Source organism: Strongylocentrotus purpuratus, unplaced genomic scaffold (genome assembly GCF_000002235.5).
Source record: "Strongylocentrotus purpuratus isolate Spur 01 unplaced genomic scaffold, Spur_5.0 spur5_scaffold_1, whole genome shotgun sequence".
Taxonomy (NCBI): Eukaryota; Metazoa; Echinodermata; class Echinoidea; order Camarodonta; family Strongylocentrotidae; genus Strongylocentrotus; species Strongylocentrotus purpuratus.
In genome coordinates, this window is record NW_022145594.1 from 34318834 (window position 1) to 34463012 (window position 144179).

General features: G+C 37.1%; 1 protein-coding gene and 1 long non-coding RNA gene across 2 annotated transcripts; one reads left to right on the top strand and one right to left on the bottom strand.

Moving 5' to 3' along the window:
* The first annotated feature begins 1200 nt into the window (after positions 1-1200).
* On the top strand, positions 1201-5687 carry LOC115921071. Its single transcript, XR_004062726.1, has 4 exons — positions 1201-1616; positions 2522-2684; positions 3573-3677; positions 5304-5687. It is a non-coding gene; the product is annotated as an uncharacterized LOC115921071 (long non-coding RNA).
* Positions 5688-39453: 33766 nt separating this feature from the next.
* On the bottom strand, positions 39454-48949 carry LOC115921337. The gene is made up of 4 exons (XM_030978718.1): positions 48849-48949; positions 44298-44587; positions 41278-42953; positions 39454-39648 (listed from the first exon to the last, which is right to left on the bottom strand). Exons 1-4 carry the CDS (start codon positions 48938-48940, stop codon positions 39454-39456), a joined length of 2253 nt encoding a protein of 750 aa, XP_030834578.1. The 5' UTR covers positions 48941-48949.
* Between the last annotated feature and the right edge of the window lie 95230 nt (positions 48950-144179).

A 144179-nucleotide genomic window follows, 5' to 3' on the forward strand; every position in this document is an offset into this window, starting at 1 on the left:
CCTGAATCAGTAAATGCGCAAACATATTAACACAATTTCATTCAGTTCTTTATGAAGATAAACATTTGGAGTACCTTCCTAGCTATGTAAAAATTTCTGAAATTTTCGGAAAATGTCAATAATTAGATGAGAAAATCATGATGATGAAAACCTTTCATTCGCTCTAACTCATGAGTTCCTTGGTCGATTTCGCTGGTTGAAATGGCCATATCTTCAGTAGAGCTATATGAGAATGGAAAATGCATTTGATGACTACATGTAATAGAAAATTGCATTGGTCATATGTTGTTGTGAATTCTGTATTCTATATGTTATAGCTACAGTATGAGTCAAAATAAACTACCCCCCCCCCCTAACGCGTGTAACGTTTTCAATACGTTAATTATATATTTAACGGGTGTAGGCATTACATGTTACCCGTTAGCGTTACCCGTTAGTTTTGTTAATTTTGTTAATTTTGTTAAATGATCTTCTAAAATTGACCGAACGAAGAAACGATATATGCGCTTCAAGAAAATGATGCCTAAAATATCTGAAACATCGTAATTATCATCTCAAAGTACGAGCACGAGTATGTTCAAAATTATTTACGATAAAACAATGCCAAATTAATCTGAAACATCCCTATTATCTTTTCAAAATTAGCGAATGAAGTTACGATATGTGCTTCGAGAAAATGATGCCTAAAATATCTGAAACATCGTAATTATCTTCTAAAATTGACCGAAAGAAGGAACGATATATGCGCTTCAAGAAAATGATGCCGAAAATATCTGAAACATCGTACTTATCATCTTAAAATACGAGCACGAGTATATTCAAAATTATTTACGATAAAACAATGCCAAACTAATCTGAAACATCCTAATTATCTATAGGCCTACAGTAGGTGTGCGGTTGCACCATGTGTGAGAGAGAGAGAGAGAGGTTGGAGAGGATGAGTGGCTCGACGTTTCGAACAGGTTGACTATCGTCAGGAGTGGAGAATAGCTGGCGTGCGTGAGCTTAAGTCACCGGGGTGCGGACGTCAGGGAAAATGTAAATACATCTTCACTGAACATGACTTAATTTTTTGGTGCCATGCATGGCTTCAAAGCTCGATGCTTGCATATTTTTGCAAAAGAGTGAATAAAGAACTTAGGGAAGCAGATGGCGTTGTGTAACATTTTGTAATATTTGGAATGCCAGAGAGGTACTGTGCATTGATATGGACAGCTGTTGATGAAAATGATGGCTGGAGAGGGTTAAATTTCTTTTTGTTAAGCCAGGTTAATCTTGTATATTTTTCCCTCAGAATATTCTTTCGAGACCCTCTCCATTCATTACAGTTTCCTGGTTGCAGCAGGGAGAAATATTGGATGAGACGTTTTTTTAAAATGCAAAATTTGTTTTTACTTTAAATTGAAATTTGGACAGCTACACAGGCCATTAACAAAGTTTGTTCTCTCCTCAGATTCAAGGTCGTGAAACGGAAGACTCCAAACCAGACCACCATTGACAGATTACCTGTTGGGAGTCTCGTGACCACCACTTTCATCCCATTTTACTTCACCTCAGTACCATCCTCCGTGGTAATCACCACATTCTCCACACGTTTGACTGTCTTCATCATTCACGTAAGCATCCCTTTGTTTACCCCCCTCCCCCCTCAATTTGGTTTTGTTTACTACCATGTACATGTAAGTCAACAAAAGATTTACACCTAGAAAATTGCTAATTATTTTAAAAATCATCTTTGAACAGTAAATTATTTTACATATTATGAAAGAGTGTTTTATCCAAAATAATTTGGTATAATTTTTGTGTGGTATGTGTGTTTACGCTTGGATGAACAGGAGGCATTGTTTGCGAGTGTGCAAAAATCGACTTGCGCCCAAGTGATGCCTACAGTATGTATTATGTTGGGATTAGCAGAGTAAAAGAATGAATTGAATGTATCAAAATGAACATTGCATATGCCTTTTGCAGAAGCAAAGTCACACACACACACATGCGCTCACGAATGTTTGTTTATATTTTATTTTTTGATATTTGATATGTGTGGCATGACTAATTTTGTAAGAGATGTTATTTGAATCCTCAAAGACTGAATTAATACCCAAATCCCAAATTTTTTATTCAAACATCACATAAGCAACTTTGGCACAAGTCGATTTCTGCACTCTCGCAAACAATGCCTCCTGTTCATCCAAGCGTGAACACATACCACACAAAATGATATTAAATGATTCAGGTTAAAATACTCTTTCATAAGATGTATAATAATTTATTGTTTATAGATGATTTTTTAAATAATGACCTTGTATGTACAATATATGCATAAATAGCTCATATTTGTGATATCAGATCTGATAGGCAGATTACTATCAAAATTGAGTTGACAAATAAACTTAGTGCATGTTATGCCATATGCAGTCAGAGATCTATCTAGTTTGTTTTTTTTAATTGCAAAATTTGGTTCTACTTTAAATTAAAATTGGACAGCTACACATGCCATTAACAAAGTTTGCTCTCTCCTCAGATTCAAGGTCGTGAAACGGAAGACTCCAAACCAGACCACCATTGACAGATTACCTGTTGGGAGTCTCGTGACCACCACTTTCATCCCATCTTACCTCACCTCAGTACCATCCTCCGTGGTAATCACCACATTCTCCACACTTTTGACTGTCTCCATCATTCACGTAAGCATCCCTTTGTTTACCTCCCCCTTTCAATTTGGCCTCCCTTACTATATCTCTCTGATCCCTTTGTTCTTATGCTTTCCTCTCTTTTCCCACCCAAATGCCTTCCCATTCAAGGTTTGTATCACTGTTTTCATTAGGCATCCCCTATTCTTATTTACATTTTCCTTTACCCTCTCCCTTGTCCCATGATATATAACTTATATATATATATATTCTGTGTGTGTTTCCTCTCCATTCCCAGCCAAGTTTGATTGGGAGTCACAACCTCTTTATTGCTCTATGTTTACACCCCCTTCCTTAGCTGTATGCATATGTTTGTATTATGTTTAGTATATAGTATTATGTTTTTTATGTTTCCTCGTCAGTTAGCCTCTGATAAAGTTTCCGCTAGGATAAAAAAATTAGGCCCTACATTAACTCTCATTAAATTAAAATGATCAGATAAAACTTTGACATGATTTTGTACCTCCTTCATGAAAGCACAATCCCATAGATATACTTCATGTGTGTGTACTTAAGAAAAGAAGATATCATTTTGAAGGTTGGATATGTTTTGTTGCATCTTCAATTGTATGTGATAGGGGAGCTCAACACCAAAGCTATTTTGTAAAACACATATCAATTTTAAGATTGTGTATAGCCTTCTAATATGTTATCTATAGAGTTTGATAGCAAGTTTTGAGAAAATTTCAATTTATACACAAGTAGTCAACAATAACTTTCCACAATTTTGTGTTGGGATCATTCAATTCATACCAGTTGTACATACCTTGAAAACTTGTGTCCGAAACAAAAATTGTTCACTTCATAAAATATTCACTCATGCAAAATAATATGAATGTTAATGATTTAAATTTTATTATATATTTATATTTTGTATTACAGATACTGTACATATCAACAGTTGATTGACGGTTGGAAGTTCCCATCACACTTGTCATCAAACCAGACAGCTTTCAACCAGAATCTTCCAGGTGTAAAAAAAAAAAAGTAAAGTAATACCATAGTAATATGAAATGCATATATTTTGGATTGTAAATCATTTCTTTATTTTAAAAAAATAATAAAAATACATACAGTTCTGCAGATGTACAAAATCACACACCCAAAATAATGTTTATAATTATATGGAAATTACATGTACACTGTAGGTGTAAATGTCACCCTTTATATTTTGATATTAATCATAGGTTATGTTGTCAGATTAGAAGATGATGTAAATCATAGCAGAGGGAAAAAAAAGATTACCTTTTTTTTAGGTTGGAGAGATTTTGTTGCATCCTCAATTCTATGGGTGACAAGGAGGGCTCAACACCAAAGCTATCTTGTAATACACATATCGATTTCAAGATTGCGTAAAGCCTTTCAATATGTTTTCTATAGAGTTTGATAGCAAGTTTTGAGAAAATTGTAATTAATACACAAGTAGTCCTTGGTCATTATACAAATGATGCACAGGTTTGAGTGCGTCGGTAGGGATTGTGTGCACAAGGTACCTTTGAATGGTTTTAGACCAAATTCAAAGGTAGCGCGTGCACACCATTGCACCGACCCACAAATTAAACCTGTGCATCATCTGTTTTATAAGATGGGGCCCCCGAAATTGTCAAAAATACAAAAACTTGTTATTTTACAGATTTATTGGATGCATGGCAAAATCATGCGTCTGGTAATTATAACGCATGATTTTTAAATTTGCATAATTTGTTTGTTGTTACTTAGTGCAATGGATTTAAACAAATGGAGAATGACTTCAGCCTAAACCTTAACAAAATAAAGTCAGGCCTAACTGACCTTTACATGAAACAAAAGAAAGTCTTTAAATCAATAAAAACTTATTTTGCAAGCTTTTTTGAGTGTAGGGGTGGTGCAATCTAAATTAGAAGAGGTCTGGATCTTGTCCATATCAAGTACAGAAATTGAGGCTTTATGTGTGGTGCTTCCTGGCCCCTCTCGCTTCAGTTTCACCAACACAGCCTCGAGAAATTGAAATTTGTTACAGATATCTAGGGTACAGTGATCCAAAAAGTGGCGTTGTATGCCACAGCGAAGGTACTAAAGTCTAGGTTTACAACTCACCGTCGGTCTATGTACAGAAGCATAGAACTTAGTTTAGAACTATAACAGTTTGTCCAATTCTGGCGTAAAAATGTCTCCTAAATTGACGTTTTTGATTTGTGCAAACTTTTCCAACTTTGAGAATCCATACTTAATTGAAATTTGCATGCTAGTCACATCTGAATCATCCAACAATTTAGATAATTCTTCTTCTTATAGAAGTTGGAAAATCAAATCGCCGCCGCGATTTCGCCATTTTGTTCGGGATATCAGTGTGATCGATTTCAATATTGCATATATCGTGTTGATATTGCGTGCATCCAGTAAAATAATTACACGGTAATTGACCAATCAAATTGCAGGGATTTTCTAACCATCTTATAGTACATTATGTGAATGAATCATAATTGAATGGCCTTTTTTATATTCAATATCAAAAAAAATATTAACATAAATTGATATATATCCAAACAATACTGATGGTTTAAAAAGCATTCCATCTCCTTGTTTATGTCTCATGCATATCTTTTTCTTTTCTTTTCTTTTCTCTGTCTGCAGGTCCTCGATTTTCAGTACGGTATATGTTTTGCGTTCTTTGTATAAAAGACTTCTATACACTCCTTTCATTTTCAGACGTCTTGTTGGACTGAAATATTTTTCACTTCCACTCATTTCACCTCCCCTCTAAGAAGACATTTCCCATAAGCAAAAAAATCATTACATGTTCATTTTTCATAAGAATTTATCACAGCTGTGAGCTCATTTCATCCATTTCACCTCATTTTTTCATGAACGATTCATCCCAATAACGCTTGAAATAAGATTTGAAACGAATTGGAAAAGACTTGAAACGAATTGGAAAAGACTTGGAACGAATTGGAAAAGACTTGAACGAATTGGAAAAGACTTGGAACGAATATTAAATAACTGATTACAATTCCTTAAAAAGTGTAAACGTGTGAATTTCTTTAATTCTTGGTGTAAAAGTGAATGATATTTTGGTATACGAGTTGTTAAGCTTAATGTAAATAAATTAATGATAAAGAGTGAATTTTCTGATATTAAAAAAACAACTTTGGGCTGTGGTGAGTTGCTTTGAATTATAAACTGGTGGAATTTTCAAAGATTGGTGACAAGGTTGTGTGTGTATATATATATATATAGAACGTTAAAGACAATAAAAATATTGCACAAAGAAAACGGGAGATTGCATAAGAGACTATAGGAAAAGCGAAACTGACTGTCAAGGAGCAGATAATTGAGCATAGTGGTATATTCGAGATTGTAAGAGAGACTAAATAAAGGAGTGAGTCTGATTCATTGAATAACGGCAAGATAGTCTTTGTGTAACTTACAGGAACGCAAATAATTTAGCAGAGTTGTTTGATAAAAGAGGCACAGTGTGATTAGAAAGAAATTTCAAGAACGTAAAACCAAGAGTGACGTAAAATTTGTTTATAATCGAGTAAAACGAAGGGTTTTGTGAGAACGTGAAGATCAAAATAAGCAAAGTGTGCTAAGTACATATAAAAAAGAGTGACGGTGAGATAAACCTGATTACTAAAGTTCAAAGTATATGTACGTATGTGTGTAAGCCTATGTTATAATCATTAAAACAAAAAGAAAACGCATTATATATTGAAGAACTATATATCGTATAGATATAAGCCAACAGATTGCATTTTTTTTCCGTCTAAATTATATACATGAAGTTCTGAGCGAAATCGTATCAATTTGTACGGCTAACCATGTTGGAAAGGGACACATCACTTGGATCGGATAGTAACACGTACATCATGAAAGGCAATGGGGATTGTTGCGTCTGTGGCCTAGATATTCAAGAGAATGAGAACAAAACAACCTGTGAAACATGCTTGAACCATTACCATGTGCCATGTATGGGATTACCTTCTGCAGAAGAGTTGACTAATGCTCAAGTAGTATGGATATGTTGCTATTGTGGTAACAACAATTTGTCTAAGCGCTTATATGACCAATTTGGTATCCCTATTGACGTAAACATGTACGAACATCTAACGAAAGACAATAATGATAATGACCACGCAGCACAGCCAAGTCCTATAACTCGTGCACAAGACAAGAGAAACAAATCTTCATCAAGCGGGAAAAAGCATATTCCTCGGGGCAAGAAAAGACTACTTTCGGCAAACCAATCAACCACAAAGAAAAGGAAATCTGATGAATGTAAGAATAGTAACATAATCGAAGATAATGATTGCCAATCGTGTACAAGTGACATTAAAACGACATTCACAAGAAATACATTTAGGAAGAGCACCAATTATGATCGAACTGATGTAACTGCTGATGATAGTGCCGAAATTTGGAGAACGGTAAAGACAAGGAGAACTAAGCCGCTTAATGAAAGAGGTGTGTCCCGTAAAGCAACGAATGCGAATAATGACCCATATTCTAGCATGGACAAAGGCAAAGGTCGAGAGAAAGGTGTCACGTACATTGGGAAAGCAATGGCATACTTGTACTCAAGATCAGCAAGAAGAAAACAAAAATCACATTTGAAGCAATCTCAAAATGGAAATAATAAAGACCTTGCCAACGACTCAACAGAAAAGAACATCACCATCAATGAGAACGACCTTGCCAACGACAAAACAGGAAAACAGTCCACCAAAGAAAACAAAGATAACAATAGTAATAGAGTTTTTGTAAAAAGTTTGAGCACTCCTGTGAAAGACAATGAACAAGAAAGTCAAATATCTTCCGACCATAGTTATCAAATTGGTGTGATGGCTACACTTTTTTCTAAGAACAACGACATGAGCAAATGGACCTCTTCAAATCTTGATACTATCGTGACATGTGCTAAAGACGCCGATATACCGGGTGATCCACGTGAATCGGCCAACAATCCTAGTGGAAAGATAATTCATGCCTTTGACAAATGTTTTGAGTTAGAAATTTGTGAATCCCACACCGGCCCTCTAATACAAGAACACACTGAAACGAATGTACCCTCTGGTAAAGTTCCGCTGATCAATGCCCTACAAGATGCACTAGATACACAACAAAAGTCAGATGGATGCCTTGTCGAATTCAACGAACATACCTTTGTTATAATGCCTCATACCACTGGATATTATATCTTTGACACACATGCACAAAAAGAAATAGGTGGACGACACATGTTGATGCACACGAACACATGGACAGGTGCTTACGCATTTTGTTTACAATTGGCACATATAACGAATCTCCCAAATAGTGTAGCATACAGACTTATCCAAGTGAAAGTACATGACCCTCAACAGAACAATGTATCGCAATTTCCGAAAGACACAAGCAAAGATGACGACAGTGAAACTGTACAAAGGAACACACTTGCATCTACAAGTAATCTAATTGAAGAGGAAGGCATAGCCAACATCGCACCACAATGTCCCAAACAATTATCCACAGTGACATCAAATACACATGAAAACCCCCCTATCGGTGATTCTACAAAGATTAAAATCCCCACAGAAAGTATCGATGAAGAACATGTATTTGCAGATGATAAGTCAAACCACTTGCAACAGGAAGAGGGAAAAGGAAAGAGTGAAACAAGCATGCCTACAAGCATATGTGATGAAGACCCTGATGATTTGATAATACTAGGAGAAATACAAAAGTCTGTCTTGCACTTTTCACCTGTGAATGAAATGAAGAAGAAAGATTATTGCACAAAGTTAAACATTCAACAGATCACACCCAATTCTGATAATGAAGGTCAAACATGTCAACCTATTGAACATCCATGTACAATCAAACATATAACGGGTGATGGAAATTGCTTCTTTCGTGCCATATCATTTTGTGTATCAGGAAACGAGAACAACCACTTACTTGTGAGAAAAGCTATTGTTGTTCATCTTTTGAAAAACAAGAACAGATTTGAGACACGTTTGAGAGATGGTTTTGCTAACGTTTCAGATTACGTGACAAAGAGCAAAGTATTTCAAAGGGGTACCTGGGCTACCGAAATGGAGATTATGGTTTTGGCAAATTTGATTGAAACTGATATATACATATATGACGAGCAGAACACTAAATGGAGTATATTTTCGGGCAAGGATGTACAACTTGGAATGGTTACCTCTGACAAAGGAATTTACTTGAGAAATACACAACGTATACATTACGATGTTGTTTTGTCAGTACAATCATTTCACTGCGATAATCCCAACGAACAGCACAATGGAACTGAAAAGGAGAACACACTTGCATCTGATGCTCCACAATATCAAGAGAAATACACTACAAGCACACCACTATGTCCTAAAGAATTATCCAAAATGGCATCAAAAAATGATAGTGATAATATAAACATTCCCATCAATGGTTTGCAAACAGTTGAGGGTCCCCAAAAAAGCATCCATGTAGTTTCAGTGACCGATGAAAGTGAAAAGAAAATTGGATCGTCTGTTGCTCCAAAAGTATCTATGTTAATTAGACAAAAGACATCGAATGTTTGTGAGACTTCTGAAAGAAAAGGCATGAAACAAACGAGTAAAACAAACAAGGTGGACAAAGCCTATAAGCAAAAGTGTCATGAAAGTCGGACAACAAATGACCCATCCCAGTTTCAGAAAAAAATACGCACAGAATACCACTTCAATCCTATATCCTATGAGAATGCCAGTCCTACGGATAAAACCCAGTCAAACGAACATAACAAAACGGGTACGAAGGTAAATTTACAAAAAACGATTATTGCTCAGGGAACGTTCAATCAGGGCCATCCAAGATTTGGCAATTCAAGCGGAAAACAATGTGTTTGTAATTCTTTAATTGCAGTGTTAAACAGCAAGTCTAAGAAAGCCAACCAATGGAAAAGTTGTGATCTAGATCGAATCTTGACAATAGGTGATAATTTGTATACCAATATAAGGAAAAGCACTTCAGTCACAACGGATTACTTAGCCATGAATCAATTACCTACGGAATTGGATGGATATGATGATTGGAATGACTATTTTACGATTGTATACCACGAAACAATTCTAGGACAGCTATTGGAAGTTGAATCGCATAATAAAGAACTTGGTTTTTTGACATTAGAACAGGCATTCGAACAACAACTGTGTAAGACTCGTGATGCCCATTTTGTGACTTTCGCCAACAACACATTTGTAGTTATAACAGGACATGAGGGGTATTTTATATTTGATTCGCATTCAAGAAGCAATCGAGGCTTTTTAAGTCAAAATGGGTACAGCATCTTACTTCATACACCAAGCTGGCAAGGGGTTTACAAACATTGTATGACATTAGCAAAGACATTGAGTTGTCATATGAACCATTATTTTGAAGTAACTGGAGTATCAGTACAAGCAATATCCGGTAAGAATGAGACATTAACCGGTTTTCCTATATTACAAGGCATCCCTACTTGTCAGAATATGTCCTCAACTACGCAATATAGCACAACGTCTCAATGCCCAACACATTCTGATGAAAAGAAACAGCAATATAAAGCACCAAATCTAAAACATAATAGAAATCCAAAAAAGGAACACATTATTGAGCTTACTCAAGAAACGACTGATGATTTGCACAAAACGAGTAAAACTAAACTTTCCGATGTACATGACTACAATGGCCAACTATTGTCATTAAAGAATGCAAGGGTTGAATTGAGAAAATTACAAGAAACGGAATTTGGAGACCATTGTTTTGCCAATAGAACGGAAGTGACTGTGACAATAGACAGCTCTGTAGATGAAAACTTAAAACTCTCTAAAATGGAAGATGAACAAACAAAAAGAAGGACAACCAGTTTGAAAAAAGATGCAAAAGCCAAATCAATTGAAAGCGTTTCCAAGAAATCGAATGGAAAACGAAAATGGACTGAACTTGAAAATGGAGCTCAACTTAGTTCTGACCGCAAAAAACTCAGACGAACGTCACAAAGGAACAATTCTAGAAATCATGATTACCAAGCAGAATCCAATCGGGATATGACTGATTCAAAATTGAATGAACCAAAGGTCACCACAAGAGGCAGTGCTAGAAAAGAAAAGGATGTAATAAGAATTAGTACAGGGAAATTTGATAAAGACTCTGATGATTTGATAATATTAGAAGAAATACAGCAAACGGCCTTGTACTTTGCACCACTGAATGAAATGAAAAAGAACGAATCATGCACAAAGTTAAACATTCACGATATTACACCAACTTCTAACAATGGAGCTGAAACATGCACACCTATAGAACATCCATGTACAATCAAACATATAATGGGTGATGGAAATTGCTTCTTTCGTGCTATTTCATTTTATTTATCAGGAAACGAAAATAATCACTTACTTGTGAGAAAAGCTATTGTTGTCCATCTTTTAAAACACAAGAACAAATTTGAGAATCGTTTGAGAGATGGTTTTGCCAACGTTTCAGATTACGTGACAAAGAGCAAAGTATTTCACAATGGTACCTGGGCTACCGAAATGGAGATTATGGTTTTGGCGAATTTAATGGAAACTGATATATACATATATGATGAGCAAAACTTTAAATGGAGTATATTTTCGGGCAAGGATGTACAATTTGGAAAGGTTACCTCTGACAAAGGTATTTATTTGAGACATACGCAAAGAATACATTACGATGTTGTTTTGTCAGTAAAATCATCTCAGTCTAATATTCCTCACAAAATATACAAGAATAAGCAAAAAAGGGAGATTAACATGAATCCTGAAGGAACAAAAAAGAAACGAAAGAAAAAAAAGGGTTATGGTCAAAGGAACAAACAGAGCAGAGAGATCATGAGGGAAAAACGAGCTACATCAAATAAAGAGACTAGTATCAAGAAGAAGGAAAAACGTTTACAAAGTACAATAGCTCGCAAAGCAAGGAGATCAAATGCAATGAAGGTTAGATATGCGAATGATATAGTTTACAAAACACAACGAATTCTGAGCGCAAAGATTGCACAAAACCAAAAGTATCACGACAGATATTTCTTTGAACTAAACAAAGACACCAATGGAAAACGAAAGCAAAATAAAACTCGTATATGTGGTGAAACTTTTAGGAACAGGCATCTTAATGCAATGAAAGAAAAATACCACTCTGACTTAGAGTATAAAACCAGAAAAATCAAAATCGTTAAAGAAAAATATTTGTCAAATGAAAGGTTCAAGGAAAAAGTTAAATCAACATCAAGAATTCGGTACACAAATCCACAATTTAAAAGTGAACATAAAGCAAACATGAAAAATAGAATGCAAAAAAAATATGCCAATCCTCATTTCAGACAGCAGCACAATGCAACCATTAGAAAAAGATATGCCAATCCTCATTTCAGACAACAGCACAAGGCAACAATGGGAAATGTCATGAAAAGGAGATATACCAATCCGCATTTCAGACAACAGCACAAGGCAACCATTAGAAAAAGATATACCAATCCGCATTTCAGACAACAGCACAAGGCAACCATTAGAAAAAGATATGCCAATCCTCATTTCAGACAACAGCACAAGGCAACAATGGGAAATATCATGAGAAGGAGATATGCCAATCCTCATTTCAGACAACAGCACAAGACATTAATGAAGAGTGTGTCGAAAAACAACTATACCAATACAGAATTCAAACAAAAAAGGTCAATGTCCTTAAAAATGAAATATCGGAGAATTGATAAGTACAGGCAAAATGTACTCAAACGTAATTTGAAAAGAGCTGAAGTTAATAAACTGAAAATGACCGATTTACATAATGTATTAAAGCACTTTCGACAAATTACTTGTGGTGGACCAGAATATATGTGCTCTGTGTGTTTCAAACTTCTTTTCAAAAGCCAGGTAATGAAATGTATTAAAAGCAAATATATGGACACTTCATGTATCAGTGACAAATATTTGCATGTCTGTAATTCACAATGCACTTTAATATGTGACATAGCAGAATCTGATAGATCATTTTTATGGATTTGTTTCACCTGCCACAACAAATTACGAGCTGGAAAACTACCTGCAGAAGCAAGTATAAACAATCTACAACTACATGATATCCCGGAAGAAATTGCACAGTTAAATAATTTAGAACAGCATTTAATTGGATTGCATATCCCTTTCATGAAATTAATGGCTTTGCCAAAAGGTGCTCAAAACGGAGTGCATGGTCCAGTTGTGTGTGTACCTTCAAACACAAATGAAACAGTGGAAATGTTGCCTAGACCAGAGACCGAAGACCAAACGATTCGTGTTAAATTGAAAAGAAAATTGTCATACAAAAGGTATTACAAATACAAGTATGTGAATAAATCTAAAGTGTTGAATGCACTACAGTACTTGAAAGAAAACAATAAGTGGTATTTTGATGTCACCATTGATAACGATTGGGAAAATTCCTTTTCACAGAATAATGACATACACAAAGACGATGATGAAATAGAAGACTCAGCAATTGATGAACACATCTTGCCAAAAGATCCAAACCCTGAAGAAAACAATCCTATCGACAGTTTACATGGTCAACCATTGCACACAAACGATGTTGAAGATGATTCGGAAGAGCGGTTATGTGGGATACAGTTAGATACATGTTTACAACCAGCAAATATTGGGCAGGAAATTTTAGATCAATGTTTTGATGAAATACTTTGTTGTGCTCCTTGTGAAGGAAACAGTCCTGTATCAATACTGAAAGATGAAAGCAATGAAGCAAAATGCTTTCCGTCATTATTTCCAAAGGGTCAGCCAACATTCCATGATGTTAGAAGTGAAAACATAACCTTGGGTCGTTATTTGCAAAATAGATTGATGCATGTGGATAACAGATTTGCTCAAAACACTGATTACATCTTTTATGCCCAGTATATCTATGAAATGCAACAAGTTTTGTCACAGGTTTCTATTGCATTAAGACAAAGTTCAAACAAAAAGTATGATTTCTCTTGTATCACTGCATCCGATTTCAAAAATGTGGATAAAGTTTATGAAATACTAAAAGCGGACAAGGGGTACAGATTCTTGAAACAAATTCGTGGCACACCCCCATACTGGCAAAATGCACAGAAAAATGTTCTAGCAATGGTTAGACAACTTGGTAAACCAACCTGGTTTGGATCATTTTCTTCAGCTGATTTGAGATGGCCTGAAATAATGAATACTCTACTCAGACAAACGGGCGATGCAAGAAAGATAGACGATTTAGATTGGGCAGACAAATGCAATCTTCTAAAATCAAATCCAGTTACTGTTGCTAGAATGTTTGATAAACGATTTCACACTTTTTTGAAAAAAGTTATATTATCACCATCTAAACCCATTGGTAACGTCATAGATTACTTCTATCGTATTGAATTTCAACAAAGGGGATCACCTCATGTTCATATTTTGATATGGATTGAAAATGCACCGATATTAGGAGTTGATAAAGATAAAAATGTTGTACAGTTCATTGATAAGTACATTTCATGCGAGAAGCCTACAGAAAAGGAAGATCCAGAACTACATGAAATTGTTTCACACGTCCAGAGCCACAGTAAGAAACATTCTAAATCATGCAAAAAGAAGGGAACGACGTGTAGATTTAATTTTCCAAGACCAATATCCAAAAGAACGTTTATCACGAAACCAGTCGATGTTGGTGAAGGTAAAGATATGAAAACCGATCAAAAGAATGCCAAAGAATTGTTAGAATCTGTAAAAAATGAATTAGCAAACGAAACCAACTATGAGAGTACAAATGACCTTTTTAGAAAACTTGGTATTACCCAAGAACAATTTGAGAAGGCATATGCTGAATTAGCATCCCAAGAAAGTATAATCCTCAAAAGAAAACCACAAGATGTCTGGATAAATCAGTTTAATCCACACTTACTTAGATGCTGGAATGCTAACATGGATTTACAATATGTTTCAAATGTATTTGCCTGTGTTTCTTATGTAGTGTCTTACTTGTCAAAAGCTGAAAGAGAGGTGGGAATGCTATTGAGTCATACACTATCAGAAATAAAAGAAGGAAATAATGATGCAAAGCAAAGCATGAAAAAACTTGGTCAAGCGTATATGCATAACCGTGAAGTATCAGCACAGGAAAGTGTCTATCGTGTTTGCTCTCTGAGACTAAAGGAATGTTCAAGGAAAGTTGAATATATACCTGTTGGACCTGACCCTATCCGAATTTCTTTACCTCTTAAAATAATACAAAACCGAACAGATGATAACGAGGAGAATATTTGGATGACAAGCAAGGTTGACAGATACAAAGCTCGACCAGCTGGTTCCAAATTTGACAATATGTGCCTGGCTTCCTTTTGTTCTGAATACAGAATTTTAACATCTTCTCAGATGGACGCTTCACGTTGTAAAAGAAATAAAAATGTATTTGAATTAAAACAAAATCTAGGATACATTCAGAAAAGAACACGTTCAGATGATGCAGTGATACGATATCCCCGGTTCAATCCTAAAATATCGCCTGAAAATTACAATTTAAGCCTACTACAACTGTTCCTGCCGTATCGCACACAAGAGCAATTAAAACCTCCAGGATTCGAGACCTATGAACATTTTATTCAGAGAGGTTATGTTAACATATCTGGGGAAAAACTGGAAAAAGTGAGCTCGATTGTGATAAAAAACCGTGACAAATTTGAAAAGAATGCCGATGCCATTGACGAAGCAAAAGAGTTTTTATGCAAATTTGGACCACAAGAAAATGCTTGGGCTCTTTTATGTCCTGAAACTGAAGCGGAAAGACTTGAATATCCCAAAGAAGATGTAGATATTGAAGATTTTGAGGCTGATCGTGATATTCCTGATTTAAAATCTACCAAAACAAAAGATGACCAAAGTGTTGAACTTCGATCTTCAAAAATTTCTAGACATGAAGGTCATTCTTTGATCAGAACCTTAAATGAAAAGCAAAAAATAGTTTTCTACAACATAAGACAATGGTGTCTTAACAAAGTAAATGGAGGAAAGAGTGAACCGTTTCATATTTTTGTTACTGGTGGTGCTGGGACTGGAAAGAGTCATTTAGTAAAATGCATCTATTATGAAGGAACACGAATTCTAGGCCGAATGTTGCATAACCCAGATGATATACCAATACTTAAGATTGCCCCAACTGGTGTAGCTGCATTCAACATTAACGGTTCTACCATACACAGTGCACTCTCTATTCCACTTCAGATACAATTACCTTACCAACCGTTAAGTGAAGATAAAATAAGTGCCCTTCGAAATAAACTGGCTCACATACAAGTTATAATCATAGACGAGATATCAATGGTACATCAAAAGTTAATGTCTTATATCCATGGTCGCCTAAGACAAATCAAACAATCACGAAACCAAATGCCTTTTGGTGGTATCTCTGTTATAGCTGTTGGCGACTTTTATCAACTACCTCCTGTTTTTGGTACGCCCTTATATAAAGACACTCTTGAAGGTGCAATATGGATAGATAATTTTAAAAAAGTGAAGCTCGACGATATAATGAGGCAAAAAGATGATTCAAAATTTGCACTCCTTCTAAATAAATTACGTGTAAAATCCAAAAAGGATAAACTGTGTGATGAAGATAGAGAAACACTTCAATCCCGTGAAACAGGCGAAGATTGTGAAAATGTTCTCCATATCTATTCCACTAACAAACAAGTACAAGACTGGAACAAACAGGTATTACATAAGAAATGCACAGGTATCGTTTGTATTCTGGCTGAAGACTCCCAAAATACGTCAAAGGATAGGACTAAAGTACGTGACAAGCCATTAGCAAAATTGAAAAGTTCATTAGCACCTTACTTATGGATTGCAGTTAATGCAAGGGTTATGTTGACGAGGAACATTGACGTTGAAAAAGGCTTAACCAATGGATGTTTTGGAAATGTGGTCGAGATAGTGATGGACAGCACGAACTCTAATCCATTGTGTATCAAAGTGGAATTTGACAAATCTTATATTGGTATTTACGCTATTGAAAAGCATCAAGAATCGGTTAAAAAATATGTTAGGCAACAATTCCCACTGAAACTTGCATATGCATGCACAATTCACAAAGTACAAGGTATGTCATTAGACAAAGCTGTTGTCTCATTGAAAAACATGTTTGAATATGGCCAAGCTTATGTCGGTCTAAGTCGTGTTACATCATTATCTGGACTCGTTGTTCAAGACTTTCATGAAGATCGTATATACTGTAACCCTGAAATAAAAGAAAGCCTTGAAAATATGCATTCATTCATACAATCACCTATAGCTACTGATGTTAGTGATCACAACATTTCCATAATTCTCCACAATGTTCAAGGGTTAAAACAACATTATAGCGATTTGAAATGCAATACTGAATTCTCCAATGCAGATTTGATATGTTTGACAGAGACATGGCTTAATAACAAAGATGACATAATTGATACACTTTTAGATGATTTTAAATTCTACCATCAACCGAGATATCTTTCATATTGTGCTACCAATCAACTTAGAGAGCAGTCACATGGGGGTGTTGCAATATACACTAAACTAAAAGTTTCAAGTAGATTGAACATTTCTGTCGACAACCTAGAATCTATTGCAATTATCATAACCAATCCCGTCTCTTTCGTTATTTCAGTTATATATCGACCGCCATCATACAGCATAAAACAATTTTGCAAATGCTTACTCAATTATCTCAATGAATTGCACAAAATAAGTACCAGATGCATAGTGACGGGTGATTTCAACGAAGATTTAATGAAACACAATTCGCAGGTAAACAAACTAATGTGTGATAATGGTTACAAACAATATGTTTCTAAACCCACGACAGAGAATGGTACATTGATCGATCATGTTTACAGCAAAGGACTAGATATATTAGACGCAGACGTGATTCCTATTTATTACAGCTACCACGAAGCTATTAGGATTACATTGTAAATGTTATGTGCAGATATAAGAGCTTGATCATTTTTTGTCATTTACTCAGTTTATTGATAATATAAAAGAACACCCAATGGAAAACAAAAAAGCTAGAAGCCCCCAAAATTATTATTTTCCCCTAGTTACACATTTAAAATCATTAATACAACAAGTATATAACACAGTATATGATTGCTTAGTTACTGTCATTCAAATTGTACCCACCCAAGTTTAATTTGCGGGAACAGTATTAACAAATTGATGTATTTTGTGATAAGTTTGTTAAACACCATAAATCTTGATATTGTTTTATTGTAAATGCAATCGCAATGCTGTCGATTAAGCCAACCAATACTTTTTTCTTTACAAAATATGTTATTAATCGCGGATATATCTCGGATATAAATATTTTGAAATAGGATTTTTTTTTTTTGTAAAAAAAAAATCCGTACAGCCAGGACCAGTCACGCATTGTGTGCCTGGTTCAGAAACGGATTTTTCTTCTCATTCTCTTCCAATTAGATGGTGATAGCTTTAAATGGGTATTAATATTTCCCGATAATAATTGCCTAAATAAGGGACATGGTTGTTTTATTTGTTAAGCTTAATTATTGCACCCTGGCTGCTGATGAAGAGTGCAGTAATTAACACACGAACATATCTCATGCCATGCTTCACATGTCTGAAAACATTTATGGGGAGAAAATTAAAATTACAAAAATGTTGTGTACAAACAAATGAAGAGCTGCTCATCAGTGACATCACTCACAGATGCCATTTTTTATTTACACTCTAAACTTTCACAAGGAATAATTTTTTTATTATGTGTACGACTTTTTTCAAATTTTCACTTATCTGCATTTCTAATTTTTCTACTTTCATACAAAGCAACAAAATATAAGAGGGACTTGCCCTTTAATGGCCAAATGAGACATAAGTTTATATCTCCGACTCATACTCTATCCAAATATGAAAAACATTGAGGGTCCCGGTGCATCCCAAAGAACTATAATGGATTTTGTGGCATGTTTTGCCCATATGCTAAGTATTACAAGAGCTCGCGCGCACGGACATTTATCTTGAATGGACGCTCATCTTGTTATTAATGGTCATAAAGAAATAACATGGTATCAAATTGTTCACGCAACTTACGAAATGGATCAAGTGAAAATAGTGTAATAATAAATAAAGAGGGGTGTTTATTACATTATTTGCGATTCTACGTGTTTTAATATTCAAAGGAGCGGTACAGTGAAAGGTCAAAAAGACAAAAAAAGTGAATAAAACAATTGTTGAAAGACGCCCGGACTCGAACAAGGAGTCTCGAGGTCGGAAGTCAAGTACGTTACCGATATACCAAAACATTTCCCATAGAGATTACACATACACGGAAAATGGAATTCTCAAATCCCACTTTGCACGTGAAATATGAGCATGATCCCGGCATCTGATCAAAAAATAAAGGGCACACTTGTGATAGCTTATTGTCTCAGCTCCAACATACTCAAAGCTCAACGAAAACGAAAATATAACGACGGAGATATTGCTCGCGAAAGACGGGAATGTAGAATCCAGTTTTGAGAAAAAGTCATGTCCCATAGAGAATACACGCAAAATGTGAAAAATTGACATGCCTCCTTTAATCGCAAAAATACGCCGTGATGCCTTTGTCAAAATGAAAAATTGTGGAGAATGCATTTGCAGAGAATTGTCTCAGCTAGAACATAGCAAAATTTGGAAGAAAATCAATCATTATTTACAGAGATACAATCAATTTCCCATAAATATGCTGACGTCATAATATGCAAATTCGTATTTTGAGTTCCAAGGCCATTGTGATGATGTCACGATACACTTAATGGCCAAATGAGACATGGAATCATATCTCCGACTCATACTCTATCTAAATATGAAAAAAAATTGAGGATCCCGGTGCATTCCAAAGAGCTATAACGGATTTTGTATAGGCATGTTTTTGCCCATATATGCTATGTATTAAAAGAGCTCGCGCGCACTGACATTTATCTTGAATTGACGCTCATCTTGTTAATAATGGTCATAGAGAGATAAACATGGTATCAAATTCCTTGAAAAAATATGAGAAATATCATGAAAGAAAAAAAAATGGCGATTCTATGTTTTGTAATGGTGTTACGCGCGAAAACGCGCGCGCATGCTCGTACGTGCGATTTTTATAAAATGCTTAAAATGACCTGAAACGTATGCAAAAAAAATTTGAGACGATTTTGAGCATTTAAAAATTTTGCGCGCGCACTGACGCGCGGATGTACGCGCACGCGCGCGTTTTTTGACCTGAAATTGACTGGATTGATATTGACCTTGATCATAATAAATATGAATGAGAAATAACTTTTGGTTATGAAGATATGATCATGAGTTGATTTTCAGAAAAATTCACAAAATGGCGCCTAGATGACGTCATCAGTCAAGGTCAAGATTGAAAATCTTACCTTCTTTTGTCCATATGTCTATACATATGTGTGCCAAATTTCAAGATATTTGGTTGAACCATTTCAAAGTTATATTGTTAACAAAAAAGTGGTTCAAAATAAGAAAAATAAACTAGACATATAATACTTGTTTGGAACAAGTATAGGTGGGCTGGTCAACTAACATTTGAGACAAAATAGAGCAAAAATAAGCGACATACTGCTTACAAATTCTTAAAAGACAATATCATGTAGATTCATAACGTGAACTAAATTCACCTTCTATAGGCATAACACGCAAATTATGAAGTTTTTGACATGAGGCCTTTAATCAAAATTTTCACTATGATGACGTCTTCAAAATGAAAAATGATTATTACTGCGCTTGTAGAGAATTGTCTTAGCTACAACATATCGAAATTTTGAAGAAAATCAATCAATATTTACAGAGATACAATCAATTTTACATAAATATGCTGACGTCATAATATGCAAATTCGTATTTTGAGTTCCAAGGCCATTGTGATGATGTCACGATACACTTAATGGCCAAATGAGACATGGAATCATATCTCCGACTCATACTCTATCTAAATATGAAAAAAATTGAGGATCCCGGTGCATTCCAAAGAGCTATAACGGATTTTGTATAGGCATGTTTTTGCCCATATATGCTATGTATTAAAAGAGCTCGCGCGCACTGACATTTATCTTGAATTGACGCTCATCTTGTTAATAATGGTCATAAAAAGATAAACATGGTATCAAATTCCTTGAAAAAATATGAGAAATATCATGAAAGAAAAAAAATGGCGATTCTATGTTTTGTAATGGTGTTACGCGCGAAAACGCGTGCGCATGCGCGTGTGCGCGTTTTTTTTATAAAATGCTTAAAATGACCTGAAACGTATGCAAAATAACTTTGAGACGATTTTGAGCATTTAATTTTTTTGCGCGCGCACTGACGCGCGGACGTACACGCGCGTTTTTTGACCTGAAATTGACCGGACGGATATTGACCTTGATCATGATAAATATGAATGAGAAATTACTTTTGGTTATGAAGATATGATCATGAGTTGATTTTCAGAAAATTTCACAAAATGGCGCCTAGATGACGTCATCAGTCAAGGTCAAGGTTGAAAACATTATTGTCATTTCTCTATATGCCTATACATATGTGTGCCAAATTTCAAGTGATTTGATTTAGACAATTTCAAGTTATCTTGCTAACAAAAAAGTGGCGAGAATTAAGAAAAATAAACTAGATTTGTAATACTTGTTTGGAACAAGTATAGGTGGGCTGATCCAACTAAAATTTGAGAAAAAATCAAGGGCATATTTGAAATATCTTATTGTCTCAGCTACAACATACTCGAAGTTCAACGTAAACGAAGCTAAAACGACGGAGATATTGCTCGCGAAAGACGGAAATGTAGAACCCAGTTTTGAGAAAAAGTAATGTTCCATAGAGAATACACGCAAAATGTGAAAAATTGACATGCCTCCTTTAATCGCAAAAATACGCCACGATGCCTTTGTCAAAATGAAAAATAATAGCAACAACATTTGTAGGAAATGGTCTCAGCTAGAACATATCAAAATTTGAAAGTAAATCGATCGATATTTACAGAGATACAATCAATTTTCCGTAAATATGCTGACGTCATAATATGCAAATTGAAATTTTGAGTTTGGAGGCCATTATGATGACGTCATGAGTTAATTAAGGGTCAAATGAGACATGAAATCGTATCTCCAATTCATACTCTATTAAAAGATGAAAAGAAATTGGGGTCACCTTGCATCCTAAAGAGCTACAATGGATTTTGTATAGGCATGTTTTTGCCCATATATGCTATGTATTACAAGAGCTCGCGCGCACTGAAATTAATGTTAAACGGTCGATTATTCCGTTATTAATAGTCATAAAGAGACAAACATGGTATCAATTTGTTTGTAAAAATATGTGGAATATTATGAAAGAAAAAAATGGCGATTCTATGTTGTGCAATAGTTTTACGCGCGAAAACGCGCACGCATGTGCGTGTGCGCGACTTTTTATAAAGTGCGCGATTTTTTATAAAATGCTTAGAATGGCCTAAAACGTATGCAAAATGATTTTGAGACGATTTTGAGCATTTCAAAATTTTGCGCGCGCATTGACGCGCGGACGTACGCGCACGCACGCGTTATTTGACCTGAAATTGACCGGACGGATATTGACCTCGATCATGATAAATATGAAAGAGAAATAGCTTTTGGTTATGAAGATATGATCATGAGTTAATTTTCGTAACATTTTACAAAATGGCGCCTAGATGACGTCATCAGTGAAGGACAATGTTGAAAACGTTATTGTGCCTTGTACATATGCCTTTACATATGTGTGCCAAATTTCAAGGCATTTGATCGAGGCATTTTTAAGTTATCTTGCTAACAAAAAAGTGGTTAGAAATAAGAAAAATATTTAATAAATAAATAAATAAATAAATAAATAATAAAGGCAATTCTAACGAAATTATAAGGTGGTCTGTACGTTATACAGCCCACCTGATAATAAAGAATAATAAATAAAGGCAATTTTAACAAAAATATAAGGTGGTCTGTATTAGATACAGCCCACCTGATAAATAATAAATAAAGACGATTTTAACAAAAATATAAGGTGGTCTGTATTAGATACAGCCCACCTGATAAATAATAAAGAAAGGCGATTTTAACAAAAATATAAGGTGGTCTGTATTAGATACAGCCCACCTGATAAAGACGATTTTAACAAAAATATAAGGTGGTCTGTATTAGATACAGCCCACCTGATAAACTAGACATAATACTTGTTTGGAACAAGTATAGGTGGGCTGGTCAACTAAAATTTGAGACAAAATAGAGCAAAAATAAGCGAGATACTGCTAAAAAAACAATGTCATTGATGTAATGATGTAAACGAAATTCACCTTCCATAGGCATAACACGCAACGTAAGAAATTTCTGATATGTGCCCTTTTTTGTAATTTTCACTCTGATGACGTGATCAAAATTAAAAAATGGTGTTGACTGAGCTTGTAGAAAATTGTCTCAGCTACATCATATCGAAATTTTGAAGAAAATCGATTCATATTTACAGAGATACAATCAATGTTACATACATATGCTGACGTCATATGCAAATTCGTATTTTGAGTTCCAAGGCGATTATGATGATGTCACGATACACTTAATGGCCAAATGAGACATGGAATCATATTTCCGACTCATACTCTATTTAAAAATGAAAAAACATTGAGGTCACGGTTCATTCCAAAGAGCTATAATGGATTTTGTATAGGCATGTTTTTGCCCATATATGCTATGTAATAAAAGAGCTCGCGCGCACGGACATTTATCTTGAATTGACGCTCATCATCTTATTAATGGTCATAAAGAGATAAACAGGGTATCAAATTCCTCGAAAAAATATGAGAAATATCATGAAAGAAAAAAAATTGCGATTCTATGTTGTGTAATGGTGTTACGCGCGAAAACGCGTGCGCATGCTCGTGTGCGCGATTTTTTATAAAATGCTTAAAATTACCTGAAACGTATGCAAAATAAATTTGAGACGATTTTGAGCATTTAAAATTTTTGCGCGCGCACTGACGCGCGGACGTACGCGCACGCGCGTATTTTTTGACCGGAAATTGACCGGACTGATATTGACCTTGATCATGATAAATATGAATGAGAAATGAATTTTGGTTATGAAGATATGATCATGAGTTGATTTTCAGAAAATTTCACAAAATGGCGCCTAGATGACGTCATCAGTCAAGGTCAAGGTTGAAAACCTTCCCGTGTTTTGTCCATATGCCTATACATATGTGTGCCAAATATCAAAGCATTTGATTGAACCATTTCAAAGTTATCTTGCTAACAAAAAAGTGGGTCAAAATAAGAAAAATAAACTAGATTTGTAATACTTGTTTGGAACAAGTATAGGTGGGCTGGTCCAACTAAAATTTTAGACAAAATAAAGAGCACATTTGAGATAGCTAATTGTCTCAGCTACATCATACTCAAAGTTCAGCGTAAACGAAGCTAAAACGACGGAGATATTGCTCGCGAAAGACGGGAATGTAGAATCCAGTTTTGAGAAAAAGTCATGTCCCATAGAGAATACACGCAAAAAGTGAAAAATTGACATGCCTCCTTTAATCGCAAAAATACGCCATGATTCCTTTGTCAAAAATGAAAAATGTTGTTAACTTCATTTGTAATGAATTGTCTCAGCTAGAACATATCGAAATTTGGAAGAAAATCGATCAATATTTACAGCGATGCAATCAATTTTTGAAAAATATGCTGACATCATAATATGCAAATTGAAATTATGAGTTCGGATGCCATTATGATGACGTCATGAGAAAAGTAAGGGTCAAATGAGACTTGAAATCATATCTCCAATTCATATTCTATCACAATAAGAAGAACAAAATTCGGGTCACCTTGCATCCTAAAGAGCTACAATGGATTTTGTATAGGCATCTTTTTGCCCATTTATGATATGTATTACAAGAGCTCGCGCGCACGGAAATTTATGTTAAACGGGTGATCTTTCCGTTATTAATAGTAAACATGGTATCAATTTGTTTGTAAAAATATGTGCAATATTATGAAAGTAAAGAAATGGCGATTCTATGTTGTGTATTATTTTAACGCGCGAAAATGCGCGCGCATGCGCGCGTGCGCGATTTTTTTATAAAATGCTTAGAATGGCCTAAAACGTATGCAAAATGATTTTGAGACGATTTTGAGCATTTTAAAATTTTGCGCGCGCATTGACGCGCGGACGTACGCGCACGTGCGCGTTATTTGACCTGAAATTGACCGGACGGATATTGACCTCGATCATGATAAATATGAATGAGAAATAGCTTTTGGTTATGAAGATATGATCATGAGTTGATTTTTACAAAATGGCGCCTAGATGACGTCATCAGTAAAGGTCAATGTTGAAAACGTTATTGTGCTTTGTACATATGCCTATACATATGTGTGTCAAATTTCAAGGCATTTGATCGAGCCATTTTCAAGTTATCTTGCTAACAAAAAAGTGGTTAGAAATAAGAAAAATATTTAACTAGACATGTTATACTTGTTTGGAACAAGTATAGGTGGGCTGGTCAACTAAAATTTGAGACAAAATAGAGCAAAAATAAGCGAGATACTGCTTAAAAATTCTTAAAAAACAATATCATGTAAATTCATGACTTCACCTTCTATAGGCATAACACCCGAATTATGAAATTGCTGACATGGGGCCTTTAATCGAAATTTTTACTATGATGACGTCATCAAAATGATAAATGATGTACATTGAGCTTGTAGAAAATTATCTTAGCTACAACGTATCGAAATTTGAGAGAAAATCGATCAATAATTACAGAGATACAATCAATTTTCCATAAATATGCTGACGTCATAATATGCAAATTCGTATTTTGAGTTCCAAGGCCATTATGATGACGTCTTAATATTTGTAATGGCCAAATGAGACATGAAATCATATCTCCGACTCATACTCTATCAAAATTTGAAAAAAATATTGGTGTCCAGTTGCATTCTACAGAGCTATAATGGATTTTGTATAGGCCTGATTTTGCCCATATATGCTATGTATTAAAAGAGCTCGCGCGCACGGACATTTATCTTGAATGGACGCTCATCTTGTTATTAATGGTCATAAAGACATAAACATGGTATTAAATTGTTCGAAAAAACATGAGAAACATCATAGAAGAAAAAAAAAATGCGATTCTATGTTGTGTAATGGTGTTACGCGCGAAAATGCGTGCGCATGCGCGTGTGCGCGATTTTTTATGAAATGCTTAAAATGATCTAAAACGTATGCAAACAAAAATTGAGACGATTTTGAGCATTTAAAAAATTTGCGCGCGCATTGACGCACGGAAGTACGCGCATGCGCGCGTTTTTTGACATGAAATTGACCCGACGGATATTGACCTTGATCATGGAAAATATGAATGAGAAATGATTTACCGTTATGAAAATATGATCATAAGTAAATTTTCAGAAAATTTCACAAAATGGCGCCTAGATGACGTCATCAGTCAAGGTCAAGGTTGAAAACATTACTTTGTTTTGTTCATATGCCTATACATATGTGTGCCAAATTTCAAGGCATTTGATTGAGCCATTTTCAAGTTTTCTTGTTAACAAAAAAGTGGGTAGAATTAAGAAAAATAAATAATAAAGAATAAATAAAGGCGATTTTAACAAAAATATAAGGTGGTCTGTATTAGATACAGCCCACCTGATAAATAAATAAATAAAGGCAATTCTAACGAAATTATAAGGTGGTCTGTACGTTATACAGCCCACCTGATAAAGGCAATTTTAACAAAAATATAAGGTGGTCTGTATTAGATACAGCCCACCTGACTAGACATAATACTTGTTTGGAACAAGTATAGGTGGGCTGGTCAACTAAAATTTGAAAACAAAATAGAGCAAAAATAAGCGAGAAACTGCTTAAAAATTCTGAATAAACAATATCATGTAGATTCATTACGTCAACGAAATTCACCTTCTATAGTCATAACACGCAGATTGTGAAATTTCTGACATGAGGCCTTTAATCGAAATTTTCACTCTGATGACGTCATCAAAATGAAAAATGATTACCATTAAACTTGTAGAGAATTATCTTAGCTACAACATATCGAAATTTTGAAGAAAATCGATCAATATTTACAGACATACAATCAATTTTACATAAATATGCTGACTTCATAATATGCAAATTCGTACTTTGAGTTCCAAGGCCATTATGAAGATGTCACGATACACTTAATGGCCAAATGAGACATGGAATCATATCTCCGACTCATACTCTATCTAAATGTGAAAAAGAATTGAAGGTCACGGTTTATTCCAAAGAGCTATAATGGATTTTGTATAGGCATGTTTTTGCCCATATATGCTATGTATTAAAAGAGCTCGCGCGCACGGTTATTTATCTTGAATTGACGCCCATCTTGTTATTATTGGTCATAAAGAGATAAACATGGTATCAAATTCCTTGAAAAAATATGAGAAATATCATAAAAGAAAAAAAAAATGGCGATTCTATGTTTTGTAATGATGTTACGCGCGAAAACGCGCGCGCATGCGCGTGTGCGCGATTTTTTATATAATGCTTAAAATGACCTGAAACGTATGCAAAATGAATTTGAGACGATTTTGAGCAATTAAAAAATTTGCGCGCGCACTAACGCGCGGACGTACGCGCACGTGCGCGTTTTTTGACCTGAAATTGACCGGACTGATATTGACCTTAATCATGATAAATATGATTGAAAAATCACTTTTGGTTATGAAGATATGATCAAGAGTTTATTTTCAGAAAATTTCACAATATGGCGCCTATATGACGTCATCAGTCAAGGTCAAGGTTGAAAACTTACTGTGTTTTGTCCATATGCCTATACATATGTGTGTTAAATTTCAAGGTATTTGATTCAACCATTTTTAAGTAATCTTGCTAACAAAAAAGTGGGTCGAAATAAGAAAAATAAACTAGATTTGTAATACTTGTTTGGAACAAGTATAGGTGGGCTGGTCCAACTAAAACTTAAGACAAAATGAATGGCACATTTGAGATAGCTAATTGTCTCAGCTACAACATACTCGAAGTTCAGCGTAAACGACGCTAAAACGACGGAGATATTGCTCGCAAAAGACGGAAATGTAGAATCCAGTTCTGAGAAAAACTCATGTCCCTTAGAGAATACACGCAAAATGTGAAAAATTTACATTCCTCCTTTAATCGCAAAATTACGCCATGATGCTTTTGTCAAAATTAAAAATTGTGAACACTGCATTTGTAGAACATTGTCTCAGCTAAAACATATACAATTTTGGAAGAAAATTGATCAATATTAAGAGAGATACTATCAATTTTCCAAAAATATGATGACAACATAATATGCAAATTGAAATTTTGAGTTCGGAGGCCATTATGATGACGTCATGAGTTAATTGAGGGTAAAATAAGACATGAAATCATATCTCCAATTTATATTCTATCACAATATGAAAAAATAATTAGGGTGACCTTGCATCCTAAAGAGCTACAATGGATTTTGTGTAGGCATGTTTTTGTCCATATATTCTATGTAATACAAGAGCTCGCACGTACAGAAATTTATGTTAAACGGTCGATCATTCCGTTATTAATAGTCATAAAGAGACAAACATGGTATAACATTGTTTGTAAAAATATGTGGAATATTATGAAAGAAAAAAAATGGCGATTCTATGTTGTGTAATAGTTTTACGCGCGAAAACGCGCGCGCATGCGCGTGTGCGCGATTTTTTATAAAATGCTTAGAATGGCCTAAAACGTATGCAAAATGATTTTGAGACGATTTTGAGCATTTCAAAATTTTGCGCGCGCATTGACGCGCGCGTTATATGACCTGCCATTGACCGGACGGATATTGACCTTGATCATGATAAATATGAATGAAAAAATACCTTTTGGTTATGAAGATATGATCCTTAGTTTATTTTCGTAAAATTTTACAAAATGGCGCCTAGATGACGTCATCAGTCAAGGTCAAAGTTGAAAACGTTATTGTGCTTTGTACATATGCCTATACATATGTATGCCAAATTTCAAGGCATTTGATTGAGCCATTTCCAAGTTATCTTGCCAACAAAAAAGTGGTTAGAAATAAGAAAAATATATAAATAACTAGACATATAATACTTGTTTGGAACAAGTATAGGTGGGCTGCCATCTAAAATTTGAGACCAAATTGAGCAAAAATAAGCGACATACTGCTTAAATATTCTTAAAAAACAATATCATGTTGATTCATAACGTGAACTAAATTCACCTTCTATAGGCACAACACGCAAATTATGAAATTTTTAACATGAGGCCTTTAATCGAAATTTTCACTATGATGACGTCATCAAAATGAAAAATGGTGTGACTGAGCTTGTAGAGAATTGTCCTAGCTACAACATATCGAAATTTGGAAGAAAATCGATCAATATATACAGAGATACAATCAATTTTCCATAAATATGCTGACTTCATAATATGCAAATTCATATTTTTAGTTCCAAGGCCATTATAATGATGTCACGATACACCTGATGGCCAAATGAGACATAAAATCATATTAACGATTCATACTCTATCCAAATATGAAAAAGAAATTGGGGTCTAGGTGCATTCCAAAGAGCTATAATGGATTATGTATAGGCATGTTTTTGCCCATATATGCTATGTATTACATAGGCTCGCGCGCACGGAACTTTATGTTAAACGGACGCTCATTCCGTTTTTAATAGTAAAAAAGAGATAAACATGGAATCAATCTGTTTGTAAAAAAATGTGGAATATCATGAAAGAAAAAAAATGGCGATTTTATGTTGTGTAATAGTTTTACGCGCGAAAACGCGCACGCATGCGCCCGGCGCGATTTTTTATAAAATGCTTAAAATGGCCTAAAACGTATGCAAAATAATTTTGAGACTTTTTTGAGCATTTTGAAATTTTGCGCGCGCACTGACGCGCGAACGTACGCGCACGCGCGCGTTTTTTGACCCGAAATTGACCGGACTGATATTGACCTTAATCATGATAAATATGAATGAGAAATGACTTACCGTTATGAAAATATGATCATGAGTAAATTTTCAGAAAATTTCACAAAATGGCGCCTAGATGACGTCATCAGTCAAGGTCAAAGTTGAAAACCTTACCGTGTTTTCTCCATATGCCTATACATATGTGTGTCAAATTTCAAGTTATTTTATTGAGCCATTTTCAACTTATCTTGTTAACAAAAAAGTGGTTAGAAATAAAATAAAGAAACTAGATTTGTAATACTTGTTTGGAACAAGTATAGGTGGGCTGATCCAACTAAAATTTGAGAAAAAATCAAGGGCATATTTGAAATATCTTATTGTCTCAGCTACAACATACTCGAAGTTCAACGTAAACGAAGCTAAAACGACGGAGATATTGCTCGCGAAAGACGGAAATGTAGAACCCAGTTTTGAGAAAAAGTAATGTTCCATAGAGAATACACGCAAAATGTGAAAAATTGACATGCCTCCTTTAATCGCAAAAATACGCCACGATGCCTTTGTCAAAATGAAAAATAATAGCAACAACATTTGTAGGAAATGGTCTCAGCTAGAACATATCAAAATTTGAAAGTAAATCGATCGATATTTACAGAGATACAATCAATTTTCCGTAAATATGCTGACGTCATAATATGCAAATTGAAATTTTGAGTTTGGAGGCCATTATGATGACGTCATGAGTTAATTAAGGGTCAAATGAGACATGAAATCGTATCTCCAATTCATACTCTATTAAAAGATGAAAAGAAATTGGGGTCACCTTGCATCCTAAAGAGCTACAATGAGTGATTTCAAGTTTGGTGTTAGTGTTAGTGTTAGTGTTTAGAGCAGTCAAGAGCTCTTAAATCGAGCGGAGAATTTGCTGATGAAATTAAGAGCCCGATACCGATATCAAAATCGATAGCTTAACACCAGCCGTGACGTCACCACATACTTGATTTTACGACGATGATTTAAAAATAGTACATCAAAACTAAGGATATCATGAAAAGTACAGAATAAATTTACACCTATTTCTCTGGTCTTAGAAAATAACTAATTTTACACGAAAGAATATATGAATTACGTTTTTCACATATTTTTATTTGATCGTCAGACAATAAATTGGCGTCGTTCGTGCGTTGACTGTGTGCGGGTACAACACTAACACCGAACTGGAAATCAACATTTGCTTAATCCCTAGGGGCTAGTGTTAGTGAATAGGACATTTGGACGTAAAATATTAACACCAGCCACAAAGGTCGGTTCAGCAGACGACAATTTTGCAAAATTGATAACACTAGCTACCGGAAGTTGACGATATTCAGAGGTCAAAGCCTTAACACCAGCTGATTTCCATTTCGGTGTTTAGGCTGGTGTTAGTGTTTATTAAACACTAACACCAGCCTTAAACACCCAACTTGAAATCACTCAATGGATTTTGTATAGGCATGTTTTTGCCCATATATGCTATGTATTACAAGAGCTCGCGCGCACTGAAATTAATGTTAAACGGTCGATTATTCCGTTATTAATAGTCATAAAGAGACAAACATGGTATCAATTTGTTTGTAAAAATATGTGGAATATTATGAACGAAAAAAAATGGCGATTCTATGTTGTGCAATAGTTTTACGCGCGAAAACGCGCACGCATGTGCGTGTGCGCGACTTTTTATAAAGTGCGCGATTTTTTATAAAATGCTTAGAATGGCCTAAAACGTATGCAAAATGATTTTGAGACGATTTTGAGCATTTCAAAATTTTGCGCGCGCATTGACGCGCGGACGTACGCGCACGCGCGCGTTATTTGACCTGAAATTGACCGGACGGATATTGACCTCGATCATGATAAATATGAAAGAGAAATAGCTTTTGGTTATGAAGATATGATCATGAGTTAATTTTCGTAACATTTTACAAAATGGCGCCTAGATGACGTCATCAGTGAAGGACAATGTTGAAAACGTTATTGTGCCTTGTACACATGCCTTTACATATGTGTGCCAAATTTCAAGGCATTTGATCGAGGCATTTTAAGTTATCTTGCTAACAAAAAAGTGGTTAGAAATAAGAAAAATATTTAATAAATAAATAAATAAATAAATAAATAATAAAGGCAATTCTAACGAAATTATAAGGTGGTCTGTACGTTATACAGCCCACCTGATAAAGGCAATTTTAACGAAAACATAAGGTGGTCTGTATTATATACAGCCCACCTGAATAAATAAATAAAGGCAATTCTAACGAAATTATAAGGTGGTCTGTACGTTATACAGCCCACCTGATAATAAAGACGATTTTAACAAAAATATAAGGTGGTCTGTATTAGATACAGCCCACCTGATAAAGGCAATTTTAACAAAATTATAAGGTGGTCTTTATTAGATACAGCCCACCTGATAATAATAATAATAGTCCGTTCTTGTATAGTGCATAACACATTATGATATAAAGTCTCTATGCGGTTGATCCTTTTCCGTCTTTTTAAGCGAGTGTTGGATGGCTGCCATATTGCACAGCACTTGTTACGATTACATAATATTTATGCCAAGAGATGGCGCTGCTGCTCAGCAAGCCAGGTCCGTGTTCGAGAACCCACACGGGAAAGGATCTTTATTTTACTGAAGGTGCCGATTTGTGCCTGTGAACACAAATAATTGTAGCAATGTCGTTTTTAAAATGACCGACAAATTTTCCTTCTAGTACAAACAGAAATCCGGACATAGGAAGGTTGTTTGGTTCTAGTTTCCGAGTAGTGAGTCGATCGACACCCGTGTATAATATGGTTGAGCTGGGAGACGTTTTTACTCACGGTGCCTCCTAGTGCTCTTCCGGGCGCGGGTGAGCGTCACCCGGCACAGTGCCAGGCAGAGGGGCATAAATTGACACTTAAAAAAAAAAACATGGCGGCGGTGTATACGTGTACGATATATCGGACATGTGTAGTTGTCTAACTGATGTGTACACAGTTCTTCAATACCTAAATCTCATACTTATCCATGTCTACAATGATTCATTTTGAGTTAATATAATACGTTTTATTATGTTTTTTTGTAAATGCCTTTTAAATATGTTGATGTTTCAGATGTTTTTTTTTCTATCATATCTTGATTGTTTGTGAGCTGTGAATTATGCGATTTTGAGAACCCATGATTTTTTTTTCTTCCCTACATTCTGTGGAATGTGTGTTGTTGATAAGTATTGGGTCACATATATGAGGTCCTCATGTGACCTGAAACTTTAAGGTGCCAGAATGTAATGATGCAATGGCTCTCTCCAGCAGCCTTCCTGTATACGAATTGCCACGTACTTCCATGTGGAAACCTTGCAGCAGACTTGCGGTGAAAATGAAAGAGTATATGGCAAGGATGCGGCAAAGTATGCAGCAAGGTTGTCACAGGTCTCCTGAAGTATGCAGCAGGTCTGGGGCAAGTCTATATGGGATATGAATATTCATGATGAAGTCTGCAGCAGACTCCTCATCATAATGAAAGAGTATATGCGACAATGTTACTAATTTGCTTGTGAAAATGATGACTGTCTGCTGCAAGTCTGTCGCAGGAGTATGTGACAGGCTCATTTCTTTGCTATGGGGGCCGCCGGACTCGACTACTACGACCACCATTTGCATCAGCTGTCATCAATAGTAATGACCAGCAGATTTTACATTGTCCTCGTGAAGTGAAATTAGTGGAAAATATTGAGATCCACAGTGAAATCGGCCGTGCATATTCACATTTATGATTGTAAACAAACGAATAGAATGGTATAAAACCAACAAATACAATTTTGACACTTTTTTTGTTCTGAAAAAAAAACCACGTGTGTGCTTATCACTACTAAGACAATTTCCCTTCATCAGCTCCCTGGAGGAAAAAACATTCACTATTCAATGTTCAAAGAGATAACTTTGCTGTAATTTTTTTGCAACTGATCTGATTATCCACTTGTGAATATATCCTGATTTGTCTTGCCATTATGTACGCAAATGTGAATTGCACTCTCAAAACAGTCATTTTTAACGAACATGAAAAAAACAAAGTCATCAAAGAATCAGAAATTGACCAAAAGATGAAAAAAAGCTGTCTGATATGCTTTCTTAATGTATTATTATTCAATAAGCTTTGATTATGTGTGTGACAAAAACTGAATGTGATGCAAGAGTGTATGCGTGCGAATGGCAGTTACAAATAAAGCCAGTCTGTGTTGCCCAGGTTTTTAATGTATATCAGAAATGTTATGCAGATGGGTAGTGGAGAAATATTATTCTACAGCGAGAATGTGTGAAATGATTGTTTTTGGCTTTGCTCACATTGCAAAAAAAAAAAAATCACTAAATAAGCTGAAATAAGGCCAAATATTTGAACATCGCATACAGTTTGCATAAATTATCATTATTAAGTACATCAAAATAACTATTGTGTGCTAGAAATTTTTTTACATATGAATCATGAGCTTCAACATTCCAAAAAGTCTGACAAAATGATTCTAGTTCCTTGAATATTTGCAGATTTGAAATTTATGTATGCGTTATTTGCGTATTCATAATTTATGCAAATTAACCTATGCATATTCAAATATAAAAATAAGGAAACTTTAATGAATTCAAAATGAAGGAAACATTCGTTCAATCCATTTTCAAGATTCTTCAAGAGTTAGTTTAGAGACAAATATGTAAGTTTTTTTCTTCTGTAAAATGCATACAAATTTGCATATTAGGAAAACAACTAATTATACCACTTTTGTTCCTTACATGGATATCTACAAACATGGGAATTGTTGTGTTCATCGGACATTCGACGGCCGAGATCAAAGGCTCCCCCCCCCCCCCATCGAGTCAGGGAGGTGCCCAAAGTAGCCTAGTACTGTAAGGGTTAAAGGGTGGTCCGTAATTTGTTGATGTATTTGTATATGATTATTCAAATAAAATTTCTGCACGAATCAATTTAGCAATACAGTTATAATTATGTTGTATTTTTGTTGATTTTTGTTGTTGGTGAATGCCATGCAGAAATATATAATATGAAATAGGATATAGGCTGTATAGAATTAATATGGACAGAACAAAAGAGAGGTATAATTTGCCTATTTTTTGAATTTCAATGAACCTTCTCTTTAAAACAAAATCAAGTACAAGACAAATAGAGAGTGAATTCATGGTCTCATCCAAATAATAATCAAGTATCGAAATAACATCATGAGAGTGAGAAGGGGGTAGAAGCAAATTTTAAAAAAATAAACAGGAATACTTGACAAATCATTACATAGGGCAAGCAAGAGAAGTAACAATAAAACCGATGGTTATCACAACAAAATTTAAAAGAGTATTTTCACCTTTATGTGGAAATCAATGAGTAAGTATACACAGAGCCAGGGATGGATTAATTGTTATTATATACCTCACTTTAGAAATCTAGCCATCTGATTGGTCGAAATTGGAGTCGTGATTTCAAGTAATGCCCCACTCACAGGGAAAAGCAATAGCCCACAGTCGAGACGACGATGATTTTCACTGATACACCTCAATATTTGCAGTGCAACTAAAAATTTCGATGATCTACGAGCCTTATTATTTACTACAAAACAACGTTTTTCTGCGATTGGTGTGACCGAAACTTGGTTTGTTGACGACATATCTTCTTCCTTATGCTCACTACCAGGTTATGATATTATTACAAATAATAGATTAGAGCGGTCCGGAGGTGGTGTCGCCATGTATATGTCTCAAGAATATGAATATAAGCTACAACCAGAATTAAATCGGATGGAAAATTTCATTGAGACGGTATTTGTTGAAGTCATTGTGCCAAACAATAAAAACATTATAATAGGAACAATTTATAGACCTCCTAATTCGAGCCAAGACGATTTCTCTCGTGTTTTCCATGAATTATTACTGCATCCATTAATGTTAAATAAAACGTGTTTTCTTTTAGGAGATTATAACATGAATTTATTGAACAACGCCACTGATACATTTGTCCAAAATTTTGTCGACACCCTCCTTACAGCTAGTTTACTACCACTTATAACTAATCCAACGAGGGTTACAGAAAACACTGCTACTCTTATTGATAATATTTTAACAAATGCTAATTTTTTTCTCCAAAATCAGGTATAATCTTGTCTGAAATCTCAGACCATTTCCCCATTTTTACTCAATTTCCAATTGAAAAAAATTTGCTGATGCATCCCAATGTCGAAGTTAAAAAACGTGATTTTTCTGAAGAAAATATTGTTAGGTTTGGACAAATACTCGGAACTACTGACTGGTCGGTGATATATCAAATTGATAATGTTAATCAATCTTTAGACACTTTTATGGATCTTTTAAAAGATGCTTTTGATACTTGTTTTCCAGCTAGTAATAAAAAACGTAGTTACAAAAAGACTCCTAGGAATCCCTGGGTAACGAAAGCTCTTTTACGTTCCATAAATCTAAAAAAACAATTTATTTTTAAAGTATAAATTTAAGCTATTGGATAAAGATAAGGTAAAATATACGGAATATAAGAACATATTGGTTACTACCTTGAGGAAAGCTAAACAAAAATATTTTTGTAAGCAGTTTGAACTGTATAAAAATGACCTAAAAAATACTTGGAAGGTTATCAAAAGTGTTATACACGGGAAAAGCAAGTATTCCACAATTAAAAAGATTAAAGTTAATAATGAAGTTATTGATAATACCGAACTAATCCCGTTATATTTTAATGATTATTTTTCAAATATTGGTCTCAACCTTGCTCAAAAAATACCAGACTCAAATAAGCATTTCACCGACTTTCTTGGAACCCCAAATTCACTTTTTATATATTTCACACCAGTTCTTGAAAGTGAAATTATAAACATAATTAACGGATTGAAAAATAAGCGGAGTTCTGGACATGATGAAATAAGCAATTATCTCCTGAATAAAATAACCCTTGATATTGTCCAACCTTTAATTTATATTTTCAATCTATCGCCTACAACTGGGGTGGTGCCTCAATCGATGAAATTGGCAAAAGTTGTTCCTGTCTTCAAGAAAGGAGATCCTTTAGAGTTAAGAAACTACAGGCCTATCTAAATCTATCTATCCGTATCTAAATTTCTTGAAAAAATTGTATTTTTTTTCGTACTGTAAAATTCTTTTGTGCTAGTAATATTTTCTATCAGGCACGGTTTGGCTTCCGTGAAAAGCATAGTACAACACATGCCCTTTTGACTCTAATAAATAAGATGGCTCGCTCTATTGACAATTTCGAACATACGGTGGGGGCTTTCTTGGACTTCTCTAAGGCGTTTGATACGATTAATCACGAAATACTTCTTTACAAACTTTCTAACTATGGAATCAGAGAATTACCCTTAGAGTGGTTAAAGAACTACCTCCACAATAGAAACCAATACGTTCTCATATACGATGCACATTCTTCTATAAAGACTATTGAATGTGGCGTGCCTCAAGGTTCTATTTTAGATCCGTTACTTTTTATTGTTTATATAAATGATTTTTACATGTCTTCAACAACCCTGTCTTTTCTCTTGTTTGCTGACGACTCTAACATTTTCTTTTCTCACAAAGACCCAGAAATTTTACTGAGAACGGTTAACTCTCAATTACGAGAAGTTAACTGGATCAAGGCAAATAAATTGTCATTGAATTTAATAAAAACCAATTATATGCTTTTTAGTAATATTATTGATAATTTACCAGAAAATATTGTACTTGATAATACTGTCATACAAAAAGTCTCTTCTACGAAGTTCCTGGGAATAATAGTAGATGATAAACGTAAATGGAAGCTGCATGTTGATGTTTGTAAAATCATCTCTAGAAATATTGGTATTTTGAACAAGGTAAAATTGTCTTTTCCATCTCGTATACTGCTTAATTTATACTCAACTTTAGTACTTCCTTACTTGAATTATGCAATACTTGCGTGGGGCACCTGTGGAAATACTCAATTAAATAGAATTTTACTATTGAAAAAGAAAGCAATGCGAATCATTTGTCACACTAATTTTCACGCTCATACTAATGAACTCTCTCACGCAAATAATGTTTTGAAGATTCATGACTTATTTTTCTACAACTTGGGTATATTTATGTATACACTAGAAAAAATGAATTGCCACAAGTTCTCTCAAATATGTTGAACAAAAATACTGAATTTTATAGTTACCCCACGAGAAAAGCAAAATGTTATCACCTACCAAAGACAAGAACGCAATTTTCCAGCAGGATTTTCACTTTCATTGGCCCAAAATATTGGAATGCCCTTCCTGGCACATTACAAGAAAAGCCCTTATTAAGTGGTTTCAAAAATGCCGTCAAGCACTTTTTGTTGCAAACGAATCAGAATAAGTAGTTCCCCTCTTCCTCTCTGTCTCTTTCTCTGTCTCCCTCAACCCCCTCTCTCTGTCTTCTTTTTTATCTTCCTGCATGTCTTCCCCCTCTTCTGTTTTTTACTCTCTCATTCCTATAGTCTTCATTTATCATCATCATCTTGTCATTCTGCTAATGTTTCTGATTTGTTTTTGTCTCGTTAATTGTTTGTTTTTCTATTGTCTGTCATGTTTTTTTGATTCCGTAATTTTTTTTAAATTAAGTTACAAATGTATAAAGTATAATTATTATTGTGCGAACCTACATCTAACAAGCTTTGCTTTCAAGTAGGTTCGTTTTTTTCAATTCTTGTGATTAAATCATTTTGCATTACAATGACTAAAAAACAATGTCAAAGATATTTCAATGCTTATTTCTGTTATACCATTACGTTTATTATTGTTTGTTATTGTTTATATTATGTGAAAAAGAAATGGAAAATAAATTCGCTCTGTTTAAAGCTATTATATATATTTAAAAAAATTAAAAAAATCACCATCCACCATTCGAACCAAGGTAATTTCATTGTTTGATACCATTGTTCGAATGGTGGATGGTAATTTGGACAAAGAATCATGGTTGCCATGGTACTTTTTTATAAGGGCACTTAGTCCACTCCACTTCATTCGATAAATAATTCTTTTAATTCTTGCTTCAAAACTTCCTTGTAACAACTTTTGTATCGTTAATCAGATATTGCTCAAACTTTCAATTATTTTTGTTTCTCTTATTTTTCTGCTTTTATTAAAACAAACTTAATAACATGGTATCAAACTATGGTAATTTCATTGTTCGATACCATGTTTACCATGGTTCGAATGGTGGATGGTAATTTGGACAAAGAACCATGGTTGCCATGGTACTTTTTTACAAGGGTGCACTTAGTCCATTCCACTTCTAGAAATAATCATTCGATAAATAATTTCTTTAATTCTTGCTTCAAAACTTCCTTGTAACAACTTTTGTATCTTTAATCAGATATTGCTCAAACTTTCATTTATTTGTTTCTCTTATTTTTCTGCTTTTATTAAAACAAACTTAATATCAGGGTTGACTTCCCCTTTAAGTATGTTGCGATCTTCCTACATGTGAGTTTCTTTTAGAGCATTCAGGTTGTACAAGCATACAACTGTTTACATGGTGCTCCCCGCCCACCCTCAAGGTTTCCACGGTTAGCATTCACACTTAAATGCTTTTGTTAACACTGCTGCCGCCTGTGAAAAGTGTGAAAAGACCATTGATCCTTCTGTCAAAAGAACCAGCATATATGAGACATTTAAAAGAATTAAAGAAAAGTAAAATGTAGATTAGAAAAGGGAAGAGGGGGTAATGGGATGAAATTAAATTAGTCACTCATACATGCATCACAATTGTGGATGAACTGCTCACCTTTGATTCTCTTTCTTTCCTTGCAAGTGTTTCAAAAAAACACTGATGGAATGCACCTGATAGAGAAGCTTTCTTCAAGGATGGCATGGAGCATGATATTATGTCTGCCACATCAAGTGACATGGTAGGTCCACAATCTCTCTCTCTACCGAGTTCAACCTGGATAAAATGAAAAAGTGATTACTGGTTTAATGCAGAATATAGATGTTCACTTGGATGTTAGACATAGATGTGTTACCTACATGAGAGGTTGCCCTAGATATGCTGCTAGAACGTACTACAGAGAGTAAGAGGGCAGCATTTACACATCTCTGTTTTCATATACCTTTCTTTTGGCCTACCTACCTCCACTATCCTAGATGCTACAGACTTCTAACAAGTTACTCTAGATAGTGCAAAAGTGTTTTTTTTTATCTTTGTCATACAAAAGGCTCCTCAAAATGCCATCTTCATACTCTAAATTTAACTCCAAAACCAACTCTTTCAAGAATTGATGAAATTCTTTAAATATTGACCAATGAAAAAGACAAATTGCCATAACTTTGACATATCAATTCCATTCGGTCCAAATTTTTTACAGCATCTTTATCTTTGCATATATTGCCCACGTTTCGGCCGAATTTCACAGATCAATGGTTACTTATGATATGAATAGCACCCTCTAAAGTTTTGAAAATGGATGTGTTTATGTGGCAATAGCTATGTCATATTCGGGTTTAGATACTTCAAGATATCCCTTTTTCAGTAAAAAAAAAAAAAAGAAAAAGAAAGAAAGAAAACAGATGCACCTCACTATTGACCGACTGCGCGAGAAATTGCTCTCAAAAACCGTACTAGGTCTATGAAACTTTATAGCAGACATGTGTATCAACCTTCTTCACAACTGCCTGCCAAGTTTGATAACATTTCTTGACGTTGATCATTACAAGGTTATTGTAAAAAAATGCTCAATTTGCTATGCATAACATTACAATGTGTGACATGCTTCTAGTACATTTAATTGTCATCCACGCTAATAGCATGGATGACAATGGGGTCAAAATGACTGTAATGAAATGCGGCTTCAAATGATACCATAAACAGTATACATGTATGTCCACTCAGAAAATTTTGAGTAAATCGAAATTGTAACAGGGCACAAATCAGATTACGCAGGGTTTCTGCCCAACTGTAACATTGGCTATAACATCAATTTTCAGATTGATTTTGTCCCCTTTTTTATTTATTTTTTATCTTGGAATTTTGCAAGTATATTCTGGGGGCCAAACTCAGGGCATCTCATTGTCTCATTTTGAAAATCTGTCAAGCGGGACGTTTTAGATGCCATTTCATACCCTGCACTATATGCGTCACGTATTAGTATGTTAGCATACAAGGTCGTATACGCCAAATTATATGGAAAACCATACGTGCGTAATGACATGTGCCTTGCCGAGCGTGTGTACATAGGATCATTCATCTGCTTAAAAATAGAAATATGGGCATCAATGCATGCATTTCATTCTACGATTGCAGTTCTAGTTTCCAAATTATTACTGTTCAAACCTCTTTGATTTGAGTTCTTTTCCAACAGCAATGCAGTAATACATTTCTACAATGATATTTATATACTGAGAACAGAAACTACTGGTTGGTAAAAAGGGGAAAATAAAAGCACATGTGCTAGTCGAGATGCACCCTGCCATAAGTATACTGTTGTACTGTAAGAAAAGTGCAAAAGGTATAAAAGTAAGAACTTGTACCAAAATGGTTGAACTATCATGTTTATCAAACTATGATTAAACTTACCACATGTGGTCCAATGAAAGCATAACCAGCTACAGTGTGTGCTGTCGTGTATGGGGATATGGCCACCTCAATATTCAATGAAGAAACCCTGTCCTTCACCAAGGCTGCAACATCTGGGTCCTGACTCTCAAAAGCTACATCAACAATGAAATCTATCTCTATCTTAGAAGCCTTTACCGATAGTTCTTGAAGCATAGAGTTAATTACATAGGTTGCAATACTTTTGTTCTGTGACACAGTGAAGTACAGGAGATACTTAAACTCCTCCTCCTTTGGCAGCACTATTTGATCAATCAGCCTGTTGAATTCATCACGATCTGACTCATATAGGGAAGCAAGATGGACTCCAGCCATGTACTCCTGAAACAGTTTGTGAGGGAAGAAAACTGGCAATTGCACATGAGAATTCCTCTCATGTGTATCCGTGTCAGCAGTAATTCTGTCCTCCTGAGACAAAATCCCGACCCTGCAAGCAGTGTCCTTGGATTCTGGGCATACTTCGAAATCATCTTCACCGAAAACCAATGTATTTTCTAGCAGACCATTGAGGGCCTGTTTGGCAATAGGTCCAAGGAGCTCCTCAATATCTTTCAAATAGGCAATAAGTGACGAGCTGCCTACTTTATTCACCTCTTTCTGAGCATAATGTTCTTTTAGAAAGGCAATCATTTCTTTGAAAATCTGAGAAAAGGTTTTCAATGATTTCATTTCCTTTAGTTTTTGCTTGTCACGTTCTTTCCACATAAGACACAACATGGCTACATATATAGGAAAGTGGGCCATGTTTTCAGATATGACATCATTCTCACTGATGAACTGGATAAGCCGATTTGCTTTATCCTCATCCTTTGGAAAGTATTTGTGAATGTAAACTGACAAATTCTCTCTGTTGAAACCCTCAACATGAATGAATGTGTAGAGCTTCATTAGATCACCATCTGATCTAATCTCTACTGCTCTCCATGGGCGAGTGGTCACCAAGACTGGGCAAGAGGCAAGTTGATCTGAACAAAGAATATCTTCAAGTCCAATGTCATCAGTCTCAGATGAGCTTCGACATGCCTCTGAGAGGGTGACACTTTGCTGTGATGGCTGAGGTTGCATATGATAAGAAGGTTGTGATTCGCAAGATTTTGTCTTCATGAATTTGCCACTTAATTCGTCTAGCCCATCTAATGCGATAAATACCTTGTTAGGATTTGACCGGATATACTCAGTTATCTGAGAAACCTTTGCTGGATTGTTTTTGGCCAGATAAGACTTTGCAATCTCGCCAATAGTGTGTTGCTTAAATTTACGTAGAGGAACGATCAAGACCCACACAAAGTGACTGAAATGCCTCCCTTCAATCCAGTCCCAGGCAATCTTAGCACAAAATGTAGTTTTTCCAGCCCCTGCCTCTCCCTGAACCAAGATCCGCTTGGGGAACTCTCCATTGACTTTGAGATCAATAAAATTGTTGTAATCTATTATTTGCTTGCCAGTTCCATCCTCTTCTTCCAATACAAGATTTGTGTGTAGTTTTTCAAAACCCACAAGTGAAGAAGGCTTGAGAGGATCAGCTCTGATCTTACAGAGAGTTGACCTGTAATTGAACTTGAAATCATTTGCACACTGCTCAACCAGTTCAGGAGAAAGTTGTTTGGACTGTGATTCTGACGGTCTTGATGGCCCTCCTAAAAATTAATAGATAATCCACATTCGCTTGGTATAGATAAACATAGTTTGATCATATGTACATCTGAAATGGTTGAAAAGGCCCGAGGCTAATAGTGTGACCTACAATGTACGACTAGGTGCATGTACTCAAGGAGTCCTACACGTTTGTCTGAATTTATATGACTACATTCAATTTTAAGGACATTTAAAATCTGAGTAATTATTGTATTCAGGAACTAGTAGATGAATATCAATGGCATAATTTTTCCTACGACATTTCAGCAATACAGAGTTTCCCTGACAATCACACATCTTATTTTGAAGGAAAAAACAAGACAAATGTGATAGCGTCTCCAGTATTCCTCTGCCTAAATTCAGTTAAGATCAGGGCTAGAATCAATCTCTTAATATTACAATGAGAGCAAAAAGCCTCTCTCTCTACATGTATATGTATATAATTACATGTTGATTGAAATACCTTTCCAACCCTTGACCTTTGACCTAAAAAATCAACATCTGATCACTTTTCTCCCTATGGTGACGCAAACCATATGTAGTTAGTAATTGACCCTCTTAAGTTAACCCAAATATAATCAGTTTGTCTCAATATGGGGATGCATACCAACACCACATGGCTCAAACCATTCTTGAGACATTGCAATAATGGGGCTAAAACTCTGAATTTTTTTTTGACCCTCATGGCCTTTGGCCTTTGACCTTCCTATCCCGAAATATAATCACTTCATCTTGCTTTGGTGATGCATGATAACACCAAGTTTGAAGTTCATACCTCAAATGGTTCTTGACATATCATGAGGCTAAAACCTGTAATTTCTTAAGTTTACCTCTATGACCCACTTACACCCAAATCTAATCGAAGATTATCTTCTTATGGTGATACATATTATCAACAAGTGTGAATTTCATACCTCAAGTGGTTCTTAAGATATCGCAATAGCAAACACGTAGGATGAATGGACATACAACCCGAAAACATATTTTGTCCTACATTAAATTCCGTGAGCAGATGCATAATTACAGTTATCATTATGGAATGACCCGAAATAATATAATTTGTTTGTAGAACATGTGCACATAAAGAAAGCTGACACACATTAAATGCTGCTGTCACTCAAAGTGCTTGTACTATTTTGGGGTCCAGAAAATATCTAAGATTATTAAAGTTTAATTAGTAAATTTTTAAAACATGCATGGGGCCTGATGAAATTGGACACTTCTGTAAACAGAGGCAAATGTTTAGAACACAGAGCACGATCACTATCTAAATGGTAAAAATTGACTTCGCTTTTATGAATGGTTTTCTATGTCTTCTGGTGTAGCAATACTTAGAGTCTGTTTACCTGTGATCTTTGGAAATGGAGGTCCATCAAGTAATCCGTCTGATAGGCCACCCAAGTCAATCTCTTGTAGTTTGTCTGCCAAAAGCTGTCGTTTGTTTGAGTGTGGAGGTTGCTGCTTGACATTCCATTTCATAAAGACATCCATAAAGGCATCTTTGAAGTTCTTCGAATTCTCAATCAGGTTTGCCTTAAGCTGAGCATGGGAGAACCCTAGAGATATCCCTACATTGTAGTAGTAAGATGGATCGATATCCTGGGCCAGCTTCAGGAACTCCATTTCACTGACAGTACTGTAAAATGAACAATAAATCAATTGGGTATGATAGTATTTTAGTTGGAGAGCATCCTATTGGCTGACAAGCTTTTATGTGACACTCAACAATTTGCATTACGTGCTCGAGCGTGCAATTTAACAAGCTGGGGATATCAGAATATATATTGCCTGTGATATTAACATTTGAAACATACTGCCCCAAATTACAGGTGAGTGCGGTATTGTTCTCGCAAAGGTAATCATTCTGCCTAAAGCAGAATCTGGCAGTACATACAATTATGGTTAGATAGTAATGATAATATCAATAAGAAAAAGATTACTACTAGTTCTAATATTAATAATAATGATAATCGCCTATTGAATACTTAGCAATACAGCGGCATTCTCATGAACTTCGCGATCGATGCCTCACTAGTTTTCGCACTGGCCTGTTTATTTTTTTTTAAATACCCGACACTGCTTGACACGAGAGGTCCAGGGATGAGCGAGTAGACCTTTAGCTAGTGTATGGGAGTGTGAATTGGAGTGTGTATAAGAGTGTAAATGTGAGGGTTTATGAGAGTGTCCAAGGTACAGGAGTGAGAATAGGAGCGTGTATAGGAATGAGAGCGTGTATTGAAGAGCAAAGGGCCTGCTTGCTCATCCTTTGACCTACTCTTGTGTCACCTCACAAAATATATTTTAAACGTGAATTAATTTGCCTGTTATTGCCTTAGTCATATTAGTTATGAACTTTGTTATGAATTTTGTTATATACTGTATATTATACTTTTCAACCACATTTGTATGTATTCATTGCCAATGTAAATTGTTCATAATTCAGCCATCTGGCTGCGAAGTGCAATCAATAAAACCTTTTCAATCTCAATCTCAAATCGCCTGTGAGAGGCGAGTGGGCGGCGCGCTGTCTGTCAGTTAATTATTCAGGCTCGTTCATTCTATTCATTTCAAATATAGTTTGATATGCTGGACAATTTCAAGAAATAAAAATATGTTAAATCATTTAGTATTTTTATTTTGACTAAAAACCGTACCACTCTTTGTTTATTTAATTTTTAAGCACCGGGAAAGAAACTTGCATTGTTAGATTTATCGATCGGCTTAAAATTGCGGCCAACGCCAACCTGTCTACAACGATCACTTTTTGTGTTACCCTTAGGCGGTCGCTATAGACAGGTTTGACTATACATACTATCATTATTATTACTATTTGATTCTACTAATATACTACAACTTCTACTACTACTATACTACTACTACTACTACTACTACTACTACTACTACTACTGCTAGTACTACTATAAGTACTACTACTACTATTTTTATTATTTATTATTATTATTATTATTATTATTATTACCTTCATCATCATGATAATTATCTGCATCATTGCATAGTCTATATGCATATTTTGTATTCACATGATAACTTAAAGTGTCACATACAAAGAGAAAGTCGAGTTCTGGGAAAGGTGTAAATAATTTGTGAGCCTTTTCATTCTGTTTATGTTGGTGTGGAAGAGTATCATAGAAAAAAGTTCCTTGAAAAAGATGGCTCTTCAAATGCCCTCATACTCAAAATATGACAAATAATTTGATGTGGACCACACTTTCACGACACATGTTTGTGTAGTCATATATACACATTTCTGTGTCCAGTTCATGTGACTTTTAGCAAGACTGGGCCAAATAATAATTTTGACGACTCCAAAACAAAACAGTATATACCAATACTGTTGCGCTACATGCATGATCAACCTTTGGAATCACTTCCACACTAGTTAGCTGTTTCTTTTGCAATGCAATCGCGTGACCAGAACTGAACTCTATTGTTAACCCACAAAGGTTACTCGTATAAAGGCTAGCTTACTTTGAATCATCGGGTCATCATGTCGGGTCAGGTTGTAGCGTTACCCGGCCTTTTGTGAAAATTAACATGCCATTTATTTATGAAATGTCAGGGGATATGTTTGTGAAACAAATCGTTCTCATCTTCAAATGGTCTGGTCCAAATTACGTGACACTTTGTGAAAACCTTTCAGTAAATCTACTTAAGATCGCATCCTGAACGTGCATCTTCACATGATCTTTTGTTTTATGCACATGTTATAAATACCTCTATTACTACTGGATGTGTCCCTATCGAATGGAAAAAGGCAAGAGTAAGTGCTTTACATAAAGGTGGAACAAATGAACCCACAAATTTTAGACCGATATCGATACTGCCAATACTTTCGAAAGTACTAGAACGGGTAGTGTTCGATCAGTTATATGACTATCTGAATAGTAATAATCTAATCAATGTATATCAATCTGGCTTCCGGCCACTGCACTCAACAGCCACTGCATTGCTGAATTCGACAGATGAATGGCTGAAAAGCTTCGAACAAGGCAAAGTGGTGTGCTCTGTAATGATAGATTTGAAGAAAGCCTTCGACACAGTTGATTTTGATTTACTAATTGAAAAATTAAAATATTATGGTATTGGACAACACACACTTAATTGGTTCACAAGTTATCTGTATGAGAGATACCAAAAAACCACAGTCCATGGTATATCATCTGAGTTTTTACCTATTCAATCTGGAATTCCACAAGGGTCCATCCTTGGACCTCTTCTCTTTATTATGCACATCAACGATTTACCCTTAGTACTAAAAAATTGTAAAATAAATATGTATGCTGATGACACTATTTTATATTATGCTAGTAATGACTTTTCTGAACTGGAAAACAAAGTAAACGAAGATTTAGTAAATGTGAAAAAATGGCTTGATGTCAATAAGTTAAGTTTAAATATAAATAAAACAGAATACATTGTACTAGGAACAAAAATCGTCTTAAACTAGCACGTAATACAAATTTGAATATTAACATAGATGGAACCCCTCTGAAAAGAGTTACTACATGCAAACATTTGGGAGTGATTGTGGATGAAACTTTATCATGGACAGACCATATTAAATCTGTACAAAAGAAATGTAGTAGTGGATTGTATATGTTAAAATCAATACGTAATATTGTTGGTAAAGATACATTGAAATTAGTATATAATGCATTGATTTTATCCCACCTCTCCTATTGTGATGTAATATGGGGAAACTGTGGAAAGTGCCTTCAAAATGATCTCCAGAAACTTCAAAATCGGGCAGCTCGAATAATAAATGATACCCCTTGGGATTCATCGGGAAGCTACAACCTTAATAAACTTGGATGGGATACGCTTGAACAGAAAAGGAAGGAAAATATCGCTTTAATGACTTTCAATATACTTAATAAAAAAGCTCCTTCTTATTTAATTGATAAATTTTCGTTCAGAGAAAGACCACATAATACGAGAAGTGGCAATCTATGTATTAAGACAATCCAGCCTAAAACGGATAGTACCAAACGCACATTTGTGTACAGAGGCGCTTGCCTATGGAACTCACTACCACACGAAGTGCAAGCTGCACAAACCAAATACAGTTTCACAACAGGTCTCAAAAGAATAACAAATTTATAATAATATACAATATACTATGCTCAAATATGTCTATGAACTTTCGAATGTTTCCTTTTTATTTTTGATGTGTCCATTTTTGTGTTGTTTGAATTTATATTGTTGTGTATGCATCTGCTCAGGTATTTTTAAATTTCCATATGATGTAATATAATTTCATTTCATTTTATCCGAAAATGATTAAATAATATATCTTTTATCTGCTGTGCTTGTTATTCTAATTCACTTTTAAGTGTTTTTTTACTGACTTAAATAAAATAAAATTGTAATCATATCCTTAATTGTAATAATGCAGTATCTTGACCAGCCACATTTGATTTTTTTTTTTAATATTTTTTTTTTTTAATACATCATTTCTGGCAGTTTATATGCACTAGTAACAATTTGTATTACCTATTTTAATTTGAATTATATTTACAGTACTCTTGTTTGGACACTCATGATTATTGTTATCAATATACATATACTTTTTCGGCAGTACTATTCTATCGTTATATTGTTAGATATTTATCTTGATTATTTATTGTTTGTTTTAAATATGTCATTGATGTACCATTATCATTTTTATGTTAATTCGATGTATTTACATTGTGCCACACGGCCCCAATGGAAATCAGTCTTGTAACTGTTTGGGCTTTTTTAACCGTGTATAAATAAAGATATCAATTCAAAAAAAAAAAAAATTCAATTCAATTCAATTCAATGCAAGGTCGTGTAACGCAACCACCCGACCGGACGCGATGACCCAATGACTCGAAGTAAGCCAGTATGCATACCTTTCTGCAGTGTTAGGACCTGGATTGGTTTCAACATCACCAGATCTCATCAAGAGGATCAGGAGCAGGTAGAGAAAGCAGAATCCACCCATGGTGTAAGATGTCCTTCGAACTCGACAGAAATGTAGCCCTCTGGAAAATGGTGATGACATCGTGGGCAACAGTGCCTGAAAATATTATTCAGAAATATCTACATTACGTACATAAAGCAGATGGATTGAAGATCCTTTAGAGCAGGCCTTCTCAACTAGTTTATTAGAAGTGCCAAAACGAAAAGAATTTGTAGTTGAAGTGCCACCCTCCCTGTATGGTTGACTGTGCTGCAAGGGAGCGTAGCGACCGAGCCGAAAATGGTTTGGGTCCAGGGGCGAAGCCCTAACGGGGGTAGCAGGGGGCAGAGCCCCCTAAAGCTGGTGGATTTAGGGCTTTCTAAAGGCCCTAATGGGGCACTTTTAGCACCAGTTCATTCCACAATATAATCAATCATAATTTCATATTGATGTGACAAAATTAGTTCAATTCCTGGGTACAATTACACTGGAGGTATATTTATATGTAGTGTTTTGTGTGCAATAAACATAGGAAATGTCAAAATAAAGTTTTTAAAAAAAAGAAGATGTTTCCAGAGATTGGCAATGTTAAAATTGGTATCCCATCGTAAGCTAATTGTTGTTCAGACCTTAGGTTTAGATTCGTATAAAATGGTAAAAAACAATAAATTCCCCTTTCTTTATGTTTGTTAAGCAGGCATTTTGGGACCAAATTCGACTGCAACTTCTTGATTTAGCTGAGTATTTGATTCTAAAATATATATTTTCTTTCTTTCTGTTTTTTGTTTTGTTGTTGCAACATTCGCGCGCCACTCCGACTGACCGCAAGCGCCACAAGTGGCGCGCGCGCCGCCAGTTGAGAAGGCCTGCTTTAGAGGATTTCAATTCTCTATATATATCTATCTAATAATAGTGAACAATTTGGGGGGTTTTCGACGCCATAAATTGTGTTGCCCCCGCCTCCTGAAACCCGCCCTTAGGAAGAATTGCTGGGACCAGCCAAGAAGCTGTGCCTCGCAGGGTTCATATTCGAGAAATACAGTAATTGGGCAGATAACGATGATTTTTTGAATTGTTTTGGTAGTTGTCAATCGGGGCGGCCGAGTTTCTTTCACAGCGCGAAATAAGGGTCATCATGTACTGCATCGTATGCAGAGATCTCGGTGGAGCATGCATAAGATAGAAGCAGCAGTCTGGACTAAGGAAAGTGAGTGACGGTGACGGTAACAGTGACGCATAACAGCTAATGAAGTGTATTGCACATTCCTTCCGTGACTAGTCCGAACTTGCCTTGCAACAGCTATCAGTATCGAAACTTTTTATGATTATTAAAGTTGATACTCTAAGACAATCCAAAATATTGAGATAATTACATCAATAGAAAGCTTTTAACCCCCAGAATAACACTAAATGGTGTCCAACTGACAAAAACAAGTTTAGATTTTATGCGAGTAAACTCTACCAAACTGTCTGAAACCCGGAAGTGCATGTAGAGTCGGGCCTCTATCCGTGACGTCACGAACGGGACTCATGGGCTCAGTGAGAGTGAATGGCAGTGATATCCCTTCGTAAATGCTATCTAGTCAGAGCTTAGATTTGTACTTGTTAAGGAGTATATTTGATGGATTTTCTGTTTTCATTTGAATGAAGAATAACGAAGCAACATTTTCCAGTCGCTGATTTCTTTTTATATCCTCATATTCACCTATTTGGTAGAGATTTAAAACGAGTTTACAGCTTAGGAAACAAGGTTAAATCGTGCACGTATGAATAGGCGGATGCATTATCTTGTCATCAGATAAGATACAGGAGCAGTTTTGTAAAACGAATAGGTCTAGAACTATGATAGCACTTATCATAGATGAGTGTGACTGCCTCAAAAAAGGATAGGCCTACAGTACCAGTTAAACATTTTATGTTGTAAAATATCAAACTTGAACGAGATCATGCAAGCGCGCTTCCTCTATAATATTTTGGCTAGTGATGCGGCTCTTGCATGAACGTTCGTGAAGCGAGCAGAATCGGGAGGTAAGACCAAGCCGCTGCTCTAGGCGCTGCTTGCTTGTGATGGAACGTACGTGCGCTAGTTATATGTTTATCGGCAATTGCAAGATAATGAAAGCGACGTTGCCCAGCTAAGAAAAACAACTAACAAAGACTTGCTCCTGACTACCGGTGTCAGAATTGGTAGATGAAGGATCTTCAGGGCCAAGGAAGGCGAAAGACATGGGGAAAAGGAAGAAGAAACCATCGGGAGATCGCTGTATGGTAATGAACTGTGCATGGGTAGACAGCTACTGTTCACTCCGTGCCTGGGCCGATTTCAACACCAAAACAAAAATTACATGGTGAAAATATCGACTAATAGCACATCGTTGGCATGTATATGTCATAATTTTTAAAAGGGGAATTGATATTAAAGGTATTACAAAGTTTTGGGAATATTTCATCAGGATTGGATCATGAAATTTAAAATTTGCATTACTATTGTGAAACATAGTGTTAGAACACCCAACTCTAAAAAAATTGGGCTCTAAAAAGCTTTTGATTTGGAGTAATTAAAATTTTAAAAAATAAAAAAATTTACCGGTACTCCCGGTAAATTTGGTATAGCTCCCTCTCAGTTCGAAAATTTACATGTCATCTGAACAGCATAACACATATATAGCACTATTGTCAAAGTGTAGTAATTAACATGTTTTGACACCAAATCATATTACCAGACTTAAACAATATATATAATCATAAAGATAATTATTTTAAAGTCGAGTTGCCTTAGTGTAAGATTTTTATACTGTCTCCCAAATTTGAAGAAAAAAACACTTGTCTGTACACTGTAATCGCTATATAAATTTTTATAATCGATCGGACCGCCGCCATCTTATTGTACTTACGTTAGTCTATGTATTTCCTGTGCGGGCCGGAATATTCTGTGTTGTTCTCTTCAACTCATTTTTCCATTTCCCTCTCTTAATCGTTTCTGTGTTTTCAACTTTGAAATGCATTTGTTATGGCTCGACTTTGATAATATTGTTGTTCGTCAGATCTGTGAACGAACGCACACATTGCCTGTATTTTGGTCAAGTCAGTCAAGTGGTCGTGGTGACATGATCTGGCATCCCTGTGCATGTATTAGGCCTACGTATAGTACATGTTACGTGTGTACGTATATTAGTCTATGTGCCGGATTGGCCCGAAGAATTTCCTAGCACATTTTTTTTTAGGGATGATCTCAAAATACTCCCCAAAGTCGTTGTACAGGGACAGTTTGGGTAATCATTTATAGAGAGAACGTAACATTATTTATTTTGCATTTCTTTATTAAAAATAAGGAAGATACGTTTAATCTTACAAACGAAGATTAATCAATAATAAGGTTGACTTGACGTTTTCCCGAACAGTCGATCATGTGTATACTGCACATTCTTATTTTTAGATCATCCCTTAGTAAGTTTACGAGTACGTTTTGTTTATCCTGCTAAATGACCTCTGGTAGAGGTCAGTAATTGCTACACGTGTTTGGGCTATGGTTTGGGCTAATCTCTCTCTTTCCGTATAATTGAATTATATCCTTCGCCCCCCAACCAGGTCCATGTTATAACCAAGGAGTTACTACATGTAGTAACTCCTTCCCTTGAAATTCTCTCTCTCACTCTCTCTGTCGCTTCTATATCACTCTCATCTCCCCCTCTCTCTTTTGTATCTCTCTTTTGTATCCCTCTCTATCCCTTCTCTCCTTTCTCTCTCTCTCTCTCTCTCTTCTCTCTCTCGCTATCTTTATTTCTCCCATTTTCTTTCCCTCTCTCTTTATTTCTCTACCCCATACCATTCTCTTTTGATGTATATTGTATATATATATCTGTCTGAGTGTCTCTCTCTCTCCCTCTCATCGCATCACCTCGTTCATCCCCTTCTCTATCATATTTCTATATCCATATCACTTGTTAGTCTCTCTCTCTGTCGGTCTGTGTCCGTCTGTCTGATGACTGTCTCTCTCTCACTTACTATCACCATAGTAGGTCAATGATATCAACCCTTCATCTTTCTTTCGCTCCAACTTTCTCTCTCTCTCTCTAGAAGTTCTCATTCGCGTGATATAGGACCATATTATTTTTGTTTAGGGTTATAGATGAGGATGATATAAATATATGACAAAGATAATAATAATCACAATAACGAGAGAAGTTCTCATTCACGTGATAGGACAGTAATTTTTGGTTGGAGTTTATGACAACAATAATAATAATCACAAAGACGATAAGAGTTCTCATTTGCGTGATAGGACCATATTTCTTTTGACGGGGTTATGTAAATGAGGGTGATATAAATATATGACAAAGATAATAATTATCACAAATGCGAGAGAACTTCTTATTCACGTGATAGGACAGTAGTTTTTGGTTGGATTTTATGACAAGGATAATACTAATCATAAAGACGATAGAAGTTCTCATTCGCGTGATAGGACAGTATAGTTTTTGGTTGGAGTTTATGACAAGGATAATAATAATCACAAAGACGATAGAAGTTCTCATTCGCGTGATAGGACCATATTTCTTTTGTCGGGGTTATGTAAATGAGGGTGATATAAATATATTACAAAGATAATAATTATCACGAATGCGAGAGAACTTATTATTCACGTGATAGGACACTAGTTTTTGGGTGGAGTATATGACAAGAATAATAATAATCACAGAGACGATAGAAGTTCTCATTCGCGTGATAGGACAGTATAGTTTTTGGTTGGAGTTTATGACAAGGATAATAATAATCACAAAGACGATAGAAGTTCTCATTCGCGTGATAGGACCATATTTCTTTTGTCGGGGTTATGTAAATGAGGGTGATGTAAAAATATTACAAAGATAATAATTATCACGAATGCGAGAGAACTTATTATTCGCGTGATAGGACAGTAGTTTTGGGGTGGAGTATATGACAAAGATAATAATTATCACAAAAACGATAGAAGTTCTCATTCACGTGATTGGACAGTAGTTTTTGGTTGGATTTTATGACAAGGATAATACTAATCATAAAGACGTTAGAAGTTCTCATTCATGTGATAGGACCATATTTCTTTTGTCGGGGTTATGTAAATGAGGGTGATATTATGACAAGAAAAATAATAATCAAAAAGAAGATAGAAGTTCTCATTCACGTGATAGGACAGTAGTTTTTGGTTGGATTTTATGACAAGGATAAAAATAATCACAAAGACGATAGAAGTTCTCATTCGTGTGATAGGACCATATTTCTTTTGTCGGGGTTATGTAAATGAGGGTGATATAAATATATGACAAGAATAATAATAATCACAAAGACGATAGAAGTTCTCATTCACGTGATAGGACAGTAGTTTTTGGTTGGATTTTATGACATCACAAAGACGATATAGTTCTCATTCGCGTGATAGGACCATATTTCTTTTGTCGGGGTTATGTAAATGAGGGTGATATAAAAATATTACAAAGATAATAATTATCACGAATGCGAGAGAACTTATTATTCACGTGATAGGACACTAGTTTTTGGGTGGAGTATATGACAAGAATAATAATAATCACAAAGACGATAGAAGTTCTTATTCGTGTGATAGGAGTGCACCATATTTCTTTTTGTCAGCGTTATGTAAATTAGGGTAATATAAATGTATGACAAAGATAATAATTATCACGAATGCGAGAGAACTTGTTATTCACGTGATAGGACAGTAGTTTTTGGTTGGAGTAATATGACAAGGATAATAATAATCACAAAGACGATAGAAGTTCTCATGCGCGTGATAGGACCATATTTCTTTTGCCGGCCGGGGTTATGTAAATGAGGGTGATGTAAAAATATTACAAAGATAATAATTATCACGAATGCGAGAGAACTTATGATTCACCTGATAGGACATTAGTTTTGGGGTAGAGTATATGACAAGAATAATAATAATCACAAAGACGATAGAAGTTCTCATTCGTGTGATAGGACCATATTTCTTTTTGTCGGAGTTATGTAAGATAGGGGGATATAAATATATATGACAAAGATAATAATTATCACAAAAAAGATAGAAGTTCTCATTCACGTGATTGGACAGTAGTTTTTGGTTGGATTTTATGACAAGGATATTAATAATCACAAAGACGATAGAAGTTTTCATTCGCGTGATAGGACCATATTTCTTTTGTCGGGGTTATGTAAATGAGGATGATATAAATATATGACAAGAATAATAATAATCACAAAGACGATAGAAGTTCTCATTCACGTGATAGGACAGTAGTTTTTGGTTGGATTTTATGACAAGGATAATAATAATCATAAAGACGATAGAAGTTCTCATTCGCGTGATATGACCATATTTTTTTGTCGGGGTTATGTAAATGAGGGTGATATAAATATATATGACAAAGATAATAATTATCACAAAAACGATAGAAGTTCTCATTCATGTGATAGGACCATATTTCTTTTGTCGGGGTTATGTAAATGAGGGTGATGTAAAAATATTACAAAGATAATAATTATCACGAATGCGAGAGAACTTATTATTCGCGTGATAGGACAGTAGTTTTGGGGTGGAGTATATGACAAAGATAATAATTATCACAAAAACGATAGAAGTTCTCATTCACGTGATTGGACAGTAGTTTTTGGTTGGATTTTATGACAAGGATAATACTAATCATAAAGACGTTAGAAGTTCTCATTCATGTGATAGGACCATATTTCTTTTGTCGGGGTTATGTAAATGAGGGTGATATTATGACAAGAAAAATAATAATCAAAAAGAAGATAGAAGTTCTCATTCACGTGATAGGACAGTAGTTTTTGGTTGGATTTTATGACAAGGATAAAAATAATCACAAAGACGATAGAAGTTCTCATTCGTGTGATAGGACCATATTTCTTTTGTCGGGGTTATGTAAATGAGGGTGATATAAATATATGACAAGAATAATAATAATCACAAAGACGATAGAAGTTCTCATTCACGTGATAGGACAGTAGTTTTTGGTTGGATTTTATGACATCACAAAGACGATATAGTTCTCATTCCGTGATAGGACCATATTTCTTTTGTCGGGGTTATGTAAATGAGGGTGATATAAAAATATTACAAAGATAATAATTATCACGAATGCGAGAGAACTTATTATTCACGTGATAGGACACTAGTTTTTGGGTGGAGTATATGACAAGAATAATAATAATCACAAAGACGATAGAAGTTCTTATTCGTGTGATAGGAGTGCACCATATTTCTTTTTGTCAGCGTTATGTAAATTAGGGTAATATAAATGTATGACAAAGATAATAATTATCACGAATGCGAGAGAACTTGTTATTCACGTGATAGGACAGTAGTTTTTGGTTGGAGTAATATGACAAGGATAATAATAATCACAAAGACGATAGAAGTTCTCATGCGCGTGATAGGACCATATTTCTTTTGCCGGCCGGGGTTATGTAAATGAGGGTGATGTAAAAATATTACAAAGATAATAATTATCACGAATGCGAGAGAACTTATGATTCACCTGATAGGACATTAGTTTTGGGGTAGAGTATATGACAAGAATAATAATAATCACAAAGACGATAGAAGTTCTCATTCGTGTGATAGGACCATATTTCTTTTTGTCGGAGTTATGTAAGATAGGGGGATATAAATATATATGACAAAGATAATAATTATCACAAAAAAGATAGAAGTTCTCATTCACGTGATTGGACAGTAGTTTTTGGTTGGATTTTATGACAAGGATATTAATAATCACAAAGACGATAGAAGTTTTCATTCGCGTGATAGGACCATATTTCTTTTGTCGGGGTTATGTAAATGAGGATGATATAAATATATGACAAGAATAATAATAATCACAAAGACGATAGAAGTTCTCATTCACGTGATAGGACAGTAGTTTTTGGTTGGATTTTATGACAAGGATAATAATAATCATAAAGACGATAGAAGTTCTCATTCGCGTGATATGACCATATTTTTTTGTCGGGGTTATGTAAATGAGGGTGATATAAATATATATGACAAAGATAATAATTATCACAAAAACGATAGAAGTTCTCATTCATGTGATAGGACCATATTTCTTTTGTCGGGGTTATGTAAATGAGGGTGATGTAAAAATATTACAAAGATAATAATTATCACGAATGCGAGAGAACTTATTATTCGCGTGATAGGACAGTAGTTTTGGGGTGGAGTATATGACAAAGATAATAATTATCACAAAAACGATAGAAGTTCTCATTCACGTGATTGGACAGTAGTTTTTGGTTGGATTTTATGACAAGGATAATACTAATCATAAAGACGTTAGAAGTTCTCATTCATGTGATAGGACCATATTTCTTTTGTCGGGGTTATGTAAATGAGGGTGATATTATGACAAGAAAAATAATAATCAAAAAGAAGATAGAAGTTCTCATTCACGTGATAGGACAGTAGTTTTTGGTTGGATTTTATGACAAGGATAATAATAATCACAAAGACGATAGAAGTTCTCATTCGCGTGATAGGACCATATTTCTTTTGTCGGGGTTATGTAAATGAGGGTGATATAAATATATGACAAGAATAATAATAATCACAAAGACGATAGAAGTTCTCATTCACGTGATAGGACAGTAGTTTTTGGTTGGATTTTATGACAAGGATAATAATAATCACAAAGACGATATAGTTCTCATTCGCGTGATAGGACCATATTTCTTTTGTCGGGGTTATGTAAATGAGGGTGATATAAAAATATTACAAAGATAATAATTATCACGAATGCGAGAGAACTTATTATTCACGTGATAGGACACTAGTTTTTGGGTGGAGTATATGACAAGAATAATAATAATCACAAAGACGATAGAAGTTCTTATTCGTGTGATAGGAGTGCACCATATTTCTTTTTGTCAGCGTTATGTAAATTAGGGTAATATAAATGTATGACAAAGATAATAATTATCACGAATGCGAGAGAACTTGTTATTCACGTGATAGGACAGTAGTTTTTGGTTGGAGTAATATGACAAGGATAATAATAATCACAAAGACGATAGAAGTTCTCATTCGCGTGATAGGACCATATTTCTTTTGCCGGCCGGGGTTATGTAAATGAGGATGATATAAATATATGACAAGAATAATAATAATCACAAAGACGATAGAAGTTCTCATTCACGTGATAGGACAGTAGTTTTTGGTTGGATTTTATGACAAGGATAATAATAATCATAAAGACGATAGAAGTTCTCATTCGCGTGATATGACCATATTTTTTTGTCGGGGTTATGTAAATGAGGGTGATATAAATATATATTACAAAGATAATAATTATCACGAATGCGAGAGAACTTATTATTCACGTGATAGGACACTAGTTTTTGGGGTAGAGTATATGACAAGAATAATAATAATCACAAAGACGATAGAAGTTCTCATTCGTGTGATAGGACCATATTTCTTTTTGTCGGAGTTATGTAAATTAGGGGGATATAAATATATATGACAAAGATAATAATTATCACAAAAAAGATAGAAGTTCTCATTCACGTGATTGGACAGTAGTTTTTGGTTGGATTTTATGACAAGGATATTAATAATCACAAAGACGATAGAAGTTTTCATTCGCGTGATAGGACCATATTTCTTTTGTCGGGGTTATGTAAATGAGGATGATATAAATATATGACAAGAATAATAATAATCACAAAGACGATAGAAGTTCTCATTCACGTGATAGGACAGTAGTTTTTGGTTGGATTTTATGACAAGGATAATAATAATCATAAAGACGATAGAAGTTCTCATTCGCGTGATATGACCATATTTTTTTGTCGGGGTTATGTAAATGAGGGTGATATAAATATATATGACAAAGATAATAATTATCACAAAAACGATAGAAGTTCTCATTCATGTGATAGGACCATATTTCTTTTGTCGGGGTTATGTAAATGAGGGTGATATAAATGACAAGAATAATAATAATCACAAAGAAGATAGAAGTTCTCATTCGCGTGATAGGACCATATTTCTTTTGTCGGAGTTATGTAAATGAGGGTGATATAAATATATGACAAGAATAATAATAATCACAAAGACGATAGAAGTTCTCATTCACGTGATAGGACAGTAGTTTTTGGTTGGATTTTATGACAAGGATAATAATAATCATAAAGACGATAGAAGTTCTCATTCGCGTGATATGACCATATTTTTTTGTCGGGGTTATGTAAATGAGGGTGATATAAATATATATGACAAAGATAATAATTATCACAAAAACGATAGAAGTTCTCATTCATGTGATAGGACCATATTTCTTTTGTCGGGGTTATGTAAATGAGGGTGATATGACAAGAATAATAATAATCACAAAGAAGATAGAAGTTCTCATTCACGTGATAGGACTGTAGTTTTTGGTTGGATTTTATGACAAGGATAATACTAATCATAAAGACGATAGAAGTTCTCATTCGCGTTATAGGACCATATTTTTTTTGTCGGGGTTATGTAAATGAGGGTGATATAATTATATGACAAAGATAATAATTATCACAAAAACGATAGAAGTTCTCATTCGCGTAATAGGACCATAATTGGTTGTGGTTCATGTAAATGAATATGATAATACAGTACGTTTGGCAAGGATAATAATAATCGTAAAAACGATAGAAGTTTTCATTCACGCGATAGGACCATTGTTGGGGTGTATGTAAATGAGGATCATATAAATATATGACAAAGATAATAATAATCACAAAGACGATAGAAGTTTTCATTCACGTGATAGGACCATAGTTTTTTGATGGGGTTATAATGTAGATGAGGATGAAAGAAAACAAGTCAAACATGCAGTGCAGAGGAGCACAGGCGAAGAGAGGGAGATCGAGAGGGTGCGAGAGGAAGGGAAAGAGGGAACAAGAGAGAGAGAGAGAGTGACAGAGAGAGCCTGGGTCTATATTTCGGAGAGAGAGAGAGAGAGGGTCCATGTGGTGAAAATGATTTTTTTTCGAAACTTCCAAGGGTATATGATGAACATTACATCGAACTTCTGTAGGAAAGAGAGAGGGGGAGGGGGGGGGGGGGGACAGAGAGAGATAGAGAGAGAGAGCGGTATCTGGATAGACATATTTATTGTATTTCTTTCATGTTTATCTGAACGATTATGTGGTCATTCATTTTCAAATTGCTTTCTTTCTGATATTCTTTTCTGAATGCATTTCACGGACATAACAATTGGAAAAAATGATAAGACTTCATGTATCCCGTAGGCCTACTTGAAATTGTCTGTTATAAATGTATATCAAAAAGACTGATCAGTCGAAGCTGAGACTAGATTGAGACGGTTGCGGAGGAGGGTTTACGGGTACGTCAAACCATAGGTTTATGGTCAAACTCACTCTGCAAGGAGATTATAACTCCCTTGATTTGTGCGATACAATCCTGAACGGTACTTGCTCTCACACAAACGCACACAGATGCTGGTACCATGGAGCTATAAAAAAGAACATGGACCGAAGCCATTCGAATACAGTCGCTTCCCCGCCGTGGAGCGGGGTCAGCGCGGTGTCAAAATTGCTGTTTGTCTTCTGTCCATGTGGCTTGCGCCGAACGTAACACAGTGTTTCAATATCGATTATACCATGAACCATTTACAACAGTAGATGGCGCTAGTATACAACATCATGAGCCGGTTTAAATACAGGCAGCTTGGAACTAATAATTGATTTATTAATTACTGTTTAATTCACTAAAAAAAAAAAAAGTATTTCAGCGGTGGAGATTGGTTAAAGATATTCCTATTGCATCTTGTTATAACATCAAAGAGTTTCAGATGAATTAAATATTTTTACCAAAACTTTGTAATACCTTTAATACTATGAAGTACTAGGGGAAGGTAAAGAATTGTACATAGAATTATGATTTATTAGACTTTTCAGCCTTTGAAACAAAAATAAGCAGAAAATCGTATCACTCTGCACATGTTAGCTATGGAACATCCGGGTACGTGAATATACTCTTTCCCGGACGTGATGTCATATATAGTAGACCAGCGCCGTGACTGATTTTCTACGCAAAGAGAGGCGGATATTTTCGACATTTTAATTAAGGATTTCGAGTAGCCAGATTTTTTTGGTGATATGCTATGTAATTGAAAGACTTATAAATAACATATGCTTGCCGTAGGTACCAAATTAAGGGACATTTATTTGCTTAGAATATCAACTTTAAGTTATTTTCAGCTATTAAAAAAGCATGCAGTGTTTAAAATAGGTGGGAAATATTTATTTTGTGTTAAAAATATATTCGATCGGTATGTTGTAAAGAAGAATTTTTTAGAAAGCCGTTTTATAATTCCAACATTAATGTTTTTTTAAACCTAATTTATTCATCCTGTCGAGACCCGACCAGTAGCTAGCTTGCTTGCTAGCTGCGCAGCTGCGCATGGTAACAACCCCATGCATGCCGCGAACAGTGAATTGCTTTGCAACCCATATTTATATTGGCAGTTCGGATTGATTCAGGATGAGCTAGAGTATGAAAAACATATTGGTAAAAATTAAATACTTAAGAGTTTTAAGATGGATTAATTTTTGTGGTGTGCAATACTGCAATATCTTATATATTTAATTATTTTTATCGGAGCATCGGCTTCCAAAAAGCGAAACCGGGACCCGCTGGCGACGGTCGGGATTCGGTGTGACCGACCGAATCTAGCCTCTACTTCCTACTGCGATACCTTCATCACTGCATTCCTCGTATCAAAAGTTGTATTTTGTTTGAAGAAGTATACTTTTAATAGCCTGATGATAAATATTAAAGTTAACAAGCAGATCATATTATCAGGTAAAATTAACGGGTTTTTTTCCCAGGGGGGCGGAGACCTCAGAAGCTGAGGGGTTTTATACATCAAATTATCGTCGGATGAGCATACTTTTATACCTTATTTGTGACACTGGCAGGTCACGAATTGGCGTGGGGTCCAAGGGGCGGAGCTCCGTAAGCTCAGGGGTTTGAGGCAATAAATAACGGTCAGATGAGCATATTTTTGTACCTTATTTGTGACACTGGCAGGACACAAATTGGTGTTGGGTCCAGGGGTTTTATTATCATCAGATGAGCATATTTTATACCTTAAAGGTGACACTGGCAGGTCACGAATTGGCGTTTGGTCCAGGGGGCGGAGCCCTTGGAAGCTCAGGGGTTTGGGATAATAAATTACTGTCAGATGAGTATATTTTGATACCTTTGTGACACTGGCAGGACACTAATTGGCGTGAGGTCCAGGGGGCCGAGACTCAGTTCAGTTCATTTTATTCAAAACCATACAAAGCATGATATAATCTGTTACATAAAAAAGAGACTGGTAATAGTACATCAATCAACATATTCTAACTTGATGACGTCATAAACTGAATGGTTTTAGGACGCCTTTAGAAGCTAAGCTTGTGAGCGGGGCCCTGTAGTCAACAAAATACATACATTTACAGTAAAAAGAATGTTACGTATGATTATATAATGGATGAAAATACTAAGCTACAGAATATAGAACATACAAATACTCTCTTACACACACACACACACGCCCATACACAGCAAACACATCGACGAGTAGGTCCTTAGTGGTCAAAAAGCATTTCAGAATAAGAAATTACTAAGGTGCAAATAAAAACTATGTCAGTCTTTCAAGCAGGTACGTTTTAGATAAACTTCTAAACCTAGAAAGAGTTGTACTATTTTTTATATCATCAGGCAGATTGTTCCATTCTTGCAAAAGGCTGTCGAATAAGACACCTTTGACGTGTATTATAATTATGAATTTGCGAGTTCTGACGGAATAAATCTTTTAAAGTACATTCATGAGGCATAGACTTAAGATTAAACATAAACAATATGCAATTGAACGACACAAGTCCACTTAGTGCAGGGACGTGATAGAGAAGGACTGGAATCAAGCCGCTCTCCTTTGACCCCATGCTCCAAGCCGCCGAAAAGTTATGCGCTAATCTGCAACTGTTGACCAGGTGGTGAGATAAAAGAGCGCATGAAATTTCAGGAGTTAGAATTCCTACATCAGACAATGGTATCACTGCAACTGTTTGCTGTCCCTTCCAATGATTTCTCATCCATTGTTGAATGTGTAAAGAGTAGAACAAGCGAACACAAACTTGTGTACTTTCATCCTTTTTTAAACTTGAAAAATACAAAAAAACACGCGAAAACACGCATTAGCAAACTTAATGTTATTGAAGATTGTAAATCATGGATCAAATAACGGGACATTAAAGCATGCACAAATTAGCGCATCATCCTAAAATATTGAGTTTTTGACAGGATGTAATTTTTCTTTTACCAACTCTGGCACACAAATTAAAGGAAGGACGGAGTTCTAAATTTGAAAATTTGTTTGATGCACTATTCCCAATAAAATCCCCATATAAAGTTTTTGATTTACACTGAAATTTTGCCGGTAATTTAATATTTTGTAATAAATGCAAAACTGGTGCCTGGCTTCCGAAAGTCCCCGCAGTGGAAGTGCGGTTCGGAGCATGGAACTTCAAAGCCAAGTGGAATGTTACACATCCCATTGTTACGCTTTAGAACTCAAGAATGCGTTTGAATAAATTACAAGAGTTTCGCCTCCTTTTCTTTCACCTCCCTGCTTAATGGTAACATTCTAAGTCGAAGGAACAATGGAGAACTTGGATGTCTATAATAAGAATTAGTAATAAGCCGTATTGCCTTCTTCTGCCATACTCTCAACTTATCAAGATATGACTTAAAAGTGTTTCCCCAAGCAACATTACAATATGTCAAATAAGGAAGAATAATACTATTATATAATGTTATCAGCACTCTTTCAGGTAAAATAAATTTTAATCTAAAAATGACACCTACACTACGGGACAACTTTGTGCATACAGCATCTAAATGATTTCTTCAAGATAAATGCTCATCCATGGTTAACCCTAAGAACTGAACATTTTCACTAAGCGTAACATCATGGCCTCCAACATTAAGAAAAGTAATGCCATCTGGAAGCTTTTTACCCTTGGAGCGAAAAATAACACATTTGGTCTTTTGAACGTTCAACAATTACTTATTAAAACAATACCATGCATACAGTTTCTGAATCTCTTGATTCGCAATTAGTAATATATCTTCAGCCTTCTTATCAGCCAACAGCAAGCTGGTATCATCAGCGAAAAGTGAGTATGAGAATAATGTTGATGAGTGTATTATATCATTTATATAGATCAGAAACAACAGGGGACCAAGAACAGAACCCTGAGGTACACCATATTTAATAGTTGAAAATTAGTACCATTCACCACAACAAATTGTGTCCTGTCAAACAAATAGCTTTGGAACCAAGACAATGCTACACCACGTATTCCATAATGCTCAAGTTTCCTGAGGAGGATGCCATGGTCAATAGTATCAAACGCCTTTAATAGATCTAAGAATATCCCCAAACAATACTTGTCTCCATCAATAGCTTTTATGATATTACTTAATAAATAAACACACCCATTTGTGTGGAGAAGTGCTTACGGAAACCACACTGCTGAGGAATCAAGATATTCTTTTTAGATAGAAATTCATTTAAGCGTTTATAAATTATTTTCTCAAGAATTTTAGAAAAGATAAGTAACAATGCTATTGGCCTGTAATTAATGACGCTTTTACGGTCAGATTTTTTATACACTGGTACCACTTTAGCTACCTTGAGTTTATCAGGAACAACTCCCTGAGATAAAGACATATTCATGATTTTACACAAGGGATCAATAAAAAGGTGAATGCACTCCTTTATAATCCTAGGTGAAATATCATCAGAACCACTAGATTTAGATGGTTTCCAAGACAACACAATATCGATGATCTCAGATTTTGAAGTTGGTTTTAGAAACATTGACGCATTATCATCACACTGTTTCATATAATCTTGAAAAGATTGTGGTACTTGAGGAATGTCTGCACTGATTTTCATGGGTAATCCAATGAAATATTTATTAAAACTTTCAGCCTTATCCTTGGCAGAAGAAAGAAGTACTCCATTAAAATCCATCTCTTGAGGGAGTGAATGCCTAGTTGACCGACCTAACAATTCATTGATATGAGACCAAGTTTTCCTAATATCACCTTTAACACTGTGGAACAAATCATTGTAATAATTTTGCTTGGCTATACGAAGAGTATTAACCAAGACATTCTTGTAATCGATATATTTCTTTTTATTCTCAGCTGTTGGTCTCTTGACATAACTACCATAAAGCTTATGTTTATGATTTATTGTTTTCAATAAACCACGAGTTACCCATGGCTTTTTACATTTACTTTTTATCGATACTTCAATTAATGGGAAACATAAATTATATAATTCCAGAAATATTTGTAGAAAATGTTCATATGACTCATCGGCGCCTTCCAGTGAAGGCAGAGCCTGCCAATTAATTTCAGCTAAGTGTTGCTTGAACTTTGAGATTCTTTCATCATTTATTGACCGCTTCATAACTTGTCCATCTCTCTTGACAGAAGTTACCACAGAGCCCTTTATAACACAAAATATAGGAAGAAGCTCAGGGGTTTTAAGCATTAAATTACCGTCAGATTAGCATCCAGCCGTCCGCCTTAGGGCCCTAGGTGGGGTCCAGGGGGCAAAGCCACCGGAAGTCAAGGGGTTTTAGGCATTTAATTACGGTCAGATGAGCATATTTTGATACATTCGATACAAGCGCGTAGCCAGGGTTTCATTTTATGGGGGGGCGCGGTAGTGAGCACGCAAAACGTGCGAATCACTTAAAGAGCGCGCGAAGCGCGCTCCCTAGGGGGTGGGTGCAGGGAGGGGGATTTTCCCCTCTTTTTGCAAAGCGCGGAAGCTTTGACGTTTCATTAAATTATTAGAGAAAGAAGACGATTCGTAGGACCGTTCTAGACTCTTAGTCCTTGTCTAAATTTAGTTTCTTTTGACGTTTACCGGACATTTTGGTAACACGCATGCGGTCATTCCTACCCCAAAGTGGGGGGCCGGGCCCCTCTCCCGCGCGGAAGCTTTGACGTTTCATTAAATTATTACAGAAAGAAAACGATTCGTTGTACCGTTCTCGACTCTTAATCCTTTTTCTTCCTACGTCCTCTTCCTTTCTTCTTTCTCTCTTTTTTTTTTTTTTTTTTTTGGCCGGCGTTTTTTTTTTTTTTGGGGGGGGGGGTGGGGGGGTGGGGGTGACCGCCCTTACCACCCCCCCCTGGCTACGCGCCTGCTTTGATATATTTCTCCTTTTATTTCCTTCCTTTTTTTTTTCTTTTTTTTTCCTTCTCTTTTTTTTTTTGCCAGGGGGGGGGGGGGGCCCCCGGGCCCCCCTGGATCCGCCACTGAATACACAGATTTATGGTAATATTTATACGCTAAATGCCTGAGGTGTTGCCATACCTTATTCCGTATCAAATATTAAAATCAAATTGCATACAAAGGGGGAGAAATAACTCATCTTTACACTAAGTTCAAGAAACTGTTGAAATATTACACTATCTTCCTTACAAAAAGAAAGACAAAAAATTAATTATCATAGAAACAATATGCACATTACATCCGGACAGTTGATTTAAAACGGTAATTTTAAGAAGTTAACCACTGTTAAAGATACTATGTCCCTTTTGCAGCTAACATCAAATTCTGTAGAACTTTGCAGGAATCATGAATATGTCATGTATATCCTATCTGTGAAATTGAAACATTAGAAGTGTCCTAGTATTCAAATTTTGCAAGGAAACCCATTAAACGTGTAGACTTCACTGTCAGACACTATTGAGTGACTGACTGACATCTCTTTTTCTTTGGTAATAACATACATAAAATGAGCTGTGTTACAGGTACATGCGCATTAGTTTACATCAATAACCCACTACTTAAATGCAAAAATGAAACTGATCGAATCTTAGTGCATGACCATTCGGGAAAAGTGTCTGAAATCAAACTTAACTTGCTTAGGTGATTGCAATAAGTCGATTTGACAACTAATGGTCGTTATTTTCACACTTTTTTAAAATCTTGATAAGTGATTTTCACACTTTTTGGGAACAATTCAAGATTCTGATTTTTCACTTTAACTCTCTGTGGTGTTTCATTGCTTTCAATAAATGTACATTCCTACAGAATTATAAATTTTAGATTTGATTTTTTTTAAAGTCCAATAAAAGTTTCAAATTTTAATCTTTATTTTGTTCTTATTTAGTTTTGTTACGTAAACTATTCAAATAATTTGTTTTTTGTTGATTTTTTTATTGTTCTACATTGAATTGTAATTGTTTTAAGTTATACAGGCTTCGATCACTTGGAAAACAGTTTGTATGTACTGGAGAGACCACCCTCTATATGGAACATGATAAATAAACGAATTAACGAATAAAGATTTCTATTTAGGCCTAATATAGTATCCATTGTCAATATTCCAAGATAACTATTCCAATCTTTACTTGACCTATAGAACTTATAGACATGACATTAAAGAACCAGATAAACATCAGAAGTGAATCCTACTCCCTTCAGAGGCTGAAAATACAGCTATCATGCATCATCATGGAACATTTGGCTCAAAAGTTTATGCAACTTATGCAAATTGCCCAACATTGCCCAACATTGCCCAACATTGCCCGGATGTTGAAACTGTTCTCTAACGTCGAGAGATCACCATGATCATCAACAACAGCAACAACAAATTTTATCCTACCGGAGATTTCGGGGGGGGGAACCGCTTCGAACAAGATGATGTTCCATACGTTACCAGAGCCAAAATGCCTTATCCTTGCTCAGGTATAGACTTAAACTTAAACTTAATATAGACCAGTTCTGATCATGCGATAGCATTTTGAAAGAAACGTGGAATCGATCAGAAAAGGTTGATCATCTAGCATATAAGTATTGGTGTGTACTGCAAGGTTTTGGAATCATCAAAATGATCAGAAATTTGGCCCAGTCTTAGTAAAGTTGCAAGCACTGTACACAGAAAGATGTATATATGGGACTATATACGCAATCGCGATATCTATCAAGTCCGGATCGATATGATGATTTACCAAATATATCAATTAGTAGGCGGTTTCCCGGCAAAATTTGTATCATCACGTATTAGTCAAAACATTTTCTTTCACATGATTGGTAACAAGAGCTTCCATTTCATTTTTGAGAGGGGGCGTTTCCAAAACTGGTCTATACCTTTAAGACATGCTAATGTGGGTATACTAATAACATTTAGTCAAATTGTTTATGATATTTACTAAGGATTAGGGTTTATGCAATATAAACATGGATTGTATGTGATTCTATTCCGATAAGCTTATATAGTGGCTAGGGCTTGGATCAACAAAATTTAAAGTTAAAAATGATATTATATTCACCGTTTGTCTAGATCCTGTTAAATGCAAAATGTATCGTGGAATAAGGCGTCGAGTCCTCTCCTTAGAAATATTTATCCAATTATCCCCCCCCCCCCCCCCAACTGAGCGACTTTTCGGTCGGCGCGATTTTCAAATTTTCGGGAGCAAAAAAAAACTGTCTAACTGTTGACAGTCAATAATATAATGCTGTACATTTTCTATTATGTTACAATATAAAGAAAACCGTTTTGAAGTTTGTTTTTGAAAAGAGTTTTGTTCAAAACGCATTCATCTACCGACTATCAGTCGGTGAATAATTATGCTTTCGTCCCTTTTACTATAATGCAGGTTGGATTCAAATGTATAGGTTGAATTTTTGGTTGATATAATACAATTTTTTACACAACAGCCTAGCCGTTTCAGAAAGATATTCTCTGCGCGCAGGTAAGATGAGCCATTCTGGTTAATTTGAGCCACCCCTTGTTACTAGGAAACTGTACGAAGTGAAAACTGGTTTGCGCCCTCAGGACATTAAGGACATCAATTTAAATCGCTGGAACTACCTTTGTCACATGAGGGCAGAATGATCAGAAATTTGTAGTTATTTGGGGGGTTTACACAATTTACCCCATTGAGATCTATCTAAATTGCTTGTTGTAAATATATGCTTAGATTAAAGCGGATTTTTGTGTAAAAACCTTGGAGTCTCATTGAACTGTAAACAAAAAATGCTTTGTCAAGTTAGCAAAATGGCGTGTGTGGGGTAAGATGGGACTTTCCGTTGGGGCAAGTTGAGCCCTGGCTTAACCAGTGTGTTGCTCATCTTACCCCTGTGGGAATAATTGTGTACTTTTTAAAACATTAAAGTTAAAAAGGAAGAAATGATGGTTGACAGCAATACATGTCTCGATGTACATGTAATAAGTATAAGTATAAGTATTTGGTGTTATTCCAATAATTTCATTTCAGATGCCAGAATGCCACGAAATAACACGGATCAACATATCCAATGACATGCATTTGATGATTCTACAAGTAACCTTGCTCACAGCCTAACGAATTTACTTCTCTAAATCAAGAACATTGTGTTTCTGGTTGTGTATGTAGTGTACTTGTATTCTTCTTCTTAGTTTATAGTGTGTAGACGATATGGGTTAACTCATAGACCCTGACTTTTTTAACACAAAGAGAGAAAGAGAGAAACAAAAGAGTGACTTTGCATGGAAAAAAACACAAATGTAGGTCCGATCCCCATTAGTAACTGGCGTACTGGTGGGGGGGGGGGGACTTGGGGGGGGGGGGGGCGCCAGCCCCCCTCCCCCCCCCCCCCCAATAAAATTGAATCATGACTTATTTTCAATTGTATATACAAGTGATGTATAAATAATCGTGATATCACATGATTTTCAACAAAATGCGCGTTTCTCCATTTCTGATGAAAACTGACCCATTCCCATATGGCCAGGAAGAGCATATGTTTTTTTTTGTAGTCACTAAGAGGCCATGGCCACTAACAGTAACACTAGTAAAAAAAATCCTTTCCAGAAGCAACTGTGCCAAGCAGGGGCGTACGCAGGGGGGGGGGGGGGGGGGGGGTTGGGGGTTCAAACCCCCCCCTTTGGTATTTTTATGTGTGTAAACCCCCCTAAAAAAAACTAAACCCCCCCCCCCCCCCTTTGTGTTTTTTTTTTAATTAAAAAAAAAAAAAAAAAAAAAAAAAAATTATGCCCACGGCTAACATAAAGTGACCTTACCCCCTTCCCCCCCAAGAAAAAAAATGTCAAATTTTCAAATTTCGAGACCAAAAAAAAAAAAGTGTCCGCTTAGCCTCCCCCCCCCCCCCCCCCCCCCCCCCCCCCCCCCCCCACTGAGCGACTTTTCGGTCGGCGCGATTTTCAAATTTTCGGGAGCAAAATATTTTGGGGCCAGATTTTAAACCCCCCCCCCTTGAAAAAATCCTGCGTACGCCCCTGGTGACAAGCACTGCCGGGCGTTTCATACTTACATCATGTATTACTGCACATGTACCGTTAAGGGGCCTAGTAGGGAAATTGAATTCAGACAAGATTAAGAGTAGTGAACGGTACAACGAATCGTCTTCTTTCTCTATTATTCATTGAAACGGCAAGGCTTCGGGGGGGGGGGGGCAACTGAATTCAGACTAGGATTATGAGTCGAGAACGGTACAACGTATCGTCTTCCTTCTTTAATAATTTAATGAAGTGTCAAAGCTTGCGCGCTTTGCGCGGGAGGGGGGAAACTGAATTCAGACAAGAACACGATACAACGAATCGTCTTCTTTCTCTGATAATAAAATGATAAGTGAAAGCTTCCGCGTTTCGCGTGGGATGGGCGAATATGAATTCAGACAATAATGAAGAGTAATAGTTGAATGAAACGTCAGAGTTTCCGCGCTTCGCGCGAGATTGGCGAAAACGAATTCAGACAAGGATTAAGAGACGGAACCGGTACAATAAAACGTCTGCTTTTTCTAATAATTTAGTGAAGTGTCAAAGCTTCAGCGTTTCGCGCGGGATGGGCGAATATGAATTCAGACAATGATTAAGAGTAATAGTTTAATGAAACGTCAGAGTTTCCGCGCTTCGCGCGAGATGGGCGAAAACGAATTCAGACAAGGATTAAGAGTCGGAACCGGTACAATCAATCGTCTGCTTTCTCTAATAATTTAATGAACTGTTAAAGCTTGCGCGCTTCGCGAGGGAGGGGGGAAACTGAATTCAGACAAGAACACGATACAACGAATCGTCTTCTTTCTCAAATAATCTAATAAAACGTGAAAGTTTCCGCGCTTCGCGCGGGATGGGCGAACATGCATTCAGACAAGGATTAAGAGTAATGATTTATTGAAACGTCAAAGCTTCCGCGCTTCGCGCGAGATGGGCGAAAATGAATTCAGACAAGGATTAAGAGTAATAATTTATTGAAACGTCAAAACTGGGCAGTATGGGGTATGGGCAGACCCAGACCCCACTTTGTGAAACGTTGAGCGGGGCCTGCATGTTAGAGTGGGGTGCTGCGGATTTTTTTGTCAGCCCCCCCCCCCCCCAAACGTTTTTGCTCATTACGCCACTGCCATTAGTTATACCATAATATACGGACTGGCACACTCTGCATATCACAGTATCGTAGGTGAATAAAATATTTTATACGGCAGGGCTTGTAACCATGGTAAAAGAAAACAAATAAAAGGAAAGTTCTGAAAGTCAACGTACCGTGATTCAAATCCTTTGTAATGGTGTTTACGCTGGTAGATTTTATATTGAGAAAAAAAAATTATGATGACTGATTGTGACGTTAGGAGCGTGGGTGCTTAGAAGCTCAAAAACATGTTTATCGAATAGATTCTTTAGAGTAAAACTAAAATGGAAAACTATTTGAAGTGTAAGCATGTCCAAATTTGGGTATTACTTCGTTTCGCTTTGATACAAACATTCCTCGCAGGTGAATAACACACGGGTCCGTATTTCAATACTTGAGTTGTTGACACTTCAAATGATCAGATTAGATTCGTCCGTCCCCGATACATAACATTCCAGATATGTGTACTTATTAATATATTCTATGAAATTTATTTAGGCTTTTGCATACTCTAAAATAAGATATCAACGACATTCAAGCTATGTAACATATTTATACCCTAACCTATAGGCCGATTGTGTACTGCTAAGCCGATGATGTTACGAATTTGGTATAGGTTGGTGTAGAAAACAAGAAAATGTTTGTTTTTTTTTGACAAATCAAATTATACCAAGATCACTAGATAAATAAATAAATGAGTAAAGGCTTGGTTTAAGTTTGCGTACCCGGGGAATTCAGGGAGTATTGATTGAAATAATTCAAGAAAAACATTATACAACACACATGTAGACTAAAAAGGATGCTATGGTGCTCTTCTACTCTCCTGTACTCTATCAGGCTGTCTTTTTGTACATTAATTATGCTTTTAAGTTATTAACGCACATATTATCATCGCCGCTTGTTTTGCCTGGTTTCAGATGTGATAAGGCTTGGGTCATATCTTTTGAAGACAAAGTGATGTTTGAGTGCTCTGTAGCATTGTCATTGTCAGCCACCTCTCTGTCCATCCTAACTGAATCTGAAGGACCAATTTTAGACGTTGAAAGTTCCCAGCAGTAGGTTTCCCATCCTTTGTGATCAAGATGACCACTGTAAGATTGACCCTAAAGTAATTGATTAAACTGAAGATAGAGAGCCTGATGGAAACTTTTGTTCTTTGATCAGTTTATGAAATAATTTCTTGTCAGTGGGACTTGCAGATTCTATGTCATGCAGTAATTTCATTTTGGTATTTGTATTACTCATATCATGGACCCTTTGTGGTAGGGTCAAAGATAAATGCAGCAGTCTGGATGAAGGAAAGTGATCATATCATCATATATTACATGACATGAAGATGATCAAAAGAAACTGTTTTACACAATTTACACTGAACAAATCATATTGGACAGAAGTATGCACTGAACATATAGACGGATATACAGTGACTAACGTTACGAATTCCTTATAGTAACATTAAACGTAATACGTACATCAGTGGCGGATCCAAGGAGGGAGCCGGGGGCCCCGCCCCCCCCCCCCCTGGAAAAAAACGTGTAAAAACACGTGAACTTGAGCTTTTTAGGGGGGATGGCCCCCTCCCCTGGCGATCAAGGGTGGGGGGTGCAAATTTTCAAATTTTGGAGGGCCCCCCCAAAAAATGTGCTCATTGCCACCCCCCACCCCCCCCCCTCCCCCCAACCCACTGAGGGACTTTTCGGCCTGCGCCATTTTTAAATTTTCAGGAGCAAAAAAAAACTGTCTAACTGTTGACAGTCAATAATATAATGCTGTACATTTTCTATTATGTTACAATATAAAGAAAACCGTTTTGATGTTTGCTTTTGAAAAGAGTTTTGTTCAAAACGCATTCATCTACCGACTCTCAGTTGGTGAATAATTATGCTTTCGTCCCTTTAACTTTAATGCAGATTGGATTCAAATGTATAGGTTGAATTTTTGGATGATATAATACAATTTTTTACACAACAGCCTAGCCGTTTTAGAAAGATATTCTCTGCGCGCCTGGTGAATGAATTTAGTACTACATAGATTGACATCAGTAGTAAAACAGTTTTCAGGGTCTCCAATAATAGATTGTTGTAATGTCAGTGGTGGCGGATCCAGGGTGTGGGGGCAAATCGGCCATGACCAACCCTATTGGCGGCCTAAAATTAGGGGAAGAGGGAGAGAGAGCGGCAGAAGAAAAAAACGGAAAAAGAAAGAGAAAAGAAGGTAAAAGAGAGAAAGAAAGCAAAAAAAGAAAGAGAGAGAGATAAATACCTTTTTTTTTTTAAATCGCTACCCTGAGAAACGGGTCGGCAACGTATTGGATGGAATGGGTAACCCACCCCCGACCCGCCACTCAGTGTTATTTAGGGTACGCATATTCGTGTTCCCTCCTTTTGAAAACACCCCCTAATTCCGGTGTGTAAAGTCAATTTTGTGTATGTACGAGCCGGACTTTGGTGCGTGAAAAGTACCCCTTTACCGGACATTTTGGTAACACGCATGCGGTCATTCCGGCCCGGAGTGGGGGTGGGGGGGACCCCACCCCCCCCCCCCCCACAAGCTATTTGTAATGCATACGTAGGGGAAAGTGAGGTAAGATGAGCCATGGTGGGTAAGTTGAGCCACCCCTTGTTACTAGAAAACTGTACGAAGTGAAAGCAGGTTTGCGCCCTTAGGACATTAAGGACATCAATTTACATCGCTGGAACTACCTTTGTCACATGGGGGCAGAATGATAAGAAATGTGTCGTTATTTTGGGGTTTTACACAATTTACCCCATTGGGATCTATCTAAATTGCTTGTTGTAAATATATGCTTAGATTAAAGCGGACTTTTGTGTAAAAACCCTGGAGCCTCATTATACTGTAAACAAAAAATGCTTTGTCAAAATGGCGTGTGTGGGGTAAGATGGGACTTTCCGTTGGGGCAAGTTGAGCCCTAGCTGGCTTAACCAGTGTGTGGCTCATCTTACCCCTGTGTGAATAATTGTTTACTTTTTAAAACATTAAAGTTAAAAAGGAAGAAATGATGGTTGACAACAATACATGTCTCGATGTACATGTAATAAGTATAGGTATAAGTATTTGGTGTTATTCCAATAATTTCATTTCAGATGCCAGAATGCCACGAAATAACACGGATCAACATACCCCATGACATGCATTTGATGATTCTACTTCTACAAGTAACATTGCTCGCAGCCTAACAAATTTATTTCTCTAAATCAAAAACATTGTGTTTCTGGTTGTGTATGTAGTGTATGTGTATTCCTCTTCTTAGGTTAAAGTATGTAAACAATATGGGTTTACTCATAGACCCTGACTGTCTTAACACAAAGAGAGAAAGAGAGAGACAAAAGAGTGACTTTGCATTGAAACCACACAAATCTAGGTCCGATCCCCATTAGTCATAACATGATATACGGACTGGCACACTCTGCATATCACAGTATCGTAGGTAAATACAATATTTTATACGGCTGGCCTTGTAACAAGGGTAAAAGAAAAAATAAAAGTGGCTGACAGTTAATGGGGGTGTCCCACAAGGGACTAAAATGGGACCACTGTTGTTTATAATTATGATAACGGATTTAGGTTGTAATCTTCCCGTTGTCAAATATGTTGATGACACAACATTGTATGAGATATGTCCATATGGTGAAAATGGCACGATTCAGAATACCCTCAATGAACTTGCACACTGGTCTGACTTAAATGATATGCAGATAAATCCAATGAAGACCAAGGAAATGGTTGTTTGCTTCATGAAAGACGATCCAAACTTACCATATCTTACCATCGGTGGAAATCAAGTAGAGAGGGTTCAGGATGTTAAGCTACTCGGTTTGTACCTCAATAACAAACTTAACTGGGATACCCACGTGAAAGAAACCTACACTAAAGCAGCAAAACGCTTGTACCTTCTTGTTCAATTACGAAGGGCAGGTTTAAATCAGACTGATATGTGCAGATACTATGTGGCATGCATTAGATCGGTGTTAGAGTATGCTTGCCAAGTATTTCATGGAGGTCTGACCAAAGAACAATCCGAAATGTTAGAGTCAATCCAAAAAAGGGCAGTTAGAATCATTTCTCCTGGACTATCATACTCTGACGCCCTTGTCTCTCTTAACCTCCAATCTCTTTCTGTACGTAGACAAAAACTATGCCTTAATTTGTTTACCCAAATTCGTAACCCCAGTCATATGCTAAATCATCTTCTTCCTGCTCCAAGAGAAACAAGATACTCTCTTCGGAACAGTAAAGACCTGTACCCTCCCAAATGCAAAACTAATAGATACAAAAATAGCTTCATACCCTGGTGTCTGTTTAATCTACAATGATCTTGCCAAATTTAATGTATTTTTATTGTCCTTTTTATTGAGTATATTCTCGTTAATCAAATTTAATAATTTTAATAAGAAGACATCAATCCTATTTTATATATTTGTGAATATCATACGACACCGGTTTATTAGTGTCTTCAAACTGTGTACTGGGTATTAAATTTAATTAATAATCATTATTGCCAATTTTATATTGAATTAAAATACTGTGTAGACATTTTACTTAAATTACACCCTTGTTTATTATATGAATTTTAAAATAATTGAAAATGTAAAAAGTTTGATATCAATCGAATTTGTCTGGATTAATTTTTACGAATAATGCATTATACCACCACTCAATTTGGGTTTACTGTCTCTCTCTTTCTTTCAAAATCTTCCTCAATTTTAACTGTTCTGAACAATATGTTGATGTCAGTCGATATATGATTATTGGTCCATATATTTATGTTTAAATCTTGTTTTACATACCTGTTATTATTATACGACACCGGTGTACTAGTATCAAACTTGGGAGTACATGTACTCAAGCTTTGTACAGGGTATTATATTTAATTAATAATCATTATTGCCAATTTTATATTGAATTAAAGTGCTGTGTAAAGTTTTACTTAAATTACACATTTTCTTATTATATGAATTTCAAAATAATTTAGAATGTAACAAATTTAATATCAATTGAATTTGACTGGATATATTTTTTTAGGCATAATGCATTATACCACCACTCAATTTGGATTTACTGTCTCTCTCTTTCTTTCAAAATCTTTCTCAATTTTAATTGTTGAACAATACGTTGAAGTCCGTTGATATATGATTATTGGTCCTGTGAAGTCCTATGTACCTTATAATTATGCTTAAATGCGATTGCTCTTGAGTGTTTTTTTTTTCTTCTTTTCATATCTATGTATTTAAAGTGTCAATTTATACAGTTTTATTGTACAAAGTATATATACATATAACTATACTGTGAACCATTTTTATGCCTGCCTTTTTTACTGTATGAAATCCAACTCATGGTTGCAATAAATGAATGATTTATATTAAATATAAAGGAACGTTCTGATAGGAAACGTACCGTGATTCAAATCCTTTGTAATGGTTTTCACGCTGGTAGGTTTTATGTTGAGAGAAAAAATTATGATCACTGATTGTGACATTAGTAGCGTGGGTGCTTAAAAGCACAAAAACATGTTGGTCGAATAGATTCTTTAGAGTAAAACTACAATGTAAAACTATTTGAAGTGTAAGCATGTCCAAATTTGGGTATTACTTCGTTTCGCTTTGATACAAACATTCCTCGCTGGTGAATAACACACGGGTCCGTATTTCAATACTTGAGTTGTTGACACTTCAAATGATCAGATTAGATTCGTCCGTCCCCGATACATAACATTCCAGATTTGTGTACTTATTAATAAATTCTATGAAATTCATTTAGGTTTTAGCATACTCTAAAATAAGATATCAACGACATTCAAGCTATATAACATATTTATACCCTAACCTATAGGCCGATTTTGTACTGCTAAGCCGATGATGTTACGAATTTGGTATAGGTTGGTGTAGAAAACAAGAAAATGTGTTTATTTTGACAAATCAAATTATACCAAGATCACTAGATAGCGGATAAATGAGTAAAGGCTTTGTTCAAGTTTGCGTACCAGGGGAATTCAGGGAGTATTGATTGAAATAATTCAAGAAAAACATTATACAACACACATGTAGACTAATAAGGATGCGTGCTTCTCTACTCTACTGTACTCTGTCAGGCTGTCTTTTTGTACATTAATTATGCTTTTAAGTTATTAACGCACATATTATCATCGCCGCTTGCTTTGCCTGGTTTCAGATGTGATAAGGCTTGGGTCATATCTTTTGAAGACAAAGTGACGTTTGAGTGCTCTGTAGAATTTTCATTGTCAGCCACCTCTCTGTCCATCCTAACTGAATCTGAAGGACCAATTTTAGACGTTTAAAGTTCCCAGCAGTACGTTTCCCATCCTTTGTGATCAAGATGACCACTGTAAGATTGACCCTAAAGTAAAGAGAAAAACCCTGATTTTTAGCTTTTTCGGGGATAGCCCCCTCCCCTGGCGATCAAGGGGGGGGGGGGGGTGCAAATTTTCAAATTTTGGAGGGCCCAAAAAAAATTGCTCATTACCACCCCCCTCCCCCCCCCCCCCCCCTGAGGGACTTTTCGGCCGGATCGGTTTTCAAAAATGTCGCCCCCCCCCCCCCCCCCCCCCACTGAGCGACTTTTCGGCCGGCGCGATTTTCAAATTTTCGGGAGCAAAAAAAAACTGTCTAACTGTTGACAGTCAATAATATAATGCTGTACATTTTCTATTATGTTACAATATAAAGAAAACCGTTTTGATGTTTGCTTTTGAAAAGAGTTTTGTTCAAAACGCATTGATATCTGGTGATATTAATCCTAATCCTGGTCCCCAGACTGAAAATGAGCATCGATCAACATACTTAACTCCTATTTCCTATCACCGTGATGAACTTTTAAAATTAAAATGTACCCCACAGGCTATTTGTTCACAATATGCCTTGCAGCCTTTTGTTATGGATCACATCGAATCTCTGGGAATTGGAACATTTCAGAAACAGTCCAAACGCAGTCGCAGTCACAGGGGAAAAAAGGGTGGACGTCGAAGACTGAAACAAATACCCAATCTCCCTGTCGCATCCAATCTCCCGTTCGCATCCACGTCTTCACCCACAGTTAACTTTGCATTATGGAATGCAAGATCAATTAAGAATAAAATTCCAATTTTATCGGAACTTGTTTTAACTCATGAACTTGACATTTTATGTGTCACAGAGACCTGGTTGACAGGTAATTATCGTGATGACCCACCCATTGCCGATCTTACTACAACTCTCCCAAATTATGACATACATCACATCCCACGTATTGGAAGGGAAGGTGGTGGTGTATGTGTGCTTCTTCGTTCTACCTTCAAAATTCACAAAACCGAACTTCAATCATTCAATTCTTTTGAATATATTGATTTAGCTGTTTCATCTAACTCCCAAAAACCTCTTCGCCTCATCATTCTTTATCGGCCTCAAACAACAAAAGATAAGCAGCATTTGGCACCGATTTTCTTTCGTGAGTTCGGCACCTTCTTGGAGGATATTGCATCTATACCTGGTTTACTTCTCATCGCCGGAGACTTCAACTTTTATGTAGATGACTCAACTGATAGAGAGGCTACTATTTTTACAGATCTCATAACCTCCGCCGGACTTACTCAATATGTAACTGGACCCACCCACAAAGATGGACACACTCTTGATCTCATCCTAACTCGAAATACTGATAACTTTGTCTCAAATTTAAATACTACCAGTTATTTGCCCTCTGATCATTCTGCTGTGATATGTAATTTGAATATTGCGCGACCAAAACCAGCAAAAATCAAAATCTCTTTCCGTAAATTTCGCGATATTGATATTAATGTCTTTCGCACTGATATATTAAATTCACCTCTGTATAAATCTCCCGCATCTGAATTGGACAACTTGGTTTGTCAATATGACTCTGTTCTAAATGACCTTAAAGACAAGCACGCACCTTTAATAACTCGCACAATCAGGTGTCGTCCTAACGCACCTTGGTTTAATGAAAAATTACATGAAATGAAACGGATCTTACGACGCCTTGAGCGACGTTGGATTGCTTCTAAATTAGAAGTTGACAGACAAATTTTCAAAAACCAATGTTATGAATATAATCGCATGATCAAACAATCTAAACAAAACCATCATTCAAAACAATTTGAAGGTTGTAATTCAAAGCAGCTATTCAAAAAGTCAACAAATTGTGCACACCAAAAGTACCCAAGGTGTTACCTTCTGGCGATTCTGATCTTTCACTTGCTGAACGTTTTTCTGACTTTTTTACAGACAAAATTCGGAGTATCAAAAATGTTCTTAAGGATTCATCCAAAACGGATGTTTCCATATCCATGCTTGATTCATGCAATTCTTCATTTCCTGAATTTTCACCAGTATCAGAAAATACTGTCAGAGTTATAATAATGAAATCTCCATCAACTTCATGTAGTCTCGATCCAATGCCGACATGGCTGCTTAAGAACTGTTTAGATGAGCTTTTACCAGTCATTACCAAAATTATAAACATGTCTATTCAAAGTGGTCAATTTCCTGATGTTTTGAAATCGGCACAAATCACTCCTATTTTGAAGAAACCAAATTTGGATTGTGAAATTTTGAAAAACTATCGGCCTGTTGCCAACCTTAAGTTTCTTGCTAAAACAATTGAACGTGCTTGTGCTTCTCAAATTCAGGGCTATCTATCATCAAACAATCTGTGTAGTAAAATGCAATCTGCTTATAGATCTTCTCATAGCGTTGAAACTGCTCTTTTACGTGTATATAATGATTTGTTGTTAGCTGTGGACCAAGGTGATGAAGCTGTTTTAATACTTTTAGACTATTCTGCGGCTTTCGATACTATCAGTCATGATGTTTTTCTTGATCGCTTACGTAATAGATATGGTGTATCAGGTACTGCCTTGAATTGGTTTAAAACCTACTTTATGAATCGTTCACAATCTATTGTCATTAATGACTCATTATCCAAACCTCATGTTCCACTTGAAGGTGTTCCTCAGGGATCCGTCATCGGCCCTTTATCATTTACTCTGTACACTGCACCACTTGAAGATATTATTGAAGCGCATGGTTTAGGCCGAATGATATATGCAGATGACACCCAAGTTTATGTTGTTTTGAAACGTGATTCCGACCATTCTGTTATTACTAAACTTGAAAGATGTATAAATGATATCAAAGCTTGGTCCACTGCTAATGATTTGAAGTTGAATGAGGATAAAACTGAGGTTATACATGTAACATCTCGATTCAGAAAGTCCTCCCATTTACCATCTGTCGAAATTGCTAATGTTCCGATACAACCTGTCAAAAGTGCACGTAACCTTGGTGTCATCTTTGAAAATGATCTTAGGATGGATGATTATATAAAAAATATTTGTCGCTCAGCTTCATATGCCTTGTACAAGATAGGTCGTATTAGAAATTTTCTTGATAAAAAATCTACCGAAACGCTTATACATGCATTTATTACATGCCGTCTTGATCAATGCAACAGCCTTCTTTATGGCCTTCCGGAGTCGCACATTGCAAAACTCCAGAGAATCCAAAACTCTGCTGCCAGGCTTGTAACACGCACGCGTTCTTGTGAACACATCACCCCAGTACTTCGCGAATTGCATTGGTTGCCGGTGACATACCGCATTATGTACAAAATCTTAGTTTTAACTTATAAATGCATTCATGAATTGGCACCAATTTATCTGCAAGAATTAATCGAGGAATACAAACCCTCACGCAATTTACGGTCTTCTTCACAATTAAACCTCGTATCTACTTCTGTGTCAACTCTCTCTTATGGTAATCGCTCCTTTCGCAAAGCTTCTGCTGAACTTTGGAACAGATTACATTTAAATGTAAAAAACTGTCAAACCGTTAACCTATTCAAAACTAGTCTCAAGACACATTTATTCAAAATTGCGTTCGATGATTAATTAACTCTGTTCACTTTGATGTGTATTCCATATGTATTGTAATTTGTAGGTTTATTTGCATTTTTAGTTTTGTATAAGATGTAATTGTATATCAGTCTATTTTGTGTGTATAGCGCTTAGAGACTTCGGTGGTAAGCGCTTTATAAGTAACGTTTTTATTATTATTATTATTATTATTCATCTACCGACTATCAGTCGGTGAATAATTATGCTTTCGTCCCTTTTACTATAATGCAGGTTGGATTCAAATGTACAGGTTGAATTTTTGGTTGATATAATACAATTGTTTACACAACAGCCTAGCCGTTTCAGAAAGATATTCTCTGCGCGCGGCTGGTGAACGAATTTAGTACTACATAGATTGACATCAGTAGTAAGAAAGTTTTCAGGGTCTCCAATAATAAATTGTTGTCATGTCAGAAAGAGAAAAAAACGTAAAAGAGAGGAAGAAAGAAAAAAAGAAAGAGAGAGAGAGATAAATACATTTTGTTTTAATCGCTACCCTGAGTAACGGGTCGGCAACGTATTGGATGGAATGGGTACCCCACCCCCGGCCCGTCACTCAATTTTATTTAGGGTACGCATACGCGTGTTCCCTCCTTTTGTAAACACCCCCTAAGTCCGGTTTGTAAAGTCAATTTTGTATATGTACGAGCCGGGCTTTGCTGCGTGAAAAGGACCCCTTTACCGGACATTTTGGTAACACGCATGCGGTCATTCCGACCCCGGAGTGGGGGGGGGGGGGGGGGGGCGGGACCCCGACCCACCACAAGCTATTTGTAATGCATACGTAGGGGAATGTGAGGTAAGATGAGCCATTCTGGTTAAGTTGAGCCACCCCTTGTTACTAGGAAACTGTACGAAGTGAAAACTGGTTTGCGCCGTCAGGACATTAAGGACATCAATTTACATCGCTGGAACTACCTTTGTCACATGAGGGCAGAATGATAAGAAATTTGTCGTTATTTTGGGGGTTTACACAATTTACCCCATTGGGATCTATCTAAATTGCTTGTTGTAAATAAATGCTTAGATTAAAGCGGATTTTTGTGTAAAAACCTTGGAGCCTAATTGAACTGTAAACAAAAAAAATGCTTTGTCAAGTTTGCAAAATGGCATGTGTGGGGTAAGATGGGACTTTCCGTTGGGGCAAGTTGAGCCCTGGTTTTACCAATGTGTGGCTCATCTTACCCCTGTATGAATCATTGTGTGCTTTTTAAACATTAAAGTTAAAAAGGAAGAAATGATGGTTGACAGCAATACATGTCTCGATGTACATGTAATAAGTATAAGTATAAGTATTTGGTGTTATTCCAATAATTTCATTTCAGATGCCAGAATGCCACGAAATAACACGGATCAACATACCCCATGACATGCATTTAATGATTCTACTTCTACAAGTAACCTTGCTCACAGCCTAACGAATTTACTTCTCTAAATCAAAAACATTGTGTTACTGGTTGTGTATGTAGTGTATTTGTATTCCTCTTCTTAGTCTATAGTATGTAAACGATATGGGTTTACTCATAAACCCTGACTTTTTTAACACAAAGAGAGAAAGAGAGAGACAAAAGAGTGACATTGCATGGAAACCACACAAATCTATATCCGATCCCCATTAGTCATACCATGATATACGGACTGGCACACTCTGCATATCACAGTATCGTAGGTGAATAAAATATTTTATACGGCAGGGCTTGTAACCATAGTAAAAGAAAAAAAATAAAAGGAACGTTCTGAAAGTCAACGTACCGTGATTCAAATCCTTTGTAATGGTGTTCACGCTGGTAGATTTTATGTTGAGAAAAAAAATTATGATCACTGATTGTGACGTTAGGAGCGTGGGTGCTTAGAAGCTCAAAAACATGTTTGTCGAATAGATTCTTTAGGGTAAAACTACAATGGAAAACTATTTGAAGTGTAAGCATGTCCAAATTTGGGTATTACTTCGTTTCGCTTTGATACAAACATTCCTCGCTGGTGAATAACACACGGGTCCGTATTTCAATACTTGAGTTGTTGACACTTCAAATGATCAGATTAGATTCGTCCGTCCCCGATACATAACATTCCAGATATGTGTACTTATTTAAGCTTTGGCATACTCTAAAATAAGATATCAACGACATTCAAGCTATGTAACATATTTATACCCTAACCTATAGGCCGATTTTGTACTGCTAAGCCGATGATGTTACGAATTTGGTATAGGTTGGTGTAGAAAACAAGAAAAATGTGTTTATTTTGACCAATCAAATTATACCAAGATCACTAGATAAATTACTAAATGAGTAAAGGCTTGGTTCAAGTTTGCGTACCAGGGGAACTCAGGGAGTATTGATTGAAATAATTCAAGAAAAACATTATACAACACACATGTAGAATAATAAGGATGCTATGGTGCATGGGTGTCGATCCCGGGGGGGATGGGGGGATATATCCCCCCCAATATTTCAGGTGGGGGGGATGGCCTGTACAATCATCCCCCCCAATAATCCATCATCAAAGAAAAAAAAATGAAGAGAAAAATTAATGATGAGAGCCCGATAAGAGTAGTTAATGGTTATTACTCGCAAGATGACCATCAATACACACATTTTTCATTTTCATCTCATTTTCATAACACATACATATATAAATAGAAAACGAAGTAAATAAGACAACCGTATATGAGACAAGAATATCACATGACTTTTGGCCAGTTCAATCTGAAGTGATGAGCCTATGACTATGACTATGTGGGGTTGATGATGCCGTTTTTGTTCATAATGCAGCAAGTAAAGTAATAAAATATTGTATTATTGAAGAGAAAGACGGTTTTGTCCAAATGGCAGCATGTAGGAGACGAAACTTTCAGTTTGTTCCCCGATTCTGATTTTGTTTTATTGATTTCATCCATTTGTTTGTTTATTTATTTGAAGAGCTATTTTCCGAAAGGAGCAAAATCTTTAAATAGCAAATGGAGATAATGATATACATTTTCCTCTATTTACCTTGAACAAAATTATTAACCTAAATTACGAGAGAAATTATGAACACATGCATCTTTTAATAACAATTTTTCATAGACACCTGAACAAAATCGGGAAAACAAAGAGGTCTTTCTTAAGTTACACACATGGATCTAGTGCCTCTTGAAAAAAAAAGCAACAAAAAAGAGTTCCCCCCCCCCCCAAGCCCCTGAACGAAATATCTGACGACGTTATTTTCCAATTTCCGGGGTCCAAATTTGTCTTGCTCATCTGACCGTGATTAAATGCCTTGAAACCCCTGAGCTTCCGGGGGCTCTGCCCCCTGGACCCCACCTAGGGCCCTAAGGCGGACGGCCGGATGCCCATCTGACGGTAATTAATGCTTAAAACCGGTGAGCTTCTGTGGTCTCGGCCCCCAGGACCTCACGCCAAGTGTCCGGCCGGTGTCACAAATAAGGTATCGAAATATGCTCATCTGACCGTAATTTATTGCCCAAAATTCCTGAGCTTCTTGGGGCTGCGCCCCCTGGACCCCACGCCAATTCGTGACCTGCCAGTGTCACAAATAAGGTATAAAAATATGCTCATCTGACGATAATTTAATGTATAAAACCTCTGAGCTTCAGGGGGCTCCGCACCCTGGACCCAACACTAATTTGTGTCTTGCCAGTGTCACAAATACGGTATCAAAATATGCTCATCTGACCGTAATTTATTGCCCAAAACCCCTGAGCTTCCGGGGATCCGCCACCCCCCCCCCCCGGACCCCACGCCAATTCGTGACCTGCCAGTGTCACAAATAAGGTATAGAAATATGCTCATCTGACGACAATTTAATGTATAAAACCTCCGAGCTTCAGGGGGCTCCGCACCCTGGACCCAACACCAATTTGTGTCTTGCCAGTGTCACAAATAAGGTATCAAAATTTGCTCATCCGACCGTAATTTATTTCCCAAAACCCCTGAGCTTCCGGAGCTCCGCCCCCTGGACCCCACGCCAATTCGTGACCTGCCAGTGTCACAAATAAGGTAAAAAAATATGCTCATCTGACGATAATTTAATATATAAAACCCTTGAGCTTCTGGGGGCTATGCCCCTGGACCCAAGACCAATTTTTGTCCTGCCAGTGTCACAAATAAGGTATCAAAATATGCTCATCTGACAGTAATTAAATGCCTAGTACCCCCTGAGCTTAGGGGGGCTCCACCCCTTGATCCCCGCCGAGAAACATTCAGCGGAGCCTGCATAAGAGTGGGTTGATTTTTTTTTTTTTTGTCTACCGCCCCTCCCCCCCCCAAAAAAAAAAAAAAACGTTTTTGCCACTGCCGGTGTCACCATTACGTACCAATATTTGGCTCTCGCATAATTTCAAATTTGGACCCTCCCCCCCTAAGAAATCCTGGATCCGCGCCTGTTTCTACCTCTTTGATGCTTTGATCCATTGCCGAAAATATTTTGGCACCTATCATCCCCCCCAACCACGGATACAAATCGACACCGTTGCTATGGTGCTCCTCTACTCTTCTGTACTCTATCAGGCTGTCTTTTTGTACATTAATTATGCTTTTAAGTTATTAAGGCACATATTATCATCGCCGCTTGCTTTCCCTGGTTTCAGATGTGATAAGGCTTGGATCATATCTTTTGAAGACAAAGTGACGTTTGTGCTCTGTAGAATTGTCATTGTCAGCCACCTCTCTGTCCATCCTAACTGAATCTGAAGGACCAATTTTAGACGTTGAAAGTTCCCAGCAGTAGGTTTCCCATCCTTTGTGATCAAGATGACCACTGTAAGATTGACCCTAAAGTAATTGATTAAACTGAAGATAGAGAGCCTGATGAAAACTTTTGTTCTTTGATCAGTTTATGAAATAATTTCTTGCCAGTGGGACTTGCAGATTCTATGTCATGCAGTAATTTCATTTTGGTATTTGTATTACTCATATCATGAACCCTTTGGGGTAGGGTCAAATATAAATGCAGCAGTCTGGATGAAGGAAAGTGACCGCATCGACATATGTTACATGACATGGAGATGATCCAAAGAAACTGTTTTACACAATTTACACTGAACAAATCATATTGGACAGAAGCATGGACTAAACATCTAGACGGATAGACAGTGACTAACGTTACGAATACCTTATAGTAACATTAAACGTAATACGTACATCAGTGGCGGACCCAAATCCTTTGTAATGGTTTTCACGCTGGTAGATTTTATATTGAGAAAACAAATTATGATCACTGATTGTGACCTTAAGAGCGTGGGTGCTTAGAAGCTCAAAAACATGGTTGTCAAATAGATTCTTTAGAGTAGAACTACAATGGAAAACTATATGAAGTGTAAGCATGTCCAAATTTGGATATTACTTCGTTTCGTTTTTGATACAAACATTCCTCGCTGGTGAATGACGCACGGGTCCGTATTTCAATACTTGAGTTGTTGACACTTCAAATGATCAGATTAGATTCTTCCGTCCCCGATACATAACATTCCAGATATGTGTACTTATTAATAAATTCTATGAAATTTATTTAAGCTTTGGCATCCTCTAAAATATGGTACCAACGGCATTCAAGCTATGTAACATATTTATACCCTGACCTATAGGCCGATTTTGTACTGTTTAAACAAGCCGATCATGCTATGAATTTGGTATAGATTGGTGTAGAAAACAAGAAAATGTGTTTGATTTGAAACATAAATTATAACAAAATCACTAGATAATAAATATATGAATAATGGTTTGGTTCAAGTCTGCGTATTGATTGAAATAATTCAAGAGAAACATTTTAGAATGATATGGATGTTATGATATTCATCTACTCTACTACACTATCAGATTGTCTTTTTGTTCATAAACTATGCTTTTAGGTTACCGCAAATATCACATATTATCATGGCCGCTTGCTTGGCCTAGTTTCAGATGTGATGAGTCATATCTTTTGAAGACCAATTAATGTTTGAGTGCTCCATAGAATTTTCATTTTAAGCCACCTCTCTGTCCACACTAACTGATTCTGAAGGACCAGGAAGTTCCCGGAAGTAGGTTTCCCATCCTTTGAGATCAAGATGACCACACTGTAAGATTGCCCATAACGTAATAGAGTCAACTGAGGGAAGGGAGCCTGATGACGACTTTTGTCCTTGGATGAGCTTATGAAATAATTTTTTGTCAGTGGAATTTGCAGATTCTATGTCATGCACTAAATTCATTTTGGTATTTTTATTACTCATGTCATGCTCATGTCATGTACTGCGCCGAATGCAGAGCTGATGCCTGGAGAGCGCGCATGAGATGAATGCAGCAGTCGATCTGGATGAAGGAAAGTGACCGCATTGACATACATGACATGAAGAGTATCTTTGACAAGCCATAACTCATCACTAAAGCAATATCAAATTTCATCATCTTTTCGACACTGGGTTACTCTCATCAAGAGCTTTCAATACAATGATGTGCAGCTTGTCACTATTTGAAGGGGGAAGGGTGTTATATAGCTATAATGTGAGTCAATAGGCCCTATGCATTTATAATAATCATGGACACGCCTTGGTCTTGATTATAGTCCAGTAGACGGTACCATATACCATGTACATGAACTGGCAAAGTTGATAAGTACAAGGTTTTTTGTTGATTCGTGTTCTAGATGGGTATTGAAGTAAATTCAGCTTGGTTGCCAGCTTGGCAACCTTGGGCAACTTTTTAATAGCCATATTAGCATAATATGTAATAATGTTGCTAATCTCAATCCAGGAAGCCTGAAAACGTGGATAATACGACTTTTCAAGGGTTTTCTATGTCAAGGAATTCATTTATGAAACCAAATTTTATTTTGAAGTCATACAATTGTCTTAAATAGCATAATTAGCATAATATGTACAATATATGGACTTCATTGTCATTGTTTATCTATAAAGTCTAAAAAATGGTACAATGCAACATTGTAAATCACTTTTGAAAGATTAATCATTAAATTCATGAGAAGATATTCCATGTATATGTAGTATAATTAGCCTAATTAGCATAATTATCTAATTAGTATATATGTGCAGTATGTAATAATGTTGCTAATCTCAATCCAGGAAGCCTGAAAACATGGATGATACAACTTTTCAAGGGTTTTCTATGACTAGGAATTCATTTATGACACCAGTTTTTTATTCCAAGTAATGCAATATTGTCTTAAATAGCACAATGAGCATGATGAGCTAATTAGCATATGTTTGATATATGGTCTTTATTGTCATCGTTTATCTATGAAGCCTATAAAGGGTTTTCTATGACAAGGAATTCATTTATGAAACCAAAAGTCATACAATTGTCTTAAATAGCATAATTAGCATAATATGTACAATATATGGACTTCATTGTTTATCTATAAAGCCTAAAAATGGTGCAATGCAACATTGCAAATGACCTTTTGAAAGAACTACTCATTAATTCATTAGAAGATATTCCATGTAGATGTCGTATAATTAGCCTAATCAGCATATACACTGTATGTGCAATAGGTAATAATGTTGCTAATCTTAATCCAGGAAGACTGAAAACATGAATATGACTTTTCCAGGTTTTTCATGACGAGGGATTCAGTTGTGACACCAGTTTGTATTTTTAAGTAATGCAATTGGCTTACTATCTATCTATCTATCTATCGGTTCGGAGGTTGATTGCAACATCTCTCCATTTCACTCTATCTTCTGCTATTATGGTGCACTCTTGCAGTTTTAGTCCACTCCAGTGCTTGACATTCTCTTCCCAGTTGATTCTGGGTCTCCCTCTAGGTCTACTTCCTTCCACTCTTCCTTTCCATACATCCTTTAAGAGGCTTTGGTGCCTTTTAACATGACCAAAGTATTTGATTTTCTCTCCTTAACTAATCCTACTAGTGCGATTTGTTTACGCCCTGCAATGTACAATATCTCTTTGTTGGTTTATATTCGTTTCCAGGATATTTTCATCATTCTTCTGTAGATCCACATTTCAAAAGATGTTATTCTATTTTCCATGGCCTTGTTTATTGTCCATGTTTCTGCTCCATACAATAGGACAGACCATACATAACAGTTTACCAGTCTTAACCTAAGCTTACAGTGTAATATATAATTATTGTACTAATAAGCCTAATTAGCATTATGTAGAATATCAATTATTTGGGACTCTATTAAGCTTCACAAATTGTATGTCCAATGTGGTGGTTATCTTGGTTGCAAGGCAATATTGTCGAACCTCATGAAATGTCTGGGAAATGACGGGGTCATCATACGCATTTAGGGTTGGGCTTCAGTCATTGGATTTGAGAGACTATAGGAAACACACTGAAGATGGTTAAAGCAGATGATAGTGATGGAATTGATGATGTGGTGAGACAGGTACGTACGAAGGTCATGGATGTTGCATACAACAGTGCGAACTATGATCTGTCTATGTTTACCAAAGCCAGAAACATTGAGAGTACAAGCCCGACGTTGCTCAAGCTCGTGGCAGAATTCTTGGAAAAGTCATATTATCCATCCATGTTTTCAGGCTTCCTGGATTAAGATTAGCAACATTATACATATCGCACATATATGCTAATTAAATTAGTATGCTAATTAGGCTAATTATACTACATATACACGGAATATCTTCTCATGAATTAATGATTAATCTTTCAAAAGTGATTTACAATGTTGCATTGCACCATTTTTAGGCTTTATAGATAAACAATGACAATGAAGTCCTTATATTTTACACATGTATGCTTATTAGCTCATTATGCTCGTTGTGCTATATTTAAGACAATTGTATTACTTGGAATAAAAAACTGGTGTCATAAATGAATTCCCGTCATAGAAAACCCTTGAAAAGTTGTATCATTCATGTTTTCAGGCTTCCTGGATTGAGATTAGCAACATTATGACATATTGCACATATATGCTAATTGGATTATTATGCTAATTATACTACATATACATGGAATATCTTCTCATGAATTAATGATTAATCTTTCAAAAGTGATTTACAATGTTGCATTGCACCATTTTTAGGCTTTATAGATAAACAATGACAATGAAGTCCTTATATTTTACACATGTATGCTTATTAGCTCATTATGCTCATTGTGCTATATTTAAGACAATTGTATTACTTGGAATAAAAAACTGGTGTCATAAATGAATTCCCGTCATAGAAAACCCTTGAAAAGTTGTATCATTCATGTTTTCAGGCTTCCTGGATTGAGATTAGCAACATTATGACATATTGCACATATATGCTTATTGGATTATTATGCTAATTAGGCTAATTATACTACATATACATGGAATATCTTCTCATGAATTAATGATTAATCTTTCAAAAGTGATTTACAATGTTGCATTGCACCATTTTTAGGCTTTATAGATAAACAATGACAACGAGGTCCTTATATTTTACACATGTATGCTTATTAGCTCATTATGCTCATTGTGCTATATTTAAGACAATTGCATTACTTGGAATCAAAAACTGGTGTCATAAATGAATTCCTCGTCATAGAAAACCCTTGAAAAGTTGTATCATCCATGCTTTCAGGCTTCCTGGATTGAGATTAGCAAAATTATTACATATTGCACATATGCTAATTAGATGATTATGCTAACATGGCTATTAGAAAAGTTGCCTAAGGTTGCCAAGCTGGCAATCAAGCTGAATTTACTTTAATACCATCTAGAACACAAATCAACAAAAAAACATTGTACTTAACAACTTTTCCAGGTCTGAAAAACTTCTACAGGACTATTAGTCCTTACCTTACAAGAGATCATGCTTTAACCTTTTTTGTATTCAATCATGTACGTCACAATGACAATTACCCACGCCACGACACTGGAGTGTCGCCCGCTGACTTGTGAGTCAGCACATGTATACACCCTTAGGCCATTTTTGTAATAATTATATTAAAAATAATTGTATTTCAATAGTCAGAATGCGAATTGCATACATTCCGTGTTGTCAGGCAAGACAAGCTATAATGTTTATCCATGGAGATGGTTTATCCTACCTAGCAATAACTAATGTATGCAATTTGTATTCTGTTGAAATACAATTATGTATATGTTGCCTTTTTTCAAAGTCTAATACATACCAAAATATGCTAATAGTTAATTTTCATTGGATTTAAAAACTAAATACAGTCTATACTATAATTTTATATTAAGATATTATATGCAACAGCGTTATATTGAACAAAAAGCAAAGCAAAACAAACCGTTCATTCATTCCAAGGACACCAAATACTTTGTATACCGGTATGTTTATACATGTTCTTACCCGTATTAAGCGCCTAATAAATATTGTATATTATTATTATTATTATTATTACTCATTCTTTGTTGCTGTTATGAGTTTACCGGTATGTTCATGATTTTTTTCTTTTTTAAACTTTTTTTTCTTTTTATGTTCAACAAGGCGTGATGGAAGACCACCATTATCGATGATAATGAGTCACCCTGTCTAAATATCAGAATAAATTAATAAATTAATAAAATAACACAATTTTACACAAACACATCGGCTCAAGTTACACCACACCCACCATTTTGAATTCATCATGCTGGTAAGTGAAAGCCTTACTAGACACGAATCAAGTAATAAGGTTAAAATGATATACAATGATACTCCTTTCAACTTCATCGTGATAGTCAGTAAATTCTATAAGGTGTAGAAAATATGAAGACATGTCCACTTTGAACAGCAAAAATCAGATTTTGTTAACTTACACAAGCTCGTAGTCTGCATCCTTGTGTAAAATTTAGCATTTGTTCCCTGTACCATTTAGGTAACACCAGATAGCAGCATTTAATTTTAAAAATGGTCATGGTTTATTTTAGAGGGGGTGGCTCAACTAACCCGAGTCTCAGTGGTTCTGATATAAAAATTGGATAACTCGTATAAAGTATGTCCGTAAATTTGGCCTTTGGAAATAGGTAATAAAAACTTTGATAACTGTACATAGGGAGAAAAATATACAAATCAGAAAATTAGATCCAAATTAGGAAATCAGGGGGGAAAAGTTTATGTACTAAAAGTGGTACAAAATCGGCTCAATCTTCCCCCGTTGTGCAATATGTATGGGTTACCGGCTGTGTGTTATGGGAAATGTTGACACATGTCATACCAGACGGTTATTTCTGTCTAAACCCAGACATGCCGTGCCAGGACAGGTCATATCAGTGGCGGATCTAGGATTTGCTGATAGGGGGGGGGCCTAAGAAAACATTGTTTGTTTTTGGCACTGGGAATTTGAAAATCGCGTAGATCGTGGTTTGGGGGCTCAGTAGGGGAAGGGGGAGGGGGAGGTGGGAAGGGTTGTGTGATCTCTTACTAAATTATTATTTTTTAATTAAAAAAAAGGGGGAAAGGCCAGGCCCCTCCCCCTGGATCCGCGCTTGAGACAGGCTGTGTATCTTGACTAGCCACTAAGTGATTATGTAAAATATTATACAGATATCACATTTGAAATGAGTTTACATTATCACTTAGCCCTGGCATAAGTAACTTAGTTAAGGCTAATCTGGACAGCTAACAGTTGATTTCAAAACTGTTTTTTGAAGAAGTTTACATGCAATATTTCATAAATATTTTAAAACTTATGGTATAAAATATCATAAAGGATGAAATTAAAATGGATCGTTAAATCCATCGACACTCGACCCCCATGACCAATCATACAACAACCAACGACTAGGAACTAGACACTAGTACTAGTAGTAGTACCGTTGAAATAGACTACGGTAGTTCCGCATCGGCGTCGGCCGGAGCTTCCTAGAGTTACGGTAGTAGAAGACTATACGACTAGTAGTACTAGTAGTATAACATCATTTACTTACCTTGTTTCAGTCGATCTGATCAGGTTTCCAAAGGCAGCATGTCGTCGACAGACTTATCGAAATCTACTGCAACTGAAGAAAGATCTTAAAATGTATCAATTAAGATCAATCACTGAATCTAACTGGGAAGCGAGGTGCCGTGGCAAACGTGCAAATTCCTGGCAGAAAAATGGCGATTGCACGATTGGGCGGGGCGGGTCGTCGGAGAGACTCCGATAGCTCTGAACCAAACAAGAAACTGAGCGAATGAAAGGGGAAGCCCCTATTGCGCAATTCGTTTTATTTTCTTTTTTCTTACCAATTGGTAATACAGCCCATAATAGTCATTTCAGCAAAATGATCTTCTACTGTCTATTGCCCAGCGATTAACAGGCGGCCAACCCCTTTAGACGGTGTAAAAAAAGGGAAGAGTGAGAGAGAGAGAGAGAGAGAGATTTTTTTTAAATCGCTACCCTGTAACGGATTGGCAACGTATTGGATGGGGTCTATACCCCAACCCACCGCTAGATATTCGTAATGCTTAATTGAATTTCTAAATCACTGGTGGAGGGGGGGGGGGGAATCGGCAGCGGCCCCATTTCTTCTAAATTGCGTTTCAAAATGATCAAGAAGTGCCTCAAAAAAGTAAAAATTTGAGTGACCGGTTTTTACCAAACTCGTTTTCCCCAATAAACTGTAGTGTTATAAAAACCATTAGGAAAACGCAAAATTTGATTTCGATTTCCAGTCATAACAATCTTGATAATCAGACAGGCGATCGGCTTGTAAAAGTCATGGGGTTACTGAATGACCTAATAATAAGCCAGTTTACGGTTGCAATCTGAGCATGAGCAGATAAAGGTCATTTGTACCAAAAAGGTTGCACCCACAGAGATGAATACTTGATATGCGCTCATGAAAGTTATGTAACATTATTCATTTATGCACCAACGGTTCATTCTAAGATACGCAGGTAGAAGTATTCTTTTCAAGAGGGCAAACAAAAGGTATTCATGAAGCACATCTAGGACATTGGCAGTTATTATTCTAAGATGCTCAAAGTGGAACTTCTCCATGTGTAAAAGATCTGTGGATATTTGGGGTCATTAACCATGTGCTATCTGTGAACTCCCTAGTGGTACGCTGATTTGGGCAAAACGTTGACCTAAAGGGGGCGCTAGAGTCATAAGAGGAGATGGGCTGGGTTGATTAATTGTACGGTTATTAGTTTGACTTGGTATCTAAAAAGTTAAATAGCATTAATTATGTTTCCAATAGTATGCCGGAAAGCGTCATTTTTTTCTTCGGCACAGATTGGGGCTTTTTTTTTTAAAAAGAGGTCTTGATTTAACCTTAACCCTAACGGCACAGATTGGGGCTTTTTTTTAAAAAGAGGTCTTGATTTAACCTTAACCCTAACCCTAACCCTAACCCTTAACTTTCCCATAGGCTCAACACGCACCTAACCCCAATCTGTGCCGCCGAAAAAAGTAACGCTGCCGGGAACGGGTAAACAACTCCTGGTCTTGAATTCCTGCATTAGATTAAAGTGTTCATTTCGATAAGCACGTTGGAAATGAATTCCTGCATTAAAGGCACAATGTCCCATTTGCAGGCCAAAAAAATGAAAAGGTTAATTTCCAACGGCATTTGAAAGATAATACTAATTTAGAACTTCCCTAAACAAAAGGAAGGGGAGGCTTCAAAATGTCTTTAAGTGGGAAAATAACGACTATTAGTTGTTGAATCGACTTTCTATAGATCCAGTAAGTAATAGTCTGATTTTCAGACCATTGTACCGAGTGGTTATACGTTTGATGCTGCGCAAAGATTCAATCAGTTTAATTTTGGCCATTACAAGAAGTGGGTTATTGATGTAGAAAATGCTCATGTACCCTTTACAGCTCATTTTATGTATGTTATTACCAAAGAAGAAGAAAGCCAGTCAGTCACTCAATAGTGTCTGACGGTGAAGTCTAGCAAGTAAACGGGTTTCCTTGCATAATTTGAATATTAGGACACTGCTAACGTTTAAATTTCACAGATAGGACATACACGACATATTCATAATTCCTGCAAAGTTCTACAGAATTTGATGTTGGCTGCAAAAGGGACATAGTATCTTTGAGATGTACAGGTGTTCATTTCCGATAAACACGTTTAATAGACAATAGACTGTTTTTCCGGGGACCTGACATTCTCGCGAAGAGATAGACTCGTCCCCTTTTTGTCGGTGACTAGTTATAGTCACTCTTATCTATTATGCTTTGTCATTGGTTATAATTAATTAAATGTATAACTCCTCTCTTCATTGGTCGGATGACCTAAGGGTAATTTATATATCCTATCTTGTAATCGGTTGTCTTCGTAAGGGTCCTCCTGGTTGGCTGGTAATATTATGTGATATCTAATCCTCGTCGGGTGCCACAGTATTTAAATGCCACGTGCGGGATTTTGCAGTTGAGTTTATTTGATTTTTATTTCATTCCGTTATCATGTTTAGGATGTGCTGCTAGTTTTACTGTCTACAGGGCCGCCCAGCGTCTGAGAGAATCAGCTAGTTTGAAATGTTCTAACATAATTTATCTTCGTTTGTAACTACTGAAGCTTCGTCTGACTTTTATAAATAATAAAGTGGACTTCAACTGTATATCCGAGCTTCTTTCGTTTTCATTTTGTTTCTGAACTTGTCGTCACGACCCATTTACGGGCCCAATACATTATCATTGCAGCATGAGCTAAATCCAGGATTTTGTTTCAGAATCCGAGACCAAGTTACTAAATCCCTTTAAAGGTTCTAACATCGATTGTTAAAGGCCCGAATTCACATTTAATTCGGGCCTAAGTTTGTTTGAGGGTTAAAAATGAAAGAAAAACAATAACGCTCGTTTATTAGACAATGCCACTGATTGCTCCTTTGTCTTTTAAAAATGTTTTCTCTCTTCCTTTCTCTTTCACTATCTTCCACTATGACCCCTCTCCCTCCCTCGCTCTCTCATTCACCACCATTCCGTTTGTTTCCGTCGCGGTATGTGGCTCCCTCTCTCTTTCTAGTTCATGTCCCATTCCTCCATATTTTTGTCCCGGGAGCGTTATTTTTTTTTCTGCGGCACAGATTGGGGTTAGGTGTGTGTTGAGCCTTGGGAAAGTTAGGCCAGGGTTAAATCAAGACCTCTTTTTTAAAAAAAAGCCCCAATCCGTGCCGCAGAAAAAAATGACGCGTCCCGGGATATCTTCCTTTTTTCTGCTCCTCTCACTGAATCCCTTTACTCCCCTTTCCTCTCAGTCTCTCTACACTCATTGATGTTTCTTATCTCTTTTTATCACCCTCTTACCATTTCTCCTGCTCGTTCTCTTTCAAACCGCATCCCAACCTCCATCCCAATTATCACTCATTGCAACAATAGTACATGCAGGTTTTTCTATTTTGCCCCCTCCCCCCTCTTCCTTCATCACCCAAATTCTTCGTGTCCCTCTTCCTCTCTCTCTCTCTCATCCCGCCCCATCTCCTTTGTGCTCCCCTTCTCACTATTTCTCTATCTTCTCACTCAGTCTCCCTCCAAAGTCATCTAGCTATCACCTATTTCCATCATTGGTTATTTATTCGGATTAATTCCCCTTCTCTTGAATTTTCTCTCACTCATCTTTTTAAATTCTCGTTTGTCTTTCTTAGCATCTCCCTTTTCTGCTCCTTCATATTTACTTTTTTCTTGCTCACTCCCTTTTGAAACTCTTCTCTCTCTCCCTCCCTCTCTTTCCCTCACTAGCCCACCCCCCCCCCCCTTCTCGCTCTCTCATCGTCTTCTTATGTCTCTTCTAGATTTCACATCAGACGAAGAGACCAGAGATACAGAAGATATATTTGAATCTTCCTTGTTTATCATGACTTGTTATGACATACGTATAAGTACGAGTATATTATTTATTGTTCATATCAGGAAATTTGATTTTCACTGGTTGATACACATAATGAGGCAAAATACATACATAACACACAGAATACTCAAGTTATATCATCATACCTTATACAATCACTTCCATCGGAAAGGTTATCAGCAAAATCAGCTTGTCAGTATGATTTTCATTATTATATTATTTACAGTAGTTACTTACCTACTTACTCACTACATGTTATTACTAATTATGAAATATTATGTATCAAAATATTACATTCAGTGGCATCAATAAAGTGTGGCTACATCATATTGTGCTATAGACAATCCAGTACATTTGTGGCTTACTGATTATTTAGATACATGTATGAAATCTATTTATTGGCAATGTAAGTGCACAAGTGGGAATTCTAGCAAAGATACAGGGGAGAGAAGAGAGAGATATAGAAGATAAAGAAAGATGGAGAGAGAAAGAAAGATGGAGAGAGAAAGAAAGAGAGAGAGAGAAAGTGAGGGGGTAGAGAGCGAGAGAAAGGGAGAGAGAGAGAGAGAGAGATAGGAGAAAGAAAGAGAGAAAGATAGGAGAAAGATAAAGAGATGACAAATCTGTACACTGTTGTACATTTACAAGGTAACTTCGTGATGGTGAAACTCGTCTTGCTTTGGAGTTAAAAAGATGGATAGAGTCAGGGACAAAGGATCGTCAGAAAAATGCATGTTGAGTTCATAGTGCACACAGGTGTATTCCTGATCTGTTAAAGTTGAAGTTTTCACTCAGTGAATGCGAGGGGTCCTGCATTAATCTGTTTCACTTTAGAAAGGACATTATTCTGGTACAAATCTTCGATTGATGGTAAATCGATTGCTATGATGCGTTTTACTACCTTTCTTCGACGCTCTAACAGATTCATTGTAGCATTATAGTAGCAGTTTAGGTTGAAGGGTAATACACTTTGTATCAGGGACTTAAAGAACAATGCTATCAAAATAATACACATCAATTATGAAGTATAACATATTGGTTACATGCATTAGATTTACTATCCACCATTTCGACATTTTCATGAAAATACTTGAAGCCTTCATCATCAATTTTTCTGAGAATGTAGGAAAACATGGGCTAGAATTTATAGCCCAAAATAAACATCAATGTATATCTAATTAAATTACAGAGGAATTCATCATATAATTATATCTTCATTAAGTATAAAATCACATTTGCATAGATTACCAATACATACACACAAATATATATATATATATGTATATTTTGCATGCATGCCTCGGCATTCAATATATGTATAACAAAATATATGAACCCAAAAATTCAGAATTTCACGAGTGATTTTATATTTCACTGAGGCCATATGCTGAGGTTTAATATAATGGCACGAGGGGAATTCTGAATTTGGAGGTGAATAGTTACATGTTACACTTAATAATGGAACGCATGCAGTATTTGTTATATAAAATTGTGGGTATTTGCGAACCTTTGGAGACATGCCCTCGTGATTACTTCAGGTTGCCTTTGCGTCAGATAATAATAATAATAGTAACCTACTAGGCTTCTCTACCGCAATTCATCTTCAGAGAAAATATCAATTTGCTTTATAACAGTAAAACAACAATATTACAGATAACTACTACTTCAAATAAAGAACAAGATTAATCATAACACGTATCAACATCAATTACAGAGACATGAAAGCAAATTATGACAAAGAACAGTAATGTAATTTAAATTATGATGAAATACAATCATGCAGTTTAAATTACATCAGAAAGCATTTTTGAACAAGATCATGCGACCAGTTGAGACAATGCGAACAAAGAAATATAATAGATGTGCCCAATCTAACTCACTTTTTGCACACGTTATAACATGCAAAATAAGGTTGCTATATTAAGAGGTCATGCAAATATAACAAAATATTGAGGGTCACGTGACGCCATTTCAGCTAATATGATAATCATAAATACACCATCACCAAACTACAACTAGCACATTCTGTTGTCTCCTTTGTACATCAAAATGGTGAAATATCTAAGGCACTGCAAACTTCATTTCAGTAATTCATGATCATCCAATAAACATAGAAAGAGCCTGTTTAGTATATCCTTTTGCATGACATAATTCAGAATAAACTCACAGATCTGAGCAATTTGTATTGTCTTTTGTGAAAATCAGAGAGGATTATAAAAATGACATCACTTAATCAGGAGAGGATGCTGATAAAAAGACAAGGAAATGGAATGCTCATAAGATTAATGTCTACATTTATATCTTATAAACCAATCAGGAATGCAAGCTTTCTAAAATATAAAACGTATTTACAAGGTAAGTATGGCAAACGTATAAAGTTCAAAATATACATTGTATCATACCATTGCATAATCATAATCATAATGATGGAAATAAAGGCCTGGAATGTATGTATCATCAACATTATTAAAATCCAGGACTGAATACAATTAGAATAAACATGCATCGTACAATTATAGCAGCATATTAACATGTACACTGGAATGATGTAAAGAAAATCCTGGAAAACATTTCCTCAACTGAATTTATTACATAGTACTGGTGAATGTAGGTAAACATGTACAAACAATACTCCATTTCAAATTAAATATTACACTGATAACTCAGGCATGTTACATTGATGAAAGCGATGTGTATCTTAAAATTATAGTAGCATATTCACATGTACACTGGAATGATGTAAAGAAAATCCAGGAAATTTTTCCTCGAATAGATATATTATGTACTACTGGTGAATGTAGTTCAACATATGTACAAACAATAATCTATGTCAAATTAAATATAACACTGATATCTCAGGCACGTTAGATTGACAAAAGAGACATGTATCTTAAAGGGACTTGGTAACATTGTTCAGATGAGAGATAGTGGTGCTAAGGTAGTGACTTCAATGCTAGATGTACAATTAAAGATAATCTGAAAATTTGAGTGAAAACGGACCATTATTCATGGTACAAATTGGGAAAAACTGATCTGATCGATTCCTTAATTCTCCCAACTATATTATTACAATTTTATCACATTTTAGGTGATTGCAAATCTCACAAAGCAATAAAATGGCTCTACATTCCATTCCAGACATTTAAGTGTTGACAGATTTTTTATAGCCTTTTTTATGTCTTTTTTTCATGGAAAAACGGTTGGGAAAATTCAAAAATGGTTGGGAGAATTTACTGTTAATCACTGTTAGAGGGTGCCTCACATCGACGCCTTCAAAGAAAACCATAGATATCTTAATGGTTTGAGAATTTTTCAGGATTTTTTGCATGTCAGAGGGTTTGTACAGTAAAAGGAATATAGTAAGTAACATTTTATACAAAAATAATGCAATTTTTGTCATCAACCTTCAACAATGTTACCAAGTCACTTTAAAATGATAGCAGCATATTTACAAAATGATATTCTGGAGTGATGTAAACAAAATCCTGGAAATTATTTCTTCAAATGGATTTATTATATAGTACTGGTGAATGTAGGTAAACATGTACAAACAATAATCCATTTCAAATTAAATATTACACTGATAACTCAGGCATGTTACATTGACGAAAGCGATGTGTATCTGAATATTATAGCAGCATATTTACATATACACTGGAGTGATGTAAAGAAAATCCTGGAAAATATTTCCTGAAAGAATTTATTATATAGAACTGGTGAATGTAGTTAAACATGTTCAAGCAATAACAAAGACAAAGTTAGTTCTCAACTAACATATCGAATTATTTGAAGTTATCTGCCATGATACCTAGAGCAATATGGCTTTTAACATCTGGATCATTTCTTGTATAAAATTCACAAATTATTTTAGATTCTACTTACCCGGTAATCATATTTTTATTGAACATGTGCAGTGACATTGACAAATATAGTGACATTTTGATAAGATAATTAGATATATTACATAGCTCACTTTGTGAAAGTTGAGAGGTATTTTATACATTGAATACAATTGGACTAAAACAAAATGGTAAAAGTCTACAATACACATATTGTGACTAGTCCACAACAGCCATGAAAAGAGCGGACCCGTGTCCGCAGTGCCCTGAGTCTTAACGGTTATCCACGCCGTTTTGTACACAACACCAAGAAGAGATCGTCGGAACCAAAGGATCAGAAGGCATACAAGGCATTCAGGGTCTTGCCGTACGTTGGTGGTGTCTCCCAACAACTCAAGCGCCGCCTAGAGAGCCATGGCTTCCAAACGTTTTTCAGATCAGATACCACCCTACGTCAACAACTAACACGCCCTAAGGATCCTATTCCTCAACACACACAGGACGGCATTGTGTAAAACATCTCTTGTAAAGGATGTGATAAACCCTACATCTGTGAAACTGCCCGTCCTATATCAGAGAATCACTGAGCATAGGGGGACGTCAGGCTCCGACGAACTGACAACTCAGCCGTAGCCGAACATGCTTGGGATAACCAGCATCAGCTAGACTGGGACGAAGTTCAATACCTTTCCCAAGAACGACATTGGTACACACGGAGGGTTAAAGAAGCTATCAATAAACGTCTCAATCCCAATAATTTCAACAGAGACAACGGGATCGATATCCCCGAATTTTGGATGCATACGATACGCCGCCATGACACTCCCCCTCCAGCCGGCCCGCATCGAGGCAGCAACTCCTTGATTGGTTGAGCACGCCATTGTTCTCGCCCAGCAGGCGAGCCGAGCCGACAGCCTGTTGATTGGTTGAGCACCGTGTGCTTCGACCAATAGGCCTTGTCTGTTATTGTTCTAATTATTTGACCGCCAGTCCACCCGTAGAGTATAAAACACGCTTGCTTGCAATACATTTTATCCCCTGACGAAGTGTAGCAGCGGCATACGAAACGTTGTGATCTTTTAGATCCCTTGTTGACCATACATTGCGAGACAAACGAATGTCACTAGCGATATTATTTTTTAATACTATATCCGCAAGGAGTAATATATTTAGCAATACACATATACTTGGTACATGCACTACATAAACTGTCTAATGCTCTAATATCCTTGACAAGGCATTAATCCACATTTGCCACTCTCTACCCAGGGATAAATGGGCACCCGATATGCCAAATCACTACGTATTTGGCCGCTGCCTAGGACCAGGGTAATAATGTTTGAGCGCCAGGAGTGTCATGGCTTGACAGGCGTGTGTTCTATATCAGAAGCCACCATTGAATATCATTAATACTACTAGTCCCTGGTGTTGTCACCTCCTATACACAGGCATATAATGAAAGACAATGGCCAAGTAAAAAAATGACTTCCTATTTAGAGTACATGTATTGTCAAATGGCCAACAATTTAACTATCGCAAATACCATGTTCAAGCAGAAGAAGGCAAGTCGCGAATGGACATGGGAGTCGCCAGATGGGAGGACAAAAAACAAGATAGACTTTATCATGGTGAACAACAAATGGAAATCAAGCATACAATGCGCTAGAAGTTTTCCAAGTGCTGATGTGGCCTCAGATCACCAACTGGTTATCTTCAATTTCAAGCTACGATTCAAAACTAAACCCAAACAGAACAAAATGAAGAGATATGATGTGTCAAAACTGAAAGATGAAACTACATCAAAAACCTACCGAGACATAATTGGAGGGAAGTTCAGACCTCTGCTTGATCACCCTGATACCCACCTAGACATAGATAGCATCTGGAAAAAGATTAAGCAAGCATTTAACAGCACAGCAAAGGATGTTCTGGGAATGAAAAAGAGTAGACCGCAGGAAGCATGGATCTCACAAGAAGTGCTAGATCTCAGCGAAGAACGAAGCAAAATTAAACAAGCCAAACAAAATGACCCTTCACTGAAACCAAAGTACAACTTTTTGAACAGAGAGATAAAGAGGAAGACTAGGGGCTGTAAAGAAGCGTGGCTCAAAGACCTTTGCAGTAGAGTAGAAAACGCACACCAAGCTGCTAAATCAAAGGAGGTTTATGCAACAATTAAGAAAATCACCAAATCAGCATCAAAGAGAATGCAATCAGTTAAGAGTAAGACAGGAAGAACTCTAACAGATCAATCAGAAGTAAAGAAGAGATGGAAAGAAAACTATGATGAACTATATAATGAACACAACCCCAAAAACGACACAGTAGCAAACAGTCTACCCAACAGCTCTTCAAATAACCCAGAGCCAAACAAACTGAAGGAAGAAATTAAAAGTGCAATACAAAAACTCAGTGAGGATAAGGCACCAGGATTTGACACAGTCACTTCCGAGGAAATCAGAGCAGCTGGAGAAACAGGAACAGACATTTTTCACTATCTTTGTAACCAAATATGGGAATCTGAAAAATTCCCGGAGGAATGGGGAAGAGCAGTAATAACCCCAATATACAAGAAGAAAGATAAACTAGACTGCGGGAACTACAGAGGTATCAGTCTGCTGTCCCATGCAGGAAAAGTACTGACCATAATCCTACAAAGGAGAATTCTCAAAAGAACAGAAGAAATCCTCTCTGAATCGCAGGCAGGATTCACACCAGGCAGGGCTACGACGGACCAAATATTCACGCTAAGACAAATATCTGAAAAATACCTGGAAAAGAATAGAAGCCTGTACTGCTGCTATATCGACTTCCAGAAGGCTTTTGATTCGGTATGGCAGAAGGGTCTGTGGAAGGCGATGGGATGTTTTGGCTATCCTAGCAAGCTGATACGACTGCTACAAGCACTGTACGAACAATCCCAGAGTGCGGTCAGAGTAAATGGAGAGCTGACGGGAGTGGTTCAAGACAACCGTTGGAGTCAGGCAGGGGTGTGCCATCTCCCCACAACTTTTTAACATACTCCTCGAGCTAGTAATGATCATGGCAATGGACGAAGTCCAAATAGGAGCTAAAATCCAAGGAACCTGCATAAACAATCTACGTTTTGCAGATGACATCGTCCTAATAGCAGAGACACCAGAGGAACTGCAGACACTTGTGGACAAAGTCTACAAGGCAAGCTGTGACCTTGGACTCAAGGTAAACATAGCCAAGACAGAAGTGCAAGTTATCAGCAAAAGAAAGTGCAACCTTAACATTGACATAGCCAACGACAGACTGAAACAGGTGGAAGATTTTGTGTACCTGGGGGGGAAAATAGCTGAAAACGGCTCAAGCTCAAGTGACATCAAAACCGTATCAAGAAAGCAGGGGCAGCTTTCCAAAGATTAAACAACATCTGGACATCAAAAAGCATCAGTAGCCACACAAAGATGCAACTGTACCAAACACTTATCCTCTCAATACTGCTGTATGGGGCAGAATCCTGGACAGTAAGGAAAGAAGATAGCAACAGGCTTCAAGTATTTGAAATGGCATGCCTCCGCCGCATAATGGGGGTGACAAGACTAGACAAGCTCCGAAACACGCACATCAAAGAATCCCTCAACCTCGAACAAGATGTCATGGACAAAGTCTCGACTAAAAGACTCAAATATTTTGGTCACGTCCTACGAATGAAACCCACCAGATACCCCAAAATTGCTGAAGGAAACGTCACAGGAAATCGACCCAGAGGCCGTCCACCCAAAAGATGGCTTGACTGCATCTCAGAGGACTGCAAGGCAAGATCCATACCAAGGCCGATAGATGCATCAAGATTGGCTGCAGACAGAAAGACTTGGCATACCATCACCATACAGAAGCCATCACGAGGCCCCAGGCCTGCGTGGACGGCATAAGTCAAGTAAGTCAAGTATTGTCAAAAACGTTTTCCACACAACATGACCCCTTTCTGCATAAAACAAGTACAAAATGGGCTCTCGATGCAACTGTTTTGTGCTTAGTTCACATTCACAAAATGTATCCTATTTTTTGCATCACTTCCTACAGAGGCCTTTTACATATTTCTGGACATTGTGACAATATTGTGATCTATTTCTCATAATATTTAAACACTAACACCAGATAGTGAGCTGTACTCATCAAGGTAAAGAAAAAAGAAATCAGCCTTTTTCAAAATACCGGTATTCAAACATTTGCAAACATTGATGAAAATTACTCCCGTCCATGGCTTGAAACCAACAGGCTAGCCAGGACACAAGGACCACCAACAATCTAGGTCCAGACCCCCTGAATTTGAAAGTTTTTACTCAAGGCTCATGCTTACAGACTGTAAAAAGTTCAATCTGGACCTCTTTCCCCTAAAAAAAGTTAGTGTGGAGCCATGTACATACATACAAAAAGTCAAGATGTAGTGTTACCAGTGGGACATTGTCTTACTCTACCAAAACTATAGCAACTAGACTTCATACTTTGGTTGCTTCTCTGGAACTCCAGGATCATGCTGTGGAACTCTTGACTGAGTACAAGGAATTTGCCTCTTGCAAGGTCCGCTCTGACTGCTGCTACCTTGTCTGTGAGTCTGAGAGACTTGAAATACAGTGTCTGATGTATTGCCAACATGCTGTTGAGGGTGGTCTGATGGTGGTAATGGCCCTCTTGGAGAGTGTACAGCATCCACTGGTTGCTGTTGAGGGTGGTCTGATGGTCTTAATGGCCAACTTGGAGAGTGTACATCACCCATGGGTTGCTGTTGAGGGTGGGCTGATGGTGTTAATGGCCCACTTGGAGAGTGTACATCAGCCACTGGTTGCTGTTGAGGGTGGTCTGATGGTGTAAATGGCCCACTTGGAGAGTGTACATCACCCATGGGTTGCTGTTGAGGGTGGTCTGATGGTGTTAATGTCCCACTTGGAGGGTGTAAATCAGCCACTGGTTGCTGTTTGGGGTAGTCTGATGGTGTTAATGGCCCACTTGGAAAGTGTACATCAGCCACTGGTTGCTGTTGAGGTTGGTCTGATGTTGTTAATGTCCCACTTGGAGAGTGTACATCAGCCATGGGTTGCTGTTCAGGGTGGTCTGATGGTGGTAATGGCTCGCTTGGAGAGTGTACAGCATCCATAGCACCCATGGGTTGCTGTTGATGGTGGTCTGATGGTGTTAATGGCCCACTTGGAGAGTGTACAGCATCCATAGCACCCATGGGTTGCTGTTGATGGTGGTCTGATGGTGTTAATGGCCCACTTGGAGAGTGTACATCAGCCATGGGTTGCTGTTGAGGATGGTCTGATGGTGGTAATGGCCCACTTGGAGAGTGTACAGCATCTATAGCACCCATTGGTTGCTGTTGAGGGTGGTCTGATGGTGTTAATGGCCCACTTGGAGAGTGTACATCAGCCATGGGTTGCTGTTGAGGGTGGTCTGATGGTGTTAATGGCCCACTTGGAGAGTGTACATCACCCATGGGTTGCTGTAGTGGGTGGTCTGATGGTAGTGATATCCCACATTGTTGACGAAAAGTTCTAAAAAGGAACAATTTTTGTTTACTACTTATTCTAAAAATTTACTAAAGAGAAAATTCACAGTTTAACCTTTATCATACATTGAATTTCATTTGCAAATTAGTCGTATGAATTATTGATACCGTTATCTGAAAATAATTGTCTACTATAACTTTAAGGTCTGGTGGTAATATTTGAATATTCAATCAGCACCCAAAATTCACCTTTTTTTCACTTTTAGAATATCCATCAAAAAAAGAATAGTGATTTGAAAATTCAAATCCCTAAAAAAGAAATGGATGGAATTATTTGTGACATATCACAATGAAAACAAAAACTGAAAAAGGCTATAATTAAAAGTCAACCAAACACTATGATCTTGACCTACTAGCCTAAAAAAAGTAATTCTGTCACGATGTGACCTTTGACCTACTTAATCTAATGGGACTGTCTTCATATGGGGATACATACTATCACCAAGTTTGAACACCATATCTCTAGTGGTTCTTGAGATATCGCAATAGCAAGGCTGAAAACTATAATTTCAGAAATTGACCTCTGTGACCTTAGACCTTTGACCTAATAACCCTTAATCGGATAAGATTGTCTTCCTATGGTCAATAATATTACCATAGCTCAACGTCACCGTTTCTACAACCATGTTTGAGCCTCATATCTCTAGTGGTTATATAGAGATTTTGCAATAACGAGGCTTAATAGCTGGAATTTCAGAAATTGACCTCTGTAACCTTTGACCTACTAACCCTTGATATAATCAAATAGCCTTCCTATGATAATATCATCATCAAGTTTGAAGTTCATACCTCAAGTGGTTCTTGAGATTTTGCGATAATGAGAAAGTGACGGACCGAGGGACGAATGGATGGACAAACCAAAATATTATGCCTTCGACACCACATTGTGGTGTCGAAGGCATAATATTTCAAGTTTGAAGTTCATACCTCAAGTGGTTCTTGAGATTTTGCGATAATGAGAAAGTGACGGACTGAGAAGAAAAGAAAATTAAAAAGTTCTGGTTGCAGCTACTTATATAATTCAAATGTGCAATTCTATCATATAAAATAAAGCTGTAACTGCATTTTATTTCTGTCAGACATGAAATCTTATTTTTGTATTAAGTTGAGGTGAGGTAAACAGTATCACTTGCATGTATTATTGCATCTTTCTCACTTTCCTTTAGAGGCTCTTTATATTGTTTCTATATCGCACTACTCATAATAAGTCTACATGCTGTTATCTGAATTTATTTATCACATATTCTTTACTAACCTTTGCAATCATGTGAGGGTGTGAAGAAATGAGTTCAAGTCATCATGAGCTGTTACTTAATATTTATTTCTGACAGAAAAGAAATCTTAAATTGCTGGATTATATTCATGAATCAGCATTGTATCTGTTTGTATTAAATTAAAGGCTCTTTATATTGTTTCTATATAGCACCACTCATGAAAAGTCTAAATGCTGTTATCTGAATTTTATGTTATAAAATCACATTTACTGTACTAACCTTTGCCAATTGATGAGGGTGTGAAGAAATGAGTTCAAGTCATCTTGTGCAACTCCATCGAACCTGAAGTTTCCCTTCCTGATCTGGGGAAAACAACCCTGTAACATATAACAGCAACACTGCTTGGAAACCGTGTATCAATTTCAAGTGAGTGGATCTAGTTCATTCTGGCATATAATCTATTTTCTTGGGGAATACCCACTCAAGAGGTACCGTTACACCCCTTAAATTTTGCGCAAGAGATTTACAAAAAAATTAAAAAACAAATTGATCCAATACAAATTGCTATTTCATTATAACCTGTAATATTAATCATAGTGGTAGTTTTACTGTAGTAGTAGTAGTACTGGTAGTAGTATCCACTACTGTGTGAGTCAAAAACAAGTTTACACTCAGAAAATTATCATTTATTTTAAAAGTCAGCTATGAACAAAAAATTGTCATATATGATTTGAAAGAGGGTTATATCCCGAATCGTTTGGTATCATTATATGTTCACGCTTGGATGAACAGGAGGCATCGTTTGCGACAGTGCAAAATCAACTTGCGCAAAAGTATTGAAATGAGAGAATGAATTGAATGTATCAAATGAGATGCATGGCATATGCTTTTTCAGAAGCAGTCAGTGTGTATGGAAGTGTGTGTGTGTGTGTGCGTATGTATGCGTGACTGACTGAGTGTGACCCTGTGTCTGTTTTGATATGTGTGGCATGATTAATTTTCTTAGGAATGTTATTTAGATGTGCAAAGACCGAATTAATACCCAAATACCAATTGTTTTTATAAAACATAACATTACATAGGCATCACTTTGTCGCAAGCAGATTTTTGCACTCTCTTAAACAATGTCTTCTATTCATCCCAGCGTGACCACATACCACACAAAAATGATACCAATTGATTTGGGATAAAACACTCTTTCATAAATTGTATAATATTTTACTGTTCATAAATGATTTTTAAAATAATAAGCAATTTTCTAGTTGTAAACTTTTTTTGGACTCACACTGTATAGCAGTAGTAATTAAAGTATGGTACCGACATCAAGTTAAAATAACAAAAAACTACCTGTTAGAGAAATCTTTATAATTTTTCTGATACCATTAGGGGATCAGAGAACAACAGAGAACAGAAGAGTTTTACTTTTCAACCCTATAAGGACTTGGGTGGGTGGAAGCTGCCTCCTTTCCTGTAAGTAACGTGTTTGGGAATAATTTATTTCCAAGATCTGTCTCGACTTAATAGCCTAGAATCTTGTGCATCTTTGATAATGAATTTATTGAATTTAACTGTCTGTTGATGTGCAGCATCAAGAATAATTGCACTGTGCACAGCCAAAAAAGACATTTACCCATAATGTAATGTACACAATCTTTGATGAGGGCGCTATGCTTCTTAGGGAATAGAAGAGAGAAAAGGAGCTCCTGCTTAATTTACAAAAATTTCTACCTTCTTTATCGCTCTTTCTGTTACCATTGATTTTAAATTAACAATGGAGCAATATTCTTCACGATAATATCCTTTTTGGTTTGATCGAGAGACAATTATTTGCTTCACTCTCACCTATCAGCACCATTGAAAGCTGGCCGTATACGATCTACACTTGTATTGCATGGCCTATACAATAGATCAGAATAATCAGAACTGATTTTATTATTTACTATATAAATCTATGTAACTACCTATTATTTTCTAGTTTCCCTAAACAACGCAGCCATCGAGAACTAGAAAGTCACTTCCGCGCATACCCCACCCCAATACATCACCTTCCCAGGGTCACGTTTGCATCTACCTCTTAACGAGCTGCCTGAGACAACGCTTCGGACATGTTGCCTGGCAAGGAGAGGGGACGGAGGGAGGGACATGGGTAGATACATAGATGTACATTGTAAATAATAGAATCAGCTCCGATTTTTATGATTTACCACAATAAATCAATGTATCTACCTATTATTTGCTAGACCAGCACAGAAAAGACAGGGTGGCATGTCCCAAGTGGAAAGTGATTAATGGGGATTAATGGCAGACAATGCCGCTCTCAGGGAAGAGCGAACAGTACCTCCCCAGAAGGAACGTCCCTGAGACAAAAAGAAGTGAAAGAGATGGGAGACCGCCATAAGGCGGCCCCAAAAGATCTTTTAGACCATGAATACCTCAAATAAGAGCCCAAGAAGTACTGATGCTCCTAGTATCATGGGCCCAGGCCTCACCCTCCGACAATCCATCCGAAAATTGATGTTTGGACGCAGGGGAGACAGGTTTCCCGGGTAATGAGGAAGAGCTGGACGCCCACACAAAAAACCCTTGATATTTTCCAAGTACTATACCGGGCACCTGATTTAGTCCTCCTTGACCCAGGAGAAGTCAAAGAGAATGTTGAGGATAACCTCACCCGGCCCGGAGGAAACCGACTGGCTCTTAGCCAAAAAGGGAAGGCCTGGCTGGGTACAAGTCTAATGCCATGCCTCTCCCACCAGATAAGGCCTGGGGAGAATTCAGGGTACAGAGAGTACTCCTCCTTTGCCCAAAAAGTGATTAGGAGCAGAGCCTTGACCATCAAATGCAGGAGAGAAGCATTAGACATCGGTCCGAAGGGAGGCTTAGATAACGCCTCTAAAACTTTAGACAGGCTCCAAACAGGAGACAGCTTTAAGGGTTAACTGGTCGTTGTAGAAAAAAAAAGAAAACAGCAACTCAAATAGGACAAGAAAGGCAGCGATAGCCAAGCGGTATCCACGGAACGTGGAAAGGGCTCTGCCCTTATCGAATAAGTAGAACAGAAAATCCACAATCGTGCCTACCGAAGCCGTACAGGGTAAAACACTGAGGTCTTCACACCCAACGGAAAAGTCTACGAGACGAGAGTCGTAAAGGGACCTCGCGAAGTCTCTACGACTCCCAACTACAAACCAAGAGGCTCCCTCGGAGAGTCCCGAAGCCTCAGCGCCTTCCCCGTCAACGGCCGGGCTGGCAGAGAGAGCACCGTCGGACGAAGAAGAGGGAGCCCGACAAAGGCTGGGACACTACGTCTGGCCTCAGCGAGAATTGTAACTATACATCATATTATGTTACCAGATGGTACAATGAAAAAACGACTTGTTGTAAAATCAATTCAACATTAATGGGAATTACTATTTATTACTATAAGGACTAGCTTCATGCATTAAGGAGGGCAGTGATAAAAAAGTTAGTCAGGTTCACAAAGATAAAATAGAGGCAAAAATATTGTAATGCCAAATGAGTTAGAATCTTAATGTGATAAAGAGTAGACACGTTCATGTAAACTTTGTTTAAATGAAGAGAGAGCAATCTCTGAGCTCTTTTTGTAAAAGAAATAAGTATGATTTTAGTGATACTGAATTATGTAAAGTACGACAAATTGTGATTACAAAAACACAAGAGGTCCAGCTTAAAGTTTCGCATAATATTCTCTTTTTTAATTACAAGCTTTTCAAAATGCCTATAAAGCCTTCTCCAGAATGTACGTTTGGCTCTAAAAATTCAGAAACTTTAAAAAATGCACTATGCAATTTAGCTATGTTTACACGTTTTGTAATGAACTTGTTGTCAATGTTTGACTTATCTTTACTGGATAACAAAAACAGTTATAGAAGGGTATTAAGAAAATCACCCACAAAGTATAATAATAAATCATATCTCATTGATAGCAAAACAATGTATTTAGCCGTGCATAAACAAGAAAAACAAGCCAAACATTCACCTGATGATCTCTTTATAGACATATGTTATAATCTGATATATATGTATGCATCAATTATGCAAAAGGTTTATTGAATCCTTACATGAATATGTTTTTGTGAACGGAAAAGTATCAATAAAACATCATTGAAATATTTTTTAAGTGTAAACAATGTAGAATAAACAGGATGAAGGTGACTGCATCTCCTTTATGACTCCTCCTACATGTATTTTCAAAGATCAATGATCCTGTTAGCGTTACCTTTAACATCTGACCTTTTTCATTTGATCTTTTCATGCTCACGTATACCGAGCATACTTTGGTTGAAAGTGGGTCATTTTTTAGATTAATAAGGTAATTTCTGGGATTTGTAACATTTCATGACCCTGTTATCATTCCCCCTTGATCTCTTACACCCAAAATCTAAAGAATACACTGTTGCAGATCTATACGTAAATAAATAAATTCATGTGATTTCTACAATTTCATGGACCTGTAACCTTTCACATTTCACCCCTATAATCAAATCACTTAATCTTTGGGTGATTCTTTGAATCTTTGCTGTCTTCTTTTCTGTGCTTGCAAACCACTATAGATTGAAATTGTAATCTTTCATCTTTATCTTGCTTAGAAGGTTCAATTCTGATAGGCTACAGGTCCAAATGGTTTCCACAGGGGAATAGAGAACAGAGATATATGTGGAGGGGCCGGGATTCCCCTCCCATGGAAGGGACTGTTTTAATCAAATATAATCATGGCTTAGCGCAATGAACAAATATGTATTTTAATACATGTATTTATCTAGAGGGGTGGAGGAGCATCCATGCTAAAATGAAGGAGGCACTAGCAAAACAAAGACAAACTACAGAACGCGAAAACAAGGTGGGCCAGGTACCCAGGTCCTGCCCGAGAGCCATTGGGTCCCGGGTCATAAAAATCATAGGTACTCGTTCGTTGAAACTGGATGATGATGAAAAATAAGCCCTTATCAGTTACTTTTTTTAGCAATGAAATAGATCGAAACCTTGCGTACCTTGGCACAGATTGGTATATTATCCCATTTGATATATTAATCTGTATTTGGCGATTATTAATACTAATATCATGCCTCTAAATGTCAAAATCTGGTGTAAAAATAGTAATAGATTATGTGAGCCACCATTTTGATTCAAGCAGGATGAAAAAAATCATACTAAAAAACAATAATGTTGGAATAACATAATGGCTTCACTCTAAAAAAATGCTTCTTTACAACATACTGATCAAATAATTGTTTAAGACAATTGTGTTGTCTTATTCTAAACACTGCATGCTTCTTAGAAAAGCTGATATTTACTTTGCAATCATAACAAGTTTTATTACTTATCGCTGTTGGAAGGAAGTCACAGAAGGAACTTGCAGTACTCTGCATGAGCTGCAATGTGTGCTGAACATACGTAATGGTTCCTTGATAATAATAATAATAATAATATTTCTGCTTATATAGCCCTTAATACATCGGCAATGTCCAAGTTTCTTAGCGCTTTACATTATTACCCCTGTCACCGGATTCTGGCTTGCCCGCACACAATGTATGCACTTTCTCCACCCCTTGGGGAGCATTCCAGCAAGAGCTACTAGCCTCAAATTGCTAAGCATACTACAATGGCTTTCGCATCCTACCGGGTAGCCATTTAACACCTGGGTGGAGAGTGGCAAATGTAGATCAATGTCTTGCCAAAGGACATTAGTGCCGCGGCGGGACACCGCCGACCTTGTGATCGGCAATCCGGTGACGTATCCACTTGACCACAGCACCTCTACATTGATATCATTGAAAACTATGAAAACACATCTGAAAAGACAACGACTGAAAATTACTGTTAACGAATAGTCGTTTTGGATAGTTCCAGGAAAAAGTCACAGAAATAGTGATATTTGAAGAATTATTGGGTAAATTTTAATTGAAACAGGCCTGCTGCTAATCTATTCCTAGTGCTAATCACAAGGCTAATCATTATGCTTGAATCCACTGTCATACTGCTTTTTCCCCGCAGAGGGAAGGAGAGTGGATTCTAGTGTAATAATAATAATATATATTAATAATAATGATAGCCTAATACTCCAAATTTTATTAAACCGAAATGAAATTCTTTTTGCCCAATTGATAATGAGCCTGGCAGCCACTGAGCGGCGCCAGATCGACGTTGCTCTATCCCTTATTGTTGAACGCCAAACAAGGTAGCAACAACTCCCATCTTTTAACGTCTTTTGGTATGACGCGGCCGGGGTTCGAACCCACGACCTCCTGGTTGTGAGGCGGACGCTCTACTGACTGAGCCAACACTCCGGTGTAGTGATCAAGATGGACAGTACATGTGTAAGAGCCTTGCTGCAGGCCCATTCCGATTAAAATGTACCTAAAATTTTCTGAACTATCACTATTTCTGTGGCATTTCTTGGACAACTATTGAACTCTTTGTCCAAGTTATGTATCTGTGTACAATACATTTTAGTAGTTTTTGTCTTTCTCATTATGCTCTCATACTTTTGAATGATATCTCTGTAAGATCATGTGTTTTTGTTTAGGTTTGTTTGAGCATGTAATACAGCTAACATATGCATATACCTTCTTTGACTATTGGAAGTTGTTGTGATTACTAAGTAAATATATCAGGTTTTAAAAGAAACACAAGGTATTTAGACTACAAAAAAACAAAACATATATACGCATGCACCATGTAATCATTACTATTCGTTCGTTTTTTTAATGACCGTCTATGGCATTTACATTACGACAACCCCATACCTGTATGGATGACTCCTTTGCTTTCACTGTAGAGTAGAACTCCTCATGGAGATGCATTTGAAGTGACAGGTCAGTCAGGTCTGGCATAGAACAAAGTGCTTCTGCAAGATGATGTGATGAGGCTGGTGTGAGATACCGGTCTTGGTTATCAGCAAGACTAGAGGCTGGGACATCAACAAGATTGACAGTCTGGACCTGCATTGTGAATATATATTTTATTGAATAATTGCAATGACGACCTTCGTCATTGCCTTGTTTTCGTTCACATTCTGCCCCATTAATATTCTTGTTCTCCTCCTTGTTTTCCTTATCGTCAGGAAATCGCATTCGTTTTGCACATAGTGCTTGTTATTCCTAGTTAGGTGCTTTCCTCATGTCCTTTTCCTTTCAAATTTCATAGTCATAGTCTCTAACATCTCATCAAGGTCACCTACTTTTTCGTTTTCTGAAATCACTCATGCGTAACCGTCCAAGCGCCATTTTGTCCATTTCTGGTCCATTTTAAGGCCTTTCTTTCTTCATTCCTATCTCCACTATCCTAGATCCTACAAACTTCTAACAAACTCCTTTAGATAGTCTAAGAGATGTTCTTTTATCTGGGACGTATACCATGACCTTCAGAATGCCATCTTTGTACTCAAAATTCAAATCTGAAACCGACTCCGTCAAAAATCTCTCAATTTCTTGAAAAATTGACCCCTAGAAACCTAAAACTGCCATAACTTTCTCATATAAATTCCGTTTTGTATTTAAATATCACAGAATCTTTATCTTATAATTGCACATTGCCATGCCGAATTCCATGCTCCAATGGCTATGCAAAACATAAATAGCGCCCTCTAAAGTTCTGGGAATTGGCTTTCTTTCTGTGGCCATATCTCTATTGCGTCTTGGCAAACCCGTACCCTTTTTTGGATTTAGATACTTAAACATATGCCCTTCCCAGCCAAATGCAAAATTATATACCCTAACTCTGACCGACTTTGCGAAAAATGCCCTCCAAATATGCAGTTTTCAAGAAAATTGAGAAATATCTTCAACTTGCTCTAAAATTACGATCCTTATACCTACGTCAATGAAACTTGGCAGACACATGTATCCATATACGTGACAACTGTCTGCTAAGTTTAGTAAATTTTAATGACGTCAGCGCCAAGTTATCGCTAAAAATAATGAACTTACTATGCATTACGTAATAGCGCGTTTAATGCGTGCAAAACATTGCGCGCAGATGACAATGGTGTCAAACTAACCGCAATGAAGTGCCCTTTCGATCGTTAACAAACACGTTATATGTTATCACAGAAATATTTGAGTAAATTGCGTTTGAACAAGGGTCACTATACAAATCCTGCTGAGTTTCCACCAAGTTATAACACGTGTCGGCTATGACGTCATTTTTTCGGACTGCTTTTCGCCCCCTTACCCTCCTTCTTTTTCCTTGAAATTTTGCAAGCATACTCTGAGTGGCCAAACTCGGGGCTTTTTTAAGCAGGATTTTTAAAATCTGTCAAGGGGCTATTTTAGACGCCATTTTATACTCTACATGATTATGTTAGTATTGGACGGCTGTTATAGTACCACAGCACGCGCCATTACGTGTTCTACATTTACCTCAATCCCATTCGTTTTGCACGCAGTGCTTGCGAGCCCTTTCTAGGTCCTTTCCCCTATCCCAATTCCTTTCAGACTTCTAATGCCTCAGTCACACCTTTGCGTATTTGGCTTGCGTTTTGCTCCGTATTACCCGAACGCAGACAAAGGCAGTCATACCCAATAACGCGCAATAAAACGTGCTCGCTACGTACTTAATACGCAGACTAGCGCATATGCCTGCGTTGGTCGCTCGCTAGTTTTTAAATTTTCTAAACTATCGCAAGCAAACGCAAGGTCAAATCGCATACGAGCGGATACGAGTGGCAACCGGTGAATGCGAGCGATAGCGAGTGGCTGAGCGCAGGTAAACGCAATCATACGCACCTCTTTTTCGGAGCACGTATAGCTGCGTTTCCTGCACGATTTACCTCGCTTTAGCTCGTGTCCATACGCATGATTGCGCGTATTGTTGCGCTGTTGCTCGCACATTGCTCGCAGCAGCAAACAACCCTTGCGATTGCCGCTGGCTACGCCGCGAGTCTAGCTCGTACGCCGCTCGCTTTAGCTCGCAGTCGCTGGTTGCAGTACGCTTTAGCTCGCTATCACTGCGATTAGTTGCCTATGCGCTGCGTATCGGCAATATAAGGCGGGGCGCCTCACGGGTTGGAATCATACCGCAGTCAACATATGAAGAATATACAACTACTGAACAAGAAGATGCCCAAAGCCAAACCAAAAAGGGAGTGACGACGAGGACGAAGCCAGTCGAGCCGCCGAGGTCCCATCGCCCCTGCCGGCCCCGGAGTCACCATCGCTGGGTGAACACGAGGAGACGAACGTGGCGAAGAAGTCGCGGAAAGACCTAGCCAACTTCTCAAGTGACCAAGAGAAGGAGCTTGCCTATTGGTAAGAATGCCGAAAGCATTCTCCACCAATCTCCTTGCCCAGGACAGCCAGTTGTAAATTCTCTCTTGTCTAGCCATAGCCCTCCTTGCGTAGGGCTTCATTATCCATGTCGTCATGGCGAAGGTCTTGTCTGCCACAAAGAAGTAGGGGGTGTCTTCATCATCGTTGGACATTGGCTCTGGCAGAGGCACTCCAAGGGTTTCAGATTCAAGACGTTGTTTTAGTTCACACGAGTTGAAGAGCTGTGCATCAGAGGTTTCGTATCTGACATATATCCACAAAAATGTGTACTTGGCGTCGACCAGGGCCATGAGTACAAAAGGAAGAAACCCTTGTAGTTGTAAAATATTGACCCACTATCCTCAGGGCACTTGATTGCAACATGCTTGCCGTCCAAAGCACCAAGGTTTGGGGAGAATTCCAGCGGTCTTCGAAGCCCTGTACGATTGCTTTTCATGCCTATGGGCCGGTAGGTCACCTCACCAGCTTATCACCGTATTCCTCAATGATGGCAGTGCATATCTCACGTACCATGAGTGAAATGGTATTGGGGGCTACCCTGAAGCTATACATGAGTGTCTTGTAGCTGTCACCCTGGCCAGCTTTAGCACGGGCGAGAGGGTTTTCCTGAAGAAGGTGTCCCACTTCTCCAGTCTTTCATGTAGTCTCTGCTTTAACTCTTTGTAGTCAGGTGGCTTAGCGAAATTATCGTGACACGGCGGATAAAAGCGCCATTTTTGGTACCGTGCTTCCTTTCGACCTACTAAACGACATTAGCCTAGGAGCCCTCGGCAAAAACATAATTTAAAGGTGTGGGGTCGGGGGCGTCATTCCGGAGCCCCTAAATAAAATATAAGTTAAAATAACATTGATCTGTTGTTGTACGAATGTAATTTTTGGTACAGGGCTTTTTAGGACCTTCTGAACGATGTTAGGTTGAAGCCCCCCCCCCCCCCGAATAAATTATATAGGTGTAATTTGGGGGGCGGGTCGTCGTACCGGAGCCCCCATATTATATATCATGTAAGATCACATTGGTTTGTAGTTATACGAAAGCTTGTTTTTGTACAGGGCTTCCTAAGGACCTACTGAAAGATAGTAGGGTAGGACCCCTGGCAACAATTTCATATAAGGGTGTAGAGGCGGGGGCGTCATCCCGGAGCCCCCCCCCCCAAAAAAAAAAAAAAAAATATATATATATATATATATAAGGTAAAACAACAAAAATGTTTTTCTTGCTCGAATGCAAATTCTGGTACAGGGCTTTTTTAGGACCTACTAAACGATGTTTGGGTTGGAGCCCCCAACAAAACATTTATATCGGTGTGATTTTGGGGGCGGGGGCGTCGTACCAGAGCCCCCGTGTTAGAAATCATGAAAGATCACATTGGTTTGTGGTTATATGACAGCCTTTTTGGTACAGGGCTCTCTTAGGACCTACTGAATGATATTAAGGAAGGAGCCCCCGGCAAAACAATCGCATAAGTATGAAGAGGGTCGGGGCGTTGTTTCGGAGCCCCCGCGTTGATTTTTTGTTAACCTTAATACTTTGCATACTCTGGGGGTAGAATGTTGTAAGTTGCCAGTATTTAGTCTTAACAACAGAACACGCTCATGTCAGGTGGCTAAGCGTTACTATCAACTAATCATAGCCTAGGAGTCTTTCAGAGTTTTTGAAAAAAATCATGTAAAACACAGAATTTAAAGTTAGCCGACATTTGTGACATAATTCTTCTCATTCCTGAGAATCATAAAAAGTTTTAAATGGTTACGAAATATATGTGTAGAGGCCACCGATCAAGCTACAAGCAGTTTCACCAAAGTAAACATTGAAATGTGTGACTCTTAGATAATTGGACATTATAAAAGTAAAAAAATATTTTTTGATTATTATATATACCGTTTTTATTCAACTTTCAATAAAAATCCACCCTCTTCAGGGGCGGATCCCGGAATTTGTTAAGAAGGCGGGAGGGGGGCGGGGGGGGGGGGGTTCAGTGCTTTTTAGCACTTATTTCAAGCGTAACCACATACCATGTATAACCCATGGGTTGGGGGGGGGTTGCGTTGACCACCACCTCCCCGGATCAGTGTCTGCTTTTCTGGTTTAAAGTTAAAGTTTATCACCCATTTTAGTAAATATTCATTCGTTCTCAATAACAAGATAACACTTGCATTTTAGCAAAAAACAATTCTTAATATTCATGACTATCTCACATCACGGAGATTAGACCATTGCATGTGGTTGAAATGGATTGCAGTGTAAAAGAAACTTTCATAGTTTTCTCAATTTTCTAAGTATGTGGGATTGTTAAGTGATGTCTAATAATAAAATCACTTACAATTTACAATGTTCTATGGAGTACAACTGCACTTGCAAAGTGGTGAGCAGTCCAAATTTGGAGAAGGAACCACTGGCTGTGTTTGAGTGCAGGTCGTCCAGATTCCCGCTTGATACACTGCACGGCGAACATGCTGGAGTAGTGCATCCCTGGTAGGTGGCAGTTTGTCCATTGCTCGATTCTTATGGCAGACGAGTTCCTGTCTTGTCTTGTTGACAGAGTCTCTCGAGCTTTAGGAACGAGTAGTCGTTGAGTTCCAGCATCTGGAAAGGATGGTCGGCTAGAGACACAAATGTCTGTGTGACGTCTTTTTAGACCTGCAAGGCTTGTCAAACTGACTTCTTGCCCTTGCCATTGAAAGCAGAGGTTGTGTTACAACCTGAAAATGCGTGGAACATGGGTAATGCACGTGATTTCTGCTGCCTTAGGCTCGAGTAGATGGCGTTGATGTGGTAAAACCTGTAATTCTTGCCCATGCCAAAGGCCACCCAAATGTCAGCCAAAGGTTGAGTTGAAATCAGATTATGGAATTTGCCAGCAAGGATTACTACAACATCTGTGTCCACAGTTCGCACAAGGATAGTCTTTCCCCCGTGTTTCAGAGAATGTAGCACATGAACCACAACTCTGGTGTCCGCATCCTCGTGATTACAGTTTTACATGGGGATGCCAGTACCAATGGATGCCACAGATTTCCCGGATGTGACATATACAGCTTTGGCTGGTGGCAAGTTGAAATCTTCAATCTTGGAAGTCAAAAAGGCAAACAGCTCTTTCTTGTTGAGTGGGTCACGGGGAAAGTCCATCCAATTGCCTGGTAGTTTGGTCTCACCTGATACTTTCCTGCGCACACCCTTGCCTCTCTTTTTCCCGGGTAGATTCTTTCAAGCTATCTGGAATGTATGTGTCCCACACGACATCCAACCTCATGGCGTCCTAAAGCTGCTTCTCCAGGTATGGGATGAATACCCTGTCTGCATATACTCATGGAAGGTGCTGACACTGGTAGTGGCAGACAGTGTACGATGACGGCACCATCCAGGACTTTGCAGTCATAGGTTGAAGGTGGCTCTGATTGACCAGGTTGCTCAAGACATTTCAGCAGGTCCGACTTCGTGCTGGGCAAATGATGCTTGTTAAAGTCTGAGAGGGAAGGAGGGAAGGACCGTATCTCATGTGCAAAGAACTCTGCCAAGTCACCATCCCGGTTCTGCATATATATGTACAGCTGGCCGAAGAGTGCCACGTTGTTTTGAAGCACTTTGAACTTCTTCCCCTGCTTAGATGTTACCTTCCGTTTAGGTTTATTGAATAGTGCTAGAGAATTCCTCTTGATTGGGTCATGGATGGAGTGGTTGCCCACATAAAGCACAATCTTGACAAAGTTCTTGTACTGTTCCCTGCCTGTATCCTCCAATGTGTGCAATACGGCTACCACTGATACATCCGCGCAGTTGCGACTGTCAAGAGTTACTAGATCTGAGAAATCATCCAAGAAGGGATTGCCCATTCGTCTGATGGTGTCGGAGAGGCTGGCAACCTGTCGCTGGAAGATCTTCTGTGTTGAGAGACCCTCCTCATGATGCTGGAAGTTCTCCGGGATCTCTGTGTCATCATCAGAATGTATTCTTCTTCGAATTGCTTTAGCAGCCTGGACATCTCTGGTCCCGAAAGCATCCATCGTCGAAAAGCCACAGGGTTTTCTGTGAGTCCAACAGCTCCACCAGAACCTTTCACAATCTTGTTTTCCTGGTCATGAGCTTGATCAAATGGGACTGGCATCCACCGTGTCACGGTGAGTAGTTCACATAATCCAAGGCAAAGAACAGTCGTGTGAGTTACTCCAAGACTTCAACATACAAAGGGAAATTCTTCTCTCTGTGCGCCCTGATGAAGATAAGAATGAGGGTTTCATATCTCATGATCAGGTCCCAGTACATGAAAGTAGGACTTCTCTTCTGCATGTTATTTCCAAGCCGTGAAAGATTCTTCATCTTTGGGGTAGTCGCTGAGCATGAAAGCCTCACTCTGAAGATTGTGCAGAGAGTGATTTGGTGGGCGCGCCTAGTTCGAGTTAGGTGTGCTGCCTTCAGATACGAATCGGCCGTGCCAGATGACACTACCTCTGCCTCTGTGAGGACTGTGGTCAGGCGCGTACGCAGGGGGGGGGGGGGGGTGTTTGGGGGTTAAACCCCCCCCCCTTTGGTATTTTTACGTATGTAAACCCCCCTAAAAAAAACCTAAACCCCCCCCCCCCTTTGGATTTTTTTTTTTTTTTTAATTATTAAAAAAATAAAATAAATAAATAAATAAAAAATTACCTCTATGGCTGACCTAAGAAAGGTGACCTTACCCCCCCCCCCCAACGGATCAAAATGTCAATTTTTCAAATTTTGAGACCAAAAAAAAAAAAAAAAAGTGTCCGCTTACCCCCCCCCCCCCCCCCCCCCCCCCCCCGCCCCCCCCCCCCCCCCCCCCCCCCCGCTTATTCAGCGGTCGGTTGAGTCGTTGCGATTTTTTTTGGGACCCAAAAAAAAAAAAAAAAAATGTCCGCTTACCCTAACATCTTTCAGTAGGTCCTAAGGAAGCCCTGTAAAAAAACAGGCTGTCGTATAACTACAAACCAATGTGATCTTACGTGATATATAATAAGGGGGCTCCAGTACGACGCCCCCGCCCCAAAATCACCCCTATATACATTTTTTGTTGGGGGCTTCAACCCTATCATCGTTCAGAAGGTCCTAAAAGCCCTGTACCAAAAATTACATTCGTACAACAACATATCAATGTTATTTTACCTTATATATTATTTAGGGGCTCGGGGATGACGCCCCCACCCCCACACCTTTATATCAAATTTTCACCGAGGGCTCTTAGGCTAATATCGTTCAGTAGGTCCTAAGGAAGCCCTGTACCAAAAATGGCGCTCTTATTCGCCGTTTCACGATAATCGATAATTTTGACGCTAAGCCACCTTACTATTAAACATTTCAGGGGTTAACCTCAAAACGTTCAGGAATGCCTCTTGGTTCTTGTATTCCAGCTCCCTCATCAGTTGGTCGAATTGTCCGGTAGATCCAGGACCGCACCCAACAACTCCGAGGGATATTTCGTTGAAGCAGCTCATTCAGCTGCTTCCCTTACTCATCTTTATTCGCCTCTCTTTCCAGCTAAACCAAAAGCTTAAAGTTTTGCAAAGCAGAGCTCTGCTGCAGGGCCATTATTGTCATCAGATTTATTTGTCTTGTAGATGTAGAATTGTCAGAAGCTAAGATATTTATGCCCCGTCCGGATGACTAGCATTTTTACATATGCCGCAGCCCGAACGAGCTGGTATGCTGTAGCGCGAGCCGACACGCATCAGAACGAACAACAGACAAGCTAGAGCGAGGGAACACGCGACGAGACCAACTGGTGCGAGCGGCTAACGAGCAGCAAACGAGCTAGATACGCAATAGTGTGACTGCTACCTTCACATTTGCTGCGTATTGCTGGGCACGGCTGCGTATAACTCCGGAAGCTCCAACACCGGCGCCGCAGGCGTCGGAGCTTCGGGTGGTTTCGTTGGTTTCTCATGGAGGCCAGTAAAACAGCCGATTGGGTGATATTATCATTAAATCTGCAAAGGGAGTACTTACAATTTTTACATCATAGGGTGCACGACTCAAACAAACAGAGCCCTTCTCAACCTCGTGCATATTCAGCGATTTCGAGCGATCGGCGCTCGATAGCATGAATATTCATATTTTCTTCGCCACTGCCGCGCATGCGTACCTTCTCATCGCTATTTTGAATCGACGCTGCGACAAGGAAGAATCGTTGGTGTAGTACCCCGAATTAACCTTTTTTTCCCATCGAAGACTTCTTCAAATTATACATTCAAGTGATTGGAGTTGAGCCCTGAGGAGTCGTGCACCCTATGATGTAAAAATTGTAAGTACTCCCTTTGCAGATTTAACGATAATATCACCCAATCGGCTGTTTTACTGGCCTCCATGAGAAACCAACGAAACCATCCGAAGCTCCGACGCCTGCGGCGCCGGTGTTGGAGCTTCCCGGAGTTAGGCTGCGTATTGATATATCCCGCAGCAATACGCAGCAACATACGCAAAGGTGTGACTGAGGCATTAGGCTTAGTCTCTAGCATCCCATCACGGTCACTGTAATCTTCGTTCTCCGGAATCACTCATGCGCAACCGTCCAGGCGCCACTTTGTCCGTTTCGGGCTTTTTTTTTAAAGGCCTTTCTTTCGCCCTACCTATCTCCATTATCACAGAAGCTACATACTTCGTAGGAATTGCTCTGGATAGTCCGAGGGGATAGTCTGGATAGTCTGGATAGTCCGATACAGAAGGCTAGGAGCCGAGGGTTGTGGAACGGCATGATCGCCAAAGTCAAACGATATGGCCCTTAGAGAGAGTCCGAGAGGTGCTCTTTCGTTCGACATGTAGAAACATGGCGTCATAGCAGTAGTTGCATTCATAATGAAATTCTCAAAGACGGCTTTATCCCTATGCTAATTCTTCCCTAATATATCTGTCCCTCCTTCTAGCTCTCTCCCTTTTTCTTTTCTTTCCTGCTTGTTTGTTCCTTTAGTATTGCTTTTTTTTCCCTTTTTTTTCCTCGTTAATCACTTAAAGATAACCCTCGTGTAATCATATGCTTTTGTAAATATTTTAATTAAGATACCCTAATTTATATATATATAAACCTATGAACCGGGACCTACATAATACAAGCTTTGCTTTTTAGTAGATCCCCCACTTTATTGATTGATATTTATGATTGTATTCTCTGTTATAACTATTATCATGTACATTATTTTTTCTATATTGTATGTTAAGTTATAATAATTATTATTGTTCATTATGTTCAATTATGTTATCTTTGATAAAATGAAATAAATAAACATGAAACTTTTATGAAGAACACACTAAAGTTTCTATGAAGAGGATGATTTAGTTAGTATGAGTGATTTCTTAAGAATTCTATATGGATTCTTTATAGGGCTTCCAACCTGTTTGCATGATAAGCCCTACTAACACTGAAATTAATAATACCATGAAATATACATTTGCTATTGATGTATTAAAGGTATTCATAATTCTGGATTTCATGTACACGAGATTAGTTGCTATGTACAGTTTGGCTAAATTCAAGCCTTTTTAAAATTGGCTCTCAAAAAAACCATATAACATCCTTTCAATCGAACTTGAATCGAGATCAAACTAATCTCAAAAGGCTGAATGTAAGCAGCGCGAGAGAAACCGGAATATAACAGCTTCAGAGTTTCGAAGAGTAGTTTCTTAAAGAGAGTCATAGTAAGATACTACAACAATCATGTCTGCTCTTTCTTTCTTTTAATGGCCCTCTCCATGAAATTTACATTTTAGTAGGAACAAACCTGTAGTAATGATGCCTTTGTTTTCAATGTAGAGTAGAACTCCTCATTGAAAGACCTTCCAAGTGTCAGGTTAGTCAGGTTTGGCATAGAAGATAGTGCTTCTACTAGGTAATGTGCTGAGGCTGATGTGGGACCCATGACATCATCAACTTTGAGAGTCTGGACCTGCATTGTTTGTGAATATAGTTGAGCAGCTCATCTACAGGTGTATACACGCATATATTTCATTTACTACTTTCTCATTGTATTCTTACAATTCACACAAATTCCGTTAATTACATAGTTGCGCTCATGGAGACATTCTCAAGAAAAAAGATTGAATAGATTCTATTTCAAATTCATTTCATGTCTATTAAAAAAAAAAAACACTAAAGATTCTATGGAGAGTATGATTAGTAATGTAAATTGTAAATGTATTCTTTATAGGGCTTCCAACCTGTTTGCATTGATAAGTCCTACTCCTACTAACACTGAAATTAATAATACCATACAAATATATTTGCTTTTAATGTATTAAAGGTATTCATAACTCTGGATTTCATGTGCACAAGGCCCCTAATTCAGGAGGTTTGGTTACATTCCATGCTTCATGACTGTTCCATGTGTGTGTGTGTGTATTGGGTTTTTACAGACGTGTATCAATCAGATATGATTATTTACGTCTGGGGAGTGGGGACCGACCTTTAAACGTCACCATTCGAAAGACGCGACTCAGTTTCGAACCTGCATCCTCAGCTGAATCAGTTTGTAACTTTCACTTTTTAGCTGGATTAAAAGCGCACGCCACAATGCCCAATATATCAAGTGAATGGCCTTTAAACAAGTGTGTGTGGAAAAAAGACATATATTCATGTGCACCATATAACTATTACTGCATGCTGTTTCTTTTAATGACACTCCATCACATTTACATTAGGACACACATACCTGTATGGATGATGCCTTTGATTTCAATGTAGAGTAGAACTCCTCCTTCAGGACCATTTGAATTGTCAGGTCAGTCAGGTTTGGCATAGAACACAGTGCTTCTACTAGGTAATGTGATGAGGCCGTTTCGAGATAACGATAATCATAAAGCTGGAGAGTCTGGACCTGCATTAATTGTTTGTAAATATATTTAAGCATCACGTTTATGCATGCATATGTTTTATTGACTAATTTCTGACTTTTTTCTTACATTTCACACAAATTCCATTAATTACATACCTAGTTGTGTATTCATAATGACATTCTCAACAAAAACGAATGAAAAGATTTTATTTCCGAATTCAATTATTGTCTCTTATGAAGAAGAACACATTAAAGTTTCTCTGAAGAGGATGATTTAAGTAGAAAGAGTGATTTTTTAGAAATTTTAATCTGTATTCTTTATAGAGCTTCCAACCTGTTTGCATTGATAAGTCCTACACCTACTAACACTGAAATTAATAATACCCAGAAATACACATTTGCTATTAATGTATTTAAAAGTATTTATTACTCTGGATTTGTGCACAAGACCCTTATAATTCATGTTTGGTTATATTCCACGTTTCAAGACTGTTCCAATATACAAAGTGAATGGCCTTTAAACAAGGGTGTTTGGAGACAAAAAACAACAAATGTGTCCATAAAACTATTACTGCTGCTTCTTTCTTTCAATGACCCTCCTTGACATTTACATTAGGACACACATACCTGCATGGATGACGCATTTGCTTTCAATGTAGAATAGAACTCCTCATTGAGAGTCATTCCGAGTGCCAGGTTAGTCAGGTTTGGCATAGAACACAGTGCTTCGGCAAGGTGATGTGATGAGGCTGGTGGGAGAAACTGGTAATCATCAAGCTTGAGAGTCTTGACCTGCATTAATTGTTTGTGAATATATTGAAGTCAGGAGGTTTGTTGCTATGGTGCAGTTTGGTAAATTAAAGACTTATGACATATCTTGGAAAAGGTTGGATATTAATTATTGATCAAAACTATAATAATATTATAAACATTTAATTAAATCTGAGCTGAATCTCAACATGAATAGTTTAAAATTAAACAAGGCAACGCAAAGCGTAGCATCCCCTCGTCTGGTATATTTGGCAATTTTTGCATATTAAATGAGTGGTGACCTTTGACCCACATTCTCCGAAATCGAACTTAGGCTGTATTTTGATACCATGAACCTTCATATCAAATTTCATTTAAATCCGCTGAACATTACTAAACTTATTGAACAGAAAACAAAATATGTTGAATAATTAGTTTTTTTTCATATTTAATGAGCTATCACCTTTGACCTACATACTCCAAAATCGAGCTTAGGCTGTATTTTGATACCATGTACCTTCATACCAAATGTTCACATATATTACTAGGTATTTTCACATATTTAATATGCTATGACCTTTGACCTTGGACGTTCATACTGGCTCCAAAATCGAACTTAGGCTGTATTTTGATACCATGTACCTTACATCATATTTCATTAAAAACTGTTAAACATTACTAAAGTTTCAGAAATAATATCGCTAATGATATTCGTTTGTCTCGCAATGTATGATCAACAAGGGATCTAAATGAACACAATGTTTTGTGCGCCGCTGCAACACTTCGTCAGGTGATAAAAATATATTGTATGCAAGGGTGTTTTATACTCCACGGGTGGCTCTGACGGTCAAGTAATTTGATCAATAATTGGAACAATAACGGACAAGGCCTATTGGCCGACGCACACAGGTGCTCAAACAATCAGCGGGCCGCTGGCTCAGCTCGCCTGCTGGGCGGGAACATTACCGAGTTCAACCGTGTTCAAACTTGTTGACCATACATGGCAAGACAAACGAATATGACTAGCGATATTATTTCCGATACTATATCCGCAATGAGTAATATATTCAGCATTACTAAAGTTATCAAACGGAAACCAAATTTCGGTATTTTTGCATAACTAATGATCTATGACTTTTGACCTACATACTCCGAAATCAAACGTAGGCTGTGTTTTGATACCATGTACCTTTATATAAAATTTCATTGAAATCCGTCAAATATTACTAGAGTTAAACGGAAACTAGATTTGTTACGGATGGAAGTACAGACGGATGGACGGCAGCGTTGCTCTATCCCCTCTGACTTCGTCGGCAAGGGGATAATTAAAGGGGTATAAAATACGACTACAGACGACACAATCGCAGTATTCACGTGCATGCAGCATACATGAAACCGAAGCATGAGGACAACTTTGGTCTGTTTCACGCCCTTGCGCAAAACGCTAGCGCGCGCTTACCCAATTAATCACTGACCTCTACAACAGTGCAGTTAAATTAAGTCCATTCGTTTACGTGCAGTTGTCCAAAAGAAGACGTAGATGGCACCAGCCAATATTTCCCATGCTACAGCCCCTTTAAGTTAAATTCCATTTATTTGTCATGGAAAGAAGATTACAAATTACAAATACAAAATACATAACAGGCCAGAAGCTGTGTTTCATAAAGACTAAGATCGACTTTAAGTTGATCTTAACTATAGCAGAACGTTCATGCCACTGTTTGCTCTCACCATTATGATCTTTAGATAATGTTTTTTCCTTTAATAAGGAATTATCAAAAAATGTAGATTTGTGACAATGATTTGTACGTCTTGAGAGACCAATGCAAGTAAATGGTGAGAGCAAACAGTGGCATGAACGGCCAGCCATAGTTAAGTTCAACTTAAAGACGTTCTTAGTCTTTGTGAAACACCCCCCCCCCCCCCAGGACCTCTAAGAAGCAACTTGTGCTTGGTAAATGACGCCCCTATCAAGGTAAACACAATATTAAATTAAATCGCAAAGAAATAAAACTTACAACGTTTATATATGTATATTTAGAAGGGGGAGACCAACTATTTACTACAGCAGGTATCAACCATGTATATGCACACACACTCACAGTCACACACAAACATCCAAGAGCAATACAGAAAAGGGAAGTGGTGGGAATGATAAAGAGAAGAATCGGAAGAGGTGACAATTAGACAGAAAGAAAGGGTCTATTCAGACAAGGATGACATCATTTAAAAATTGTAACATTTGAATAAAAATCTAAAACAAAAAAGTGGAGTTTGCTTTCATTCCATGTTTCATGGATATTCCAACGTATGAAGTGAATGGTATTTAACTTTTTAAAACATAATAACATTAAATCATTACTTCTCTTTCTTTCTATCAATGACCCTCTCCATGAAATTTACATTAGGACACACATACCTGTATGGATGATGCCTTCTCTTGCAATAAAGAGTAGAACTCAAGTTCGAGAACCATATTACCGTTAAGTGACACTTCAGTCAGGTTTCGCGTAGAACACAGTGCTTCTACTATGTAATGTGATGAGGCTAATGAAGGACATTGGACATCATGAAGCTTGAGAGTCTGTAAATAAAGTTAAGTAACTCATCAATAATTTCCCATTTCATTCTTATATGTATCACCAATTATATACACGAAAAAAGGGGTTAGGAAAAAGCAAGAAGGCAGCCATGATGTCATGAAGCGCTACCCTGTGGAAAAGTGCCCATGAAGTGCTAGCACCCCTGGTATCATGCGCAAGAGGACGCACACCCTCCGAGAGAGCCTCGGGACATGCAGCTTGAACCGCCTCAACAATCCATCTAGAGATAGATTCCTTCGAGGCAGGTGAGAAGGGCTCCCGCGTGATAAGAAACAGCTGATCGCTATCAAGGAGGGAAAAAAACAGCGGGGAATGGAGAACCAATCCATCTACCGACTCCTCTCACGGAGTAGCAAGGGTAGTGGGAGGTGGTAGTCTAGCTACCATCAATGAGCAAAAGACCTGGAAAAAGGCTAACCACAGCACAGAGCTTCTCAGAAGCCGAGCTTGGCAAGACGGGTCCCGAAACAAAAACGGGAACCGGAAACACCAGACAAGTGTAACTGCGTCTAGTCAAGACACACCTGGGGCAGGGGCAACTTCCCCACTATCCCCCTGGGTGGCCAATGGACTTCTCGGTCGAAGTCACAATCGGAGACTCGACATCCGAAAACAAAACGCTTCGTACCCTCCGCCGAAGCGTCGAGTGACGAAGCCTGCTGAAAGGCCTTGCTACAGCTGGAAGGTTTAGCTACAGGCCTAGCATGGCCATCACTACCACGCTACACCGTTTTTAGGCTGAAAAACTTGGTGCGAAAAGCCACCGTGTGACCGGGGCCTCTCTGTCGCGAGGGCAACTCAACTGAGAGCCCGAGGCATATCCGAAGATAACTGCGAGATAGAGTCCCAGTTAGACTGACGGACTGGGGGCATCAAACCTCATAGATGGGGTAAGGTGCCGATAGTAGCTGCCCCTGGAGAAGCACTATTAGCAGCAGGAGCTGGAGGCTTAACCCAGAGGGGCGACGGCACAGGGTGGAAAGCCAACAGCAGCACCAGGCAACTCGAGCTAAAACGGATGCCGTAGAAGCAACACCTGAGAATATCGAATCCGAATCCGAGTCAGGTGTGACCGGGGCCGGCTCAATGCCGGCCGAAGCACGGGCAAGGGTAAGAGCTAAGCCTCCTTTTGAAACCGGGGCGCCTGTCGGGTCTACTGACAACCCCAGTAGCCCGAATATTGGCTCCCATAGACATGGTGACAATTTTGACGCCAAAGCAGACACACTCGAGAATTCGGAGAATACATCTGAATCCGAGTTCTAAGTGACCGGGTCCGGCTCTAAGTCAGCCGGAGCACGGACAGAGATAGGCGCCAAGCCACCGCCCGCACGGGGTATTAATTTGACGCCAAACATTGGGCGAATGAATTATCAAACCCCGAAGCTCTGCCTGAGCGGATACAGAAATGGCTGACTGAAGCTTTTGACGCCAAACCTTGGGCGTCAGATTACGCCCTTGGGCGACACGGGCTGAACCCGGCGGAACAGTAGTCATTTGTGAAAAGCCTCTAAGCTCCGCCTGAGCAGTAGCAGAAAAGGCTGACATTGGCGAAGATTTCTTCTTCGCCTTCTTAGCTCCTGTCTCAGCCGAAGCTTGGGTGGACGAGCCCTTCCACTTCTTACCCATAGACACGGGGGACAAAGCGAGCTTCACGGCCTTCCTAGAGCCTTAGCTTTAGCTGTGTGACCAGTGCCGACTTGCTACAACGCTTCACGGGAAGCCTTAGCGGGCCCAGAACCCTAACGTTTCACGGAGGTGAATATAGGCATCTCGCTAGTGAAAACAGGGTCACTCCCAATAAAGCCGGTCGTGAAACCCAGGTCCCCTTCACGTCTTAGCTCCTGTCCAAGCCGAAGCTTGGGTTGACGAGCTCTTACGCTTCTTACCCGTAGATACGGGGAACGAAGCGAGCTTCACGGCCTTACTAGAGCTTAAGCTTTAGCTTTAGGGGCTGTGTGACCAGGGCCTCGAGCTCTTCCGCTTCTGACCAGTGCAGATTCCAATTTTATTTATAATATACATCAATGATTTAGCTAATGCTTTTCATTATTGTCATATACATTTATATGCAGATGAGACAGTAAATTATTTCTCAAATGTAAACCCTATTATTGTACAGTCTGTTCTTAATAATGAATTAATTTCTCTATCTGATTGGATGTGCCATAACAAACTTTATATAGATTGTGAAAAAACAGTATATATGTTAATGAGATCGAAGTCAATTCTTCATAAACATCAAAACTAGGTGGTAATGTTATTAATCAGGTTAAGAACATTAAATACTTAGGAATGAATATAGACTGTGAATTAAAATGGGATTTACATTTATGTGAAGTAATTAAGAAAGACGGAAAGATGGTAAGCTTTTTGGGAAGGCTGAGACACATTTTAAATGAATCTTTTCTCAATCTAATTTATCAATCAGTAGTCATTCCTCATTTTGATTATGCTGACATTATATGGCAATCCTCCCCAAAAACCGTCTGGATCAACTTCAAAAACTTCAAAACAGGGCTGGTAGGATAATCCTTAAGATAAACCCTCATAATCATACTTCAACATTCACGATCTCTTAAAATGGGAATCCCTAAAAAACAGACGTAAAAAGCACATGTACATAATGCTGTATAAGATTTTCCACAATTTAACTCTGGATTATATGCAGAATAATCTCTTTTACAAAGAAACCAATTATGCCGTAAGAAGTGTTGATAGCTTAATTAGTCTTGCCCAAACCTAAAACTAATTATTGTAAACGAACATTTATTTTATCGCGGATCTAAATTATATAATAAATTACCAATTACCTTACGTAGACCGAAGAAGTACTACAAGAAGTGCCGTACTCGCAAGTGCCCGAAAACTACTCAAAAACAAACCATTTGTCTATGAGGACATGGAGAATCCCATATTCAATGATGAAATGCTACCTAAGGAGATAAGAAACCTGCACAAGAAGAAGGGCTTACTTCGAATATCCAACAAGGCTCTTCTATGGCGACAAGCAAACACAGAAGGAAGTGGAGTATAAGAAAGGTTGAAAATTAAAGACACCGTCAACAGAAAGAGAAAGAATTAAAGCAACAATGAAGGAAAGAGCAAAATGATAAAGCAACAAAAGACACCTTTGCTTAAGTTTCTTGAAGAAGGAGGGCTATATCAGATCATTTTTTCACAACCCGATGCGTCGCCTGAGCTATGATGAAAGAGGCTGATGAAACAACCTCATGCACACCTTTTTTGTGCATTTTTTTTCTATTGTAACTGTTTATGTTTTTTGGTTGAAATAATGGGACTAACATATTAGGCATAGAGTTTACTAACATACACTTCCATACTCAATTTGAAAGAAATCTGTATAGAAGACGGAAGACTGGGGGTTGCATCACTAAAAAGTATAGGTGTGTAGATTATACCGAGATACACCACCATTCAAAATTTGAAAGAAATCCGTCAAGGAATGTGGCAGTTAGAGCGCACACAAGAATATGACGCGGCGGATGCGGCGGCGTAACGCTGCTGAATCCAAAGTACCCCTGCCGGGGGATACAATTATTACAAATTAAGTTTTTATGCAACCCCTGTAGAAAACAAACCAATTCCACCCTCAATAACTAAGAAAATGAAAGTTTATGACATTTTCTGTACTGAGCAAATTGGAGAGGAGCTCACAAGATACATCACAGTGTTGCAAATATGTGTTCACTGATGACAACATACAAAATTCACAACTTTGGTATCTTTAATTGAATATTGCTCAAACTTTCACCAATTTTGTTCTTCTTATTTTTCTTCTTTTATTAAAACCAACTTAATATTCGGGTGGACTTCCCTTTACGTATGTTGTGATCTTCCTACATCAGGCGCAGGGCTAGAGTACAATTAACTGTGCGAAAGCTTTCGTCCTTCAAGCCAAATTTGCATAAAGTAAACAAATTGTTTATGCTTGACCGCTACGAAAGAGTCTCAGCTAAACTGTAAAATCTCGTCGTAGAAACCACGAAATGAAATTATTGAAATGTCAAATTGAAGAAGAAGAGTTGTTTGTTGCTAAATCCTGTTTTGATATGCAAAAACTGGGCAAAACAAAGCGCCATTTTTTTTTGTCTGAAAATATTGCAGTATTTTTCATATTTTCCGTCATGACGCCAAATTGACACTTTCGTAAATGATAAATCAAAATATATCAACGCTCTCCTCGAAATATATGTTCATAGTTGTTTGTACCGCGGTTATCACTGGTAAAAATCGAAGGCAATGTCATAAACGAACCCCTGGCAAAACGTTCCCGGAAGCGTAAGTGTAGTCCCATCTATAGGGGAACATGCTAGAGAGTTGTAGATCCATGTAGCGTTATACGTGTACGTGCAGACTGCAGGATTTTTAGAGTCAATGCTAATGTGTATTGACCGCTAGCTAACGCTGTATACTTGCTGAGAAGCGGCAATTGCACACAATTGCACAAGAATCCACAAAATGAATATGTGGTTCATCTGCAAGTTTGACAGTAGACTCACGATTTCAAATTTCAAAGTATTCTTTCTAACATCGCAAGTTGCAAAAATTGTATTTTACTGCTATTTATGCTACGGTCACAAAGGTTCGTACGAATCACCCTTTTTTTTCTATGGTCTCCCTGAATTTCCATGGTCTGAAAATTTTGTACGGCGTTCGTAATGGCATTTGTGACAGAGGCTTTAGGTGTCATCAATTGTCACTAAAGTACAGATTTTTTAGTGAAATCAGTTGAGTTTTGTACAGTGCTGTTTGAAATATTGAGGAATCAATAGAACAGTTTCTAATACACATGCAGCCAGGATTGCACCAATTGCAGACACTGCGTAAAAACAGCTGATCGATGACGCATTTCCATATATGGTATGCATGGACGGCCGTTGACGTAAACAGCGCATGCGCACACCCCCTGATATAGTTGTAGTGTCCATTTTTTTCATGAATCTTCCCCTAGTTTTGAAAGCAGTTTTACATAAAACTACTAACTTCGCCATCACGAAACTGGGCAGAGAGTGAGACTGGAGTTTAAAGTCTAGTAAAATGTTAGTCGATTGCATATTCACATCCTATCGGACAAATCTCTGGAAAAAAACGAAGCCTCTTTTCACCGACCTCTGAAACAGAAAAAATACCTATATCTTTAAAATACATTACAGTTTTGAATGAAAATTTATGTGAAGAATAATATAATCATTTTGTATGTGCTGTGAATTTTGTATGAGCTTTAAAGCAAATGTGAATTTTGGACGAATGTTGCTCCAGGGCCTCGATAGACTTAAAAATTCAAAAGCTTTTACGACTTTTCAGGGATTTAGTTGCACCCTAGCCCTGTGCCTGACATGCGAGCTTCTTTTAGTGCATTCAAGTTATATAAGCATACGGCTGTTTACACGGTGCTCCCTATCCACCCTCTAGGTTTCCACGGTTAGTATTCACACTTCAAGGCTTTTGTTAACACTGCTGCTGCCTTAGTAAAAAGACCATTGATCCTTCTTTTTTTTTTAAACAGCATATATGAGATATTTAAAGGAATCAAAGGAAAGTAAAATGTAGATATGAGGGAAGAGATGGTAATTAATGGAATGAAATCAAATTAAACACTCACACATACATCACAATTGTGAATGAACTGCTCACCTTTGATTCAGTTCCTTTCCTTGCAAGTGCTTCAAACAAACAATGACGTAATGGACTTCGTAGAGTAACTTCCTTTAAGGATGGCATGGAGCAGATCTCTGCCACATCAAGTGACATAGTAGGTCCACAATCTCTCCCAATATGGAGCTTAACCTGGATAAAATGACAAAGCGATTACTTATGGGATGCAAAATAAAGATGTTCACTTGGCTGTGACATGTGTAATGTGCCCTAGACGTGTTGCTAGATCTAGAGAGGTTCTTTTCTCTATCCCAATTCCTTTTATATTTTGTATGCACATTCTTTACCGTCCCATTCGTGTGCACTGAACTGACTGTCCAGGTGCTATTTTGACTGTTTTGGGTCCATTTTCATGCCTTATATTCAGCTATCCTAGATGCTACAGACTTCTAACTAATACTCTAGATAGTGCAAGGATTGCTCTTTATCTTTAACATACAAATCATGGACCTTCAAAATCCCATCTTCATACTGTAAATTTGAGTCCAAAATCAACTATTTCAAGAATCGCTAAAAATGACCATAACTTTGTCATATCGAGTCCTGTCTGTCTGAAATTTTTACAGCATCTTTATCTATGCATTGCACATATTTCTGTTGAATTTCACACATCAATGGTCACGCATGATATGAATAGCATTCTCTTAAGTTCTGAAAATGGATGAATTAATGTGGCCATAGCTCCATTATGCCTGGCTTAATCAAAACCCTCATTTTTATTTAGATACTTCGATGTACCCTTTTCAGCAACAGCAAGAACAAAAAACCTTCCACTGACCGACTTTGCGAAAAATTGCTCTCGAAAATCATACTTTTCAGGAAAATTCTGATATAACTTCAACATGTGCTCAATTTGCAAGCTTTAGGCTTACCGGTAGGTCTACAAAACTTGGCAGTCATGGTATCAACCTACTTTACAACTGCCTGCCAAGTTTGGTAAAATTTTGTGGCATCGATCGATCATCACATGGTTATTGTAAACTACCGGTAGATAGATCTTCGCCTGCGCGCATTCAAAAATTATACCTCTGCCATAGAGCGATTTTATAAAAACCAAACCAAACCAGAAGCAATTTCTAAAATTCAAGTTTGATCGTAATCCACTAACAGGTTTTCAGAATATCGTGATTACAGTTATTTTTCATATACATGTATGATCCTTTGACCTCATGACCCCAAAATCGAATAAGTTCATTGGTTCTGCAAGATACATACATGTCTTGAGTTTGACGGTAATCTGTCCATAGGTTCTAATGATAATGTGATCACCAGCTATTTTTGAATACATGACCTTTGAACTTGTGACCCCAACATCTAATCTGTCCATTGGCTCTGCAAGCTATATATATGTCCCAAGTTTGGGGGTATCCCTTGATCGGTTCTTGAGAGTACGCGATCATGAGCTATTTTTGCATACATATTGAGCCCTGTGACTTTTGACATCATGGTCCAAAAATCTAATCAGTTCATTGGCTCTGCAAGATACATACATGTCTTGAGTTTGACGGTAATCTGTCCATAGGTTCTAATGATAATGTGATCACCAGCTATTTTTGAATACATGACCTTTGAACTTGTGACCCCAACATCTAATATGTCCATTGGCTCTGCAAGCTATATATATGTCCCAAGTTTGGGGGTATCCCTTGATCGGTTCTTGAGAGTACGCGATCATGAGCTATTTTTGCATACATATTGAGCCCTGTGACTTTTGATATCATGGTCCAAAAATCTAATCAGTTCATTGGCTCTGCAAGATACATACATGACCCAAGTTTGGCGGGAATCCATCAATCGGTTCTTCAGAAAATGCGATCACGAGAACGGGAAGTACGGACGGACGGACAACCCAAAAACATCATGCCTCATGCTACTTTGTAGCGGAGGCATAAAAATGTTGATTTTGCTATGCATCACTTTACTTCAAATGATACCATACACAGTATATGTTCACTTAGAAAATTTGAGTAAATCGAGATTGGAAGCAGGCCACAATTCGTATTGCCCCTTTTTGAGTTTTTCTTTTTATCTTGAAATTTTGAAGGTATATCTGGGTGGTCACACTCGGGGCATCTCATAGCCAGTTCAAATTCAAGTTTTATTTCCACATCTGATTAAAAAAAAACACAAGTACAATTTATGTGCATATATATACATTAACAAACATTAAAATGAAACATCTTCAATTTAAATCATAATGTCGTGGGAAAAAACAAAGGCCAATGGCCTACCAAGGTTATTCCCAAAGATAATAAAATAGACATAAAAAGTTTCTTAAAGGTAATACAATGTCTTGGTATGGGGTCGTGGATTTGGTTCAAATGAACATATTGGAAGCAATATATGCGACCCTAGAAAATTCAGTGATCATTGTCGTGGTTACAATCGAGTCTAAAGTTATGAAATTGTAAATAATAAACTCTCATGTTGTATAGCCCCCTCTCAAGGTCAAGATATTAATTATGCCATAAAAAAATATGTTTATTGACTAAAATCGACCGATTTGCTATTCCCGTTTGAAAATTACATATCAGAACTACATATTCTGAGATTTTAATGGTTGCAGCTACGATTGTATGGCCGTAAGCACTATTTGAAATTTATCAAAATTTCCCAGGAGCACCGGTAAATTTTAAATACCCCCGGTATTCAATTTTTCTCGAAAGCAGAAATGTTTCAGGGGCTAACATTTCCGGTGCTTATGATACATCCACAAGGTCATCCAAATATATTAAAATTGTAAAGAATCACTATCCAGCCAATTTTAATATATTTCCCAAAACTTTGTATTACTTTTAAATGTGCTTAAAACAAGATAGAAATAAAGAGATTAAAATAACACAAAGCATCAATATACAGAATTAAACCAGATAAATCCATTACAACAAAAAAGAAAAAGCATTTATGTAAAAAATAATCCTAGTTATACACATGTCATTTACAAGATATTTCTTGAGCTTTCTTTTCAAAATTGATACTGTTGGGCATATTTGAAGTTCTTTGGGCAATTTGTTCCATAATTTGGGTCCGGCATAAATAATTGTTGTTCTTGAGAAATCATAAGGAAACATTGGCAGGTGGAAAAGATTTGATTGACGAGTTTCATAATTAGTCACATTTCTATTATAAATAAAACAATCGTCTAGAAACTTTGGAAGTATATTTTTAGAGTAAGAAAATATAAAGATAACAATCTTATATATATCATGAATTGTTAGTATATTATGTTTTTTAAATATAGGAGCAGTGTGGGAGAAAGGATGTAAGTTAAATATAATTCGTATTGCCCGCTTCTGAAGAATTAAAATAACAATCTCCCCACACTATATCACAGTAGATAAGATAGGATAGAATCATGGTATTATACAGATTAAGAAGAATATTAAAAGGTACAATTTTTTAAATTCTGTTCATTGCACCAATAGCTTTAGACAGTTGACATGATACATAATGTACTTGTTCTTTCCAAGTCGTTTGTTGTCAATTCTTACTCCTAAAAAAGTTTGTAGAATTTACTATCGATATTATTTGTTGGTTGATACTTATTTCCATACAGGATGTATCAATATTTTTGTTTTTGGGCTGAAATAACATACAGCATGTTTTTTGTGCATTCAATTTTTAATTTATTTGCTTTAAACCATGTATCAATTTTTTTAAGTTCGGTATTAATAGTAGAACACAATGTATCCATATTTTTACCGGACAAAAATAAACTTGTATCATCTGCAAAAATTATCGACTGTAAGATATCACTTACGAATTTAATATCATTGATATATAACAAAAGCAATAGCGGACCAAAATACTGATCCCTGAGGGACACCAAATGGGTTTTGTGCAATTTCAGAAGATAAATTATTTACACATACATATTGCACTGTATTAATTAAATAACTGGAAAACCACTTAAAGGTAATACAAAGTTTTGGGAAATTTAGAAAATTGGGTGGACAGTGATTCTTTACAATTATGATATAATTGGATGCCCCTGTGGATGTATTATAAGCACTAGAGAATTTAGCCCCTAAAAACACTTCTGCTTTCGAGAAAAATTGAATATAACAATTTACCGGTGCTCCCTGTAAATATGTAGTTATGATATATAATTTTCAAATATTTCAGAAATCTCAACTGGTCTCATAAATATAGACTTTGAGAAGTCCCCTTTAGGTAAAAAAAAATGCAAGAAATCAACAGAGGCATCAGGAATACTATTTACAGTGTCCCTACCGATAGTGCTAAAAAAGTTACTAAATGCTTGGACAATGGCCTGTTTATCTGGTATCTGTTTACCATTTTGTTCAATAAAATCACATTGCATTTTTTCTCGAACTTTTATTAAAATATCATTTACGGTTTTCCAAGTTGCCTTAACATTACTTTTGACACGTTTATTTTCGTATCTCACTGTTTACTACATTTCTATAACACGAGTATACATTTTTTCCGATAAGAAGTTGGATTTTTGATGTATTTCCGAAATAAAACATTCTTCTTTTTGCACATTTTTTTAAGTTTAGCATCAAACCAAGGCTTTTGTTGTCTCTGTTTTATTTCATTTTTTGAAATGGAAAGCATTTGTTGTAAGTTTCACGAAAATATTTCATAAAAACATCAAAAACACTGTTAACATAATCAAACTTTAAAATCTCACCCCAGTTTGTCATAAGAAGCCTTTCACAGAACATATAATTAATTGAGTCATTTATTGCACGCTTGTATATTGTACCAGGATCATCATCATCAAAGAGAAATTGTAATTGACAAAAAATAGAGAGATGATCACTCACCCTGCAGTGAGGAGTATCCCAGCATTTATATTATTTTCAGGTCTGTTCGTAAAAATATTGTCTATGAGGGTAACAAATTGTGTAGTTATTCTTGTAGGTTTAAGAATCAAGGGAGCAAAAGAATAAGAGTTTAAAATATCAATAAAACTATTTACATTGTTGCACGAAGTAATCTTAAAGATCTTAAAGAAGATGGCAAGAATTTTATTTGAATATTTACAATATATTTCAATAAAAAAAACTTCAATGAAGTCATTACAAATATTAAGATCTGAACATCTCCTAAATTTCAAGCCAGTCCCTATATAAAAACCTACCAGTACTCCTCCACCACGTTTCTCGGCTCGCCCTTTTCCAACAAACTGATAACCATTTATGTATACACATTCATCATTGTGTAACCAAGTATCAGACACTGCTATTATATAAAATGGACATTTGATTTCTGGAAACAAAACACACTCAAGACTGTCAATATTCTTCTTTAAACTTAAAATTAAAATGAGCAACGGTTAACAATTTCTCTTTGGAATTTTAATCATGAATTTTCTTATTATAGTCTGATGTTGTATAGTAATATGTATTTAGACCAAAATCATCTTCCAGAGCTCGAAAAGAATCTAAGTGATCTTTACAAAAATGACATGTAAGATTATTTATATCCGATTTTTGCCTTTCACATACTACACATGCAAATCGTGACATTATACACTTAAACACAAAATATATCAACAACAAAAAATAATGTAATCTAGAAAGAAAGAAAAAATACAATGGGGAACAAAAATGGACAATGGGAATTGCATCCAGAAACATATATATATATATATATATATGTGTGTAAATATATTTTTTTCTTCCTAATCATAACATAGCAGAGGGGTCAACTCCCCTCATAATGAGAATTGGTTTGTTCATAGCAATGAGTTTAGTTTTCAACCGCTAGCTTTCACCAAGGCGATGCTTTTTCCATCATGTGTCCAGGCCGACTCCATATTGGATGACTGATAAGTTTTCTTGTACAGACTTGCATTTTGTGGGGTTTTCCTCTTGTATTGTTATTCCAGTATTTTTCAACTTCTTGCGTGCCATGATGATTTTGTTGCGTTTCCGATAGGTACAGAATTTGACAATGATGGACCGCGGCCGTTGTCCAGTGCGCTTCCCAGTGCAATGAGAACGGTCGATATCATCACGCAATAGGGGCATGTGAAGTTTCGTGTTGGTGATGTCACAGATCAGCTGATCGGTGTCTTCATTAATTAGCATTTTTCTGAACACCAAAAATGCGCAATGATAAGCGCCCGAGTACTGCTGTAGATTGTTTGTTGCCATCTCTAACTCCTGAAGTTTGTTTCCCTTCTTCTGTAATTCTTCCTCTACCTTCTTCAATCTGTGTTCCCTGTTATCTATTGTGACTTCAAGGTCATGGATCCTACTCTCATAGATCGAGCAATTTCTTTGATCTGTTGCAAGAATTTGTCTGTTTGAAATAATTCAATGATGACCTCACTTACACTAAGTTACAGCACTCACTGAATTGGAACGAGTTGAAGGCCTAGACATTTCAATGAAGAACAGACAAGCAGGTGGCAAAAAAAATGTCTATTGTCTATTCTGAAGAACAGCGACTAATAAAATAAGAAATGTACAGTCAAGGTTCTTTTGTGATGTAAATTGTCCAAAGTAGCGGGAAGAAGAGTCTATAAATAGTATGGCAAGTTAGCTGGCAAGGTACCATATACAGAGGTACTGCTGTGGGACTGTATCTCAGAGGTATGGCAAAGCAAAACAAAATCAGCAGTTCATCAATAACAAATGTTGTCTCTGGAAGACATAAATAACATACTCACAGATTCACATCTCTTTACCAAGCGATTCTAATAAAAGCAATGTCCATTTGGCATCAAAAGAGTAGATATTTATTCAAAAATTAGAGTAAAAAACAGTAAAAACAGGCAAGGTGGAACACACATTACACACGTCATTGCAACTCCTTATAATGCCATTCAACCCAATTTTGAAAATCTGTCACGCGGGACGCTTAATTAAGATGCCATTTTTTAAATCCTGCATTGCAATGTATTGCACTATGTGTCACGTATAGGCCATATAGGCCAAAGTATACCATACTGGTGTGTGCCTTGTTGCGTGTTGTATGCATGTATAGGTTCATCTAATTGCTTTATTTATCTGCTCAAAGAAATAGAAATGTGGGCATCAATGTATGCATTCTGTGCTACGATTGCAGTTCTAGTTTCCAAATTATTACTGTTAAAACCTCTTTGATTTGATTTATTTACCAACAGCAATTAGTGCTGGGAGTTAGTGCGTAATTTCCTATCCGTGTACACGGCAGTTTATCCGTTCTTGTACGGTTATGAAATTTACCCCCAAAAAACAGTATTTTAACCACATAAGACCAGTATACATGACTGCCAAATTTAAAGACTTCATTAAAATGAAGTCCTTGCGATAATTATTGATTTTACAACTTCTGATTCATTGCTGTTGTCGCAAAATGACATGAGAATTCAAAACCCTTATGTGAAATGGGATTGAATAATATACCTATTAGCGATGAGCCTACATATTATTTTCCTTTTAATTCCCTCCACCCCCTTCAGATAATGTTAAATGCTGATGATTTAAGCTACTTTGTTCCCAATGCTGCAATAGTTTGCAGTACTATCTTTTATGTTTGTTTGTTTGTTTGATTGATTTTATTTCTGCGTTCAAAAAGATACAAATTCAAATTCAAAGTACAAAAATTCGAACAATAACAAATACAATGAATAAATGTTCACAAAAGTAATTAAATTGAAAATTATTTACAATTATATCACACAATAAAATGTACGGAGCATTTAATTAAGATAAGAAATATATATTAACTATTTTTCAATGAATTAGAGAGGTAATTTAGAACACAGGAGACCACCATCGTGAGCGGTTAGGCTGGAGATGGATGGCGGCCTCATAAAAAACTAGATGGAACTTCGACTGCGCGCAGTCGAAAATGATGCCTCCGTCATAGAGCAATTTTCCAAATCGAAACAGAAGAAATTTTTCAAATTCAAGTTCGATTGTAATCCATTAACAGGTTCTCAGAATATCGTGATTACAAGCAATTTCTCATATACATATATGACCCTTTGATCTTTGACCTCATGACCCCAAAATCTAATAAGTTCATTGGTTCTGCAAGATACATACATGTCTTGAGTTTGACGGTAATCTACTCAGTTCATTGGCTCTGCAAGATGTCCTGAGTTAAATAGTAATCCATCTGTCAGTTCTAATGAGAATGCGTTCACAAGCTATTTTTAATAATATAATGATAATAATCTGTTTTTTTATAGAGCGCTCAATATACCGATCCAACGATGTGCCTAAGCGCTTTACAGATATATTATTACCCGGCCCGGTCATCGGATTCTTGCTTACCCGCACACAATGTGTGCACATTTTCCACTCCTTGGGGAGCATTCCAGCCAGTCGCCATTTTACAAGCGCACACTTGCTCGTCCAACCACATGAACGTTCGCATCCTACCGGGTACCCATATAACACCTGGGTGGAGAGTAGCAAGTGCAGGTAAATATCTTGCCAAAGGATATTAGTGCCGTGTCGGGATTCGAACCTTCGACCTTCGCATCTACAGTCAAGCGCCTTAAACCACTCGACCACGACACTCCCATACATAATGAGCCCATGACCTTTGACCTCATGACCCAAGAATCTACTCAGTTCATTGGCTCTGCAAGATACATACATGATCTAAGTTTGGCAGGAATCCATCAATCTGTTCTAATGATAATGCGATCACGAGCTGTTTTTGCATACATAATGAGCCCTGTGACCTTTGACCTTTGACCTCATGATCCCAAAATCTAATCAGTTCATCGGCCCTCAAGATACATACATGACCAAAGTTTGGCAGGAATCCATCAATCGGTTCTTCAGATAACGCGATCACAAGCTGTTTTTGCATACATAATGAGCCCTGTGACCTTTGACCTCATGACCCCAAAATCTAATCAGTTCATTGGCTCTGCAAGATACATACATGACCAAAGTTTGGCAGGAATCCATCAATCGGTTCTTCAGATAACGCGATCACGAGAAAGGGACGTACGTACGGACGGACAACCCGAAAACATTATGCCTCCGGCTACTTCGTAACGGAGGCATAAAAAGAATCAGCGACATAACTCTCTTGGGAAAAGTGAGTGGTCAAGTGGGTGCAGAAAGCAGTTGCATGATAAAGAATAAAAGAAGTCACTGTTTTATTATACTAATTTAAAGAGTGGGCAGCGTATGATTGTATTATTTGTCGTTTAAGTGTAGCTTTTAAGGAGTAAATGTTGTCGGGGAAAATAATTCCAAATGTCCGGGCCAGATTTGTGTGTTATTGATAATTTGACATTTGTAAGATGGAAGTTTCCAGATATGCGAGTAGGGTATGAATGAACAGAACTATTAAACCTAAACATGATATGAAAGGATGGTGGAAGTTGATTATGAATGTACTTAAACATAATAACTGCTACTTGAATAGTGTTTAGATCGAAATTGTTTAGTGTTTTAAGTTTATAGAATAAGGTATCAGTGTGAGCTAAGAAATGTGAACAAAAATAGAATTATTTGTTGTCGAACCACAATTTGCCCATACACTATTACAATATGTT

Coding starts and splice junctions, on each gene's coding strand:
- LOC115921337 (XM_030978718.1), bottom strand. CDS start 48,940: ATGGGTGGATTCTGCTTTCTCTACCTGCTCCTGATCCTCTTGATGAGA. Junction 44,588..48,848: donor GGTCCTAACACTGCAGAAAG/GTATGCATACTG, acceptor TTCATTTTACAG/TACTGTCAGTGAAATGGAGT. Junction 42,954..44,297: donor TCCATTTCCAAAGATCACAG/GTAAACAGACTC, acceptor ATTAATTTTTAG/GAGGGCCATCAAGACCGTCA.